The sequence below is a fragment of the Aspergillus neoniger genome, assembly GCF_003184625.1.
Source record: "Aspergillus neoniger CBS 115656 unplaced genomic scaffold BO87scaffold_44, whole genome shotgun sequence".
NCBI classification, from domain to species: domain Eukaryota; kingdom Fungi; phylum Ascomycota; class Eurotiomycetes; order Eurotiales; family Aspergillaceae; genus Aspergillus; species Aspergillus neoniger.
The window spans coordinates 1-135,061 of NW_020291172.1; the positions used below are offsets into that span (position 1 = coordinate 1).

Sequence of the window (135,061 nt, forward strand, 5' to 3'; positions counted from 1 at the left end):
CTAACTTCATATATAGATAATACACATTATAAAGAATAGTATATGGTTTTTTTAAAAATTTTTAAATTTTTCTTATATAAATTATATCAATGTATCCAAAATTACAGATAAAATACATATACTGTATTATAGTCAGATACTATTCATAATTATATAGTTTTTTGAGTAGTATCAGATGGTTATTTAAATTATTTATAATCTATTCATGCAATATTGAATCTTTAAGTCTTATAATGGTTGAGTTATCTTATGTTCAAAAAGAGTCTTTTGTATAGTATTACCAGATGGGCCGCCCAACCGTGTGGGCCGTCCAACCGTTGAATACGTTAGCTATCATCGTATTTGTAATGCGACCCCCTCCGTGGCGTTAACAATCAAATAAGTATAGTATAGTAATAAAATATACGATGAGAACTTTATTAGATTCTTTTACTTACTGCGAATTAGGCGTCCAACTGATAACGAATTTGTATGGAGCAGTAAGTAGTCTAGTTAGACCATCACAATTAGTTACTTGCCTTAAAGGATTCGTTAATTATTGTGTGCGTGAGTCATGAGGCCCCCATCCAGCTTTCAACAGACAAGGCATCCAGCCAGCCTAACCACCAATCAACAAGGCTTTCCCATCTTCCTCTTCCTCTTAAATATTGATCATAATAAATTACTGTACGAAAATAAAATACATTCTGGGGAGAAAAGGAAATCGGATTTCACCGATGTTCATTCAGCTTGTCCGACTCCGTATCTGCATACTACACTACTGCCAGAGCCAATGCATTAATCTATTTCCTCTTGAGCCTCCTGGTGTCACTCATGCATGACGAATTCCCACACCCCTTAACCAATGTAAGTAGTTCTCTGGCCGGTGAGGTGAGGGGGGAAAAGATGGGCTTTCAGCCTATACGAGATGGTTGCATCTTTTTCCCTTTTCCCCTCACCCCTCACCCCTCACTCACTCCACCTACCCAGTCACTGCGTCTCGTCTCGACATGTCTTGACTAGACGAGACGAGACTAAACTAGATTGATTTCTCCCTTCGGAAATCCCTGGCGTCCGAGCCGTTCGGGCTTCTGATGGAATTCTGTTGCCCATCGCGCGCATCCCTCGTGCAACTTTAGCCTGGTTGCTGCAACGCTAAGAGATGGGGGTGGACTGGATTAGGTTTAACCTTGGTCCCTACCTAGCCCTGGTCATTCTGAGCCTCCTCTTCATCCCATCTATCTAACTCCTTGACTTAAAGATGATGAATACGATACGTAGATGCTTGCGATAGATGATGCACTTGGATGGTTGGTGCCAGCGAAACATTCCCTCCGTTTCTGAATGTTGTACAAGACTTAAGAATTAAACTTGGGAGAATGGGAAAGAAAATAAAAAAGTACGGGAAGGATAGTATACATCACATCACCTTCAAATAATTTAGATTTAGATTTATAATCGAAAGAGAAGTAACAGTGACGTTTCTTTAACTCCGAGACAGAAGCCAGCCTTGTGTGTATGTGTATGTGTGGCTGCAGTAGACTCGTAAATTTGAGCCTTGTTCAACTATACTACTATCCTATCTATCTATGCATCTAACGTCTGCCACGCTGTCTGCCTCTCTGCCTGCCTGCCTGTCTGTCTGTCTGTCTGTCTGTCTATCGGGCATGGTCTGGTTCTAGTTCTAATCCTACCTAAGGCGTGCAGCGGAGCAAACGTACATTTACATTTACATTTAGATTTGGATTTTGGATTTTCTGCGGCTGTAACTGTTGCATAACTCAGCGTTGCATTCGTTTTATTTCTTTTTCTTAACTTTCTTTTCTGGTTTTCTGCTATCGCCACCCGTATGTATGTCTGTAGTATACAAACAAAGAAATGGAGGGTATGAGGAAATTGTGTCTTGACCATACAGCTTTACTTCCGGGCAATTACCGGCCAGCCAGCCAGCCGCATCTTAACCCTTAAGGTGAGCACATCATGTGGACAGTAAGTAAGTACTGACTTGCATGGCAAATAAGAACTGAATCTGGTAGGTACGATGCTTAACGCTAGGGGTTTGAATTTGACAGACAGCTATAAAAGTGATTGATTTGCATCGGGGTTGTCCGATGCAAGAAGTATGTATGTGTGTGTGTGTACTGAGTGCTTGCTGGTAGTAGCAGCCTTGCGGCTTTCATTATTATTCTCAGAGAGAGAGAGAGAGAGGGATTCGTTATTCGGAGCAAAATGGTGTATAATCTACCAAGTAACCCTGCAGAAGCCAAGGAAATCAGATATCTTGGTACAAAGTATAACCTGTCCCCCGTGTAGGGTTGTAGGTAGATGGGCGGGCCGCTACGGAGTACATTGAAGGCTTAAAATGATCAAAGTACTTACATACTGTCAGATGTATAACTAGCTAATGGTTGATTAGTAAATCACTTAGAATTGATTGATAATCTGAGCTAGGATCTATCTCTAAGTAGAAATCGAGATGCCAGTACGTATTAGTGTCACCTCATTGTTCTCCAAAGGTACTCACCCACTCGATCCAAGCTCCATATGCAGTAAATAGTAACTAACTAAAATCAAGACAAAGACAAAGACAGACACTAGCAAGCGGGTCAAGTCCAAATTCTCTAGACTGGAGAGACATCTCAGAACCAGTCATCGAAGCACACTACTTACAACCCTGTAGGACAAGTACCACGTCATGCCGGGAGCTGTGGAGGCGCAGCAGCAGCAGCAGCAGCACACATGTTCGTAACTTTCTCTCTCCCTCCCCTTCTTGATCTTCTTCCTGCTGCCGTTTTTTGGCGAGCGAGACAGCAGCATAAAGCAGAGCTCCACCAAGTACGAAGTACATTCTTAGAACGAAAAGGGAACAATTTTATCTTATTCTATTTCTCATTCATGTACTAACCAACTAAGGAAGGGAGAGCGACGCGCCGGTCGGGCCAGCATCGATCTCCCGCCCATATTTCCACATTCCAGCCTTTTTTTCCAAAAATTCCCTTCCCTTCCCTTCCCTTCCCCTTCCCGCCCGTCGTTCGTCCATCACTTTAGTAGTTGGTTAGTTAGTTAGTTAAGGTATGGAGTACGGAGTACTCCATAGTTGGCGACTAATTGACGGGGCACAGCGGCACCTCACCTACCAAAAGGGAAAAAAGTAAAACAAGACAGCGGGTTGGCCGGAAGCGGGTTCGACGGGCACGCCGCGTTGTCGTAGGGATAGGGTTCTGGCCCTGGCGTTTTTGGGGGGAGGGGGATGCAGTGCACACTCACACTCATTCCCTAGCGGACCCAATCATCGTATTTAGGCAGTTAGTTACTACTCTCTCCCTTCCTTTAGGTTAGTAAGTACTTACTTACTTACCGACTCGTTCTCGCGTACTTCGTGAGCTAATAAATTAGTTAACTTAACTTTCTACCAGCCGAATCAACACTGACCTCAAAACAGACAGACGGACAAACAAGGGAGAGGAGGGGAGGGGGCAGAGAGTAAACGCCTGGAACCTACCCAGCACATAGCAAGCAACGTCTCGTAACACAAGAAAACAAGATCCTACGTAGGACGTATACTATCTCCTAATTCCTAAGTCCGAGATCCGAGCGGATAACTCCGGTTTGGTTCTGGGTTGGGGTTGGGGTTGGGGTTTGGGTTTCACTCGTTTAATGCTTGTTTGTTCAACCAAACTTACCTCATACCCTTCTTCTCTTCCTCTCTCTTGCGGTTTCCTCCAAAGTTACCATCTAGAATGCTTACTTTTCCTTCATGGAAGAAAAAGAGTAAGCAGTGTTAGTAGTGCGTTTCTGGAAAGCCAAAAAGAAGTGTCCATAAGTAAGACAGAGACCCAGTCAACTTATCTAGCTGGGGGCCAGTCTAGGTAGCCAGACCATGGTCCCTGATTTAGTTAGTGTTGGTCTAGTAGTAGATAAGTGGTTTGAGACAGGCGGCGTATCGCCGGGAATTTTTAATCCTTCGTTAGTTCAACTACTAAGTATGGATGGATGGGGCCCGCGGGCCCGAACAATGAACAGAGTGCAAACAGAGCAAGATACTACTTCGTAGAGCCAAAAGAGAGAGCCTTGCGATTTAACTCGATACGCAGGTTCATAGTAGACTGGCTAGTTAGCTAAGGTATAGGTTAACTACTCATCTAGGTAACTAATTTGCGAAATAGCCCCAAGGCTGTGTATGCCCTCCAAGTTAACTAACTGTTTGTATGTAGTAAGTAGTATGTATGGTATGCACGATGAACAAATCTCGCAAACCCGTGACTAAAAATCAAGTAGTCACTTAGGTACTTCGGCCCCCAAAACGGTGTGATTTGAATTGATTGAGTTTCTGTGCCGAGGCATACATCCCAATTCGATTTACTTATTTAAACTTACTGTGCATATTTGAGTTGTTCAATTGCCGAGGGATGTAACTAACTTTGACTGAAGAAGAAGCCCGTGTATGTTTTCTTTTCTTTTTCATCATCAAGTAAGTTAACAGGTAGATAGAGCAGCACCGTGTATGCACAAACGGACACGGGAATCAAAAAACACCGTCGGGATCGTCTCATACCCCGACTCGACTTGACTGCCTAACTACGTACGTACTTACTAATTTACCTGATTGAGCCAAGGTACGCTAACATAGCTAGTAGCTAACAACAGTGGATGTGAAATCACGCTTGTTTGGATCCGGTGGAAACCGAATTAATTGACCCATTTCAAGTAAACAGTAAGTTTAGGCCACTAAAACTGGGCCTACTGGTTTTAGTGTCAAGGGGCCAAGCGCAACCCCCCTTAGGTTCAAATCCACTGCTGCCCCAGGGTTGCCATACGAGCCGACCAATCAGCAGAGACAGCCATCGGCGGGAGGCGAAAGCCTCCCCGTCCACGGTCTGGGTTGGCAGTTACCCACTTTGGGACCGGAGACATGCGCGGGGATTTCGGGATGGGTGGAGTTGCCGACAAAGTAACTTTTTGGGTCGCTGGCGGGCCTGAGACCTGACCTGACCTGACCTTGACCTGGCCTCGGCTCGATTCGAACTCGACGAACTTCTAGATGGAGGATAGTGGCATTGCATAGCAACACGGCTTGATTGAAGCCAGACTCGATTCAGAAAAGTATGGTAATCTATCTTTTGAAACACACGGACGGACGGATTGATCGGTCGGTAAAGAAAAAAAAAAAGGAAATGAGAAGAAAAAAAGAAAAAGGAACAATTGCTTTCCCAATAATAGCCAATTTCCCACACACGCATACACCTGTAGCCTTGTTCCACCCCACCCCCCCTCCATTTCATCATAAACGCCGCAAAACATGCATCTATCGGCTTGCACAAATCAAATGAATCTCAAAGCAATGCGCGGGACCCGGGGTGGGGTCCTTTCTGGAGCGCAGTCCACAAAAATATTCCTCTGGAGAGGAATAATAAAGAGAAGAAGAGAAAGGTGCTCACAAAGGAAACAAAATCATCAATCGCAAACAAAAGAAACATAGGAAACAAAAAGGTGAATCATGCGGTCACATCCAACCTTGACTCGATAATACATCATAACTGTCATTAAAGCGGGCAAGAGTGGGGTGAATCAAGGGAAACATAAGAAGGGGAAAAGAAATAAGAAGAAAGAAAAACAAAGTGGCACCGCTAGCTTTCAGTAAGAAACAACATCAAATCAGAACAGCGAGTATGAGTGGGGGGAACACGGGTCCGACTTCGGTGTAAGAGGACAACCTAGTAGAGGCTCTGCTGGGGTGGAAGGGGAGGAATGATCATCGCTGTAGACTGAAGACAAAGGTGGCATCTGAAAGACCGCATTAGCTCCGCTAACCCTGGTACTTCTTGCACAGACCGGCATCAGGTAGAGAGAGGGGCATGTACAGGAATGTTGTGCTCTGGAAGGTGTTGCGGTGTCGGACCCAGATCAATGCCAGCCATAGACGCATAGCTCATACTGAAGGGGCTGACAATCTCATCATCGGCGTACGAGTGGTGCTTCTTTGCGCCCGATCCGAGTATCGGACCAGGCAGGATCGAGGGCAGCGTTGTTCCGTACTCTCCGTATGGCAGGTCATTGTAGTGGTTGTTCAGAGAGTGGTAGGAAGGCGGCTGTCCGTACGAATGGTGACCATAGGATTCCAAGTGAGAGTATGAGGGGTAAGAGAACACGGGAGGCGGCGAGGCTGAGAGCTGTCGAGTGCATTGCTGGGAGAACATCGATCCGCGATCTTCCTGGGTGGAGTGGCTGTCATAGGAAGAGCCTCGTTGGGCGGAGGTGTGACGGGTTGCATCTGAGCTAGACTTGGTTGTGCGAGCCTGTTTGGTGCGGGACTTGACAGTGTGCACCACCGCCTTCGGCGACTCCGAACCCTCGTGTGACCGTTCTGGAGATGTAGAAGCAGTTGCGGCTCTCTTCTCCAAATCTTCGAGGCGGCGCTTTAGCTTCTTGCCTATTATCGCATTAAGTCAGATTTGTGTCGCAACATAGACAACCAACCGGCGAGTAGGATAACTTACGGTAATTTCTCTGAGCAATGCGATTCTGTATCCGGCGACGCTCTGCAAGGTCTGAGATCTTGGTCCAGTCCTCATTGGGGTTGGCGTTAGGACTGAAAGCGCTGCTGGTGCCGTGGTTGGAGCTCCTCGAGCTCGAGGTTTGTTGATATGAGTAATTGGAAGACCGATGCATCTTGGATTGAAGTATAGTAGAGGGAGATGATAGTATATATAGACCAAAGCTCTTGTTCACAAGAAGCAGAGATATACAAGCAGTAGTAGAATGTGGAAAGCAGTTGGACTGATGGTATCAGAGGATGATGAAGTTGAAAGAAGATGAGGAGCCAGAGGGAGGATCTGGGATTGACTATATAGATATTGAATCCAAGTGAGAGTCACGAGTCAAGGATGATCAACATCTGAAACTCAAAAGAAAAGACACAGGATGCGTTCAGTATTTAAAACTAAGCCATGGGTCGATCAGCTGGAGAACAGGTCTGTAGCTTATGCCTGCTAAGCCCCGGGTCCGAATGAAAGCAGCCCGTCCGTGATGGTCGATTGAACCGTTGCGATAGCAGCGTTAGTCCGTGCTCCGAAGAATTTATTATAATTGACATTTTCCTTTTTCGAATTAAATTATTATGGGTAATAATTATTTTTATTTTTGCCAAACCCAAAAGGATAATATTGAATTAAGAAAGGAAAAAAGAATAATAAAAAAGAAAAAAGGTAATAATCAAATTGGGAATGGCTGGAGACTTGCAGGGTATGCATGGCTTGACCATGTGTTGGTAGGGAACATTTCCCGAATGGATTGGCGGATGTGCAGGGCTGCGTCACTAATGCCCGGTGTGGACTAGAGGGAATCCTAGGGAAGGGGGAGGGGGAGGGAAGGAATAGGCGTGAGGCTGTTTTGGCGGACCCCGATGACCGATATGGCCGAGAGAGCGAAAGCGAGAGTGGGAGGGGGGCGCGGCCACGGAGGGTTAAACAGGATCCATGATATCAGGCAGTGCTAGCTAGACCAAGCCAGCCAGCCCCCCCCTCTCTTGCTCTTCTCCCCCGGTTGGTCCACCAATCTCGACGACCATGTGGTCCCATATCGATCTGCCAGAGATAGTAAGTAGCTACCGGACAGGCCCGAATGCCTGAGGATAGGCACATTTTCCCTCTATCCAAGTATATACAGCAATGCGCTTTTGAATATTCATCAAATACACAGATCAAATTGCATTAGTACGATACGACTTCAACTGTCTACTAACTAGGCTATGCGTTATGTCTTCCCCCTCCCCCATCATGCAGCATTCTCCCGAGATTCTACGGTCGTATATTCCCTGTCAAATCATGCAGTGCCGAGAGGAGCTGAGTTCTGTCGGTCCAGGATTCGAAACGAATGCAACAACGGGCCCTTTCCGGACTAGTTGGATAGCGTGTCTTAAAGAGAGAAGCCGTTCAATTGAGCCAACCGAGACGGTCAAAAGCCCCAAGAAGCTACTGCTGCTGCTGCTGCTGCATGGCCATCCTTCCATTCCCACACCCACTCACCCCCCTTGATGATAAGTCAACCTCGCATGTTGAGTGTGATTGAGTATGTGTGTGGGTGTGGGTGTGGGGGAGAATGGGCCCAGCATGGCGGGCTCCTAATCTAGCTAACTAGCTTTTCCAACTTCAGTAAATAGAAATTAGGCTTGGAGATTTGTCCTACCGATGGACGGCCTAAGAACGTAGTCTCGAACCGAGTGACCCAATTACATTCGTTCCCTGGGCTTTGAAACGAGCGGAAAGGTCTGTGTGAGGGTTGAATGTGCGTGGCTTAAGCAGGATGTTTGTTGGACTGGTCTGCCAGGAGGGGGCTGAAAATGAAAAGCGCGGCTTTTACAAATCTAGTGGTATGTTGGGTGGCCTTGTATCAATACTGTATTGGTATGGATTTATTGGGTAATTAATTAATTGATTTGTTGGGTATGGTTACACAACCTGTTTCCTTCTGCCTCTTTCCCCTCCTTCTTCTTCTCATCACACCATGTGAGGCAGGGCGATTGTTCAATAGATGAGGAATTTATTTAATTGTCTCATGAACTCTATAGACGTCTTGTGCTTGATGAATGCGTTTCAATAATTATGTTGTTCTGTTTCAAGTGTTCCATTGCCGATGATCCGCGGAGATCCATTACATACATACATACATACATACGATTTGTGTATGAAGGAGAGTTACTGTAGTCCTCAGGCAATCAAATATCTCCCAGAACCAACTAACCACTAACCCATTAGCTAATGGTTCATCCTAGACCCGTAGCCCCCAAAGACCCATTAACCAGGATATAGTAGTGACTACTACTAGCTAGGTACCTACTCCAATACTACCTACCATCGTGGTAGCACTACCATCATCACCACTATTCCGGCCTTTGTCTTTTGTCTTTGTCGCTTAAATCCAACAGGTTCGGGTGAACCATGGAAATAGTGGAATTTCCGCAGCGTGTGTCTTAGTAGGCACGTTTTAATCTCCATCGTCTAGGATGATTGGCGGGCGATGTCACCATCCTCAATTAGCTAGACTAGTAAGATAGTTACCCATCCTTCAAGTCAGATCATAATTGCTGTCGTATTAACGACGTTTTTTGTGCAGATTACCGCTGGATTTCTCTCCCCCCCTCCCTTCCCTTCCTTCCCTCAAGCGGCATTCCTTCGAACCATGTCTTGGGCGAACCATATGCAGAAACGGGTCAATTTGGATGGAGCACGTGGTTGTTGCCGTATACTTTATTTAATGTAGTACGCTGTGCTCCGTGGTACTCACCTCTAGTCTACTAGTTATCTATCAGTGTCCGGTTACCTCTTTCGTATCGCCCGGCACGGCACTGTTCGGCCCTAATTGCTGCCGGGTCGTATTCGCGTATCTATGAGTTACGCTGATTACGAGTGCTAGATGCGGTTACCTAACCACTGTATCTACTGGGTTACTAGTATAATAGTAATGTACGCAGTAGTTACTACATTGAGGAATCCTTTCGACGTCCACACACAGCCCCGGTAATGCACACATAGACGCACAGTTTCTTCAGCTCCTGAGTTTCGAGCATCACGTCTTGTTGTCTGCCTTCTTTTGCTCATCGGTCTCTGTTGACCTTACATGCTATGCAATGCATGATTCTCAAAATAGCCCCATCCAATCATGCCCGCGTGCGCCCGCTCGCGCTTATTTCCGAATTTAGATAACTGCTAGGAAATCATTGGAAAAGTGCCATTTGGGTGCCGACCATGAGGCACCGGCATCAGGCTACTAGTCTCGTTACTAGGTGACCACCTGCGTCAAGTCTATCTGCAGGTCGAGGACAAACTGGGATGGAGGGAAAAGGGTGGTGCGTGTGTGTGAAGGTGGTGAGTGTGCCTCGATTGACACGAGCAGCGCCCCTTCTAGTGCACGGTCTCGACTTCTGCCACGTTGCACCCCTCGATCTTGGCAGCACACTAAGGATAAAGATCTCACCTATTCCGAACGGGTGGTGGGAATGAGGGGAAAAGGGAGGGGAGAGGGGGACAGAGACGGAAGGGGGGGCGGCGCTGCTCATCCACTCTCTTAGCTATACTTTTTCTGAAAAGTCACATTCCTTTTCCCTTATAGGTAAGCCAATGCCAGTTGCTGATTTGTTGGATGACTTGCTTCTGGAGGGTGTGGTGTTTGTTTCATCTATCTTTGTCAACCATCATGTCCATGTCCATACCTTGCCGATGCTTGGAAGTTGCAGTTGGATTGGGCGCAATGAGACATGAAGAAGGGAGAGAAACTTGCAGATCAGTTGATCACTTGATTTCCTAACTTCGATCAAGCACAGCCCGGGTTGCGGACAGTCCGGAGATGGGGAAGATAGTAGCCTTGTTTCGGAGGCTACCAATCTCCGGCCTCGAAGTTGACTGACTGATTGACTGACTCTCTGTTCCCGCAATACAGCCTTTCGGTTGCTGAATTAGTTTCGTTGGTGATTTTTCCTTTCCGTTTTATTTTTAACATTAAGGTTTTTATTTTATCTTTCATTATCGTCAATTGCCATAAGAAGTCGTAATATTGTTATCCGTTAGCGCTTCTGGATAATAGATAGCCTTATCGCGAAGTGGTCAGTACTCCTCACCTCCCATGATGGGATAGATGGATGCATGCACATTGCCCCGAGATTATTGCATTATCAAGGGCCCCTGCTTGTACCTGGTGCTGGTGCATACAACATTCCGGACTCTACCCCCAAGGAGGTATTTAGCTAGGTGGCTATGTAGCTGCGGAAGAGAATCACAATTCGAAGAGCCCCCAATGTCAAGGCTCTTGCCAGATTCGGTTTGTAATCTAAGGACCAGGACCCCTGCGTACTGTTAGTGGATGCCATTACAAATCAGATCGGCAACCCCCAAGAAATCCTGTGGATACTAACCGGGAGGGGGAACGACGGAGCGGGGACCACCTGGGTCCACTGGTACACGAGCGGGCCAGTGACATTGCACAAAAGGCGAGAGGCTTTTCAGCCCCAAGGTGTCATTCCTCCGCTGCAATTGGCTATACGAATTACTTACCGTATTTGGATATTGGGCCTGGGGAGGATGCCTTACTAGCACGCTCCCGTGTTTTACCTCCTATGAGGCTCAATCACTTGCATATTTCAGTCTGATTGACATACACTGCCTCAGAGCCAGGTGTCAACGAGTATTCCTGTCTGCACACTGTCCATGTGTAGGGCTGATGGCAGTTACGGTTCATGGTCCATGGCTTATTGGTCCAACACTGAAATTCCCCAGCCTGATTCAAGAGCGGAGTAGTAAGTAGGCCTACTAGTACGTCAAGCCTTCGATGAATCACATATCACATGTATTGCCCGGTCGGAATGTCTGGCTTCTGAAAGCGGCGAAGCAATTTTCCTTTACCCTGGCTCATGTCTTTTCTGTGGGAGTCTGCGTCTGCATGTGTGTCTCCATCTGATACAAGAAATCGCAACCCATGACTCGACCCTTCTCATACACATGTAACCATATCTCGTATGGGTGTGCCTGGCTATTTTGTCCTCTTTCTTCATCAGGCCTCGCGTGCCGACCTTGTGCACTAGAGCTGGGCAAATAGCGTCATCATTGGTCCAGGGTAGTGCTCGTATATTTCTGCATGCCGACGGCCTATTACTAGTGCATGAAGATGCACTTTTTGACAGGGATTGGGGGAGCGCCTGCGGCGGCCAAGGGTTGCCAGATACTGAATCGAACCTTCTGGTACATATCTAGAAGCACTGGTCCTTGGCGGACGGCACAACTGGTTGGTATGTTTGCTTGCTCGGTCGTCTCACTGGCCGGCTTCTGCGGCATCAGAGATATTAATAATATTCAGGAATGCAGTATGCGCCAGGCCTGCAGTAGTCTTGACCGTTAGTTCCAAAAAAACGCAATATCCTTTTGGGTGCAGAACATTATCCTGAGAAAGGTTTAGTAGCTTGGAAAGGATATCGTATCGTCGTTTTCATGTATATTGAACTTATAATGTTTGTCGGACTGGAAGTTTAGTTCGGAATAGGTAGTTGGACGCTAAGTGTGGAAATAGCAAGTTAGCTTCAGGTCTATGATTCACATCGAGAGGACCTTCGAGTAACTACTCTGTGGGTAGCATCTGGACTGTCCGTCTGGCCATGTCGGATGGAGCGGCCATTAATTTCCGCGCGCGCAACTTTCATTCCCGGTGGACGTGAGTCACGGTTGACAGGATGGCATGGGTTAATCTTGGCCGCCCCGCACGCCGCCAGGAATGGGAGGATGACGAAAACCCACTTGGACAAAGTACGGGGACTCCACGTGCAAAGGTCATGGCGTTTGACGGGAAGGGAGGGATGGTGCAATCCTTATCGGCCGTGCTAAATTAATGCCAGCATGCCTCGTGGGAAAAGGTCGGAGGCATTCATGCGACGGCTCAATGCCTGGCCTGAGGAATCCTCAAGCTTTCAGGAACCTTGTCTGACTTTCCTATAGATCTGACGATCATTATAGTCACATCATTGTTCCCCCTTCATCAGATTCAAGGCGCTGCCACTCAGAATCATAATATTGATGATGTTTCGTGAAGACATAAAAAAAAGAAAGTTATCTTTTGACTAATAATGGCTGTGGGCAAGGTTCGCAACAATGCGTCTGTTTTTTTTTTCTTCCTTCTTGGTGTTCCTCCACAAACACAACATTATAGTGTTGGCCCCATTTTCGCAATAATCGATGCATTGCTATCCTAACGTGGCAGCGACATGAGGCCAACATCGCCTAGTCTTCCGCCCCCTCAACCTAGCAGGGGACTAGTTTCAGAACGGAGCAACGGCAGAAATGGCCCCCAATTTCATACTCGCTGCTCCATATCGCAATCTTTTCTCATAGGTGCCCATGCCCACAGACCCTTTGCGCCAGTGTACGGTGTAATAAGCCGGGCACGTCTGTTACAGCCCGCTCGCTTACTATTTGCGACCCATGCCACACCCTTCATGCTCGAAATGAGCACACCGATGTGACTCGATGATTAAATGATCGACACGCTGAAGCTGATTATGTACTGAAAATAATATTGACTGAATAGTTGCAACAGTGGCTTGTCGTCTCGTAGACTTTGTCTGCTGGGAGAGTATATCCCTAGTGCTACCATGTGTTGATGAGAGTGACACCAATAAACGAGGGTACCAATCACCATCTGTAGATCCCACTAGGTAGTACTAGCCTTGGCCCATTAGTAGTCCACCAGATGCATGGGGCACTGCTGCGGTTATTTAAAATCCAGAGGGCTAGTTATTATCGCAATAACGTTCACCAGTGGAGCTGGTACAGGTCTGTTCAACGACTTTGACCAGGCCTGGTTTAATGAACCTAATGCTGCAGATTGCCGACACAATGACAAAACCAGGTGCCGCCTTGGGCGCTTGCTACTTTGCAGTTGCCCGTTGACTCGGAAATTCTAAAACGGACAGCCAGAGCTGCGATTTGTTGATGTCTTTGTGGTAGCCAACCCACTGTGACGGGCTGGGTGCCTAAGGTGGATTCCATTCGCGTTTTGGCTGGTTGCAGGACTAGCGATGCAGAAGCCAACACAGCAGAGCCTCATCCAAGTGCGTGCGTAGCTGTTGTGTTGTGTGTGTATAGAGGGCTGTGTGCACAGCCAATATGGGCGTACACATATCGCAGACGCCTTACCTTGCTTGGTGGTAATTAATTATTTGTAGTTAGTCTAGTTGTCGGCCTGCCCGACGAGGGTGGTAGTACAGGTATCGGTCTGTACCATGGACCAGGAGTGTCTGGAAGGCTCCGTAACGCCGTATCAAACCAGATTGGTAACCGGTAGCAAAGAGGTTCAATGCGAGTAGCATTGTGCATAACTAGGATGTGATTTCCAATCCTAGAATAAGGTGTTGACGAGAGCCACGGGTAACTATGGCCGCCTAAGACTAGTAGTATCTGTTAGAGAATATTGGGGAACCATTAGAAACCCATTTCGTCAGATGTCTCGGGGACGGTGAATGTGCTGTCCGAACTCCGCGGACTGTCCGGAACGGACATAGTTCTGCCGACCTCATTCCGGCAATCAATCCATTGAGCAATCAATCAAATGACTTCTTGTACGAGTGTATTGGGGACTAATTGGCCCGGTCAGTAGATTAAATGAACCCTTGTGAGTCCGAGTTACGTCAACTCCTTCGGACATCACTTGTGTGGTAGTGGGTCGGGTTATTCACTCTATCGGGCTGCTGCTAGCTGGGAGTAGGCAGGCAGCTGCCTTCCTTCGCACGGGTGATTGTGAAGGAAGAATTGATTGATTGATTGATTGATTGCTGTCACCTCGTGGCAAAAGCTCGGGGTTTACTGCGGCTCGTCCGTCTCCGTGTCGAGAACACGCTAGTATGGAGAACAGAGTACTGATGGGGCCAATACGTCCGTCCCCATTTGTGCTTTGTAGGCCTTAGGCAGTGATAGTCGACATCTCGCCAAGACCACGATCCTACTGCTTGGGCCGGTGTTGAAGAACATTGGTCGTTAAGGTGCCCCATCGGTCGTTTCAGATTCTGTAGGCTTCATGGCCCACTCTCGAGCTAGCACACTGCCACACTGCTCGGTTGGACTAGATGTGTTGCAAGGTCACGGCGATCAACATCTCCGGAATCTGTTGGCATGACGGTATGGATAGGGTTCCACCATCCATTCGCATAGACTCCCACTACTGGCTAAACTGCCATGGATGGAGCATTCTGTGAGAATTGAATCGCTCCATCTCGGGAAAGAAGGGACAGAAAGACTGACGGAACGGATCCTGCCGGCAGAGTAAGGCATAGTGGACACGAGACTCCTACTGCTGCTGCCAAATGCTCGATGATCTGCTCGCAAGTGATTGTTACCTGGATGGGGTTCAGTAGCCTGAGGTTGGTTGGTCTTCCTAGAAGTCGCCCCGTAGTTGATACTATCTTAATGCTACTCCACAGTTCATAGAGGTACACTGACTCACGGAGACCTGGAAGTATGGGCGGACCAGGAGATGTTGGATATCCCGTGTCCGGGCACTGCTCTCCGTGTAGTTCGGGGCCGAAACCGGACAGCCACGCCCTACTGGTCTTCGTGACTGGGATCCCATGGGCGTGCATCTACTCCATTGATGAGGAGATATCCAATAATCAATGAGTCTGGCGGGATACGCATCTGGCAATTGTCGATCATTCTGTGTCGATTGTTACGACTCGAGAGTATGGTAGCTAGGATATCATTGTGTAGCGATACTATTTACAGAAACGGCTGAGCGTGCCAGCAAACCAAATTCACCCGAGTCACAGCCCATGTTCAACACAGCTGCCCTTTGCACCTCACGAGGGGGTGAAACGCAACCAACTGAGACAGGGGACATGCCTCAGGCGTCCTGCAAGTAATCGCTCCAAGGCACGGCTGACTACGTCTGCCATGGCCCGTTATCTGCAGGCTCCTCGCGTGCATCGCCATCATCCTTGACCTCTGTTGCTGGACGGGCGTGTATGTCGTGCAGGAGGCCGCAGATGATGTTTCCGTCTTGTCTAGGATTACCTGGCAGACACCTTCAGTCCCGTTTCCTGAGAACGCCAGAAACTTTGCCCTCGATTACTGGGGTAATCCAATCACCGCTAGGTCGCAAGACGTAAGAAACAAAAAACCCGCCTTTCTTTTGATGTGATGCTCGTGCTCGCCAAGAACAATCACCACTAAATCGACGTATAGTAAGAAACATGCCAACAAGACCGGCCATTTGATATCCATCTATCATCAAAATATACCAGAAAAATCTAGCAATGCAAGCTTAAAAGACCATTTCCATTCTTAACACCTCTTTTCGCTGATTTAGAGGACATAGCTACTGGTCGGTTAGCAAGCTGCAACATCCATAGGGAAACAGGCAGGCTCTAAACTTACCTCCAAGGGTGACTCTCATCACCATACTGGATACCCTCGATCCAGTTCTTCATCTGAAGAGCAATTTCGCCTGCTTCCTCAGTCTCCTTAAGGCCGCAGTCGACCAGCTTACCCCGGTAGCTGATTGTCCGCACGGGACTCACAATAGCTGCAGTACCGGCGCCGAACACTTCGATCATTCTGCCCTCCTCGGCCGCTTCGGCGACTTCGGACATCTTGAGCTTACGCTCGGAGATGGTCCAGCCCTTGGGCACCAGTCTTTCCCTAGCCAGCCCCAGCACGGAGTCTCTGGTCACACCCTCAAGGATTGTTCCGTCCAGAGGCGCAGTGATCAGTTCCTTCTGGCCAGTTTCCTTGTTCTTCAGAGCAACGAAAAGGTTCATGGTGCCGACCTCGGTAATGTATTCCTCCTCTCCAAAAAGCCACAGATTCTGCTGGAAGCCACGGGACGCCGCCTCCAGCTGAGGGAGGACGCAGGGGGCGTAATTGGCGCCCAGCTTCTTGTCTCCAACACCACCAGGCCAGGCTCTAACAGCATAGTCGGTAGCCTCCAACGAAATGGCCTTGAAGCCAGTAGGGTAATACGGGCCAACCGGGCTTGCAATCACGAACAGAAGAGCAGAGCCCGGGGGTCCCACACCGAGAGTCTTTTGGGTTCCAATCATCGTGGGCCGCAGGTACAGAGAGTAACCCCGCTCGCTATTTATTTAAAGGTAAGTTATTATCCTCAATCATCAATTGGTGGGCTTTTCACCAACCTTGGAATGAACCTGCTGTCCAACTTCACAAACTCTCCAATCAGCTTGGTGAGGGCCTCGCCATCGAAGGAAGGCAAAGCAATGCGCTTCGAGGATTTGTTCAAGCGCGCCATGTTCTTGTCCGGACGGAACAAGCGAATCTGACCAGACTGGTCCTTGTAGGCCTTCATACCCTCAAAACATTCGAACGCATAGTGGAAAACACAAGCCGACGGGTCGAGACTGAGGTTCTGATACGGAACAATCTGGGGAGAGTGCCATCCCTCCGTCGCGGTCCATTCAATCGAGAGCATATGATCTAAGATGGAATGCGCATTAGAAATTGAACAGCGCTGAGAAACGACACGTGCTTGTCATACCGGTGAAGGTCTTGCCAAAGACCAAGTCCTTCGGGGCAGTCAATTCCTTAGGGGTATTCGTCTTCGAGACTGTAAGTTTCGAGGGGTCAAGGGGGGCTAGTTGGGAGGCAGCAGCTGAAGTAGCACTGAAGCATCTCTTCCATAACTGAGCCGTTGCGGGAGATTGAAAGGCGCGCGGTGCGACGAGGCTTTGTAATGCCCTGCGACGAGCGAATTGAAATGATTTCATGATTGCTTTCCGGCTTAAATAACAATTCAGGGGGTAATAACACCGGAAAAAAAAAAATAGGAATCCCAGCAAAGAAGCGCAGGAGAAGAACCACGACAGGAAATAAACCAGAAGAATGTACCGACAGGACCGAGGGCGGGCTGTGGAGCTTAAAAGGCGGATAAGAACGGTAGTCTATGACTCTTGCCCACGGACTACGGCACCAACTCCGAGATTAAGGTCTGACAAGGTCGATTTGGGTTCAATCATGGAGACCACACTAAGCGAACCTTTGAATCTGGGCGTCCCGCCAGTACGTAAATGGTTACCTATATGAGCAATTGTACAGGCTATATTGCAAACTCTCCAACCAATCGATGGACTGGTGATGAATCAGACACCCCAGGAAGGAGCTCTCTCTTGGTCAGTCTCCCGAGTCCGACGTCGGCGAAGCGAGTTGCCGGCAGTAAATCCGCGTTCCAGCCAGGCGGTGAGTCCGGGGAAAGACCCTCCTTCCAGTCTCCATTCCTGATTGGCCAAGGAGTGTTCCTTGCACGTGATGCTTGCCGACCGGGCAGATTAGCAGCGGCCAACTGATACCTGAAAGCTACCAGAGGGGAGAGAGATATCATATTAATTTAACACTTAAGAGAAACAGAGGCCGGGCAATGTATGATAGCGAAGAACCCATTCACCTCGTTTACGCTTGAGGAGGACTCAAACTTAGCATTGTCAGCTACGCGCCCCCCTTCCTCTTTCGGTTTCTATATAATACTATTTCTTGTAATATTTGTTCCCCTATCTTCTGTGTCCCTGTTCTTCCAACCCCCAGAACCGCATTGCATACTTCCAGTGTTTCGACGACCACACTGGAAGCACTGAGCCCATTGCGGCGGATTTCTCTTTTTATCTCAGCTTTATCGTGTCTTCTGTGGTGAGAATTGAAACAGACAAAAATGTTTTCGTCTGCTCTCAAATCCCTGAGCTCTAATATATCATCCAACTACCACATCTCTCCACACCCCACCGTGATCTCCGGTCCTTGGAAAATCCACGATGGGAAGAAGAAATCTACCGGAACCACAGCGTCAATCTTCATCTTTGACAAGAAGGTTCTCGAACCGAGATCAAGCGGACTTGGTAGTCGTTCCAGCTCTTCCACCAAAAAGCTGCAAGAAGATGTTGTCGAACGCCTGAAGCGGGAAGCAAGCAATCTTGCGCGGCTCCGGCATCCGTCTGTTCTTCAAGTGCTGGAGCCCGTCGAAGAGACTCGGAATGGCGGACTCATGTTTGCTACCGAACAGATCACGGCGTCTCTTGCCGGACTACTGCAGGCAAAAGATGCGCAGGAGACCACCTCGAGGAATGGCTCGAGGTCCAGCCGTTACATGGTGGAAGAGCCCGACGGCACGCGCAGGCGAAGAGACCTCGAGATCGACGAACTAGAGATCCAAAAAGGCTTATTGCAAGTTGCCAAAGGTCTCGAATTCCTTCATGAGTCTGCTGGGCTTGTCCACGGCAATTTGAACCCCGAGGCCATCTACATCAATGCCAAATCGGATTGGAAAATCTCCGGGCTTGGATTTGCCGGCCCCGCTAGCTCTACGGAGTCACGCTCTACTCTCCCACCTTTGGCTCTATCAGAGGTTCTCTACCAAGACCCACGTCTGCCTCAATCTGTGCAATTAAATCTGGACTATACTTCACCCGATTTTGTCCTCGATACCAACGTCACTCCTGCAGCGGATCTATTTTCGCTCGGTCTAATCATAGTGGCGCTCTATAATTCACCCCATGTCTCCCCTCTACAAACGCATTCCAATGTGAATACGTACAAAAAGCTTCTCAGCTCTCCATCCAGCACTCCCTCCCAAGGCAACAACTTCTTATCATCAGGCCCAATCCCAAAGGACGTACTTTCTCACGTTTTACCCAGGCTGATAACGAGACGGCCTGCTCAGCGTCTGAATGCGCGCGAGTTTCAACAATCCCAGTACTTCGATAATATTCTGGTCTCGACTATTCGCTTTCTAGAGTCTCTACCTGCAAAAAATGCCAATGAAAAGTCGCAGTTCATGCGTGGACTTCAACGGGTCCTGCCAGAGTTCCCAGTCTCCGTGCTAGACAGAAAGGTGTTGGGCGCCTTACTGGAAGAGCTGAAGGATCGTGAGCTTTTGCCTCTTATCTTGAGCAATGTGTTTGCTATCTTGCAGCGTATTCCCAATTCACGCCGCACGTTCCCGGACCGAGTGATACCTCAGCTCAAAGAGGCCTTCCCGACAGGGAAAGGTGCTGTCCAAGACCGCGACTCTAAAAGAGATGCGGGTCTTTTGGTCGTCCTAGAAAACATGCGCGTCGTGGCAGATAATTGTTCCGGAAAGGAGTTCAAAGAAGGTCGGTTAAACCGAAGACGCGCGAATGAGCCATGACTAACCTTAGCAGACATCCTGCCCCTAATCCGTCTGGGACTCGATTCACCCACGCACACCTTGGTCGATGGTGCAATCAAGTGCTTACCAGTTATTCTTCCGGTCCTTGACTTCAGCACTGTCAAAAACGAAGTTTTCCCGCCTATAGCTTCGACCTTTAGTCGGACAAACAGTCTTGCTATCAAAGTGCGTTGTCTGGAGGCGTTCGCTGTACTTTGTGGCGGCTCCGTGGAAAGCAAGGAGGCAATCGAAGATGATCTATCGGGTATAAGCCAAACGAGCAAGTCGCAGTCCGTGAAGTCATCCATCCTAGACAAGTACACGATACAAGAAAAGCTTGTCCCATCGTTGAAAGCCATCAAAACCAAGGAACCAGCTGTCATGATGGCTGCTTTGTCTGTCTTCCGCCAAATTAAAACAGTGGCGGACACCGACTTTCTTGCTCTGGAAGTCCTCCCGGTTCTCTGGAGCTTCAGTCTTGGGCCCCTCCTTGACCTGCGTCAATTTGGGGAATTTATGACTTTAATCAAGGATATCTCATCGAAGATCGAAAGGGAACAGACTAAGAAGCTCCAGGAGCTTTCGTCGGGAGGAGATACGGGAGGATTCCAGAACGGCACTGGGTCTTCCTCAACAGCCTCAATCTCGATGGGTCAGTCTAACATGGACAACACAAGAGACAACTTTGAGCGTCTTGTTCTAGGACGAACGGCAGCCACCTCCAATGACCAGGACATTGACCAATGGGGTAGCCTCACCTCAGGCCCTCCCGCGGTGCAGTCTACTGCTCAAACGACATCGCCTGCGGGCTTCACCTGGTCTTCTAGTACTACAAGTCCAGGTGTGAAAGGGAACATGCTCCCAGCCCAAAACAACCTCAGCATGCGTTCGATCACTCCGGATTATAGCTTGAACACTTTCCCGTCCCTAGAACCTGCCAGTCGGGCCAAGTCTCCCCCGACACCGTCGTTTCCTACACTGCAGCCTTCGCCTTCTTCATCGTGGAGTATACCGAGCCCCGCGAGCAATCAGCAATCGGCCCAGAGATCTAATGTTTCCGGTCTTTCTCTGGGAGCGCTAGCGAACATGAAGACACAGGCACCTATGCCTAGCCAACCCACTCAAGCTGCCCCCAATTACTCTGCATTTTCAATTCCTCCGCCTCCGTCGGGTCACAGCTCTGTTGGATCATTTGGCAGTCCTGGGGGACTTCCTAAGCCGGGAGGTTCGGCTTTTGGTACAACTACCTCCCCCAATGCTTTTCTAAACAACAGTGCGCCGCAGGCAACACCAAAGCAAGGCCTCGACAAGTACGAGAGCTTGCTGTGAAACCTCGGGGGTAAGGTTATACAATGGATCCAATCGCATATTTTCGAATTATAGTCACCAGACTCAGATACTCTTTGGGAATTCCCCTTTTATTTCTCCCCCTTTATTTCTTTTGTCTCTCTAGCATAGTCCCCGGTTATGTTGTGTGTACAGCATCATGCATGATTCCCCCATTGTTTCAGGCGTAGTTCAAAATGGGCTTAAAAAGTTTTCAATTTTCCTCTCTAATGTCTGAGTTGGCTCGCATATGGGGCTAAAGAAGGGATGTGACATATCTAGCATACTGCCATCATCATGCCACATGATTATGACAATGGAGCATGGGGAGGAGAGCGTGGTGGTACAAGGTGGAGAAACAGTCGTGGAAACGATAAGTGCAGGCTCCACTTTTTTTTGTTGCCAAGCAACCCGATAGTAGATTGATACTATTCCATTCGACTGCAATCTAGGTTTCCTTTCCCCGACGGTGACCCGACGTAGCAGTGACGGAGATTCTGGGTACCCACGGCCACCACCAGCTCTCCAGGCATGCAACCTCCTCTTCGAGGCGCCTTGAGACGCTTTCCGTCGGCTCAGCGTTTTGTCCTCCCCCACCGCCCCTCGTCCCTGCTGCCCCTCCGTCATCGTCTGCCTCCTCTCCACCTCACCCGCTGCTCTTCCTCGTCTGTAGCAAATCCCCTCTCTTCATCCTCCGATTCCCTAATTCACTCCCCTCATCGAGCCACAATGGATGCCCAGACCAAGCAGCACTACTTGGCCGACTCGCCGCCAACCGTGGTTCGCTTGGAAGTCAAGTCTCACTTTGACAATCTTACGGACCCGAAGCTGCGGAAATATGCCCATTATCTGAGCAGGTGCGTTATGAATGCTATAGCCCATGCATTGCTAGTATTCCAGTGTCATGTCGGGTCCCGCTAACATGCATGTGTTTGTAGAGCTGCCTTTGAGGGAACCCGTATTACCCTCCGTCAGGTCTCCCCGGAGTCTGAGCCTATTTACGACCTCATTCTCGAGCTTCATCGGGCCTGTGATGGGAACTGGTCCGAGCTCGCTCAGAAGACCAATGTCAGCGATGAGCATCTACGCTACTTCTTGGAGTATGCAACCCAATTTCTTGGGAACTGTGGTAACTACAAGGGTTTCGGAGACTCGAAATTCATTCCCCGACTCCCGGTTGAGGCACTCCAGGCTTTAGCTTCGGCCACGCCAAAGACCAAGGCTGCCTTTGACTTGGCCAATTCTACCGGTGGTGGCATCTACGAGACTGATGAGCAGTCCCGCATGCACCTCGGCTACCCGGAGGGCGGACACATGACAACATACTACCCCGACTCACCATCTATCACAAAGGATGAGATCACAGCTATCGGAGATCTGATGGAGCAAAAGGGATTGCCGTTGGAGAACACGAGACTCAAGAAGACCGAGTCTGGTGACTTCGAACTATTGATCGCATCGGGTGTCTCCTCACCACCTGTGCGGGATAGAGATCTTGGCGATGCCGATATCTTTGAACTGGATGGAAAGCTCAAGGGAAAGACTCTTCGTCTCGTCTTTGGTGACTATCGGGAGGAAATGGCGAAGGTCGCTCACAGCGTGAAGCAGGCGGGACTTAATGCGGCAAATGAGAACCAGAAGCGGATGTTGGACGCATATGCCATGTCATTCGGCTCTGGCTCGATTGAAGCATTCAAGGAGAGTCAAAGGATCTGGGTAAAGGACCAGAAGCCGGCTCTAGAGACGAATTTGGGCTTCGTCGAAACCTACAGAGATCCCCACGGTGTGAGAGGAGAATGGGAAGGATTTGTTGCTCTGGTAAGCGTCACGTCAGAAATCAAGACCCTATCGCTCGGACAGCTAACAGAGCGCTCCAAAACAGGTCAACTTGGAGCGCACACGTGCATTTGGAAAATTGGTAGACAGTGCTGAGGCTATGATTCCCAAGCTTCCTTGGGGTAAGGATTTCGAGAAGGACAAGTTCCTGAGTCCTGACTTCACCTCCCTGGAGGTGTTGAGCTTCCAGTCCTCTGGTATCCCGGCTGGTATCAATTTGCCCAACTACGATGACATCCGCCAAAATCTTGGATTTAAGAACGTTTCCCTCGGCAATGTCCTTAGTGCGAAGGCTCCCAACGAGCCTGTTCCTTTCATTGCAGAGAAGGATTTGGAGGTCTACCGTAGATGCCGTGATGCTGCGTTCGAGGTCCAGGTCGGCATTCATGAATTGCTTGGTCACGGAACCGGAAAGTTGCTCCAGGAAACAGCCCCTGGGGAGTACAATTTCGATATCTCCAATCCTCCCATTAGCCCGGTGACGAACAAGCCTATCTCATCCTGGTATAAGCCTGGGCAGACTTGGGGCTCGGTATTTGGAGCGATGTCTTCTTCATATGAAGAGTGCCGCGCAGAGTGTGTCGCCATGGCGCTCAGCTGCGACTTCAGCATCCTGCAGCTGTTTGGCTTCGGTGACGGTAAGGAAGATCTGGCGAACGAGGCCGGTGACGTTCTTTTTGCGGGATACTTGCAGATGGCTCGTGCTGGTCTCGTGGCTCTGGAGTTCTGGGATCCCAAGACGCAGAAGTGGGGACAGGCCCATATGCAGGCCCGGTACAGTATCCTACGTACCTTCCTCGATGCTGGAAGCGACTTTGTCAAGCTCTCATACACTAAGGATGACCTGTCCGATCTGGAGATCCACCTGGACCGGTCCAAGATTCTGAGTCATGGTCGTCCTGCTGTGGAGAAATACTTGCAGAAGCTGCATGTCTACAAGAGCACTGCAGACTTCGAAGCGGGCAAGAAGCTTTATGACGATATCACGTCGGTCGATGAGTGGTGGGGTACCAAGGTCCGCGAGATTGTTCTCAAGAACAAAATCCCTCGCAAGGTCTTCGTGCAAGGCAACACCATCTTGAATGGGGATGAAGTAACTCTCAAGGAGTACGAGCCTACGCTTGAAGGTATGATTCAGAGTTTTGTGGAGCGTAATGTTTGAACGTAAGGCGTTGAGGACGAGGCCGGAGGAGTATTAAAGGGTTGATCAATAACGCTGGATACTCGAGGCTCTCCTCTCTGCATGGTGGTACATATTGGGTGGAAATGTGGCACACTGCCTGCTTTAGTAGTATGGATTGGATCTATCAGGCATGCATCATCATTATGACTTGCATATAATCAGAAATCTTTATCCTACCATCTACATCATAGTATCTACTTACTTGGTAACCTGTGCTCTGTCGGAAATGAGGGGGATCGCCCCTTTTGACAGGCAGCATCCCCTACCAGATATTCAGAGAGCTTTAGTTTCAGGTTTTTCGACCGGAAATAAATTGAGGCAAGCTTTTTGTAGACAGTGCATCACGTAGATACTAATGACTGCCAGGTAATGATTGCTGGGCATCAAGCTGGGAGGGAGCGGCGGCGGGAGCGATCAGCCAATACGCGCAGTCGAGAGCAGTCGGTGGATCAAGTGCCGCCTCCTCCTCTTTCCTCCTCCCTTTAGCAACGGCGGATTCCAGGCTCTCTCGTGCCCTGTAAGCGCTTCGTCTCATCCTCGTTCTCTCTCCTCTTCCCTTTAACCTCCTCCACCCCCACAGTCTCAACATCTTATCATCTTGGCTGCGGTCGCATTCTCATTGTTACTTCTTCTTTTTCTCTTTGTTGTTCTGTCGTACTCTTCAGGATAGAATCCGATTTGGACCAACTAAACTTGCCCCCTAAGTTCCATGTTTGAGCGTCTCTAGAAACGCAACGGAGGGCTCCTGAGCGACTCGAGCAACCCGGGGTCTGGATTTACTCCGGCCAAGGCCCCTTCTCAGTGGGGTTCACCTAGCTTCCGGCAAACCAAAGGACAAGACGGCCTTCTCTCAGCATCAGTCGACAACTCCCGACACCTTGTCGTGGTCACCGAATTCTTCTGGCTCGCCTCCCACGGCGCGGCCGTACCAGTACACAGACTCCGTAGCGGAGGAGGACGACGACTTCTATACTGCACCACCGCCGCCGCATTCCCCATCCTCGGAGGCTTCTTCCTCTAGTTTCACTTCGTCGCGCCCTCCCCCTTTTTCGTCCCTTGTCTTCGCTCCGGCGACCGAATTCAATCGCGGGAAGGCTACCTTCTCCCCACCTGAATCTGCCTCCGCTCCAGCCTCCGTTCCACTTCCCCCCGACGAAGAGTCTCTCGACCCGAGCCCTTCTTCATCCTTAGTCGCTGAAACTAAGGCGTCTTTCTCCCGGGACCACAAGCCGGAATCGTCAGGAAAATCTGCGGAAGACGGAGAACCTCCTCCGCCGTATACTGAAGGATCCAGTCCTATCGAATCGTTCACATACGTGATGGCTGCAGCAGGAGGAGCGTCGAGCATCATCACGCAGGTGCAGCAGACCGGCGGGCCGCCGATCAATACATTAGGAGGTACGAAAGCCATTTGCCATATTGTCTGGGAAAGGCCTTTCCTTGGCTGACTGCTTTGCATGGATCTTAGATATCGGTGGAGATGAACATATTACTCTTGATCTCCGGTGAGAACCCTTTATCAGCCCTCAGTCAAACTAGAGTCTTAGACCTAACCAAAATCGCAGGGGAACCCGCTTTACCCTCTCCCGAGATGAGCTGCTGACTCTCCCCGAGTTTGTCCTTTTGTCACTTTTTCCGAACGGTCTACTCCCTGACGGGCACATGGGTACCTTTCATGAAGGTGACATCTATCCGGTCGACGTGAGTTAACAGTCGTTCCTCTACTATTCACCTTCCACCGCCGCTGTTCTCCCTATGCCTTGCCCAGGACACGTCTCATTATTTCCCACTTTTTAGTACGATCCGGCGTCCCTGCAATATATGCTAGACTTCTTCCGATCGGTTGCTCAATCCATCCCATCATCATCACCATCTGCATCGACCTCTCCGGACCTGGACGTTGCTCCCGACTCCATGCAAGGGACTGCTAGGGATATGCTTCAGGACCGTGCTGGTATTATAGTGCTGCGCGAGGATCTCGATTTCTATGCGATCCCACCTCGCCCAGATATAGACCAGGCGGAGATGATCGAGGTCAAGCGCGCGGCTGCAAAAGCATTGTTAAAACAAGACGGGATATTTTCTGGGCTGAGAAAGAGCGACGAAGCCGGCTCGACAGAGCAGCATCTCATAGAGATGCTTACTGCAGGGTGAGTTGACTATTCCCACTCATTGCCCCAATAGGTGATACAAACAGATTTTTTTTCGAGACTAACTGATCGCAGTGGGTTTGATCGTGACGACCGATGGGGCCACCGGGCCCCAGAGCCCAACAAGGCGGTAATATGCAGCCTGGCTCTGGCCAAGCTGCGTACCGACATCCGGGGAGACCTGTCGAACAACAACGCAGTTGGCATGGCTCAGAAGCTCCTTCTATTCTGGAGGAAACCAGCCAGGAGATGCTGGTGGGAAGGAGTTGAGCTGGATGATGTGGAGGGAGTTGAAGGCAAAGTGAAAATTTGGATTCGTAGAGTATGGACTCTAGAGATGGTGAGTTTTCCCTTACTGTTATCATATATCTCAAGATCTAACCAATATTTGCAGAGCGTAATCGGGCTTCGATAGCCTTCTCGCGGCGGTCATATCGTACCAATGGAACTTTTTGGTCTCCGCCGTTATCCTGCGATTTCTTTCGTCCTCGTCGATGCATATTAGAATCGCTTTGTTAGCAGCCCATTCTTTGTTTTTTTCCCTGCGTTGCCCAGTGCACATTTGCGGAGTTGATGATATCCCCTATATCCCGAGTCTGCATCCGCAGCCTAACAGACAAGAGGGATGGCGTATTCAATTATCATTGGGTACTGTGTAATCCTGTTTATAGTTTTCATTAGCTGGCCGGACCCCATGCATTGATCTGTATTTTCATCTAATTTCATTCCTATCCTGCTTTGTCTTAAACCTTTTTGGCCGCTTAGCGCTCCCTGTTGCTGGGCTTTGACAATGTGAAAGACTCTGTTGCCGAGTTGGAAATCCATATAATGTGTCTCTACAATATACGCAAAATAACACGAGGATTACATGGCAGTCGCTCAATATTTCAATATAAAATGAACTCTGTAGCTCCCAAGTGTGTGTTCTTGTTCTCCAGACAGGCTTGCCCTGGATGTTATATCACGTGATCACATGGCTGGAAGGGGCCTAGCGTGGAAAGGCCGGCAGTTCTGGCAAAACGCGACGAGCAGAAAAGGCGGAGCTCGACCGCGATCACCGTCAAAGAGCAGCTTTGGCTTCAGTTCACCATCCCCATTTCGCAGCCTCAATTCCGGAACCGCGATTTCCTTCAGCAATTGTTCGCTTCAGGCGCTTCCTACCCGCGCAGCGATACCTCGGCCACAACACTTTGAAATCACCGTTTTCAATCATCTGCTGTCAGCCCTTTCGTCCAGCGGATTGTACGCGGCCCTGTTCGCCGACCGACTTGCGCAGTGTCTGAAAGGGACATGTCCCTGACCAGCTAAATGGCCAACATGTCCCCTCTCAGAGGCTACATCACATCATACCCGCCTCGTGTGCGCCAATATGGCAATGCGCTTCTCACCCCGATCATCCCACCTAGCCAAGTTGGCCCGACTTCACGGACGACCAAGCGAGGAACCGCCGCCATCAATTATGCGGAAGATGGTTACGATGATGAAGACTTTGAGGACAGCGAGGGACCTCGGCGGCCAACTGGGCTAAGGAGCCTTCGACGGGAGGAGTCAACGTTTGACAAGGTGCCGCTGGCGGAGAAGCTGGGGAAAGAGATCCACGCCCCTGTTGAGGTCCAAGGGGTTTTTCGCGATTGGATGATCAAGAGGATGTTGCGACCAGCGTATGTGCCGCCCAGACTGATTCTTTAAGCGTTTCCAGTTTGCCTCTGTGTTTTCCCGTCATTTGTTATGGTACTGACTTGGAGTCTTCTCCCTTCGCACAGTTGCGCCGATCAGCTGCAAATTCAAGCGCAGCTCCCTCTTACCCTTATACCTATTCGAATTGATCTGGAGGTCCCAGCGCATCAACCTTTAGAACCATTCCCTTTGCCGCGAACAGTCCTCGATCCCAGTATCAACCCTACCTTGCCCGCCTACAGACGGCCAGAGGCGCTGCCTGCCTATCGCATCAAAGACACGTTCCTTTGGAATCTTCACGAGGCTCTTGCGACTCCCGAAGAATTCGCCGTAGGGTTCGTTCGCGATATGGATTTACCGAATCCGCAGGCCATGACGATGGCTATTAGCAACCAGATCCGTCAACAATTGGAAGAATATGCCGGCGTCGCTCTGCATCCTTTATTCCAGAGCGTACAGCCAAAGCCCCCGGCTCCGCAGATTGGCCTGTCACGAGATGTATCTGCTACACCAGTTTCCACCCACGCCGCGACACCTGACAGCAGACCTAACCAGGTAACGGTGACCAAGGAACCTCTCGTGAACGACAGCATACTAAACCCGGACGACGCGTATCGGTGCATGATCAACTTGAATATCAACTTGCAAAATAAACTTTACACGGACAAATTTGAATGGTCTCTATTACATCCTCCAGGCATGGCGGAGGAGTTTGCCAGAATTACGTGCGCGGACCTTGGTCTGGGTGGGGAATGGGTCGGAGCCATTGCGCATGGTATCTACGAAGCCGCTCTGAGACTAAAGAAAGAAGTATGCGAAAGTGGTGGGCTTATCAGCGGCATGGGTGGTTATGGTAACGAGATCGACAATCAAGCTGCCAACGGCGCGGAGGCGGGCTGGCGTTATGATCCCGAGGGACTGGGCGACGAATGGGAACCTAAAGTGGAGACACTGTCAAAGGAGGAAATTGAGAAGCGTGAGGGTGATCGCGAACGTCAGATTCGTCGTCTACGTCGAGAGACGGCCAGATTCTCCTCCACTGCGGGCATAACGCCCGACGCCTCCCGACAGGGCAGTGGGTACTTTGACGTCGACAGTGAAACGCCGCTAGGAAGAGGCGAACGGAGCAAACGAAAGAGACGATTCCGCAGTCTGAGTCCCTCGGGGAGAGGAGGAACCCCTGGAGGACGAGGGACTCCGGACACTGGTTCAGGAGCTGGCTATGGTGGAGGTGGCGGTACACTTGCCGACTGGTTTGTCATACCTTTAATATCTCTTCATAGTGCGCATACTGACCACCTTCTTTGTTCGATAGGGAGCGTCAAACTTGGAGATGCACCAACTGTATGGTCTGGGGTACGGCCGTTTGGGCCGTACGAGATGGCCCGGCAGGCCCAAGAGTAAGATCTATATGCCACATCTCTAACTGAATACATGCTGACTCAACTGCGACAGACTCTCTGCCACAACTGTGGTCTATTGTACGAACGAGACAAGGTGGCCCCCGAGTGGTCCAGAGATCTACACCGTCACGATATGCCCATCGGCCGGTAGTAGACTTGGTGGATTGCATAAGCGTAGATGTTTCTCTTTGATCCCCGGCTCTACGCTCTGTACCTATACGGCAGAGGTGAGATCGATCCCTCTCCCTGCTACGATACCTCAAGCAGGGGTCAGAGCCAGAGTCTGATTCCATGTTGTTTCTTTCTCTCCACAGGCCGGCTATTTCGTGACATATTCCTATGAAGTATCCCTGACGTGATGAATCCTCGTCGAAGAAAGGCCCCCAACCCCCCACCAGCCTGCCTTGTGTTTTCCCCGTGCCGAAACAAGCACATCACACACCCCCAGTCAATGTACTATCTGATTGATGATATCTCTAATGAACCTCTATTCTATAGTTGGGGCAGGCGTTTCTCATTATTTCCATACTTTCCATTACCGTTTGCTTTTTTTTTACTTTCTTACTCTCTCTAATATGTTCTTCTTGATGGATTGGTATTCATTTCCACACCTACCTACCGTTGCTTCTATGGCAATAAGTAGGTTTGGGCCACTTTTATTTCATTCTCCATCATCTTTGGTTGGGTTTGTAAGGACTCTAAAATATTCGGTGATCAATTTTATTTCACTTTTGCTTCAGTGGGGTGTTGGTCTGTTTGGGCTGGTATACTACGTTACGAGGATCTGGTGGGCACTTTTCTGTTTCCTTTTCTTTCTCATTTTGAAGTACGGTATTCCTGCCTATTCTGGTTTTATTGTCCTTTTTGTGTGGGCGATCAAACAGGATGGTTATGTGGTAGCTACCTCAGTAGACTTGTTATCGATTGATGTGTTATGATAGTTTCGGCGTCATAGCAGAAGGTGCGAAGAGAGTTTATATGCTTGGAAATTTACTCGTTCTGAACAGCCTTATGACTGTATTGTACTATAACTTCATCCTAGGGAGTATCATATCGCGGTCGGCCCTAGTTGGCGATGGATATATATATATACACGAGGGGTGCTCGGTTCAACCATCATCATCATAAAAAACAAGACCACACACAATGCAAACCAACTCAAAAACACATGAACACGATGACATTCTATTCGATGAATCACAGGCAATCTAAACTAAACTAGAACTAACCAACACTAATCCGGAACGAAATTGCTCTCTATCTTAGCTACTATATATCATCAATCCATCCCATTACTTTCCCCACAGGCCAGTCGTATATTATGTCCTATCCCCACCTAGCATTATTAAACCCATCAAGAAGAGATAAGAGAAAGGAAGTAAGCAAAATCAGATGAACACACAAACAAGACACACAAATGGAAAAGCGTCAAAGAGAAGACGAAAGAGTACACACACGCACAGAGCGAAAAGGTCACTCCGCCTTCCATCTACCACTCAACGTCAATCGCCCTACTTAAATCAATTACATACCACGAGCCAGAGAAGAGAACCAGGTAAGCACACTACCGCGCCCTCTTAGCAGTAGGAGCAGCAGATGTAGTAGCTACCTCCGGGGGTTCCTATATCCCAGAGAATAAATTAATTAGCCATAAGCCCATAACCCCATACACCAAAGTCCCAAGAATAAACCAAGCGAAAACAATTCAAGGGAAAGGAGGAATACAAAACTCACGGAAGAAGCCCTCCTCTTCCTCTTTAGCACATTCATCCCCATTCCTCTTTGTCCACCCATCCCCACGCAAATTACATTCCCACTTCCCAGGATTTTGATCCCGGTGTTGATATTCAGCGTAACAGATGGTGATGGTGATGCAATTAAATTTTCTGCTGCTGCACCGGAGTTGTCGGTAGAATTGAGATGACCCGTGCGATGCAAAGCCGTAATGATAGATGTGGCCATGTCTGTCAATTTGGAATGGCGCTGGTATGGGGATGATTGCGGGACGGTGGAGGCTGATGTTGAGGATGGAATGGAAGCGGGTGATGCCTGGGGATTGAGGGTTGATACTGGGGCTGGAGCTGGAGCTGATGGGAGGATGATGCTGTTTGCGTTGCCCTGAATGCTCATTGATGCGTCGATGTGGATGGTTATGAGGCTGGTTTGGTCTGTTTCCCCATGAGAGGAGGCATTTTCGGCTTCAAGTTCTTTTTGGAGATTGTGAGCGGAAGGAGAGTATGGAGGTGGCGGTGTAATGGTGTTTGTCTGATCGGAATCTTCTTGTGATTCGGCTAATTTGTGGAATTGATGAAGGATGGATTCAGATGGTGGAAGCATTGTGAGCAGAATTCGGTCTGATAAGCGCTAGAAGTCATAGAGTAAGGATGAAAAGATTGGTATAGATGTGATGCACTAGGCAACGAAAGACTGTCCTACGGAAAGGAGACCGGACTTTAAAGAACAGGATGAAAGGATGGGTGAAATGAGTAATTGGTGAGGATTGGTCACTGCCGCTAAGAACAATAGCATGCAATTGACATAAATAAACGCTATCAAAAACATCTATCGAGGTAACTAGGATGCATCATTAAACGAACTGTCTCTCGACACCATCCACTAGCAGGCAAAAGCGATACCCCTATCGCGCCAGAATGGCTTATGAGTGCATCACACAGTCCGTAATGGTCAACATTGTCTCATAACAATGGCACCTGCGTCTCGAATTGACGTGCTCTGGCTGTGATATTGTTCTCCTCCATCAATAGGCGGAATAGGGTCACGTGTCGATTCAGAGAAAACAAGGGTCCCTATGCGGTGCCACCCCGGAGTTTCAAAGGATGAATAGAGCATCTGAAAGACACAGCCAATTCTGACGGATTAGAGTCTGACACTTCCAACCAACAAGGACTGCTCGGCACTTGCGTGATCCCGAGAGACCATAAATCAACCGGCTAGTCCGATACATTCCCTTTCCTAGCCCCAAGAACTGAACTGGAAAGTCAAATGATTACTTTAAGCCCAGCGGTCCCCATGACGCCAATCCCCGTATGCAGAGTAATCACCGCTAGGGCCGAAGCCACCAGGTGAGCTTTCCGGATTATTTCCACTTATGATTGAGGCGGAGTTTCCTTTAGACGAAATCCCATGCATGGCGCCTACTCGGTGAGACCCGGTTAGCTTTTCCAGCCTATCATCCTGACCCATCATGCGAAGTAGTAATAGGCCGCCTGGCATGTCACAAACTTACTCGTAGTGTTGGGTGTAGCGTCTCCGCGGGCATGATGGTCCGTATCTCCTATTGTCTGCCCTTGCCGTTCTTTCCGACGTTCCGGATAATATTTGCCGCCTGGGTGCAGTGGATGCGGAATCTAGATACTGATTAGCAGAAACAAAGGCCGGCGCGCAAAGACTTGATTATACCAGCGTTCGTTCCACGCCAGCCGAATTTGATTTCATCTCACGGACTGCTGGTACTGACTTCGCGAAATTCATCCCCCTCGATCTGAACCTCACGGTCGCGAATGCGGCGCATCAAGGCAAGGAAGTTGCTTTCTCTGAACTTCTGGCTTTGATCATGTTTGACACTGTCTAAAAGCTGCCCCGCAGTTCGGGCGAGCTCGTCCGCATCATTCACCCGTGCCTGTTGATCATTCTTCTCTGTCTGGGGAATGGTATCCGATCCAATCTTGATCTTCTCTTCCGTGCTTTCAGCCGTAACATGATTCGTTCCTTCCACGACCTCTTCGGCGTGTACAGGTGTAGTTTCGGTTTCCTGCGACATCATGTCTGCCCGCGCCTGCTCAAATGCAGCTTCAAACGCCGATTCATCAAATGTGTCGGCCATCGGTTGCTGCTTTGCTGCGGTGGCTTGCGCAGGGGGGAAAGCAGCACCAGTCATAGGGAAGCGAGGTGCAAAGGTTGGCTGAAGCCCTTGGACATGTGGCTGATGCTGCTGGAAAGAGGGTCGTTGCTGCTGAGCGAACTCATTCTGCCAACCCTGTTGTGACATGGCTGCCATCGGCGCTACAGATGGTCCTGATGTTTGATGGAGAGAATGCGAAGGTCCCGATATATGCATATTCTGGAAGTCTGCCGCCCAGTTTGACGATTCTGCCGGGCCTGATACGGGAAACTGATGAGAGGGAGGAACGAAAGGGCCGGCATGCTGTACATCGGGAAGGGGCGCTCCTGCTAGACCGGACTCGAATGCGGCAAATTCGGGATCGAGAACCCCATGGCTTGGATTTTGAGATCGAAACCCCTGGTAATTCCATAAGTACAATTCGGTTAAACACGCTCACGGCGAGAGACTCACTTGAGAAGGCGATTGTCGAGAAATAATTCTATCTTGCTGGAGGGTACGATCAACAGACGCATGCTTTTGGAAGTTCTGCAGCGCATTCGAGGGACCACACAGAGCATCACTCATGGTGCCGACTAGGTTGAACGCGAGCTGAGAGGATGGGGCGTGTCGGATTGCTTGCTGGCTGTGTTGAGGAGAACAGGGTATACAATAAGCGTAGTGAACAGGCAACTGATAGTAGTATTTAGGAATGCAGGATGTATATACAAGAACAAGCAAAGAAGTGAGTCCAACAGAAGACAAGAAGAGAATGAGAGGAGGCAAAGGCAAGTAAGAGAGAGTAGTAACAGCCAAGGAGACCAGAGAACAAGCCGCGGGGCAGAGCGACCGAGGACTGCCGAGGCCCCCGGATCACGTGTATATGAGCATGACTGGAGATGGCTGACTGAGCCGATAAGATAAGATCGGGCTGCGGCTGACTTGCGAAACGGACAAGCTGGCGGTGTTTTGCTGCTGCTTCTCCTGTTGCGTGTTGATTCGGCCCTCCACCACCGCCTTCTTACCCCCCAAGAACCCCCCTAATACTCCCCGGCAGGGCCACCCACGAGCTTACGTCCCTGTTCACCCTATAGAGTCGATCTTAATTCCGAGCAAAAAGTTGATCAATATGGTATGTCCCCCAACTCCCCCCAAACGGTCCCAGGCGAATTGCCCATGAACATCGCTGACGTCCAAGCAACTAGGCTGCTCAAGTAATCTCCAATTCCGGACACGATGAGATGATTGTACGTGAACCGAGACAGACCCTCCTACGGCATCGTGACAATGGCTTCGTCCCTTTCTGTGTGGTCCCTGAAACTGACCGCAGCGCATAGCACGATGCCGGCCTGGACTACTACGGCCGCAGATTGGCAACATGTTCATCGGACAAAACGATAAAGATCTTTGAAATTGAAGGAGAGACACATCGGTTGATTGAGACATTGAAGGGGTGAGGATCCAGAACTTCCTGGTCATCTTACGCGCCATCGATTCTAACCTCCGGCCGTGTGTGAACAGACATGAAGGAGCTGTGTGGTGTGTGGCTTGGGTACGTCATAATGGCATTCTTTGTCAAAGCTGTCCTATTGAACTATCTATCTGACTCTGGACTTCTCTAGGCGCACCCTAAGTTCGGAACTATCCTCGCTTCCTCTTCGTACGATGGAAAGGTGCTCATCTGGCGCGAACAACACCAGAACGCCACGTCACCCGTCGCTGGCGGCGCTTGGACGAAGGTGTTCGACTTCTCTCTACACACTGCTTCAGTGAACATGGTATCCTGGGCTCCGCATGAGAGTGGCTGTCTCCTGGCTTGCGCCTCCTCAGACGGACATGTTAGCGTTCTCGAATTCCGTGACAACAGCTGGACTCACCAGATTTTCCACGCCCACGGTATGGGTGTGAACTCTATCAGCTGGGCACCTGCCGCCGCCCCTGGCAGCTTGATCAGCTCCAACCCTGGACCGGGCCAGCAGCGGAGATTCGTCACTGGTGGAAGCGACAACCTGCTGAAGATCTGGGACTACAAGTATGCACCATGAGCCGCTACACACAGATACTGTGCTTTAAAATGAACTGAGCTGACCCTTACGCCTCTGCAGCCCGGAAACCAAGACCTACAACAACACGCAGACTCTGGAAGGCCACTCCGACTGGGTCCGGGATGTCGCCTGGTCGCCTAGCGTTCTTTCCAAGTCCTACATCGCCTCTGCCTCTCAAGATAAGACAGTCCGGATCTGGACTTCCGATGCGTCAAACCCTGGCCAGTGGACCAGCCAGCAACTCGAGTTCGACACTGTCCTCTGGCGCGTCAGCTGGAGCCCTAGTGGAAACATCCTTGCTGTGAGCGGTGGCGATAACAAGGTCAGCTTGTGGAAGGAAAACCTCAAGGGACAATGGGAGAAGGTAAAGGATATCGAGGAGTAGGCTTCAGATTTTCATTTTCCCTAAGTTTCATTCTTCATATCTCATGTGTGATAACGGATAAATTGGGTTCCTGCCATGTATTTCATCCGACCCCGACGTTGTCAAAAATCAAAAACGAGCTCAAAAACAGGCAAAAACATCATCGTTTCCAGAAGATAAACGGACCCTTGTCCAGCGTGTCCAGCAGATCTATCCAAGTTCCGATCATTATTCTACCTTCCGGTAGGATGACGCCCTCGTAAACCTGTACCAAGTAAAAATCAGACTCAAAGTCCGGTGGCGGCCATTTTGCCTCGCAAAGCCATGCGTTCTCATCCAAAGCGGGCTCTATGCCATCATGAGCAGGAGGAACGGGCGGCTGCTCTTGATCCCATTGATATATCACGAAGCAAATGCGACGCCAGCCAGAAAAGCCCCCTTGAAAATCGGCAATCGGTTCACAGAATCCTCGCACCAGATCTGGGGGCTGAACGACGTAATCAGGTGTCCTCCGTGTTCCACGGAAATATGATCGTTCGAAGTTCAGAGGATCAAGAGGAACTACTGATTGAAGTATAGGTGGCCAATTCAAGGGGTTGGGATCGGGTTTCACTAAAAGAGACTACACAGCAGGCATTGAATCAGCTGGGTTCCTTTTCCTGGAGTATTTCGTGCAATACCTGAAACCGAACTTGTGCACAATTAGTATCCAGATCAGCGCATGTCTGGCGATCCTCGAGGATTTTCAGAGATCTCGGGTATGGGTGGACGCATGCTACACACAAGTTAACACTCGCTTATCTTCATGGTATGGTTGGATAACAGATGATCGACTGACATGCATAACCCATCCATGGCAATTCATCATCAGAAGGCGCAAGCTCACCCCATGATTTGGGCTTGTAGCGTGGAGCCAGGTTGATATAGGAAGCGTGAAAGGTCGCTTCAGTCGGGCAGAGAAGATGACGAAGCCAGAAGTTGCGTATGTGAAGTAACTTCTCCAGGTCGAGCTTGTTTTCAAGCACAATTGGTCTGCTGTTCTCAGCCCTGTAACCATAGACGACGCCAACCTCATAGTCTGTCCTCAGACACTGAACAGACATTAGAGGATCCAGAGCTAAACCGGTCAGGCACTGTCAGAGTCAGTTTCTACGCTCTCTCATATATGACATCTGAGGTGCTTACCAACTGGGTTGCACAGAAGAGATCGGAAGGCGGGCCTGCATCCTTCTGACTGTAGCCGCTAACGGGCCTGTTCAGAAATTCAGAGCTAGAGAGTATGTCTCGAATCTTTTGGTGGTTTTTTGAAGTGAATAGCCCGTTCGATTCTAGAAGACAGTATGATTCACGTAGCAAATCTCGTAGGACTTCCAGCCAGAGAGTCTGGGCCTCCTTTTGGCCGAATTTAAAACTGATGGATTGTGAGAGGACAATGGCTCGAATTTGATATTCAACTTTGACTTCATCAGAAGCATAATGTCGAATAACGTCGTAAAGATCAATGAAGCGGCTTCGCCAGATGGAAGAATGACCAGGGAGTGTTTTTGCTGCTAGCCAAGGGCAGCATTGGGCGAAATTTACCATATCGACGTCGCGAGGTAGCAAGTAAGCAATATACTGAATGATCTATGGACAATCTTAGCAGTGCAATCATATTTAATGGTTATAGCAGGAACTGTCACCTCTGTGGGCAAGCGAATAAAGGGATTACGAGAGCAATTTTCCGCCATGGTCGGTATTTGGGAGCTCATCTTCGTTAGGCTTCCTTGTAACTAAGAATGTCTATCAGAGGCTATACAGTAGTGACAAGCCACTTGCCTTATGTTCTCAAGCCACGCAGGAAGATATTTAGAATGATGGATTTTACACTTTTATCCACGGATGTATACGAAGAGTCAGAGAAGGCCGCTGTGCTTAAGGTATATAGCTCCCATAAGGACCGAGAGTGAAGAGGGATTGAATGAAGAGCAAGTCGGTGTTCAGCTATATGGAAGGCAATTCTTATGTCACGATATTATGTTTCAAACCTGAGTACGATAGTCAGCATTTGCTCCCTTGGATGATGGTACTGCTACATGCCAACCCAGAGTGATATAGCTCTCTTCAAAATGAAGTATACGCAGCGTATTCGAGATAGGGGACAATGCTCTGTCAGTTTGATCTCACTACGCTAGGCCTTGCAAGGCGGAAAGGAGTGCATACAGAAAATCAGTTACCGGAGGTAAGATGTGCGCTTCTATAGGCCAAGTAATGCATAAATAATACTTCATTCAATCTAGATCCAGAAAATAAGATTTGAAACGCTGGCTTGTGGTTGATAACAATGTCTATAAATTCCGCACGCGGGTCATGTATGAGCTGAAGCCAGCCCCTTAGTTCACGTCAGGGCGACCACGACGTCTTCTAAGGCTTTCCTGAACACCCCAGCCATCTGATAAAAGTTCCTTGACTTCCTCCAAGCGAAGCCCGCTCATCTCGGGATAGATAGCGTAGATACCAAACCAACCGAACACGCATACGGCCGCATAGGCCGCGAATGTCCATCCAGGAGAAAGCCATTCCATCATAGGCAGGAAAGTAAGACCGACAACAAAATTTGACCCCCAATTCGTTGCGGTAGCCAAGGCTGATCCTAGGGAGCGTACATTCAAGGGGAAGAGCTCTGATTGCTGCCAAGGTACGTTTCCAAGTCCGAAAGCATAAGCTCCCACATAAACGGTGAGGCATATCAGGATAACAACAGGGAGGAAAGCGCTATCACTTGTGGCATCTTCCGCCCGTACCCTCGACTCGGGGTTTGGCATCTCGACTGAGCCGAACGTAAAAGCGCAAGCAATAAGGGAGAGAGCCATCACTGGCACTGAGTACAGGAGAATGCGGCGCCGACCAATCCTATCGATAAAGGCAAATGCGAGTAAGGTGAATAAGAAGTTGGTCAACGCCACTGACAATGACACTAGTGTTGGTGACGAGAATGACAGCATGGAGAAAATTGTTGCCGAGAAATACATGAGGCTATTGAATCCACAGAGTTGTTGTGTGGCTTGCAGCATAACCGCTATGATCAACGCCCTCCGATTACCACCGACGAGGACTAAGTGGCGAGCACACTGTGTAACGTTCGTCAGCCACTGCCAGTTTCCTGTGGAGGGCTTGTTTGTTTGAGCCAACTCTTCCTCCTCCTCGGCCACTTCTTGCTGGATATCACGCATAACCTGCTTGGCCATGAGGCCACTGTCGGGATGGCTCCCATAAACCCGGGAGAGGACTTTCGTAGCTTTCTCTTCGAACCCTGCCTGGACCAGCCAACGAGGGGTTTCTGGAAGAGTCAAGACTATGAAAAATTGAAAAATTGCTGGGAGCATTCCAATGCCAACAATATAACGCCAGCCTCCAGATACAGAGGAAAATAACCAACCGATGATATAAGCAACGACTTGTCCGCCTGTAATGAAGAGACTCAGTATCGTCACAAGCCTTCCTCTAGCATGGGAAGGCGCCAATTCGGAGATGTATCTGTTGATACGTTAGACAAAAGGTCAACTTTATTCCCTCTTACTGTACTCCTTAGGGGGACCCCTTTAGCAAGGACTAGCAAGGACTGAACATACAATGGAGTCACCAGACTTGCTCCACCAACAGCCAGGCCAACAATGCTTCTTCCAACTATCATGCCCCATACTGCACTTGTGACAGCCTGTATGAAAGCGCCGAACGTGAAAAGCACGTCTGCAACGAGAATGACTTTTCTGCGACCGAACTTATCTGCCAGGATTCCCGCTAGCGGACTCGCAATCAAAGCGAACAGGCTGGTGCAGGACGTTACGAGACTCTTGTCCAATGTCGTTAGGGGATGGTTAGAGAGGTCGGACCCGATCGATACTAAGGTTGCGGAAATGACACCTGTGCTTCAGATAGCAGAGTGTCAGTATAACGGAGGGCAGCGATCAACTCTCTACTGGGAGTTGTCGTCGATGGCAAGGCTATCCAGATTGGACCTACTCGTAACCAAATAACAACCCACTTATGCCAGCGGAGAAGGTCAGAGCGTAAATGAACCACCCGTTTGTTTCTTCCAAGTCGGTAGTAGGCTTCGGCCCATTGCGACCTTCATATTGGGGTTCCTGGTCTATCCGGGGCTCGGAAGGGAGCAAGGGAGCATTGGGGTCAGACGGCTCATTGTCGTCCCTGCGATTCATGGCTTAAGGTTGTATAGGTTCTATATGGGTATCTATATCAGCCATTCCAGGCACGGGTATGACTCGAGCTTCCAGGTATACCCTATATCTGGGGTATACTAGATTGTTCGGGAAAGGGGGTTCTGGAATCCGGAGGAGTGGTTGCGGGTTTAGCTCAGGCACGGGGTAGACACTTCTTACATAATAAGGCTGACAGCTCACGCGACCCACCGCCCCCATACTCAACAGTGGCGCAGCCATGGATCTGGATACAACATTATGTTAAGAAGGGGCAAAGGGACACTTTCTTGGATCTTATAGATTCAGGTCAATGGTTCAAGCGTTCCTATGCTATGTCTAGTGATATACTGTTGGGCGACCTGGTAAAGTTTGTCATCATTCCTCACGAGCACTCCCATATCATCGCTGTAACGATAAGGAGTACATATGAATGATTAACCAGAGCGCAGCTGAAGGCCTACCTACAAATGTTCCTCGAATATAAAAAAGGTAAACGGTACCCATCCCATAGGCAGAGACTCGTATGGTCCAGGATTCAACAATGTAACAGTTTTATGGGCCATTATCAGGACATAGTCAATGTCCATACAAGCTTAAATGATGCAGCTTGAGTATATCAACGCCGCAATGTTCTCGCTAAAAGTACAGTATTCAGGATAATTCCTTGGCTCCGAAGAACGGTATGCCCCTGTGGCTGGTCTTCTGTAGAACGGGATACAATAGATTTGGCAGGACACAATTAAACCAAGACAAACACCCATCTTACAAAAACCAAATGTTCTGCTTCGTGCCAGGCCACCTACCTCACTCTCTGTGTCCTTAGTATCTCCTGCTGCCCAGTACATATGCATCTGGGCAAGATTGTCTTGCTATATCACTGATATTGAAGGTTTTATGCCTGAGCGAGAGACTTTTCTCATGATGGCAAAAGCTGAAAGTGGATAAGGCCCGAATAATAATCAGATATCGCACACTCTCATTAAGGCTCCGAAGAGCTTTTTACTATCTATAGATATTCTGCTTGTCGAAGCTATCGGCCTCACAAACTCCAAACAATGATAGGATGCATCTATCGGGTATTATCACAATGCATGTAGTACGAAGAGATGCTATAGTTACCCTCGACAGGCAGGCTCACGGATGGACAGCTCCGAAATACCCACGGTCTATGTCTCCATATCATTAGTGTCCGACTTGGAAACGGGGCTCAGATAGTATGCGTTTGGTATATTGTTTAGTGCCTCGAAAAACCCAATTAGGCTTCAGCGGTGATAGTTGAGCCAGAGAGTTTGGGGCGATATAATAACTTGGAAATCAGGCGGTATGAATTTCTGTTCTTTAAAAAATAGTGCAAGTTGGGCTCAAGCTGCCATATTATGTTGGCTTTGGTCGAGTAGCTTCGATACATGCTCACCGGGCAATTGATTCGAAGTATTCATATAGTCTCCTGTGATTGAGCATCTACCAACAACGCATAGCCGGTTCATCATTGTACTCGTGAGCTTAGTTCCCCTGCAATGCATCACTTTGATGTTACCATCCTCCAGTGTTCCAAGAATTTAGGTACTATGGTCCCCTCAGGGTCACGAAATCTCTTGCTGCAATGCTCAGATGCTGCTAGTAGCGCCTGGTTCTTATTCATAGCGAACGAGTGAAGGTAATCCTATGAAGCCTATGGTCTTCTGTTCCAACTATCAATGCTATTTTGCATGACTACTTGGACCCTATTACCTCGCAAAGCCTAGATATGGTGGTCTAGAGTATAGTGGCATGATCTTTTAACTCGTCTTTTTTCCCACTAGGTATCTAGGTGGCGGGTACCAGCTCCTCGTTGCGAACCAACAGGTCGAATGTATGATTTCATTGGTTCCAGTATCTGGCGCCCCATCTTTGTTGGTACAAAGTTGTTTTCCCAGCATGATTATATCATCGTGTTTAGCTTACCGCCCCGGTTTTTCGGGCGTAGGCCCCGCGTAGTCGGTGAAGGAGCATCAACTTTGCCAGCTCACGTTGCTCCCTCTCCGTAAGCGCAGGCCTTGCGAGGTTAGCCCGAATGCAGCAGGAAAATAGCCCGGAGTAATGTGCATATAGACAGTAGCTAGCACTCGAATAAGTGCGTGGTAGATTGCCATACCGGTGTACCTACAGGCCAGGATGCTATGTTAATCTATCAAAATTAGAATTCTCTGGCTGATCACCTGCAGTAAGCAACATCGCACAACCAAATTGAGCAAGCTTCAGGAGCCAGTTGATTTGGTCACTCATGGTTGCCCCGGCGAGGAGGGGAGAGGGGCTTCAATTGGCACAACTGCGAGTGCGAGACACTTGCGGAGTACCCGGTTCCTGTACGAAGATGGTTGGTTTGTGACGAGTGTGAACAACGTCCATCGACAGGACCTTGCAAGGATTATCGGGTTTAGCTCCTCAAGATCGCGCGTCAGGAGGCAGGACAGCTGTTCATGGGGCCGTGCAACCCTGGCTAGTTTCGCCAATCAAGGGAGCGAGCGGCACATCTCGTCCACCAAGTGTGCTAAATCTGGATAGGTCAGTCGCACCGCAGCGCACTTTGCACTCCAATCCTAGGGGCCCAATGATGAGGATATCATTGGGACAGGGTTATGCCTGCATAGATGCATGAACTTGCCCCTCAGTGTCACCTAGGAGACTATCCCATCAGTAAAGTGCCGTGTTTTTTGGAGGCAAGGGCTGGCGGGTGTTCCTGCTTCTGATGGTTTCACACCCACAGAAGGAAGGGGTGCCGTCAGCAAGGATAGTCTTTCTCTTTCTTATCCAATGGGGCCAGGATCAGATTCTGAAACATGGAGACCAGCTTTTGGCAGATTATAATAAGGCCGTCCGGGTGACGGTTGAGAATGAATCAGTAGCAGCGAACGCCAAGAAAGTCGATCAGCACAGCTGGAGGTACTGGAAAGCACACTCTTTCTGAACGAAGCCTGCAACAGGAGCAGATAGGCAAGGCTAATCAATAGATGGTGGATGCACAGGGGCACGGAATGCTCGCAGCTACGGATCGGACTCCTGTGGTTCGATCGGATTCATAGCAATCAATCGCACTGAACGGAACTACTATCTGTCTTGCGTAAACAGGCCCAGAGCCTAGGTAACAATAGCGATACAACAAACAAATAATTAAAAATGGAGACCTCAAGGCTCTAGCCCGGCCGGCAATCGGCCGGAAGAAATTGTGCCCTTGGTAGCTCGACGCTCGCAGTCCACGTTCCGCTCCGAGAAATTGGATCTATCATCGCGATCGGCCTTTGTGCTCGATGAGATAAGCTTACTATACACCGTTGGCCTGCCAGTTTTGACACATGCGACCAAGAGAAAGTCCGATACAGCTGGTTGGACTCAGAAATTGGCTGCCTTCCCTTACTACATGGCATCTTGCTTACGGATCGCAAACGCTCGAAGAACATTTCTGCACACGGGTACACTGGGAAATGAAAAGCCGTGAGCTCTCGGCCTTTCTCGGAAAATAAATGCGACCGTAGTGGGCTGGATAAATTTTCCTTGGAGAGTTGGAGTCTTCAGACTTCAGTGTCGTCATCCTGGGGACAGGCGGAAGGGAAAAGAGGGTCAGCAAGGAGGAATGAAGGGGATTTTATTTTATTTTATTTTTCTTATTTTTTTTTTTTTTCCTAATCACATCGGGGAACTTGGATGGATAAAGATGGGTTAAAAAAAATGGATTGGAAGCGCTAAAAGAGGCAAGGACTGAGAAAGTCTACCCTGGGTAGCTTGTTCCTCTCGGCCCCGTGCCTTGGAACCGGCCGGTTTATGAAAGCTCAGGAACCAGATGTTCTGCCGATGGTTGTTCCAGAGATCGCCAGCCTAGATCGCCTCCTCCTTCGCTCCCTTGAATAGCTCGCTCGGTAAGCTAAGCAGAGAACGTAAGTAAGAGACTAGATAGCAGTAGCTAGGGATACGAGCCCGGGGCCCCGTGCTATCTGAGAAAATTAATAGTATTAATATTTCTTATTATTATTGTCATGAGGGTGACTTTTGCCAGTCAGTCAGTCAGTCAGCCAGCCAGCCGAAAGCTACTTCCAGTGAAAAAGTGGGGATGGGCATGATGGCTTAGCCGCGTTATAAAAGGGACCCATTGTTTTCATGACTTGGACGGAATCAGCGGTCCTGATCGGTACTAGGCTCGGACGCCAGTTGCGGTCTGATTGCATCATGAGAAAACCAGACTCGGTCACCTCGATCCCATCTCGTGCGGTTTTGGAGCTCTCTGCAGAAGCATCTCCACTATCTAGGTCCTGAAAAATTTGGAAAAAGCAAACAGGGTGAGATGCTAAATCTAGTCAAAGCATAAGATGGATAAAACCAAGTATAATCTAGGCGCCTTGCTAGTAAGTAACATCCCTTCGCACAGGGATAGGATACAACGACACAGGGAGAGAGAGGGTTGAACGTCGTCGATGTTTCTCTTCCAATTATATGGCGTTCTGGGCCAGTAGGTTCTCATAAAATCTCGGGAAGGGAGGGAGGGGGGAAGAACTGAAGATCCCTGGTTTGTTTCATTAGGCCAGCACAGGTTCGGGAATCAGATCCCATCCTCGCCATCAAGTCTCTCTTGGTAGGATCGTGCACGCTAGTGGCCCAGCTGCAGCCGCCGAGGTGCAAGGATCGCGGCTCGCCATGATTACCCAAATACACCGCCCGATGGGTAGATAGTAGTAGTGGACGGTCGGACTACTCCGAACACCATTAGTAGTGTAGTGTGTTTCTGTGTGTGGACTGTGGACAGTAAGCAGCTGAAGACGAAAGATACTAACTACTACGGTAATTAGTTAGTTAGGGAGTAGAATCATAGACTTATTTGTCTGATCACTCTACCTAGAACAAGGTAAGTGTTTCATTCCCCAGGTTATGTGCATGATTGGATTTCAGCTTAAACAACACACCAGTCTATTCCTTTGGCTCAGTAGTCCACCACGTCAGTAAATTCCCTCCTACATAATACCTGCATACTACATGGATGGAGTACATGAGCAATGACTTACATAAATACCCTCGTGTTCCTCCTTATTCTGCATTAGAAGGCGTTTCAGGTTTCCTTGGTAGCTATCGCTGTCCACCTGTGAGTTGGTGCCTTTAAACTCCAGGCTGTCAGAAAAGCTCTACGTACTAGATATTTGGTCTCATACTGATCACTAGCCTTATAATACTGAGTAGCAAACCCTTGAACAACAGCAGCTCCAAAATCCCATCATGGTGGCTGCACTTGCCTTGTCTATGCTGTGTGGTCCAAACAGGTGTGTGGAAGTTCTTGCGTAGCATACCAGATAAATGAGGTGTGAAAATTTAACGGCTTTTGTGGTGGAGGGATTTTAATCTTCGTACCGGTTTTCTATTCTAATACTGAAGGAAAGAAAAGAAAGCACAATTTTAAATGATATTTTACTTTTCCTGCTTTTCTATGCTCCTTCGTTTACCCTTCCAATTTGTGCTCTTCCCGCTTCCCTGACTCTAGCCACAATTTATTGGGACTTACCTTGCGGTCGTGGGTGTGCTGGGGGTGGAACTCCTAGCGTGATCCATTCCTTTCCCAGTGGTTGAGTTTAGACTAGAACCAGAAGAACATCGCCCGTGGGTAGCAAAGCCAGTGACCGCGTCCCACTGGGGCTTTTGTTGATCGATGACCTTGGTCTGTTATTATTACCTCTCTCTTTCGCATGTTGCTATTGCTGCTGCTGCTACTATTGCTGCTGCTGCCGCTGCCGCCGCTGCTACTCTACTACTGCTACTGCTTCTTCGTTTTTTCCTTCTGCTGTCTGATTTCTTTATTTTTTATTTTTCCTTCTTCTCTCCGTTGACTTTAGGACAGTTAAACTGCTGAGACTTTGCGCGGGCCAAAGCTCTAGTCGCTCAGTCTTTCTCTTTAGTCCCTCATTCCTTGATTACATTCCTTTTCGACGATTCCCCCATTCCTTTAGCTTCCTCCTAGCTGGCTCCGACACCCTTTCCCCTCACCCACCCTAAGGTCGCACTGATCGCACGCTGGGATTGTCTTTACAAATAATTAATACTGCTGCTATACTGCCACTGTGGCTTTGTCTTTCACCACCGCAAGGCTAGATCGCGCTCTGATTCCACCTGTCTTCTTTTGAGATGGTGTTTATCTAGATGTGTCGGGCTAGCTGATCCTCCTCGTGCAAGATAATGCAGATGGGTCGTCAACTACATGTGATATCGATGTGGCTAATCTGAGGTTTATGGTGCTTGACACTGTTCTCGGCGCCCTCTGAGAATGGAGCATGTATCAACTGTGAGTTCTGCTCTGTGTCCGGTCAGATCTCCTTTGGATCGCATTCGTTTGGCTGTCCACTTTGCTGCGGCTACAGGCTCTCTGCCTCGCGCAAATGGGGAGAAGCAAAGCGCTTGACTCAGATTTCGCGTCCTTTATGTTTACAAGTAGTCGCGGCTAACTGGCTTTTTCTTTCTTCCTTTTCGATCAGCTCTGTGCAATTAGCACCGTCGGTATTGCACCAACTGGCTTCGCCTTCGGTCGCGTAGATCGAAGCTCCTCCAGACCAGGCCGATTCCGGAAAAAGACCCTCCCGCTGCATGATCAATGCGCGACAGCGACAGACGATACCGTATCCTTGTCAAATGCAAACCATGTCCCCACAAGTCCCTTTCCATCAGTGACAGCACAATCTCCTCTGACCGCAGAATTCTTTCGGGGGTCAGAAGATGGTGCGTTTGATACGAGTAAGCCGGGAGAGGAGAAGTCGCGCAGGAAATCATCGTTTGCAGGTGTACGACTGCGACGTCGCGGACAGACCTTCACTGGCCCGCCAAAGCCAGTCTTCGAGAATATTTCACTCGCTGCGCACATACGACGACCCTCGTCTTCCTGGGTGCGACGCCTGTCATTTCAGCCGGAGAAACGCGCTTCATGCCAGACCCCCGTTTCCCCTTCATCAAACACACCCGGTAGCCCGGCCAGCCCTCCCGCTTCTTTTCAACGCAGGCCCAACAAACTAGTCAAGCGGCCACCTTCACATCATGCCAACTCTCATTCATTATCCGGGATCGCGCCATCCTCCCCTTTGACCCCCACCGGTTTTCGCAGGCCTGCTACGAGTCATCAGCGGTCTGAGACCTTGGGACATAAAGCTACTCATAGTCTTAATTTCGAACCGAGTCTGATCTTGAACCCTCCGGTAAGCAAACCTGATATTGCTGCTATAGGGGATGATCATGTCTGGCGTCCATACATAGACGTCAGCCCGGAGGGTTTATCGGAAAGGCTGGCGCGCAGATTCTCAACCGCAACGAGACCGAAAGACCAAGGGCTGCGGCGGATCGTACCGAATGCGGAGACTGCACCGGCTCTCCTTTTGGCAACATCTATCAAAGGGAAGCAACCGACGGCGGAAGCTGGCCTGGATGCATTTACTCCTTCCCCTTCAGTCCAGTTTCGAAACCCATTCGAGCCCAGTGGGAATTCATCTCAACAAAAAGAATTGTCATTGCCGCCGGAGGAAAGCGATTCCCAAACCTCGCCTTCTTTGCAAGATGCGGATCCTAAGTCTCCTCCAACCGACACTGGAGCCGCCGAAGGCGAAAACTTCAAAAACGTTCCCCTAGTTTATTCTAAAAGAAGGGCAGTATCAACGCCTCTTCCAGCGTCGACAAAGACGGAAGGAACACAGGTGATTCCACCTCACACATATGGAAGACGAAACATCACCGACCCTAACATCTTCCGTCGTCCGACCTTTGCACAAAACGGCGCTACTTCGTCATTGATGTCGGAACTAATGGGTCCGCGACGCAGAGCCTATCCTCTTTATCTTCAGGACTACAAACAAGAGATGGCTCATCTACGGGACATCGGATCACGTCCATTCACCCTGGACTCAGTAACACTGACTAGGTCTCAAGGCACTTTTCGTCAGCGCCCAAAACGCCATTCTATCGCTGCATCAGACCCTGCATCAACCGTCATAGGTTCCGATGATACTCATATATTCACATCTGGCGATGAGGATGAGACAGATTTCTTGAGCGATACTGCCTTTGACTCCATCCGCACCCATCTCACCACCAGCAGTGGCTTGGGCTCCTATGCTCCTCGAATCGAGACAATCTTTGATAAGGACTTCCCCGTGAATACCTTGGAGGGAGAGTCTTCTAATGGCCATGCACTTGAAAAACGCGAATCTCTTACTTCACAGTCGCTTGGGAATTGCCATTGTGAATCTGATGCAGATGCGACGCCAACGCCCATTACTATGCCAGGCCATATCGCAGACAGCGCATCGGATATGCACGAAGGTGACAGCCATATATCTTTCCCGTCTGACTTGACCGACGACGAAGATTCTCGCAGTCTGGTGGCGGCATTGCCCGGTGAAACTACCAACCCATTCACACAAGTGCAATCTTCAATGTTGTCGTTGAAGGGTAATGGCGGCGATTGTTTCAGAAGCGAGACAAGGCAATCACACAGGTACGATTCTCGCAGTCTCAACCACGAGGCGCTTGACTCGTGTCCGAAAATGAACATCTTCGACTGGTCAGAACAGCCGAGAAGCGACCGTGAAGCAGCAGGCTCTGATGGGCGGCCACGGACCATGCATGGGAAGCATACGCCTGACGTGCGTGGCAGCCGCGCGCCAGGACGAAAAGCTCCGAGTACATTGCATCTCCGTAGTCAAAGTGTTCCAGTAACGAGAGACCCTCCGGCAATTAATGAACAACGTCAGACCTCAGGCAAATTCGGTACATGGGGCCTTGGGAGCAAAGGCGTTAGCGAAGACTGGGACAGTGACTTCGATTTCGAGGATGCAGATGAGACTACAACCAATGAGTCTATGAAGCCAAGCAAAACGACCCCCCGGCGGGGTATGATTGTTCCTCAAGCCATCATGGAACGCCAAGCAAGCCTTCATGGGCAGTTCGGACAGGTCCAAGAACTAACCTTGCTGGTTGAAGAGCTAAAGCGTCTGCGACACCAGGGCAGCTTTCTAAACATCGTCCGCGGGCCATCAAGCGAGCTTTGGAAAGAGGCAGAAGGAATAGTGAACCTAGCCACGCTTGATGATGATGATCATAATAACTCGAACAATAACTCTCCTCCTGGATCCCCTTCGTCGCTGACGTTCAGTTTTGACGACTCGGAAGGCGATTCATCCAATACCAATGATCCTTGGAAAAGGGTCAGCGATGGATCATGGGGATTATCGCTCTCAGAGCACTCCAATTCCCGCCCTACTACCTCTCCTAGTCCCGATGTCACTACCAAACCGAACTCTGTGTTGGATCTGATCTATCGACAACGCAGCTCGGTTGACTCCGCTTTTGCGGAATCACATCCTCCTCGTCCCAGAAAACTTCCTTTTGATACACAATCTCTCCGAGACTTGGTCGTTCGAGCTGGCGTTGTCACGCGCGCTTTAAAAGAAGTAATCCGCAAAGCCGAAGGTGTTACGGCGGAGCCTAGAGACACCATACATCTTTCAGACCCGCCATTCCGTCGCATTTTCGACCAGTCTTCCCATCATAATGCATGTCTCGAAACTCACGGCAAATGAGCCACGCCACTTCCTTACATTACATGATGTTATCACTTGACGCCTTTTCTATTCTCCGACTGTATCTTCCTTTTTTTGAAAAGTCTGATGATTTCTTGAGCATATGAATTAACGCGAAAGAAAACAATTGACTTGGACATGCTTCACCTCTACGCTACCGCTAATTTCCTCTTCTCCCCTCCCTCTGTCAGGGAAGGAATTTTCGATAAAACTTTCTGTTTTCGGATGGATATCACATTGTACAATTCAGATGTTTGGTATTTCCCATTCAGGGTTTGTGTTGTGTACTTGGGCGGTTCTTGTGCGAATATTTCTTTCTATTGGGGCTTTTCTTTTTCTCTCTCAACCTTTTCCATAAAGTCTCCTTTTTAGTCTCCTTTTTTCTTTCTTTTCTCATCTTCTGTTCTCTGTACGTGATATTTTCGGAAGTGGATTACGAAGGTCCCGTACAGTCTTCCATTGCCTGTTTTGCCTCTGCCAGCTTCCTTTTCTTCGTTTGATCTTACTTTTCACGGGTGTATGGATATAAGAATCTGGGTCATAATGTACCTGTCTGGAGAAACAAAAGAAAGATATGGCGATTTCTCAATAGCCAATATTGCAAAATAACGAAGAACGGGCTATTACAATCCTAATGAAATGAGCCCAGTGAGCCAAAATCTTCCTACAACCATGTAAATGTCCATTTCTACTCCGAATTCACCCTTTAACACATGCTTGACCCTGGCCATCAGGAAGTGTATGGATTTTAGTGGTTACGCGGGGGAAAATAAAAAGAGGAGATCAAAGTAAGAAATTTGTGGTCATTCCATCAAGAACATGATGGGCTATCCACCGATCTGAGAACGAAAGTGGCGACCAAATGGACCTGGTGTGAAAGTGAGTTTAAACAGTATCGGTGACATACATCCAATCAATGTACTGCTCGTGATACAATGTCTTCTTGTATTGTGACATGATTTTACTAGTATATGGCATTGCCAGCTATAGCAACCATAGGTTTCAACAACATATATATTTATATTGATTCGAACTTAGTCTTCGCTAACCTGGAGGAAAAGAGCGTAAGCTGGGTAACATTGCATGCACCGTTTCTCTTCCGAAAAGAGTTACTAGCTCTCAGTAGTAGCTAGAGTACCCTAGGAAGAACAAAAATAGAAATTAATTCATAACGGGTAGCAATACGTCCTACGTAGATCACACTTCATACTACCCGCGTTGTATACGACAAATCCGGGATACCGGATACCTACCTCCAAGTACATGCTTAAGGTAATCTTCTTGGACTTCTTCTTCCTCCCCCTCCTTTTTCGTGAAAAGCACGCAACTGCTACTTAGGCTTACGGCTATGGAACTTTGCATGAATAGATCAATCACAAGGGAAACTGCCTTTACAAAGTGCCGATTCAAAGGTAAAACGGCCTAGAGATCTTTCGGACTTCGGGCCTGACAGGTTCTACACATGTTCTTCTATAGCTGTATGATGCCCATTACCTGTTAAGTCAAGTGGTATACCTGGAGTGATACAGTCAGTAGGGCAAGGTCACAAGCAACGGAGCTGCGAACTTAAAGGTAGATTTAGTCCTCCCACCTCATCATCATGGCCGATGTACATCATGAGAGCAAGTGCCAACTGAAAGTTGGTTGCTTGAGATGTGGATGTGCTGATATAATGCAAGTTACTCTAGTATTGAGCTATTGCTGGTAGTATACTCGCAACATATATATATATATATATATATAAAGAACCTTTTAATTATAACTATTAACCAAGTACCACATATTAATTAGCAGAATACTATTGCTACACGGCATGGTGATATAGCCAGCCAACGATCCAATGGATTACATGAGCCTACTTGGTGGAAAGTATGCAAGCCTTGATCTTCATCCTAGGGGGCGACATAATGCATATTATTGTGGTGTTCCTTGCGATTGATGTATCCTTTCTAAGTTCGTTCAGGTTTCCATAACGAACCATAATCCCAGAATCAAGGGACCTTTGCTGTATTCATGTCTCAGCCCCAGCTACATAGGAGATGTGAATGACGAGACGCTCGCAGGTGAGTGGGCATTTTCTATCAGACCAGGGATTTTGTTATTTTCATAAATCTACCATGAGGAATGTGCTTTCTGGACTCTGCAGTTTTAGGATATCTATAACCAAGGTCGCCTCAAAATACTTTTGGGCCTCAGGCCACGGTAGATCAGCTCGAGGCTGTGGTTCGGCTAGATGGCTTAGCCAAATAACCGGCCAATTGATTAATCTGGTTTTCTTTTCTATACTCTGCGTAGTCTCCGTAGTAAGATCGGAAGGGCGGGGAAATATCATAGTTCCCAGAGGCTACCCCATACTTTATCACATTGCAAACAGATTTGTCACTGATTGCTGGATTGTTTGTTGGAGGTTCACTAGTTGTGGATAGAAGAGATAGATAGTATCAGTGCAGGACAGTAATGCTTCGTAGGTATTTGGTACTACATGCCAGGAAGGACACCCGGGCCAAGCCAACTGAACAATCGAGTAACTGAGCCAGCCAACTGATGCTAATAATAAACCAACTGTTATCGTGGATGTACGTCAACTACTTCTTCACTAGTTGTGCTCCGTAGGCAACCAACAAACTTTCACAGTGCCAATCTACTCCGGTAGGATCATTCGAGAAGGTTTAGCACCTGTCCAGACTTCCCAAGGGGTAAATGTCAGATAATAATCGAGCAAGTCGACAGGCTCAGCTTTGTATGGCAGGTGGAGAATGTCCGAGAGGTAATCTCCCAAGGGGCGGAGTCCCCTTTCAATTATTGGTCAGGACTGAGCGGGTTCCTGGCGCTAGTCTGAAAAGGAGAGACTAGGCGCCCCACTTGTGCCTTGGTTTTTTGCTTTCTCGACTCAGGGGATTGCGGCCACCTTACTTGCTCGGTCTTAAAGTAGAGAAAAGTAAACAGAGCCGGACCTGGAGGGGATGAAAAGACAGTGGATTGAGAGGGTCGCCAGGGTACTTAGAACATCTGCCAGAAAAAGCCCACGAGGAAGCTGAAACACTTGCAAAGTAAGGAAAGTCACAAAAGAGGAATCAGCTTGCCCAGACTGTTGGATGGAGTCCGTTCACCATTACTGCTAGTGAACTAGTGTTCCATACGGATGTGATACCGGTATCTACTTCACACTCGGTAATATGTATTCCGATCTTCAGCCAACTCAGGGGGCGGCAAAACCATGGCGTGACAGAAGAGGAAGTGTACCTTACTACCTAAACTCCGACTTTTTGGTCCATACTTGAGCCAGCTCCTTTGTAGTTCTATTCCTGTTCTTGACCTCAGTATTAATTGCAATGTACTCACGGTGTAGAAGTTATGTGGGTTGGCCAAAGTTATTGGCCCAAGCTCTATTAAATAGGAATTATGTTGTTTATCAAGCATTCTTCTGGGGAAGATACTGTGTGCAACAACAATCATACTACTACTTAAAGTAGCTAATAAGTAGTTTACTTTGCTAGCGAGTAGCAGCAGCCTGTCTTATCAGAATACGTAGATAGATAAATCCTCAGATAGATAGTAGTACCTCCTCCTCGAATAGATGACCATACAATACTTTGCGAATACGGGGCATGTGTTCGGTGTTTCCCCTCCCGCAGTATGGTACGACGGATGGATACTCATTCCAACTAACTAAACCAGCTAGTTTAGTCTAGTTCAAACCACTGCTCAACTTCCACCCCCCCAATCTGCCACCAAGCTTTGCCTCTCCTCCCCACAACCGGTTAGACAAACAAATGAATGGAAATGAAACGGGCCATCTAGACCGCTTAGGCAGACTAGCCCAAGGTAGTAGCCCTGGGTGCTGCTGCTTGCTTACGCCCTCCTCTGGGCTTTCGCCCTGCCGGCTCACTTCATTTTCCCTCTTTTCTCCCTCTCCCTATTGAGTTCGGTCGGCCTCCTCTTCTTGCTACTCCTTTCCTTTCCTTTTTTAACCTGTTACACGTCGTTCTTTCCCTCCCTCCTCGGGCCTCGACATCTCGGGGTTCGTACAGTCGTTCATTTCAGGGAGCCTTTCTCGCTCCCGTCCATTCCTTGCTGGACCCAAATCCGTCCTTGTACCTTCGCTTCTTGTCCGCCATTACCACCGTTGTTGAGCGTGCCCACTTGCCCTCCCCCCAGTGAGATAGATCTTCGCATCATAGGCACCTCCTCAATTGCAGCTCGTCATAAATACCGCCACTCGACTTCATGCTTTACGGATATCGACACCTGGGAAATATTCACATCAGAACAAAGAACTACTGTGGCCCTGCAACTACCCCATTGTCGAAGTAATCTGGAAGAATCTGGAAGTCCTCCGGGCTCACGGAGAGTTCGGATTACCTCCCTGAAGAACTCGGTCGATCATGCACAATCACCACCACCATCATCAGGCTCTCCATGGCACACAATTGCAAGGTCGCTCGATGGCACGTCGCCCAAGCCTTGTGCCTCGTGACCGGCTGCCATTGTTAGCAATGCGCGAAACTCCGACGTTGGCAAGAAGAGAGCCTCTGCCGTCTACTGATTCTTCTTCGGCTACCTCATCCTCTGCGTCCAGTGGTACTAAACCGACAAGCACGCTTACCACTACGACCTTGCCTGTTGTTTTAGGAGCAGTGTACGTTCAATTGCGTTCCCTCCTCCCTTCAAAATACCTACCTTTGCCCTCCACTTTACGGCACCCGTAGTTATAGTTCTGTTCCAATGGTTTAGGGCCATGACTGATGAGCACCTAGGGTTCCTATTGTGATTGCTATTGGCATTCTACTCTACTTGCACCGCAGAAACGTGAAGAAGCTCCGTAACGAAGATGCAAACGACAAACACAAATCCCTCGACTTCGGCCTGGATTTGGCGCCCACTAACGGAGCCGTGCCTATGCAACAAGCAGAGAAAGCTGATCGCAATGCGGCCCACAACAAGGGCATATCGTTGGATATTGGACCTAGCCCCTATCTGCTTCCTCCCGGGCTGCACAACTCGAGGGAATCCCTGGCGTCTATGTCCAGATCCATCGGTGATGGTGACGATGATAAGTATCGACACGTCGGGTCCTTCCTTGGTGACAATTCATCGCTCAGGTCGCACTCGAGAGGCCCCCACGACGACGCGGCAAGCTTCACAGGTTCAACCAGACGGGCCGCCCTGGGAGACGATATGAACCAGGGCCTTCTGCGGAACGCCCAACGAATGTCGCGCTCGTCGCCGCCACTTTACAATACTCAGTTTGGTGACCGTAATGCTGAGAGCCCAGCGAGCTCTGATCATGAACGCGATCATGGGTTCCAACTGGATCTGCCCAGAAGCCCGAGTCCTGTACATGTTCCCGGAATGGCCATTAGCGAGCCGCACACGACAAGCAACGAAGCCGGATTCGCTGAAGATCACGCAGTTACTGAGACCAGTGCCAAGCAGAAGCGCCTATCGCATATGCCACAGTATGCAGATATGACACTTCCCAGTGACCACGGTCTGGGCCACGACGTGGATTCGGTGCCGGCTCCTGTGCAAACTGCATCGATGTCAACACCCAGGATCTCGCTCCCTGTGAGTGATGCAGCTAGCGATTACGGTGATGCGCGGAGGTCTACCATCCCGGCCGTCAATGTGCAAGATGTGACGAGCGCCACAAGCTACGAAGATGGTCCTCAGCACCCCGACGTCCCTGCTTTTCTTGCTGAAGAGCCACCTCGGGGTCAAAACACAGGCCTTGATGCGAGCCGTCGTGACACGCGACGGATGACTTTCGGCCTTCGCCCTCTGCCGCCAGAGGACCCGTCTGAGGACCCCGAGCAACGTGCCAACCGTATCAGGTCCTTCTACAAGGAGTACTTCGATGAGAACAAAAACGGCCGGGAAACAATGTACCACGACTATGTGCCTGATTACTATGGTGAAGAGGCCTATGCGTACGACCCTACGATGGGTGATCAGTTCGGTGCGGTGCCGGCGCCATTCGCTGAACCAGTGACTCGTCGTGCCATGACTCCTCCACCTCGCGCACCTCCACGCTTCCAAGGGGCAGCTCGGCATATGGCCAGGGGCTCGGACGGAGGCAGCGGCTTTCAATCTCCCGGTCCCCGTGCATTCTCCTCGGCCTCTAACCGTATGCCGGGACCTCCCAAGCCGCGCAAGCCGATACCCCCGCCATCGCCGCTTCAGATCCTCCCCACACCCCATATGCTGAATGATGACTCTATCATGTCTGCCATCGAGTATGCCCCCTCCAACCACTTCAAGGATCAAAAGGAGGGCCGACCAGGAACGCCCTTGGGCGGCCTGCAACCATTTAGCCCGGCGGTGCCGGTCCATTCGCCGCTTGTTTCAGCTTTCGATGACCTTTCAGCCTTGCCTAGCGCGTAAGTCATATGCTCTCCATTTGCATTGAGTACAATATTAACCAAGTTTCAGACACGCCTTGCGCAAGTCGGGCGCTTACGACACATTGGATTTTGCACCTCCGCCTCGCTTCAAGAATGATACTGCGAGCGATGCTGGTAGTATTCGCAGCAACGGCACTGGGATTTCCTCGACCCATTTGCACAACATCCGCACTGGTGCGTATCGTGTCAGCCGTCTGCCCGCGGACACTGTAGGTACCAAGGATGACTTGATGTCGAACCTCCGTCCTAAATGGGATATGCGGCAGTAAATACCGGCATTTCTGTTTCGTTCTTTCTTCACAGCCGTAACGATTTCCCCCTCTGCCACAGCCATCTGGTGTTTACATACCTTATCACGATCTATTCTTGTCCATTATATATTCTGTCCTAGCGGTACTTCTTTTGAGGAACCGGGTTCGATTTCGGAAATCTTCCCGATGTTCAGTGGCGTGAATACATACAAGGGGCCTTTTGTTCGTCTCTGCTTCCTCTAGGCGCTCGGTCTGATCAGCCATGTTTCTCTATAACCTTCAACCTGCAAATATGATTCCTTTTTTTGGAGGCGGATCGTCGATGTCTATATCCGACGATGCTTGTGCCCCCAAAATGCCTTCTTTTTATTAGAAAGAAAAAGAATGTGCTACTTTTTTGTTTTCGCCGATTCCGGTGAAAGTGTGCGTCGTAGGCCCAAGTACGTGGCTTCGAAAGTAAAGGTGCCATGCATATCCGCAACAGTGCAAGGATGACACGCGGTCTTGCGTCATCGAACGATAAGAGGCCTGACCGACCGGGTGTTGTTACAGATTCTTGCACAAATAGTAGGTAGTATTCTCGGATACAAGGTGCATTGGAAAAATTCCGAGACAGATATTCGCCCAACGAAGTTTGCAGCTTCATGATGTGTTTTACTGTTCATGGCGTAGTATTCAACGCCTTGTTGGGAGGCCTAAAAGTAAGTGGTAGAGACCCAATTGTTTGACCTATCCAGCTTGTGTCTGTCTCGCCTTATTGTCAGATGCAACCTCGGGAGACAATACTCCTGAGTAGTGGACAGTAGGCAGGTAGGGAAGAATGACAGCCGGAAGCGGCCGACCGAGGCTTCATCTAAGTAGTCAACATGGCTATGACACAGGTGAGTAGATAATGGCGTTGCAGTGTAGCTAGCCTTGATAATGAGATTCTTCGATTTTACTCTTTCCTTATTTGGAGTTTGAAGTGTCAAATATGGATCCTCATGCCTTGAATGAGGAGGTGCACAGTCGATGGTAGACGCGACCGTCCGAGTCGCTCTTACCCGCTCGGGCGATTTTTAGAGTGGAGAGAGATGCGGCATTCGCGGAAGCCACTGATGACATACTTTTGAGTTGGTAAACATATTTGATTGATTATCTTGCCAGAAATATCTCAAGGCATGTACAGATACTTGGTTTATCTTGGAGATAATATGTTGATATCAAGGAAATTACTGCCTGTATATCAGGTAGATTGATCAATGCTGCACCACCGTTCAGGGGGTTAATAGATATATACTAGTAGTAAACATGTGGCATAGCATTGGTTTTTTTTTTTTTTTTTTTTTTTTTTTTTCCAAGACACTTGGTACCTGAGAGTTACCGATAGTGGCTCCTGCTTGGTTAGCGGTAAGAATGAAGTCCGGCACCACCAATCCGGGCTTGAGGCTGCTCGACTGTGGGAGATTGAGACCCACGGAAGGCGGCACTCAATCTGCAATCAGCGATTCTTCCTCTTCTCCCGGTGGGCCGCTTTGGGGGTCATCAAGTTTTGTTGCCCCCCATGGAACCGGGTCTAACTGTTGCTAAGAATAAGTAGTTCAATCTCAGGGCGTGTCATGGTGGTCATGGACATTGGACATTGGAGAACGGGGTATGGAGTATGATTTTAGCTCCATAAGGATAGTAGATGAACCCTTGACACTCCAGATACTACTTCATTGTTCTGGTGTCAATCGATTTCGAGGGAGAGAGAGAGAGAATGTGATGAAGGACACTTCGCTTGCTGACTCCGGCGGATGCCGATCGCAGCAATTTGGGTTGGCCAAGTGTAACTGGTACCATTACATACCACTCACTGGTTGTACGTACGTAGGACTTTTGTACCTAGTCGCTGCTCCGTACTCGTACCTGGTACTAAGAATAATTACCAGGAAGAATCAAAAACCAAGACAAGACTAAGTCAAAGTCATCCTCAGGAGCAACTGAGCCGGTTGCAGAGGCTTGCTTCTGGCCGCAATTCGCCCATACTTCTCCGCTCTCCCGCTCGTTGAATCCATTCGTTCCGTCACTCTCTCACTCGCTCACTCGCTCTTTTCCCTTCCGTTCGTTCGTTCATTCTCTCAGAGTTGGAGTCTTTTCCCTCAACTCCTCCCACACCCACCCCCCTCAGATGGATCTGTCCCCAATGAGTGTGTTATTTCTGCGCTCTATCTAATATGAGATCCGGGTCTGCTGTCTCATGGCATCCAGTTTAATTCCGGTGAGTTGCCACTGTGCAGTCCCTCCTCCTAAAAATTTCCTTTCCCGAGAACCCTTTTTTTAAATTCCATAATTTGTTGTTTTCTTCTTTTCTGCCCGCGTTGGTCTGAGGCGACCGTGCTTATCCCCTGACCATCCGCTAGGCAGTCCATTATCAGCTTCACCACTTTTACGGGCGCTACACTCTTATTCTACAGTGAAGCAATTCTTTTTTAATTCCTATTGGGTATACGGTCGTACCCTATATTCTTACATATATTCGTTCTTTCGCTATCGCAATATCTTTTCGCTCTTTCGATCGCCTTCCGATCCTTCCAACGCAATCTTAACACAGACTCGTGCTTTTGCGAAACTTCGCTCAAACGTGTACGACCGGTAACTTCTCGGCTGAATACGTCCTGTCCCTTTTCGTGGATCAGTCATTGACAGCTGGACTTGTGGAATCCTCAAATCCCAGTTGATCCTACTTGACTGATACCACTTGGACCCTTATCCATCTGGATTTAATTCCCGTCTTAAAGATGTCTTCTGGTATGGTGCTACCCCACTACGACCCCCTGCCTTGGAGAGCCCATTTCTGTTCTCTGCTATCCATCATGAACTATGCGCCTGCGATATACTGAACTTGCTCACAGGAGCGGCTGCGGCGGCTGCAGGAGCAGCGGCAGCAACATCGGCAAACGCCGCTGGTGCAGCTACTACTACACCCACCGAGACACAAGCGGAAACCACATCCCAATCGACAACGGAAGCAACTCCTACGTCCGAGGCGACAACATCGCAAGAAACTTCCGCGGAACCAACGACATCCGTATCCACACCCTCTACAACATCAACGTCGTCGACCTCTGAATCAACGTCTTCTGCGACAACAATATCCATACCATCGACAAGTAGCACTTCCACTTCGTCGACTAGTACCACTGAGGCTCCCTCAACCACTACTTCTGCTACTTCCCACACTACCGCGACTCCAGTTGTCACCGAAGTGGTTACTACGACACCAAGCAATGGATCGAACGGCGTGGAAACCCTGACGATAACATCCACCGACACAACTCTCCCAACGGGAACTGCTGGTACTGTAGGAAATGGCGTGACTGCCACGGGCAGCGGGTCGGCAGCAGCAGCATCGTCGACGGGTGGAAGTGGAGGTGGCAGCTCAGGCCTTTCGGCAGGCGGCACCATTGCGGTTGCGGTTGTTGTGCCAGTGGCTTCAGTGGCCATAATCATCCTTGCAGCCTTGTACTTCTGGAGAAAGTGGAAAGCGAAGAAGGCGGCCGAAGAAGAACGGAGGAAAGAAGTGGAGGAATACGGGTTCAATCCGAATAACGATCCATCCCTGCCTCCTATCATGGGTGGTGGAGCCTTTGAACCCAAGGACGATAACACTTCTTCAGGCTACCGTGGCTGGGGAACGACATCTGCTGGTCGCAAGGCATCCACGAACCTATCAAGCAGCGCCGGAGTCGGCCTGGCGATGTCCGAGGCTGGAAGCGCGCCTGGTTATCACCATGCAGCGACCCCAAGCGATGGGACAATTCAGTACTCCGAAGGGCAAGGTACACTGGGAGAGACTGAACCCATTGGAGTCTTGGGTGCTGCTCCAGCAGCCGCGGCGAACAGTCGAAATGTCGATATCCACCGTGGTCCATCGAACGCCTCGTCGGCCTACTCTGCAGCCAATCATTCCGAAGCGTCCGAAGAGAGTCACATGTCTGCCACTCACCCCTCGGGAGGTTTCTACGACGATAACCCGTACTATAATGATATGCAACCGCAATATGGTGCATATGGTGACGGCCCGTATGGCGGAGCTCCGCCTGTCATTCGCGATGTTCAGGCACGACGCAATACACGCATTGAGAATCCTGCCGTGTTTCCTAGACAAGGGAATGCTGGTATCGCGCAGAATTTCTGAGATGCCTCTGCTTTCTCTATCCTCGCCGCATTAATACGTGGACATTGCAAGCTGGACGCCCGGATGCAACAGACATTGTGGCGGTCGATGGGTGCTTTCTAACGAGCCCCTAGCGCCTTCAATTGGCTGTCTTTATATTTCTTATTGGGGTCACGAGACCTATGGCATAGAACGAAACATGCCTACAACGCCAACCCCCCGCCTGGAAAATTGGGATAGCTTTGCCGCCGAACTGTTCGGATAACGTTCAAGGTGCAGCATCATGAATCTCTTGTTCTTCAAATCTCTCGCTCACTGTTTCTTTTGTGGCCTTCCCAGACCTCAAAATACCTCCTTCGTTTCAATTGTCTTGTTTTCTTGTTTCAACCGGTGCCCTCGTTATTCTGGTATATGGATATATCCCTCCTGTTTTTCTCATTTTCTCATTTTTGTTTAACTCGGCCTTGTGATTGTACATTTATGATTCTATAGAAGCCTGACCTTCACACAAGGCAACCAGGGCTTCCTATCTTGTTATTTTTTTCTACCCGCCTCCTTATCCCCTTTTCTATTTTCTGTTTGCCTCGATTTTGTCTAAACGTGTCTTGCTCGGGTCTGGATATATTGTGGGTCAAGGCCACCGCAGTGCGTGCATCTCACCTGTACATTTGGATGCAATGGCATTGTGGACTGTTCATGGGGAGGGTAGTGTGGTTAAGGAATACATATTGTGAACTTTTTTGTTCCTGAATCCGTAGAGTCCGTAAAACTCGGAAAGGCACCAAGCATAAGTGACCCGAAGAAGTAGACCGTAGTGAAACCTGGTCCATTGACACTCAGAATGTCACGTCTGCCCCGGCACAGGGGATGAAAGAGCCCGCACGGACATGCTAACTTTTCAGTGATACAATTGGTATTGCGAACCTGCTAGTGCTTTACGTAGGGCTGAGGACGTAGTACAGTTCAGATCAACCGAGTCCCCTGTAGATCATGACCAGCAGACATGATGGGGAGGAGGGATTGATGGGTCAACGTAAGAGCCTGAGAAGGAAGTACGATAATGCAATTAGCCATTGATTCCTTCCTGCCTTCTGTTTCCATGAACAGGAGATATAATGACCTGGGTAGATCAAGCCTTGTGGCTTGAAGGTGCCGCACATTGCAAACATGTATCTAAAGAGTAAAAGGTGAAGAGTAGAATAGGATCGGACAATTGCCCTTTGATGCACAAGAGTACTAAGCAAAGTATATCCTGCATGTCTCGGCAGCAGAAGTGATTGGCTGCATGTGGGACAACGCAGGGGTGGCACCGCCAAGACTGGAATGGGATGAAGAAAGACGCCTGCGGTAAGTACTAAGTAGATAAGTCCGGAGTTGTACTATCTAAGTAGGAGTACCATTGGGATACCTTACTTCGAGCCCGGCTGTCCGTCCTTCAAAACAATGATCCCCGAAGAAGTCCAGGTGTACTTTTGTCTAACTCAGAACCAAGCAAGCAGTAACGAGTCAGTTCATTGTTAGTGTACTTTTTGTAGAACACGTTGGCCATGAAGCCCGCGAATTGAAGCGTTGTCGTTCGGCGATAGAGGGAACGTGGGCACATTCCGGGCGGTGATTGGACCGGAGGCAGCTCTCCAGAGCTCCCCACTCCTTTTTTTCGACGTAACTTGACGTTGACCCTACCTATTCTGGCATCTAATGAGTGAAGCGCGTTCCCCCATTACCGCGTCTCTTTGGATTTACTGAACCTTGAGCTTCTCTATTGCTCTCTTTTGCCTTCTCTCCCTCCCCCTCTCCCTCTATCCCTCCCTCTTCTTTTTCCCACCCCTCCCAATTGTGCCCCGCCGGGGTCAGGTGCCCCGCATTGGTCTGCCCTTCCGGGTGAACACGGCATACCTTTTTAATTGTGAGAGAACGAAGAGGTCTCTCTCTCTCTACCTAAAGAGTAGATAGTGATACTAGACCCTACCACCGGACCAGTCATCCATAGTTCCATCTCCCATCCCTTCTCTTTGTCTGCTGTCCACCTGCCCTGTCACCGCCGACGCCGACGCCGCCGCTACTGCTTCAGTGAAGGAACGACGAGTGCGACGGAGGTACCAATATCCCGAGATATCACTACCTACGTCTGAAGGTACCTGAATCAGGCCGATCGTCACTTTGACGGGTGTCCTTGCCTTTCGTTCCCCGTCCCTTGGGTTTCTTGTTGACGCCCCACCCTCAAGACTAGTCCAGTCTTCCCTCGTTGTCTTCTCTGGCCCTCCCTCCATCCCGCCGGCCGAGCTCAAGAGAGGGGCGGACGTCCTCACCCCATATTCGCACTCGCTGCCATTCTTCTTCCACTTTCCACTCTATCATTGCTGCTGTACACTGTCTCTCTTTCTTCAGTCTTGTATTCCAGGCCCCTCAGCCTTTGCCTCAACTGGGCACCAGCGCATTAAGGGTCCGGTTACATCGCTCTCTCGCCTTCGCGCAGAGCTAGTCTCCGAAGATGTGAGTCCATGTCTGCTCACAACTCATGAATTTTGAGCTCGTCATGTCTTCCATTGGGACACTGACAACCGGGGTTACAGGAAGTTCGGCAAGCAGATCCAGCGTAGACAGCTTGATCTTCCCGAATATGCCGCCAGCTTCGTGAATTATAAGGCTCTGAAGAAGGTCGGTCTCACACTCACTTATCTGGCCGTTCACTACCTCGCCTTTCTGTCTCCCTGTACCACCAGATATACACCATGTCTCACCACAGCTGACCCCTATGACAGCTTATCAAACAACTTAGTGCGACACCGACAATACCCGCTCAGAGCGCCGCAGGTGTCCCCCAAAATGTCCCCGAAGCGCAAGCTGCTCTTCGCGCGAACAAGGAGGTGTTCTTTTTCCGTCTGGTAAGAAAGTCTGCCCAGCGCATGATGAATTGGGACTCATTGGTGATTTGTGTAGGAGCGAGAGATCGAGAAAGTCAATGCATTCTATCTGCAAAAAGAAGCCGAGGTTTGCATTCCTTTGCAGCTCCCTTCAAGAGCTGTGATGGGCTGACGGCAAGGAACAGTTCTCATTACGGCTGAAGACGCTAGTCGACAAGAAACGAGTTATCCAGTCGCGGGCAGTGACCAGTTCAAAAGCACCAGCCAATTTCGTGGCCCTGTTTGAAGGGTTTCAGCAGTTCGATGGAGACCTGAACAAGTTACAAGTGAGTTCGCTTGGTGTTCGGCAAGCTTTGTCGAGGGAGGCATACTGATAGTCACTGTACGAAAAGCAATTCGTCGAGATCAACGAAACTGCGATGTCGAAAATTCTAAAGAAGGTTCGTCACAGAAAGCAACGCAGCTGTTAGCTTCCTTAATCTTGACATAGCTAACAGTTCAGTTAGTGGGATAAAACATCAAAGGTCCGAGTCACCCACACCCCGCGCGTCGTGGATCCATCCATCCCATCTTGATAACGTGCGACCATTTACTTATCTATGTGTCTCCTATAGTCTCGCATGAAGGAACTCTACCTGCACCGCGCTGTTGAAGTACAACCGTGTTTCAATCGTGATGTCTTGCGTGATTTGTCCGACCGAGCAACGACAGCCAGGTTAGAGCTGGAAGCATGGGCAGAAGGCGAAAACATCCACTTTGATACGGCTCGCCCGGTGGATCGGGCTATGGCTGTTCAGGCCTTTGGCACGGATGAGGAAGATCTCGACCTGCAGATTCTACAGTCTGCAATGGCAGGGAACCTGCAGACTCTACGCGAATGGACCGCCAAGTTGCAGTCGTCTCCCGACGCACAAGCTCGCGCAACCCGCACTTTCTTAGCCGCCATCAACGAGTTCTCCGACGATGTATTAGCGGTGCTCTTGGAAAGCGGCTTGGTTAACCTCTTAGCTGAAGATGACATCAATGAGCGCAACTGTCTGCACGAAGCAGCGATCTCTGGTCGTGAATTCGTTTTCAAAGCTGGCCTGGAAGCCGGGGTCGATGTTTCCAGAACAGATGTTTACGGCAGGATTCCTCTTCATTACGCCTGTATGCATGGACGCGTGGATATGGTGCGGGATCTTCTGGCCGCAGGGCCTCATACTGTCGATGTGATGGATCATGATAACTTCACCCCTTTGATTCACAGCATTGTTAAAGATCAACTAGCATGTGCGGAGCAACTACTTCACAACAATGCCCGTATTGACCCCGCTTCCGAGTCCGATCATATTCCGCTGAATCTTGCCTGCCAGCATGGATCGCTCTCGATAGTTCAAATCCTTTTACAGCGGCGTGCACGATTGCTCCCAGATGCGGAAGGCCTCTATCCTCAGCACATGGTAGCACGAGCTTCGCAGTCGCCACAGCTACTTCTACTTCTCAAGCAATACGGGGCTGACATGGACCAGCGCGACAAGTTGTATCAATGGACGCCGCTCTTCCACGCCGCCAGCGAAGGCTGCGTGGGCTGTTTGCGCACCCTACTGGAGCTAGGTGTCGACGCCAGTGCTGTTGATGAGAAGGGCCTCTCGGCGATGTATTATGCAGCCTGGGAAGGTCATTTGGAATGCATGCTTTTGCTTTGGTCTATCCGCACCGACTCACGACCCGCACGGACACCATTCGACATTATGAACGGTATGAGACAGCCAGAAGCAAGCCACAACATTGACCTGCAAATTAGCGATGCGACAGAAACCGGTGATATGGAGACCGCTGACGGTATCCCTGATCTGTCTCTTCCGCCGCCTATCATACCCTTGAGGCGTTACGGCCATAACTTTTTGGATAAGAAAGTGTTTGTTCAGATATTATTTGACACTGGCGCGTCTGGTTCAATCTGCTTCGATCAGGCCGGGCGGCATCCTGCTGCTCGGTTAACCATCTCATCGAAGCTCTCTGACTTGATTCCCCGGACGATCATGCTTCCGATCCAAGAGGATTCACGCATGATCTCATTCCATGTGGACAACCTAGAATCATTCGCCGTTGATTTCGAGATTTTCCCCACTTTTGGCTCCAAGGTTATCGCCAAAACAGTCGCCCTACCAACAGTGTTCAGAGCTGAGAATTCCAGTACCGGGACATGTACATTGCCGTTGTTTGATCCTCGGTTACGTTCGATCGGCCAGCTTCAGTTTGGTTTCCAGGTTATCAAGCCGTACCACGGAGATCCTCTGGAGATCACACACTTTGCCACTTATTGGAAGGCAACAAGTGCTATCGATCCTGAGCATAACGGCCTAGTCACCGGCTCAAGCCTTTCAGGCGACCATGTTCAGCTTTTCGTGCAACTCACTAAGGATCGGGTTCCGGTTCTGTACCCTCACTTTACCATTGGCCATCACAACATCGAAATACCCATTTGCCATCTTACCTATGCCCAGTTCCAAGCAATGGGCGCCGAAAGGGGCATCAATCATTCGGAGATGTTGCAGTTCCTGCAAACACGTGCGGTGGAGGATTTGACACAGGCTCATCGCTTGCTGGCCTCATCATTCCTTTCATTGCGAGACGTGTTCCACCATCTACCACTCAGTGTCAGCATCAATCTGTCGATCCTCTACCCCTCTGCTGCCGAGGAGCGAGCGTTGAACATGACGTCTTTGGCGGATGTCAACACCTTTGCCGATGCGATTCTTACCGAAGTGTTTGACCACGCTCGTATTTCGCGTGATCAGAACCCCGATTACATGCGGTCTGTGGTCTTTACCTCCTACAACCCCAATATATGCATTGCTTTGAACTGGAAGCAACCGAACTGTGAGTTACACATGCCCTCCCAGGTATCGCTTGGAAGCAATACACTAACTGTTCACTTTCTATTTCAGATCCCGTCCTGCTTTGCAATGATCTTGGCCAAATTCGTGACTTAGCCCGCGACGTTAAGTCTTTGCCAGACGTCGATAGTAGTGGTCGAGCTTCTATGTCCATTAAGGAATCGGCACGGATAGCGCAAAGTAACAATCTCATGGGCTTGATATGCCGTTCTAGTCTATTGGTAAGTTGTGCTTCATCTTCTTCCTACACTGACATTATACAACAGTCTGCCCTAAAGATCGGAAACTAACAAATTGATACCATAGAATGTCGTACCGGCGCTTGTAGAGACGATCAAGGAGCTTGGCCTCGTGCTAGTTGCGGATACATCCGATGAATCTGAGCAACCCGACCAACTAGACGCCATGCAAGTCGCAAGCCCATTGGGCGTTGCTGAATGGGCATACAGAATGCCAGACGGTGTGAATGGTGTCATGAAAGCCAATGGCATCCTGAAATTCAACGATATGATTGACATGTGATACGCCATCTCGAGTCTTCTCTTTCGCATACATCCCACTTTTTCTCACGACCTTTTCGTCGATATGTATCTCGGGCGTCAACGGATCCCGAACCAATGTATTCATGTCAGTCATACATGCTTGTTTCACTGTGAGGTCTTTTCTTTATGTGGGGCTCGGTTCATTTGTTACTTCTTGCACTGCATGCCTGGATAAACTTGTGCCATTACTTTTTCCTAACGCTTGGCTCAATATTGCTACATGCTGTGGTTTTTGGGTACTCTAGACTGATGTCCTGTATCCTTTAATGTCCCGTCTCATCTTTCCTCGAACGTTTGTACCCTGTCGTCCTTAGACGATCATGATTGACGGAAATACCCGGTTCAATATCTCTGAGTGGAGAAGGACACTGCGTGCGTGTCCTGCAAAATTATATGTAACAGCTAGTGTACATCTCTCTATAAATATAATATCTTGTTTTGAAGACTCTTCACAGAGCCATTTCCGGCATTAATCGTCCCAACCATCATACTCAAACACATCTCCAATGGCACTTACATGCCCTTCGGCCTACCCTTGACAATATCCCAGCCCCAGCCCCTCAGAACCTTGACAACGTTGGGAGTGATCGCAGCCGTCAGGGGAACCCGAATAAAGATAAGACTCTTGTGAACCGCATAAGCGAGGGCAAGCTGCGTCCAAAGACCTGTCAAACGATAAAGAAAAGCAATTAGCCAACGGATCTCTTATACTCACGGATGCATCCAAAGCAAAGGGGTACAAAAACATAAGCCACTTACTAGCTTCACCACCATTAGCCTTCTCCTCGCCCGCCTCCTTCTCCTCCTGCTCTGCCTGCCTCTGCAACGCAGCAGCAGCCTTCTCCTCCTCCTCCGAAGGGGGCCACACCTTCCGAACAGCCCCCTTCACCGACTCCGAAATAACATGCTCATAGTGGCCAATCCGCTCCACTCCAGCCAACCGAACAGCCATAAAGCACAGCGGGAAATCCACCGCCGACAGAATCAGATACACCCACAGCGCGGACCATCCGTACTCCTTCGACAGCGTGCGAAGACGCTGCGAAAGAGAGGGCGCTTGCTGTTCCGATTGCGCCGAGCTGTTCGACCGAGCGGACCGGAAGAACGACCGCCGGAAGATGTTCCCTGGTTGTTGCATCTGGCCGCTCCTGAATTTTATTTGGGAAGGCCCACGGGTCTGGAAGCTCAATGCGCGTCTGCTGGGCATTCCGAAGGCCCGGCTTAGGAGTGGGGAGGAGGATAGGGAAGATGTCCTTGTTGTTGTGGACGCGGGTGGCGCATTTTGGAGAATTCTCGACGCTTGAGAGAACAGGCGCGATAGGTGAGACCGTCGTAAACTCATCTTGTTCGGGTTTTATGGATGGGATGGATGGTTGTCCGAATGCAAGCGAATTGGGGGGGAGGCGTAGTTTTGTTGTAACAGGTTGTGATGTGAGTCTTTTTCCGGTAGGGTCTTCGGAAAAGAACGGACAAATCGTGGGGTGGAAGATGACCGGGAAAAATCACCAAGAAGTCCTCTTCTTATATACTCGCGGATAGCGACGGTCTGGAAAGCAAAAGAAGCCGAGACGGCAATGCAGGCCTGAATGCAAGTGAGATTGGGATGACGTTGCGGCAGCAGATCGTAGGATCAGCTTCCCTCCCGTCTTTTTTTTATACACTTCGGCGCCGCCATCGGCGTGCCGGCGAGTCCGGTTCCCGATTGGCAATTGGCATCGGAGCATGGAATCGACTGCACGAAAATCGCATGCTCGAAGTTTGTGGTGCTAGTGTCGCCATATCTTCGGCATTGGCTCGGGCCAGGAATATGAAGGCTCCATATAAGCACTATTAGCGATCTAGTGTAGAATTCTGCGTGCCTACGTGCGCGCTGGTAAATAAGCATTCATACAGTAACTAAGTAAACTAACCCATGTTTACCCGCATGTATTAATGCCTGAGGATCATACCCAGGCATCAAACCAGAATCCGCGCTCGCGCGCACCTACACACCACACCGCCTTCGAGGCTCTCCGGTCCATCCTCGACGGGGTCTCCGCACGTCTTGCCAAAAATCTCAGCGGCAGAAAAGTAAGTGAGAGTGAGAGAGTTGTACCTCCCCCCCATCACCTCCATTCGCCATGCCTCCCCGTATGCCCGGGAAGCTTTCCCAGCTTCCCCTGACGAACATCTGGGCATCTCAAATCCCAATCTCTCCTTCCGTCCGCAGCAGCCAATTCTCCATCACCTCAGTCCGCACCTTCGGTATCCGGTCCTTGAACCCACCCGAGGCTTCGCGCTTCAACGTCGGCCATGACCTGCCCGTGCTGAAATCGACACCCACCGCCGCCCTCGAGCGCAAGGCAAACACCCTCCCCCTGCGGACCGGTGCCATCACCTTCAAGAAGGGCATGACCGCCCTGTATGACCCGGAGACCGGCAAACGTGTTCCCTGCACCGTGCTGCAGCTCGATCGAGTCGAGGTCGTATCGCACAAGACTCGCGAGAAGCATGGATACTATGCTGTTCAGCTGGGTGCTGGGTGGAGGCGTCCTAGTAACTTGACCAAGTCCCTGCTCGGCCATTTCACTGCCAATGGCATCTCGCCTAAGCGTCATGTCTATGAGTTCCGGGTTAAGGATGAGAGCGGGCTTTTGCCTGTTGGTCAGGCGGTCAGTGCGGACTGGTTCCAGGAGGGACAGTTCATTGATGCGAGGTCTAATACGAAGGGTAAGGGTTTCGCGGGTGTTATGAAGAGACATGGTTTCGGTGGTCAGGATCGCAGTCACGGTGTTTCTTTGACGCATCGTTCGCTTGGTTCCGCTGGTCCTAGTCAGGGTGGTGGTTCTCGTGTTTACCCTGGAAAGAAGATGGCGGGTAACATGGGTAATGAGCAGAACACGGTCCAGAATCTGAGGATCCTGAAGGTGGATGCTGAGAATGGAATTGTTGTGGTCAATGGTAGGATACCCCGGGTTACTCTTCTGTTATCAAGTGGGTTTTGATACATGGATACGGTTGATGCTAACTTTGGCTTTTTTAAATAGGCTCCGTCAGTGGTCCCAAGGGCTGCGTTGTCCGGATACAGGATGCCATCAAGAAGCCGTGGCCGGAAGCTTCCCCCGCGACTGCTGAGGCTTCTGAATAAATTAACCGCGCGCGCTTTCTGTTCTTCTTGTCATCTTTTGTGAAATGTACTACTACACTGTATTGTTTTTAAGAGCGGCGTCTGTATATGATACATAAATGATATCCCTTTCCCAAAGTGTTGGGTTCCTATAGGTTCTTCTCCGCCAGATTGGCGCTCTCAAATAGCTCTTCCACTCCAGTCGAGCAACCTAAATCTGCCCAATGGGATGAGTGAGGGGGAAAGGGAGAGTGTGACGCTTTCCGAAGCCCGAACGCCTTAGCCCAATGCACATGAATGATATGATATATTTACATGCACAAATCTCCAAACACCACGTAACAAGCGAGTATACAGCCCGAAACAAGAGGGCCAAGTAGTCGAGCCAATCAATTGGTCTGGTTGAATGGGTCGGTATCCTTGTCAAGCAGCTGGACAACCGTGCCGTCCTCGGTTTCCAAACTCCATACTTCCGTGCGGAACTATACAACGAACGAACATTAGCCAGGAGTTTTCAGGTCAAAAACAAAAAGCAATGGGGTAAACGAACAAAGCTAGTCCGGTCAGGTCTAATACTGCGGAACCGCATTTTACCCTGAGCCTTAGTACCCTTAACCCAGAACGAGATATCAATGCGACCATGAAGCTGGTTCATCTCTCCACTAATCCACGGGATCTTCTGAGCAAAATAAATCTCATCACCCAGAATCTCCCTCGCCTGCGGGGAAGTCCTCAGCGCATACAGCGTACTGTTAACCACACTGGAGGAAGATTTCTGATAGTTAAAGATACCCAGCATAGCGGCCCCCACGACAACAGCAAAGATAGGCAAGGTTCGTATCCATCGCCTCTCATTTTGAACATTGGGCAGAGCTCTGTCCGCCCGTCTTTCCATAAGAGGGCCCGAGTTCGCCTGTGGTGCGGGGATCAAGTTGCGCCGGGGAGGGAGCATTTTGCGATGGTTTACGCATACTCGAGAAGCGCCGATGCGCCTCTCTGCGAGTCGTAGGAGCATCTTTTGAGAAGGTATAAAAGTCCAATTGGCTTTCGATGGGTTCCGTGTGTCTTGTTGCGGTGTGGCGGAGTGACCGTGACCTCTGTGGTTTATTGTATCGTGGAAAGTGGCAGTAATAGTAGGGCGTGGTTGCTAAATGCTCGGAAGCCCGAAACCTGAGGCGGGAATGATAATCTAAAACGGGTGTACTGCCCGTACCCTTGGCAAACGAGACAAACCCACGCCCAAGCTGGAGGGACCTCGTGTGCTTTTAGGCCGACGTCATCAACAATTCTTTGATTCTCTCTGCTACCTTCATAGCAGACATATTGTTGCAGCGATGGCAACGGCAAGGCTTCGCAGAGCTTTTCGCTACCCTGATGATTCAGGTGATGACGAGCACAGTCGGGAGGAGCTAGACGAAGAAGGTATGTACATACTGGCAAATGGCCAAGCAGGAAGCCATTCTAGACGACGTTGCTGACGGTCCGACAGAGCAGGAACGTGTGATAGAGCAACTGAAAGCACTAAATGAGAAACGGAACTCTGAATATAGTGTAAATATATTTCCTATCATGAAACCAATGAAGCGAGAGTGAGAGCATTTGCTGAGGACCAATCGACACATCTACATAGATCGTTTTTGCCGCCATCCCGCTATGTTCCAGCTTCGCTTTCATTGCTTCAATACTGTCGGGCTCCTCGAGCCTATCTGAACGATTTCTGTCTTTGCTCGGCGCCCTATCTCTACTAGTCACGGCCTATATCATGAAGTATCTCCCGCTTGAACGCCCGGATCCTAAGGGCAAGAGACCAATGACCACACCGCATGCTATGGCTAGCATCCGGCCATACATTTTGCCTGTCAATGCTGCGATCTGCGTGCTTCTGGCCCTGGTCTACGCTTCGCAATCCTCAACGCAATCCTGGCTGGAGATCCAGCCGGTTACCTACTTGGTTCCAGGAGGTAGGTGACCTTCGGCATCCTTGCTTTGCTTAGATGTTTTGAGTCTTGCAAAAGATCGGACGAGTACTGACATGACATAGCAATGTTTGCAGCTGTATTAGTCGCACGCAAGGTCATGCTATCAGTTGACCTCAAAGCGCTTGAGAACCTCCGCTATGAGTACAAAGGAGCATAGGGCACGCTGCAATAAAAGTCTTTCTTGGTCAAGCACGGCTTCATGGGAAGTTGCTTGACAAGACACGGGCGACAGTTACATGCTCATGAGTTCAGTAATCCAACCAGCATGTTAGTGAGTCTACAAATCATATTGATAAGGATAATGCAAGACGTTAAGTTCGATCCTGAATTCGTCCGCTGATACAATGCCAAGATAAGCCTGCTCGCTATTTGCGGAAATGTTAAATGAAGAGAAAAAGAAGTATAACGCCCGACATGCATAGAGCTATAACGACATGGGACACTACTGCAGCGCCCTCAAACTTGTCACTGGCCGGAGAGGTCAGGTGCACTCATAAACGAGCTGTCAAGCCTTTCCAGGGCCGGATCTACCGGTATATCACCATAGTCAGGCGCATACTCTGTTACTGGAGGCACCTCCTCGAGCTGAATGCTATGCTCGACCATTGACTGGTTACGCTTGTCGTCGGCTTCTTTCTGGTGCTTTTTCAGCCGTTTGACCTCATCATCGCCGGCCTTCTTCAGCCACCTGAGGTTGGATTGTCGGAAATCCACTAAGCTCTCCACACTTCGAGGGTCGGCTATCTTTCGGGTGTCGTGGCCCAATAATGTGCATGTCGGCTCAAAGGGCGTCATCGTGGGATCGCGACGACACGCAGCACAACTACAAATCTTGCGGCACTTTGGGCACTTCCACTCGAATGCTTCCATCGTCTCCTGCGGCTTTATATTGAAAGCCCTAAACAAGCTGCCATAACAGTAGTTCGTCCGGCAGCTAGAACACGAGGCAAGCTTCCACCTTGGCTCGGCATATCTGCAGATGTGGCAATTTCCAGTCTGCTGAAATGCGTCAACTCGACGAGTTTTCCTCCGTTTGCGCGCGGAATTAAGTCGCTCCGAATCACTTTCCAGCTCTTCAAGCCGTTCTGACTGAACAGTCGGCTTACTTATGTCGACCCACGGCCGCCGCCTGAGTTCCAACTGGCAAACCTCTGCAAGTGTTCTCTTCTCCAGCCGGCTCCTCTGCGCTGGGAGACTCACGAATGTGTCTCGGGATTGAGAGTTGATGTCCAGTATCTGCAGCCTCCAGGTCTCGTATTTGGCTTGAAGCTCATCCCAAGGGAACTGCTCAACCCATTTGAGCTTAGCTATGCAAGCACAGCTCCTGCCCATCGCATAGCATTCCATGCAAATATCATAAGTGTCTTCTTCGTCTGTATTTGTTGGTCCCACACAAGACGGGCAAGTTAGGAACCTGTTGAAAATATTACCCCGGCAGTATGAACATGTAATGTTGCTGTCAAAGGCAACATATTCAACATCCTCTTCGGGTAGTTGGTCCGAGAAGCTCTCGGACAAAATGATGTCAGTGAAGAGGCCGAAAAGGTGCTCGAAGTCTTTGATTATTTGCTTAACTGTCGAATCACCACTGTCAACTGTATCTGCCTTGCGGAGGATGGCCGAGTAATGCTCCAATGAATAGAACACTATCGCCTTGTTCTTGTACTGTTCGTCTCGGCAAACCATCCTGGCGTGAGGAAGAGCCTCAGTGAGCGCTTTCTCCAGGGTTTCCGGAGTTGTACGATTCCAAGCTATTTTCATTGTCCGTGTTCCTCGATTCCACACTTGGTGTGCTGCTAAAGGGGGTACGAGGATGAAGTCGCCCGGTCGTTGCTCGACAACATAAGTCTTGAAGGGCGCTGCCTTCCACGCATTTATCTGCGCAAAATGATCCTCAATATCGATATCATGCCCTAGTGTTGACATCCAATATTCCGAGACTACACGGCGATCTTTGCTCTCGGTCATAAACCAAATAGACGACCCCGGCTTCGTTTCTTTGCCATATTCAGTGGAACCATCCGACGCCTCCACCATGATGTTCTGGCCCAAGCTAGCACACATTTCCTGATGAGCTGGTGTATAGGTACCCTCGTGGCCGATGTAGCACATCAGGTTTTCTGCACGCATGCTTGAAGGGAGGCAACTCATAAGATCCCCAGGTCTGGCTATCGGATTATTTGAGCCCGTAGACTTTTTATTTCTGTTGGAAGATGTACTTCTCTTCGCTCCCGGGCCGTCAAAGCTTTCCTGAAACTGGTTCAAGTAGAACAATCCGGGGGGGATTATCTTTTTCAATTGCTCGCGCCATTGATGAGGACAGTCAATGTCCTTGAGGTAGATCCTCTGGCGGTCAGGATCTTTGTAGTTATAGGAAGTCCACTGATTTGCTAAAAGGGGCAAGTTTTTCAGGTAATGTCCAATAGTAAGAGGTAAATCAGTTTTTGTGGTCAAATTCCGAGCACATTCCGCTGTGTCGTAGAAGCTCTGGGTTAGATAAGCAAGACAGCATAGATGAAAGATACATCACTCACTTTTGGATGAATAGTGAGTTCTTAGCCATTTCTCCGAGAAGATCGAGTTATTGAGCCGGTGGTTGAAGCCCTCGACTACCAAAGGCTTTCCACCCCGAACCACATGGAGCAACACAAGCTTCTCGAATATCTCCAGCCCATTCTCATCAATCATATCGCAGTGAATCCTGGCAACTTCCTCGAAGTTTGGTGTCGAGTTCACGAGTGCGGTGAGGTCCAAGTCTGGCGAAAGTGGCTCAAAAGCCGCTCGGGGTCGCTGGGCGGGCATCCTGAAGGGTGTTCAACAAGGTCGGTACGAATGGCTATAGCTCCAGTACTTTCGCCTTCAAATGTATCGATCACCCTATTTCGCGAATTAGATAAAGCCAACAATTCTGTTTCCCCGCTGTAGAGCATACTTTCGAGCTACCGGATGGACCACTGCGCCGAGGTTGTGTTCTTTTGGAATTCATGAAAGATGTCGGAGCGTACGTACACCAGAATGATTCATGAATATCGCCCAGAACAGGTGATCAGCTGAGTAGAACCGATATCAACGCGCTTCAGAAAAGTGGCCGGCAGGGCGAACGTGATCAAATGCCCACATGCACATATCGCGCGGTCATGACAATAGCGAGCAACAGACGAGCAACAGACGAGCAACAGACGAGCAACACCACGAGTTTGAGACGGAAACAGCAGTTGCTTTCCGTGCAAGCTATACCCCGATTCCCAAATGATGGAAGTAAAGAGGGTGTTCAACACCCATAGACCCTGCGCAGTTGTTGATTGTCTCGATTCACTCTCGCTGCAGCTGCATCGGCGATTGTGGCATGTGGGTCCCGTCCGCCGGGCCCAGGAACGCATGGAACCACTGCCGAAAAAAGGCTCAAGAACACCTCCGGCCGCCAATATCCGTACCTTAAATTTCGCTCATCATGAACCTTTTTTTCTCCCAATCAATTTCCTGGAGAGTGAATCTCAGGAAGCTCCTGCTCCTGGCATGAAAATTGCTTAGTGGTAGCTGCATCTTACGCTTCATTTTGCTTCAATTCTTCTCATCTGCTCGTCAATTGACTCGGATAGCGTCTAGTCTGGTTGGCGTGCGGATTTCATCTGCCAAATCGCTGTGCCAGATCGATTCGTTGTCTCCGTGTAGGATAATTCTGAAACTGCTAGTCATACAGGAGGCCAATTGCTACGCACTATCATCTCTACATCCTCATTCGGTTCATTATGAATTGCTTGTATGCCGGCCGGCATGCACGACTATGTCGCTATCCTAGGGAAAGGAGCACTTACATATACCGGGTCACCTCTGTACAAGGACACCGGTGTCCAGTTTCCTTATCGTCGTCTAGAAGATATGGTTATACGGCGACCAACAGCAATAAATCAATCTGCCAGAAATCGAACATTACAACCCACAACCGCCATCCCCGTCGCGCGGCCTTGATACTAAGCCAGGCACACAGTACAACAAGCCAGGCCTCAGTGACAAGCTATACGCCACCAAACAAGGGCCTTATCTCTTATTTGCCTCTGTCATGGATACCGTACGCTGAGCTGCTACGCCTCGATAAACCGACAGGTACATACTACCTTTTCTTCCCCTGCGCATTCTCAACTCTACTTGCCGCGTCCATTGCGCCGTCCGTCTCAGCCTGGGAAGTTGTTGGAACTACCGGTCTTTTCTTTGCTGGGGCCTTGATCATGCGCGGTGCCGGATGTGCAATCAATGATCTATGGGATAGAAACTTAGATCCGCATGTCGAACGCACGAAATTCCGCCCAATCGCAAGAGGAGCAATCCCTCCTGGTAAAGCGGTGCTGTTTACAGGTACCCAGTTGCTGGCAGGACTTGGTGTTCTTCTTCAATTTCCGTATCAATGCCTTTGGTACGGTATACCTAGTCTTCTTTTGGTGACCACGTATCCGCTTGCTAAACGCGTTACTTATTATCCCCAAGCTGTGCTGGGCCTTACTTTCTCATGGGGTGCGATTATGGGCTTCCCTGCGCTGGGTATCGATCTCCTCCATAATAGCGCCGCACTGGAAGCTGCTGCTGCGCTTTACGCTAGTTGTGTAACCTGGACGGTTCTGTATGACATGATATATGCGCATATGGACATTAAAGATGACGTTGCGGCTGGCATTAAGTCTATTGCCCTTCGTCATGAAAAGAACACAAAAGCTGTGCTTTCAGCTCTCGCCGCCGTCCAGGTGCCGTTACTCGCCGCTGCAGGTGTAGCAGCGGGAAGCGGGCCTATCTTCTTCATCGGCAGTTGTGGCAGTGCAGCTGTCACCCTCGGTCTCATGATCTGGAAAGTTCAATTAAAAAACGTACAGAATTGCTGGTGGTGGTTTAAGAATGGTTGCTTGCTCACCGGTGGAGGCATTACCCTGGGAATGTTCCTTGACTATGTCGCGAAAACCACTGGGTTTTATGATCCGGACGAGGAGCCGGTTTCCCTGGAGAGCTGATAAAAAACAAACAACCTACGTTCTTCATTTCAGGTCCTGAAGCTCTAGCTAACCTCTTTATTTATCGTCTCTGCCAATACCTAAATACTGCTCCACCTTATCGACTATGGTCTTCCATTCCATCATACCCCCGGTTCCTGTATCGCCGCAAGCAAGAGATTTGTCTACCGGGTTAAGTACAGATACCCAGCCCTCGTTGCGAGAGTTTACGCCCCATTCATCATTCAGTATAGCCAGTTGCTTGGCAGTGATCGGATGAAACCACATTGCTGTATTCATGGCGGGGGCGACAAACACAATGGGCTTCTTTTCCTTGAAATTGGCGTCCACCGATCCCGTCGTGTCCCATGCTCGCAAAACAGAGAGAAGAAGGTTATCTGAAATTCCCATGGTCATTTTGGCCATGGTGTTGGCGGATAAAGGCGCGATGAGTAGGATATGTGCCCATTTTCTGAGCTCTATATGTAGGATTGGCTCGCCACGAGTCCAAGAGTGCCTCCACTCATCCTCGTCTCGGTAAATAGCATCCACGCCAGGTAGTTCGAGGAGATTTTCGAGCAATGGTTGCTCGTGACTCTGTCCCTTTAGAAATTCAGCCGCTGATTTTGTAACGATTATGCGGATAGAAATATTCGAATGGCGGCCAAGGGCTTCCGCGATATTGGGAAGTTTGATGGTCGCAACCGACCCACTGGCTGCAAGGAGCACATGGATTTTATTGTCACCCATGTGGTGTTGGGCTTTGAACGGAGCTGGTGAGGATTCCATGGGGCTCTTGGGCAGATAATGGCCGGATTGGGCAAATGATATGATGAATGCAAATCTCGATATGCGGGGTGAAATAATTTGGAGTTGCGGGGTGTTTGCGAGAGCACACGCGGGGTGTTTTGGAGGAGTAACCTGTTTATCAATCACTCTGCTAACACTTTCCGGTAGATTTCAGGACATTCACAGTCTGCCACGTGAAGATAATTTACACAACACTTTCAATACCGATCATGGGACAATTCTACCTTTGACTGTTCACTTTCAATTTGAAGTCGATATCTTGCTCCAAGATTAATGGGGAGCCGTCAGCTACCTTGACTAGATGTCCTGTTTTACCGCTCCTGGTAATTCGAGTAGCAACTATTATTTAATATGATTTGATTCTGTAGACGAGGTTTACTATTCGTACACTCTTGACAAATGCATAGCTACCTGCTCACTGGGAGTTTTATCAAGCAAAAAGAAGTTTGGGTCACATGACTGGGAGTGGGAACTGTTCCTTATTAATGTCAACAACTACAGTGGTTGCTTAGTGAGCATGTGTAGCCAAGTTCTCCGCATGTGCTAACTAAATCCTCGGGCTTCGGTGCATATAGACAAGCAGAGCTTGACTCCAGCGGCAATTATTTGGCGTTTCTTCATTCTCACAAACTAATAACTCATCATGTTCTCTAGGACTTTGGCCTCATCGGTACGTATTGCGCACCCCTACTTTGCTGATATTTCAGCTATTATGCATACTGCTCCTTCGTTCTTCATGAACATAGCTAAGTTTACGATAAATTTTTATTAGGCGTTTCGGCCACTTTTCCGACAACCTCAAGTGTTGCAACCTAGATTCGCTGGCATCCAGCTGCCCTCTACCCTCTATGCCCGGTATCTGTCTTCGGAGACACGGACAGCTATCGACAAAGCTGTCGCATCTGCACCCGTCGTTCTTTTCATGAAGGGCACGCCAGAGACGCCGCAGTGCGGTTTCTCTCGAGCCAGTATACAAATTTTGGGACTGCAGGGAGTGGATCCGAAGAAGTTTGTTGCATTCAATGTGTTGGAAGATTCAGAACTTCGTCAGGGTATGCTTTATAGATGGACTCTTGTCCTCAATCTCTATTTCAAATCAACTAATACTAGGTCTCCCAGGCATCAAAGAGTATTCCGACTGGCCCACAATCCCGCAATTGTATCTGGAGAAGGAGTTCATCGGTGGCTGCGATATTCTGATGTCTATGCATCAGAACGGAGAACTTGCTAAATTGCTCGAAGAGAAGGGGGTCCTTGTGGCGGCCGACTAATTTTAGGAATGTGATATAGCGCAGCTGCCTCGATACACGTACTGTACATTTACAAACTATCATACCGTTTTTCGTCCGAAGGAAAGAATTATGTCAGCAGTAGATGCATGTGTGCTTGTGACTCAAACTCTACATTTCATTTTGGCGCGATCGAGGATGGGGAGATAGAGAAGCTTCTGTCATGACGTACGCATGGTCCAAACTTCATATTCTTGGTCTTAATGTGCTTGACTTTTTGGAATGCATAAGAGTGGCTTGGTCTTGGCTATCTCCGAGCATCCCTCCCTTATTCTCCGTCTTCTATATTATTTATCGTTTCATGTTCTATGGAAGCGCTTTTGCCCGGCTTTGTTATACACCATTGCTATCTAGGCAGATGCCGACTCTTTGGACTTGGCCAACTCCTCAACAACACCCTTTTCGAGTTTGGCGCGCTGTCTTTCTTCATAGGCTTCCCTACTTTTCAATATCCTGTCAACGATCTCACCGGCATTCACATACTGGTACGTATGGCTAGATGTCTCTTTGAAAATGCCCATCTGCTTGGGTGCCACATAAGGATCATAGGTGAGGGGTATGAACGTAGTAGGACCGTGGTAAACTGCATCTGGAACGCCTAATGGCATGGCCTCCAGGTATGACTGACTTGGGGAGAATGGCGAGGAAAAGATCACGGCATGTATATACTAAACTCTGGTTAGCAGGTTGATACTTCACTTGAAGATTCCAGACACCTCGAACTACATACGCGACACTGCAGAACGCATAGCCCGCGTTCAAAGATGTTCATGATGGGGTAGTTGAGGCCTTTCCAGTGGTTTATAACATCGTCGTCATGTATGCCAGCAACAACATAGGCAGGGCCATAGTCCTCTCCATACTCTTTGACTCTCTTGACTTTTTGCTCTTCGTCATACCAACCACGCCGGTGGCCTTCCAATTCCTCCTGCGTTAAGACCTGTCGAAGGAATTCGATGTGCCCGGATGAGAACAAGTCAAATCCCCCATCAACATAGATGATTCGCTGTCCTGGCCTTGGCGATTTTCCGTTTACAATGGTCTCGAATGCGCCAGGTTCCTCGACTGTGTTCCCAAGTTTCGCAGAACTCGATCCGTTCCAGATCCAAACCTGCGGGCCAGGCTGCAGACCAGTCTCGTCAGTGGCATAATCACGAATCCTTTGCATGAGACTATTGGCCGAATGCTTGCGCTCTTCCAGACTTCCAGATCCTTCTTCCCCGTTGAGGGTATCTTTTACGCTCTTGACGAAATGATTTTTCGTACACAGAAGCATTCGCCCAACAAGGTCTGTCGTGGATATTCCCGGCGTTCTCTTGACCACACGAAAGCGCCCTGCAGCTTTAACAAACCGGTAGCAGTCTTCCCCATTGCTGTCGGAAGTGATATCATCGCCATGGACGACATACTTGCAGCCGTAGTGCGAAACCCAAGGTAAAAATGTCACGTAAGGAGCAGAGGGAACGCAGCGAGTCACCCAGCGACATGCTTCCACTGCAGCTACTCTAGACTTGGGTTAGAAGGCCAATGGGCTGCTTGATATAGGCAAACTAACCGTTCATCCAGTGTCATAACTGTCGGCCCCTTATTCTCGAGGATTGCTTCGTCAGAGTGAACACCGACATAAAGCTCGTCTCCTAATTGGCGAGCCTGGAGCATAGCGCCCGCATGGCCTATACAAAACTCAGCCTTGTGAAGGTGTTGTGTAAGGTACGAGCAAAAGGTGGCATACCATGATGGCTAAAGTCAAAGCATCCGTCTACCCAAATGCGATTGTCCGAAATGGGTACATCTTCTTGGGGGTCCACGGGCCACTCTCCTGGCGCGGGGATCATGTCTTCTGGAGTGGCGCTCATTGTTGTAGGGCAACTTCGTATGGAGGGAACATAAACCAAGAAGCAATTGCCAGGGTTTTAATGGGTACCCTATTACCTTATGCGTGTATTGAAGCGTTCGTGTAAGCTGTCGACGGGTTGAGACCGTGAAACAACTTAGGGAGTCCACCTACCTAACCCGACTAGGCGGGCTGAGAGGGGCAATGTGGCATGCGGAGAAGGAGGCGGGATGACATCGTAGGATTCGGAACGGGGCGATACATTATCAGTCCCCGCCTAATAAACATAACCTTTAGTGGTACCTATACTGTCTATGCTTTGAATATACTTCAAATGTACCTTCTGCTACAAACTGTCAGATAATATAACATCCATTTTGTGTGACCACTACGTGTGTTAGAATGGTTTTGAGACTTGACCAGATATTCTAATAATTAGAGATTCTGTGCTGCCATAGTGAGCGTTCCGGTTCAAAGACAGTATTTGTCAAGAAAACTTGTTCCATTTACATATTGCAGCAACAAAGGGGATCAAGGAAGCCCCATCACAAAATGTCATCCTCGGGAATTATCAAGAGCAAACCACACTGGTGTGTAAATGGCAACGCCATCACTCAGATGCGTTACGAAGAAGCGGATTAGTTCAACATGCCCATTCCTCTATTCTGGTGCATATATAGTACTCATGGTATATGAACACGACGTCGGAAAAAGAGACAGGTGATAGAAGCGAAAGAAGAGTCTATAACTTTTGGTTGTACATGTCTCATAAGTGGCGCGTGATAGCAGAAACAAAAGGCGCTGAGGCAAGGCATTGAAATACAATCACAGGCAGATGCGGTCCGGACCAACTGCAGAGGGAAGATCCATCGGGAATAGAAAAACAAACGCTTCGATTAAGACACATGAATGAAGGCGAAAAGACGGGAAAGAGAGACGCCAGTTAATGCAAACGCTCAAAAACGTATGACGGAAAAGATAGACCAAGACCACAAGCCCCAATTGTGGTTAGGATTGAAGCTTAGTGCTCTCGAATTCACGTTGTTCACTGAAAACTCGGCGACTCATCTCAAGAACAGCCTCAAACCCTTCTCGGCCCTTCTTCGCGTTCTGACTGAATCTCTCCACGCTAGCTTCTTCTACCTTGTTTTTTATTTTCTGCCATCCACCGCACAAGGCAGTAATCTTCGCCTCTTGGTTGAAATCGGTAGTTGAGGAAGGGTTTGACGGCGACGGCTGATAGATAACGGTCTCCTTGACGTTCAAGACGTTAGACCATGTAAGGTTGGTCGAACACATCGTGACCTTCTTCGAGACAGGATCGACGTAGGACACTTCGTAAACATGCGACGTAGCACTGCCTCCAAAGAGTGAAAGAACCCATTGCGGCACTGATTGATTACAGGTAATCAGACGCTCTGTCCGCAGCTATACAACAAGACAATCAGCCAAATGTTGCACGGTAAGAATGAGAGTAAGATGGTCGATGATACGTACAATTCCAGTATCAGCATCAACTGCCCGAGATAGGGTGTCTACTGCCACGACATGTGTAGACTTGTCATTCCAGGGACAATATTTGCGCCAGTTTGCCGCCGAAACTTCTTCCCAAGAATAATCAAAAGTGCACGTCGAAGAAAAGACTCTCATGTCGATAGACTGCAATCTGAAACGTCCCTTGGGATCGTGAGAGACAAAGAGTGGCCGTATGCTTATAAAACACTTCGAGAACAAGAAAGATGCACGTCCAAGGAGATAAAGAGAGCGAGCCAGACCGGGAGCAAAACCCAAGTCTGTGGCGGTAGGTGCTTCGGAGATAGGTTCTTATGGATTCGATAACTACGAGGAGTTCAGGATGCGGCAAATAATCAACTACTACAAGATGAGTAATGAGAACTCCACATGAGTGGTCGTGAAGGCGGACGCAGTGAGTGAGAGTGGCGATCGCCAATCTTGTGCAATATAGCGGTAGGATTGGTAGAAAATTTGAGAATTTTAGCCCCGGATTCCGCGTTCTTCTCCTGGACAAGAACAGTGGCGCCAAGGGTCGGGATTTACCGGTACAGTAATCTGACTCCCGGTCAAGGTCAAAAGACCGCCTTCAACTCCGCAGAGAACCCACTAGTCAGTTAGGTACTTATTATGTGCATCTGACATCAGGCGCTACTATTTTAGAGGGTCGAGGTTGGTTTATGCCGACTACTACTGTGTATATCCGAACAATCCCCCAGATCAACATCTTATGCTACCGATCAATCACTCATACTATAGGATAGTTGAATTAATTGAGGTCAAGATATGACAGTGTGAATGATGCTCTGGCCCTTTGTTTCCTGCATCATCAAATGTCTTTGAATTATCCAATAAGAGCCAGCTTTGCCTCTTGATACCGAACATTCGTCAAACAGTTCCAAAAGTGGTAGTCGACATGTAGAAGGCACATACATGCTTTTGGTGTACTCGGGGGAACCCCATATTGACGGGGAGATGGGAAATTCTTGGTTGATAGATACGTTAGTCAGTTACATATGCAAAGCATGCACTTTCTAGTTCTTTACATACCCCTGTACAAGAATCCCTGCCAATTATTACACATCTCCCATGCGTACTACAGTGGCTGTCTCGGGTGTTAGTCGTTTTCACCTGTTAGTCTTGGCCTACACTCCACTATCTATAAACTTATCCACTGTTTAGCTGTTGATAAGCATCTTCAAAAGTCTTTCTTTACTTCCCCCAATCTTTGTGTTTTGTTTCCGTTGACACAAAAGATCAAACGCCTGGATTCTCAATCACAAGATATGGTCGAACTACGAAAGCGCAAGGCGCCAGCACAAGCCCCTGCGGCAGAGCGCAAGGCCAAAAAAGTTCAAGAATCCACGGTATCTCGAAAGCCGGATGTTCCCAAGGCCATCTCCGACGATAAGGCTCCAAAAGTTGGCGACAAACTAGACTTGGACAACTTCGGTGGTGATATTGAGACTGACGAAGGGCAAAAAACCACGCTGAAAGATCTCGTCGATGCTAGTGAAGCTGGTGTCGTGCTGTTCACGTACCCTAGAGCTTCAACCCCAGGCTGTACGTAAAAATCTCTACTCCCACCTCCCCAATTACCCCCGCACTCTGCCATGAGGATAATCTGGTGCGGGTACAAACACGCATGGTGGTCATCGAATACACCCGTTCGCGATATGGCCTTTGATATAATCATCCGCTGCAGTAATCCTAGAGAAGCTAATGTATCAAAAGGTACCAAACAAGCCTGTTTGTTCCGTGACAACTATGACTCTATCACGGAAAGTGGTTTATCGGTTTACGGCCTTTCAGCGGACTCACCAAAGGCAAATACTACGTTCAAGACGAAACAAAGGTTGCAATACCCTCTTCTCTGCAATCCCACCGCTACATTGATAGCAGCTCTTGGACTTAAAAAGTCGCCAAAAGGCACAATTCGAGGAATCTTTGCTATTGATAAAGAGGGCAAAGTTCTGATACTACAGGCCGGAGGCCCCGATGCGACGCTTGATGCTGCACGTAATCTAGCTGCAGGATTGAAGAAACCGAGCTCTGGAGACGAAACCCGCCACGCGAGTCCACCAGCTAAGGATGACTAGTCATTGATAGTGGGTAATCAGCATATCACTTCAATGGGGTTGCTCCCATTGAACGTGGTAGTTGCTGGATTCATAGGTTACAGACATATTGAGGCCTTGAGGTTTCCAATTGCTACAGGCCTTGTCTGGCATAAACACTATATGCAATTCCAAACCATCCTCGCGATTGATGCCCCAGAATGTCCCCCAACCCGAACTGTAACCGGCCATAGTAGCCCGCTTCTCACACGTGAGCAAGGCAATTTAGCCTCTTCTAATATGTGGCCTGTAGATGCATGCCCTCTGACACTTTAGTATACAGTAATTTTTTTTTCTCTCCATGAAATAACAGGGCTCTTTCATTTCCACTGCTACCTACCACAAATGTTACCTTGGGCAATCGGGGGTGTGCGACTGTCGGAAAATAAGTTGTTCCGTGTGTAGAGGCTCGATTCCGCAGGCCTGGTTCCGTTTGAGACCGTGCGGCGAAGGACGTACCCTTGAAGGTCTTCCATTTCCTTCCCGATATAGTATCCAGGTAAATTGACACCCACTATAGCAAAATCCCTTATCATATTTGCGTCTAAAACATTAATACGTTACCTGGACAGAAAAGAAATCATGGCTCGCGACATCGTGAAAGCGGCTAAGTCCGCATCCAATGTGATAGCCGTCCATAAGGTGGGAGATAGCCATTGGCTGCTCTGTGTTACATCGGGATAGAATATTTTACTTATTCTCTATTAGAAATATACTGTTCAATCCACTGGGATATGGGAACGCATTCGCCGCCTCCTTGCCGTCGACCCGACTCGCTCCACGGGTGTTCCGTTGAACGCTCAGTATCGTCTACCGACCCCTGGAGCTCTTCCTCCTCTATCCTACGATGATCCGGTTACTGTTCCGGCCGGTGATTTGGCTGACAACCCTTATTGGAAACGTGATGCTCGGAGGAACTATCCCCGGCTCAGTGCGGTCAGTCAGGCGGATGCTGTGGGCCTGCTCAGTGTAGGCAGTCAAGCTGCCCCCAAGGACGATGTCCTTCAGATCGGCGAGGCAGGAGAGAAACAGTTGGTGTCCGTGAAGCAACAGGCCGAAGAGCGCGGCCTTGCTGGTCTGTTTGAGAAGGACAAGAATGGAATCAAGGAAGTTCTGGGCGCTAATGGTCTGCCTCCGCTGCCATGCAACTTGAACCCTGCTGGTAGCAAATATCAGCTCGGCCATGACCATGGCTACCCCAGTGTGTATGTGCTACCTATCCCCGTTACCTCTAGACCAAGCTAACACCTTTGATAAGCTACCCCTGCCGCACTTTCGTTTAGCTTGTCTATGCAGCATTTGAGTACAATATTGAGATAAATGCAATTGTACTTACTTTCCCTTTATCACATGTTCTCATTACTAGACGGTCTGTCCTCGTGCTTTTGTGTGTTTAATATTTACTAGTGTTGTAGATATTACTTGGTGTACTTGTAGATGTAATTGACAGAAGTACAGTCGATTTTTTACCCCATCAAAACTTATTGGGACAAGCAAAGGAAAAGGCTTAACACTTTCCTCAGGAAATGGCGCAAGCCTACAAGGTACATTCTGCTGCCAATGGGCCATGAATCGAATGAATTCTGTATACTCCGTAGAGCACATTTGGCTCCTTTAGTTGCATATCTATGACAAGGCCAAGTTCCACACCCAAGATCACTGGCAATGCGTCTAGCAAATCCACTCTAAATCTAAACACAGGAAGAACTTGAAAGGAGCCAGTATAAGCTTTTTTGAGGTTGTGTGTTTTAGTTGCATGGCGCATGCTATATACTCAAGTCTTCAACTTCAGTGGATTATAGAAAGTACTATTTGCCCGAATATATGATCAATTGATGTTTAAATAACGACATTATCAAAAATTACATTGAAACAATAGAACCTTTAATAGCTGCTAGAAAATGGATTCGTGCGGGTACCCCACCAAGTAAGGAAGAGGCTGAGTCCCACTGTTTCAAACAACCTACTGACTGCACCTACGGCAACAGTGTCAAGGGGTCTCTTTTCGGCAAAGACCTGGCTCACAACCTATACAAAGGCAGCACATAGTTAGCATGTATCAAATGCGAGTTGGATGTGGAAAAAGGAAAGGATGGGGAGAACATACACCGGGGGCTGCGCTGGCCATGAAGATCAAGCTCCCAAGATAAGCCGCTCCCTTGTAGCTCAAAGTACCCGTGGCGTTGATCAGAGCTGCTACTCCATACGTTTGGACAGAGCTTCCAACCAAGGAGGTACCCCAGGCTGCTACTGCACCAGCAGCCTCTTTAGATTTGAGGAACTCTTCCTTGGAATTGGCTGCTTGGGCACGATGATAGGTATCGCCGAATACGGGCGCGAGAATGCCGAGGGAAGCAGTGTGGGTGAAAAGAGCACCTGCCGCAATTGCGGAGGGCTTGACTGAAGGGAGATCTAGGCCAATTATGTTAATTCATGAGAGTTGAAGTTAAGAGGGGGAGGGTCGTCGCTTGCACTGCGAGGACAGACGAGCACTCACAGTTCAAGGTTGTCATTTTGGAGATAGGTAGTTGGTGGCTTCAGTGTAGTAGAGACAAGATGTAACTTCAAGTAGGATGCTTCGATGCTTCGAAGTTGAGAGAATCGATGTGTAGAAAGTAGATTCTTTTCGAGCAAGTAAGCCTCGTTTTATGGCATGGAGCTGGGCTAGGCTGGCCTTTTCAACCCCTAAGTACCGTCACCGGACAAGTCCATAGTCAATCCGTGGTGAGGTACGAAGTGACGTCGTTATGATGGAAAGACACGAGAAGCACAGTAAGATGGAGGACGACCTTGAGCATACTTTTTACGGTAGTGCTCTATCATGACATCATACAATACTCTCAGTGGGTGCAGGATTATTACGTACTTGGCGGAGGGTTGCCGCAATCATACTAGTGCCTGGATCGTTCAATACCCAGCAGTAGATCTTTACTACTTGCACCTTAAAAGAGTTACGTCGTGGCAGTATCCACAATCACAGACATCCTGGCGATATCTACAACGTACAGCCATTCTGTGATGTAGTCTAATCTTAATGCTTGCACTTTTTTTGTACTTTCTTGGGAAAAAATTACGCTCATATTGGATAGCTTGTTCGCTTGGCTCATGGTCCCTTCGTTTGACTCGTAATATAGATGGTACTCGCTGCTTAACACTTCGAACTAATTCCAGAATGAACAACTAGGACCTAATGAAGGCGTCAATTCTGGTGCTCTAGTATATACTTTGAATTTGAGATACAACTTCTCTCTGGGAATAGAATTGTTATGGCACATTTTACATCCATATCTGCGTGTTGTTGGCCATGAGTTCTAGGATGCGCCTTCAGTCTATTATACATTGTATAATTATTTCTCAAGTACGCTTACTATCAGACAAGAACAATACTGTGACTAAGTTAGTTATCATGTTTCGGGCGTTGCTAAACACGCCTGCTGCCCACTGCTCTGTCAATTATTTCCCACGTCTTCCTCTTTTTCTCCCTTCCCCCCTTACGGTTCTACTCAGAATTTATTGTTGCCCCTTTTTCCCCTATTGATACCAGCTATATAGGTTCCTTGGTAACTTTTCTTCACCAAAGGCGGACTTGTTATTCAACCTCACCAATGGTGGTCAATTCCCCTGGTACATTGTAAAAGTGTGACAACTCGTACTTATATGGGTGATTCCAGACATTAGGTAGAAAACCGATGGGGCAAAGTAGGGCGGGGAAAAAAATTGAGGGAGACTAGAACTAACGATTCCGTACCTCCCAGTTCGACCCAAAGAAAATAACAAGTTCATTATAACTAAGTGTGCTTCCATCTGAGTTACTCTTCAAACGTCCAAAGTTGCTTCATTTTATACTTCGGCATCAAGTGTTGGTTAACGCTGTGTGCTGTAACAGACCATCATCATATTAAATGGAAGTTCCCGGTTCAATGCCAGCTGCAATCGACATGAACGATTCATTAGACATCGATGAATCGTTGATCCCGGTTAGGGATTTTAAGCCCGCCAGTCAGAGCACCATCTCCTTTGATGGGATGTTATCGAACCCTCTACTTCTCCAGGAAGATCTAAAGGAAGGGTGTGGAGGCCAGCTATGGCCAGCGGGGATGGTCCTGTCAAAGTACTTGCTACGCCAACATCAATCTAGCTTTCTCGGTAAAACAATGTCCGTTGCCCTATGACCCAGTTTTGTCCTCACCTGCAACCTGTCCGACTTGTGCCTGGTATGCGGGTAATTGACCCCTGCTAATTGTTAATTAGAGTTGAACTTGGAGCCGGCGGCGGTCTCGTTGGCCTTGCGCTTGCACGCAAATGTCACCCTGAGGTGCCACGAATTTACATTACGGATCAAGCTCCCATGTTGCCCCTGATGAAAACGAATATCAAGCTCAACAATCTTTCTTCTACAGTCGAAGCTACAGTACTAAACTGGGGAGACTCCCTCCCAGACTGCATCCCAAAGCATCCCGCAATTATCCTTGCCGCTGACTGTGTTTACTTTGAGCCCGCCTTCCCGCTACTAATCTCGACCTTGAATGATCTTCTTGGTCCAGACTCTGTCTGTTACTTCTGCTTTAAGAGGCGTAGAAGAGCAGACCTCCGTTTCATGAAACATGCAAGGAAGATGTTTGATGTGGACGAAATCCGGGATGACCCTGATGCGGAGACATACCGGCGCGAGAACATTTTCCTCTACCAGATACGGTTGAAGTCGGACAAGAGGGATGTCTAGGAAGGTCTAGCTACAAATTAAAACTAAAACTACTAGGGAAAGTCATGTGCGAATATATCGAAATACGCTTGTCTTTGGTACATAGATACAATTTGTAACCGCCCTGAAATCTAAAGCTTGAGCACATGGCCACCTTCCTTCACGGCTTCTTTATTTTTACCGCCATTGATATTTGTCACTTCGCCCTGCTTCCCAATCAATTTGACTCCACCCTTCTTCAAGTCCGAAATGAGCTGCTGATTTTCAGCCGCTTTCCCTGTCTTCTGAGATTTTGCGGTGCTGGCGTTTTGCTTTTTGTGCTCTCGACGCAACCTAGCCTTTTGTTCCCTGGTCATCTCCTCTTTGGCGATTGCCGTTCCATTCTTCAAGATCATTTCACCAGCGACCTTGTTATCGTCACCAGGTGCGTAGATCTCCTGCGGCGCGAGGGTTGCTGTCGCAGTTACAGCGTTGCTAGCTGTCGGCTGAGCATCCTCCATAGTAATTGTTGCCACATCGGTGACAACATTGATGCTTGCCTGCGGAGCCTTGGGCTTGTAATGCCAGTTCGAGAGCGTGTCTAGTTGAGAGCTGATCTCTTTCCATAAACTTGTTACAGTAGCATGCTCACGGATCAACTTCTGATTTTTAGGGTCAACGAAGTTTGGATCGGTAGCACGAAGATGGTCAGCCTCATATAATTCAGCAAGGCTTTGCTGGGGTTTGGTGTCTTCCAGTTCAGGACGAACTCCCCGCGCGCGCTGAGCGTCGGAAACACCAGGGCGCCGACGTATTACTTCGTCAAATTGTTTGGCAAGGATGCGACGCTTGACAAGCTCTTCAATATCCTCTGACAACTCTGCCGTAACGACTGGCACGGGCTTTCCGATCCTTTCGAAATCCAGGTCTTCCTCAATAAGTGAGTTTACAGGCCTTTCGACAGCCCTGGCTTCACCAGCTAGCATCCAATCCTTCTTGGCAACGTTGGCAGCCTCCAAGCGGCGAATCTCATCAGCAATGCGAGCACGCTGTTTTTCATGACTAGAGGAATTGTTCTGAGATCCCCGCGTTACTTCGTGTTCATCACTATCTTCACCGGAAAGCTCATCTTCAAAAAGATCACGGCGAACATCAGCCATGGCACGATCAACGTCGTCGTTGGTAATGGAAAGGTCGGGCTGAGTTTTAGGAAGGGAGCGAGTCTTTTTGCGTGTAACTTTACGTGGAGGTGGAGCGAAGAAGTCAGAATACTTTATGTCGCTGGTGTTCATCCAACCTTCGCCTCCAGAATTTGCCGCATAGACATCATCTGCGTCCATATCGGAATCGTCCTCAAAGCCTGCATCACCAAATGTTGGTCCTTCCTCTTCGCTGTCGGAAATATCATCGCCATCATTCCCGTCAGAGTGCTCCTGTGGCATGTCTCTCTTCGGTAGAGACATTGACCCTGCTGTAGTCAAAGGATTTGCGTGCCAATCGATTTCATCATCCTCGCTCTCAGAATCGTTGCCTGGGCCGCCACTAACGTCCTGTCTTTCGAGTAGTTCCGATTGCTTGTTGAAATCATCTATCGAAAAGAACCCATCATTCAGGCCAAAAGGATCCTCCACATACGTTTCTTGTTCACCGTCGTCGATATCGCTTCCGAGATTGTTGTCGGATAATTTCTCAATGTCTTCTTCGACGTCCGAATCATTGTGGGAGGTTTGAGAGTGAGCGTGTACTGAACTAAGGTCGTCCTCGTCATTATCGATACTCGATTGGGTGAGATCGGCCTCTGACTGAGAGTCCACGTTGCTGCCCTCGAAGTCGGTGTCGTCAAGTGCCACATTATAAGTTGAGGTCAGGGACCGCTCGTGTGGCTTGGCCACTGCAGACCACCAAGTAAAATCCCGCTCGATTTCACCACCGGAAGAATCAAGAATTCTCAAGGCTTGTTGCCATATCTGGTCAGAAGTGAAGCCGTCGACATAGAGTTGCTTGAGCTGTAGGACCTGGTTTGTAGAATCTTCCTCAGCTTCGGATCTTTTGCGCTTTCTATTCCTGCGTTGGCGCGCACATTGGGAATCGCCGACCGACGAGGCTAACGAATCTAAATAGTACTTCACAGAGCCGGTGATAGTAGTTTTCAACTCCGTCGTGGGTTGGAGGAAAATCCAAGGAGTCGTCAATCCTGAATTGAATGAAGAAATTGGTTCATGAGTTTCGACTTCAGGAAGAGCCACAGATGGATCGGGAGCGAGGTTCTTCATGGCGTGGTACACGCCTGAGATGAGACAGCTGTATCAAATAAAAAGAGATGGAAAGTGAGGTAAGGAAAACATGCGAAAGCTTTAGATGGTAGGTGCAGAGAGATCAGTCTGATATTTTGAGCTACTGGTGGACACTTCAAATAATGGCTTGCGGAAGCCGAAAGTCGGGAAAAAAAAAAAGTTAATGAAAGTGAAAGGGGAACTAAGATAATCAATTACTTTGGGTCATAAAAGTGGGGACGCTGGAAAGAAGGCAAGCTCGGGCCATGGCCATTTCCTTTGGCCGTCTCACTACAAAATGCTTTTTGTGATGGATGGCGTGTCGCATGGCAGATCTCCTCATATAGCAGACAAACGTGGGCATACAAGGTGTGTATATCAATATAGATGATGGGTATTCTGTCTCACACTGATAAAGTCGAGGATTTCTACTCATTGTTGGTTTGGTGCATTAAGAGAATGCTTACCGACCTCTAGCAGGTGCCAATCATGGCCTGAAACATGCGCGAAGTTACTGTTTGCGAAACATGACCCGAACAAGAAAAGCCCTGCCGAGCGTATGTAAGTCTGCAGAAAGGCCCGTAATAATTTATTCCCTCTAGTCGGAGAGATACTACCGCTATTGATGACTTGCGATACAAGGATCGTGGGCATACTTTACTTTATATGAGCCCCGCGGAAAGTTAACACGACTAGAAACGCCAATTCCATTGTCACTGGTGAATCGAACTCCTTTCAAGTATCAGCATGGCAGAAATCCGTGTCCCTAATATTGATGATAAGAAACTTGTCGTAGTAGTCCTTCACCTTGCAGCCTCTAGGTATATTTGAACAGGCGAAGAAGCAGTCTAGCAATTAGTTGCATACTAAGCATGCAAACAGTGGTAATGTCTCGATCTGTTGAAATATTCTAACACTACGACACGATGAAGTCTAGATATGAGACATTTGAGTGTGAGCCGTACAAGTGCGCGGAATATCAGTGTGAATTTGCAGCCAAGTCCCTAATCCCGTTCTAACCTAGGAAAGTGGCTTGCAGTTATTGCATACAATACATGTTGGCCGGGTTTCCTTGCTCAACCATGAACATGACACACCTGGTATGCCTGTTGAAAGTCAAGCCTCCACTTCCCTTTTATCCCTCCCCCTATCAATTGCGCGCCGGTAGTGTTCGGTAATGCACGAGAGCACATACTTGATTTCCAGGATAGGACTTCTTATAAAGTCTACGTCCGAACCTGTCCGTTCCAACCCTTAAGTAACATAGGGAGGAAGTAATTCCAAGTTGAGCTTAACGGCGGTACCACATGCGGGTGATCCTTGTGTGCCGCATCTTCTTTTGAAGTTGAAAGATTCCGTACATCAATGCTTCGGAGGTGGGCGGACCTTAAGTTGTTCCCATTAGCCGACGTCATTGTAGGATTGGTAAAGGGTATACAAACATCCGGGAACATAGACATCCACGGGTACGATTCTATCGCATCCGCGAACAACAGAATAACTGTAATGATAATAACCACCACCATTTGCACAACTTCCCATACTGACGACCCAACGAGGGTCAGGCATTTGGTCGTACACCTGTCTGAGAGCGGGAGCCATCTTATTTGTCAATGTGCCTGCCACGATCATCACATCCGATTGCCGAGGTGATGCTCTGAAGATGATTCCAAGACGATCCTGATCATATCTGGGGGTCGAAAGATGCATCATCTCAACTGCACAGCAGGCGAGACCAAAGGTCATGGGCCACAAAGAACTTTGGCGGGCCCAATTAGCGACTTGGTCAAGCGTGGTACTACACATGAATCAGTATAAAGTACCCATCTCATGCGTCTCAGGCAACAAACAGGACATATTGCATAGCACCCTCCTTTTTCTCCTGGCTCGGTAAGGGCACCTCTTTCCGCACCTTTCCAGAAGCAGTGAGCGCTTGGCCAGACTGTCCCCGCTGTTCGATTGCTGTTGCCGACTTAATTGAAGAGGTCGAAAGGAACGAAACTGGCTGAATTCGGAAATGGCAAGATGTGATACGCGGTCGCACTACATGAGTTTAGCAATTTAGTAGTAACAATTGGAGAACACATACCATGAAGAGCGCTTGGGATGGCGCCTGGAATGGCGCGACCGGTGAGAGGCAACATGGCTGTATCGCTCCCAGTAACAATGTGCACAGAGATAAAAAGAAGCGACTTTGCGTACAAAACCCGTATGAACTGTCAGAAGAGTGGAGGCTTGTAGTCCAGTCTGTCAATGGTGGCAAGATATTATCAGGATGGTCGAGGCTCAAATTAAGAGTATCATTCTGCACTATTGGTACCAATGGAACGCAATTTCTGTAAGTTACTGTAACGAAACCTAATTCAGTTCGTTGAATCCAAGTGTCTCGCATTTACTCTGTGTATAATACCGTATTGACACGTGAGCCACGGACAAGCGGCTAACATTGTGCTAGTGTAAGTTAGATTCTAAAGAGCTTCATTGGCTGGAGTCATCAAAGCTCGGTATTCGAATCCCTCCTTATCTGGACAGCGACATGGATCTCATCGCTGCGTGGAGCAAAGTACTGTAGATAGATGGATGCAGGTGAAGAGCATCCCGTAACAGAAACACCAATAGTTCCACACTATTGATAGGCGTCCTAGCAGCCTGGGCTGTATGAAAGATGATGCCTTACTAAAACGGGCGTATCTGAATAGGATGTTCACAATGTGGCTCTCTTTGAAGTCGATATCATATAGAACAAGGTCGGACAACGCAGCGAGCACTCATAAAATCAAGATGTTGGCAATGGCTTTGAACGGTAACCATGAAATTCCGAAGATGTATGAAGTCAACAGATAAGGGAATCCACAAGTGGAACAGCTACAATTAATAACCATCCTACGTTCGAACTTCGAAGACTTAACCAGACCGAATTCCAAATTATACGTACTGTGTAGTCAATACGAAGATATGCTGGGTCAAACTTTTCCTGTCCTTAAGAGTGTAATAATTGGGGGGGGGGGGGGGTCCCGCAATTGATCAAAGTTTTAATTACTATATTATTATACTCTTTTCTTTGAAGTGAAAAAGAAAAACGAAAAAGAAAAGAAAAATGTTGTTAAGCTTTGAATTTGAATGATGGTTCAAGCGTATGAATCAATCAATGCATCTCTTCTGCCAGTGAAGAATATCTAAAGAGGTGGCTCGAACATGTGGCTGATCCGCATGTGGATTACGTTAGTGAAGTAGTATGGGGTTGTTCATGGGTGGGTTAGGTATCATTTACATAACTGGCTCAGCGCCTACCTTCTCCGAAACACAGAAGCCAGGAGATCTCGCGTCCCAAGAACGATGAAATTGATGGTTTTTATCTGAATTCAGTGGGATTGATTTCTTCAGCAGGCCATAACTGACCTGGAGCTATGGCTTTGCCTAAGATTGCCTGTATCGGCGTCATTGGGAAAGCTGTGAGTCTTCATATCCTTCATCTGCTGCGCCAGTCTTAATGTAGGAATCAGGATAATCCACTCCACGTGTCGCTGTTCCCTCCCTATGTGGAGTCCACTATTGAGTTCTCTCTTATATTGAATTCCTGCCTTGATATCTTTGAAATACGCCGCAAACAGACGTCAATTGACCAAGATCTTGGTCTTTTGCAGGCTGTGGACGAGAGACTTGCAGCATATGGCTGGCTTTCTACTACGGGGGTAAAATTCCTAGTTATAGTTGACTTGATTGGACAGCCCATCAGTGATGAAGGACCTAAAGGTTCCACCAAGTCGGGGTTAAGGGAATTTGACCTAAAAGCAGTACGTTTGTGTTTTTCTCCTGCATTCGAAGTTCTACATGTTGAACAATACACAAGATCCTGGGCTTCAGTCACTAATGGTGCCCACCTACAGGTTTTCCGAACTCTCCAAACAGCATATGTGCAATTGCTACAGAATCCGTTTTATCGACCGGACGAGCACATGGCCACAGCGAAAGCCGTGTCATCTTGCAGTTCGCAGATCACAGATCAGAGGTTCATTAACGAGGTCAACCGAATTGGAAACTCATGGGTTCCGACTGTAGCCTCCCTTTAAAAAACCATGAACCCATGCTATGTGGCAAACAACCTACCGCTCTACACGCTATCTTCGAAGAATCTCGATTTTGAAGATCACTTGTACTTTTGATGACTCCCACCCTTGGTATCCTCCAATAATCATGGGTGTAACACGCACAGGATTCGGTATAGCATTCTCTGATGTACGGCATTCGTAGGAGACATCTGTCGATCGCAAAGTATCAGTTGATAATATCCAATGTTTACCCAGTGCTTTGTATAACTCTACGTTGTGTACTATTATAAGTGTATAATACGTGATAAGAGGATTGAGGAGTCAAGTCGATTTGACCAATCTGGTCATCATGGGATGGGTATATAGTGAAGACACAGCTTGTGGGGCAAAGCATCTCGCCCGAGTCATCCGTTTCGATCATGTGGAGGGTCACTCTCAGTCTTGTCCAACGCAGAAAGGACATTTGCAATCTCCGAGGGGTCAGATATAGACCAAACACCGCCGCCTTTCACCATAACCTTACCGACCTCTTTCCCAACCAGATTTCTACCGACTTTCCCAGGTCCAATGCCAATCCAGCGTGTTACTGCATGCGTCTGATCTAGGTATCGAATACTGTCCCACCATTTTACCGTATCGACACACTGCTGTGATAATAGAAACCTGAGTTCTTCCTTGGAATTGAACGGTAAGCCCGAGACGTTGGAGATACATGGCATTCGTGCTGGGAAATTGATATTCATATGTTCAAGGGCACACTTCATGTAGTTGGCTGCTGGTATCATAATGGGACTGTGAAAGGGACTTTCGCATCTCAGTCTCACCGCACGGGGATCGTGTCCTCCAAATTGACGAAGCTGGATAAGCAGAGCTCTTATTTTTGCAATGTTGCCGCTCAGTACAATCTGATTTCTTGAATTGATATTTGCCACCATGACTTGTTGGAATGCCTTGTACCATTGGCTCGAATCATCTTTTAGACTCGATGGGCCAAGTCCAATGAATTCGTAAATGGTAGAAAGCAATTCACTCATGTGGTCGGGCTCACAGACAAGTGCTATCATGCCATATTCATCGCCTGATCTCTTGATAGCAGCTCGCGTGCATTCGGACATTATCTCTGCACGCCGTCTCACCAACTTCAGTGCATCGCTAAAATCGAGATAACCTCCAGCAACGAGTGCTGAGAACTCCCCCAAGCTATGTCCAAGTGTGGCATCCACTCGTGAGGTCGTCATGAAGCCGAACTCCTCTTCAAGTATTCGAAGGATTAGTATCGATGTTGCCATTATAGCCGGCTGACAATTTTCGGTTTTATCGAGCTCCGAATTTGGTCCTTCGGAGACGATGTGAGACAGTTTGAAACCCAGGATCGAATCCATTTCGTCTAGGAATATGTTGGATATTTTTGGGAACCTCTCAACCCAAGAACTTGCCATTCCCACACGCTGTACACCATGACCTGAACGGTAAAAGCGTCAGAACAAAGGCGAGTTCAAAATACAGGGTATGCAAACCAGGAAAGAAGAGAGCAGTGCGCAAGGCTGTCTCTGCGGTAATGGGGCTGGCATAATCTCGCTGGAAACTAGGTTTTAGCTGAGTACGACAATGAGCATGGTATCGGGGTGCTTTTATGCGAAAAGATAGTCTTGATTTCGGTGATAATGCAAGCATGTTTTGTAGGCCTCAGGAAGAAAAATGCCCTTGCTGTTATTGCAGGACATAGCCTTCAGATGCCATCGGCAAATGTCAATATTTCTTACAGATGAATTCGCGCTGCCTTCAAATGTAAGTGCAGCAACAGTAGCCGTAGCACGAACAAATGTGTTCTTGTGTAGTCACGTGATATTGAGTACTGACAGCCGCAGAACGTGTCAGTGATAGGGGGATTCTGTACTAACCTTGAAGATTTCGGAGCTGTTGAACGCTGGGTATGTAGATTAATGGGTATGTATTACCTGGCTATGTATTACCTGGCTATGTATTACCTGGCTATGTATTACTGGACTGATAAACCGATAGCACTAGTGTCAGGATGTAAGAACGGGATGGAAAATACAATGTCTACATAATATCACAATCCTTTCTGATATTTCATGTGTTTAATAGATATAGTACTATCCAACAAGTAGTTATAAACAGGGACTGAAGGTTGTTTACATCACTAATTAGGTAAGTGCGATTCTGTTTAACTAGGAGAACTTGGCTCTGCAGGTATCTATGGGTGTCTGGAATCCTATCAGAACTGCTGACCGCCTTCGGAGTGAATTAACCTCCATACCTAGTACCTATCAATATCGCTATTTGAAATAATATATTGTTTACATACAAATTTTCAAATCATTCTCCATCACAACTGTGGCGTGTTACGGTTACTTTTCAGATGCGCGCTTCTGGGCCACGAAATCTACACAGGGTCTTCTTTGTACGCAATTAGCTTGTGTCTGGTCCTAAAAAATGTTTGTACCTAAGACGCTTTCATCCGCAGCTTCTCAGCGCAACCCCCGGAGGCGTCAGCGTACGAACTCAGACGAATCACCAAAGCCTCCAAGTGCGAAAAGACAAAGATCCAATCTCCGTCAAAAAGACTTAGAACTAACGTCTCACATTTTGAACAACAATCATACCAAGCTCGACTTTCAGGAACGCCAGCCGTCAACTTTAACTAAGGAAGGCGTCGCAAATTCAGAAACTGCTCATTTCCACAGAAATATTCCTATACGAGCGGTCAAAAGGCCTGAGAAGCGCGAGGATGAAGGTGAAGGAGCAGTGGTGCTTGTAAGTGGTTCTCGATTACTATTCAGTCTACAAGATCCTTGGATTGCCCATCTGACATAGGCTTATGCATAGTCAAAAACGGAGTTCTACACCGTCACCCAGCTACCCACTTTGCCAGACCAGGTGCTTGGTTTACAAACAGGCGAGTACTGCTGACCCCTTCGCCGCCACAACTATAATAACACAGACATGCAGGGCCTTTCAGAGCTTCATTTGGAACTAGTCATGGATATGCTTTAGCCTTAACCAAATCGCATGCCATTGTCTGGGCATATTCGACCACAGTCCCATCGCCTTCTCCTGCAGATGTTTTCACCCTTGCAATACCCGAGTCCTGCAAAGAGCCTGGTAACACTGCCCCCCTTGGGTTGCTCTTATCTACCGTTGCAGGTGGTGTTCCGGGGTTGATGGTGGTCATGCCATATACCGGAAAAATCATATACTGGGAAACCATATCAAGTGCTGCAACCTTAGCTTTCTCCAGGCAGAAGCACTCTGGCATCCAAGGCTGTATCCCTGGCTTGCTCTCGGGCGAGCACGCTACAGACGTCATAAACAGCGAGCCATCTGGTGTCGTTGTTATATTTTCTACTGGAAGGGTTGCCCATATAACCATCAGAGATTGTCAAGGGAAGCCAGCAATAACTGTCTCGTTCCTGAGAAGCCCCGCAGGTGGCGGTAGACCAGGCTTACTTGGAAGCTTGAGAAATGCTCTTGGGGGTGGCTTTTACAGAAAAGACATTGCCGCAGTTCGAGCGGGCGAATCCCACCAGCGTGGACAACGCGATGTCGTAATCGCTACGTCTCAAGGTCTCTTCGAAATTTGGGATACCCACTGGAACAACGGTAGCATGCTCAAACATCAGCATGATGTATATGATCTCTTGAGTGAAACACTTGGGCCTCTTATCGTTGGTCAAGCCGATGATCATAGGTTAAAGGTTTTAGATTTTGTCTTGGCCGACTGCAAAAGCACTAATGCTCGTGACGGGCCCAATTCCTCGCTGATAACAGCGGTTGTGGCATCCGTCTCACATTCTGCCCCCGGCACCGTTCGGGACATGTTTGTCGTCCAAATGCGATTTTCGGACGATGTTCAAGTCTTATCTACTAATACGATTGATTTTCATGGACTACGCACCCATCTCGACTTTCCGCGTGTCAGGTTGTTTGTACCAAGTCCCGGGCATACCGCTTTCATTGTTGTTGGGCAGTCAATTGTGTTGCTATCATTGACCATTTCCGAACACCCTACTATTACTCAGGATGCGGTTTCCGTAACTCAGCAAGGGCGGGCATTCAAGGATATTATTCCTTTACGTTCTGGAGAGAGCTACGAGATCTTAGGAAGCGGATGTGAAAACCAGAGTGGTGAGGGCTCATTAGCCGCATGCCTGCTCATGGTTCGAGATTTCGGTATCATTCGTATTGCAGCTTTGCCGAGTGAAAGAACAAAGAGCAACGTTGATGATGGCCGCATCACTGCGAAGCATAAAATCGAACAGGCTATATTCTATGGCACAATGACCAAAAACCCACTGAACCTTACAGGTGATGACGGAATAGGATTCCCAATCAGCGAGACGGAAAATGCTGCATTGGAAATATGCCAGGAATTGATGCGGTCTGCATCGGAATTCATTCCATCGAATGGGATTTCCGTGGATCAAAATTTGAAACTGCGAGCGAAAGCACTCGACGACCTCGCCCTCTTGTTGACACAGCAGAATGAGACCATCCGCCGAGAAGTCTGGTGGCAGTTACTTTGGAGTGCGGAGAAACTGGCTGCTCAAAGAGCTATGTGGAAGTTGGAAGACGAAGCCAGGAAATGTGCGAGCAAAAACTCAACACTGCTGGCGCACATAATCGGGTTAATGAGCGAGAAGTTCAAAACGAAGATCGAAGAGCAGACCGGTGATTTCGACCCAGTGCGCCATTGGTTTCTATATGATACTTTCCAAATGGAACATATCGTGCCGTGGATCTTCAAAGCCATCAAGCCTCAAAAGGGAAGCTCTGCAAAACAGGGACGACGGATGTCGGAGCAGCTACTCGAGGCTAGTGACTTGTCCCTAGCAGTTCTGGAGACTGCGTTTCGTTATCGAGACGAGAATTCTAGCCGGTATGGCATTGGCGACGGCTATCTGGAGGACGGCATATTGACGAGTGACTACACTGGTCTTTCGGAGTTCTGGACTTCTCAGCGCTATTGCTATATCGAATTTGGACATCTGCTGGATCTGGAGCTTGATAGCTGCAGAGCTTGGATCCAGAAAACAACGATTGGAGTTGAGCTACCCGAAACTCAAATTGTGAGAAGGATTGCCAAAAATAGTTCTAGGCAGCTTCAGATTTTAGGGCTCATGCACTGTGAACGAGTCCGTTGGCTCTCGTCCCAAGAGAGTCAGAAACTTATCGACGAAAGTATTGCGACTGAACAGGCTCACATCAAGCAACGGAAATGGCAGCTATTCAAGTTGGCCGGAATAGGGCATCTAGATGATGCCATTATGCTTGCCGAACAGTTCCGAGATATGGGAGCGCTCGTGGAGCTCATAATCGAGCTTCAGGACCAAACCAAGAGCCTTGTGACACATCAAGATTCGCCAAACAAAAATGCAGGTGCTGACGAGAACGCGTCTGAGCGACTCAGTCAAAAGATATCCTTTTACTTTGAGAAATTCGGGGAGTCTTGGGCCGATTCTTTTTTCTCCCGGCAGATTTCCATGGGCCAATCCGGAATACTTTTTGCGATGAAAAAGTTCCAGCCCTTCGTCACTCAGTTCTTACGGAAACACCCAGCTTATCTGCGGCTGGGCTGGATTAATGATGTGATCGGTGAGAATGACTATGAGGGCGCTGCCCGATCCTTGGAGAAGCTTGCCACGAAGCATGAATCAGATATATGGAGTCATCGTGTTGAGTTGTCCCTAGCAAAGCTTGCAAATCTCGCGGTCTGGGAGGAATCTCGAATGCCAGATAGTCTAGTCGTTCGCAAGAACGTCAGACGCTTGGAAGATTTTGCGGAGGTTGATGCCGTCCAAGAAGTGATATTCGCCTATGTCGCGCCCGCGTTACACAATGCAATCGATCAGAAGGCGGAAATTGATATCGCGATTGAACAATTTCGCAACCCAACAGCCGCGGACAGGCCTTCATTGCATGAAATATTTAGCGAGGCTCTGGCCAAGATTGTCACTCGACAAGTTCTCAGCTCGGATGAGTTAGTAGACCTGCTAACGCACATATACCTATCCCAGGTATCTGAACAAGGTCAGGATGAAATCGTGGGGAAACAATTCTACCTAGCTTTGCGAATCATCCGACTCTCTTACGACCAGCGAGATCCACAATATCATGCAGCACTACAGAAATTGGTGTGGAGAAGATGCATGATAGATAACAATTGGGAAAGATTGGAAGAGGCAGCTGAGGGATTGGGAATGGACACCGAAAGTTTCCTTCATGCCACAACACTCTCACGTACCCTTTGTTGGTGCTTCAGGGACGGTATGAACTTGACTAGTGGAGAATGTCCCCAAGCATATTACTAACTCTGTTCACAGGCCTTGATGAAGATTCTAACTACCCTTCTATATACGTCCCTAACGGCCCGCACGACGTGTTGCTAAGCGATTCTGACGCTGATCTTATTACAACACGTTTTCCACCTGAGCGGCGTGCCCGCATCTCTCGTGATCTCGCCAGGGAAAACGAAATCCTACTTCAACAAATCGAAAAAGGAAAGCTTAATTTCTGGTTCAAGAACCTTTTTGACTCAGCCAAGACCACGCGTCAAGAGCCTTCTGGGGTTTCCACCGAAGATGACAAGAATGGCAATGCGCATTGTGAACCGCAATACGATTCATCAACTGAGAAGGCACAGCTGAGTTGGCTCTAAGATTTTAGGAACAACACTCAGCAATATCTGAGTTCTTGACTAGTGCCTGCACGCTATAAATGAGCTCAATTGGTTGCAGACATGCTTCTCTTCCGTTCCGCCCTTTTATACATTCTTAGTAATCCTTTCCTGGCGCTGACATGTTTTCAGTATCTTCTAGCAATGCAATTGTCTGATAGTTGCCTTCCGTAGTTTAGGGCGAGGTTGCGGCGTCTTCTTATCCACATTTAATGATTTCTTGAATTAGAGCAAGGCACCTGAATTGCACACGCAGTCAAACTATCTCATCATATTTCCTAGCAGGGGTCTTTGATAAACAGAAGATCGTCACCTTTGTGATACAAAGCTCTTGCTGGTTTACCGTGTCTGTGCAGGATCACTCTTGAAGAATCCTCATTTTGATCCCTGGCTACCTCGCCTGATATAGCTATGGCTTGTTCGAAGGGACTTCACTACCTTCAGTGGTATCACTGTTGATGCTATCAACTTTCCTTACCATGTCGTCATCCGCGGGAAAGGCATCGGGCCCATGCACGGTCTCTTCAAAGACTGGCTCTGGTTCAACGGCTTCAAACTTTGTCTTGAAGTCCGCAATTCCCTGGGCGCTACTGTTTGAGTGACGTCGTGTGTTTGTAAACTTGTAGCCATAGTCGTGCACTTCATCGCCAGAGCGGCCCCTGGAGGAGGGTCACTGGATATTCCTAGGGGCCATGATGGAGAGAGACGCCAGACTACTCAACTAACCAGTTTCGTTTTCCGCCTCCATCTTTCTTTGTCTTCCGGGGATCAGCATCCACTGGTCCTGACTTGGCAAAATAGCGGGGAAGACTCTCTTGACCTAGAGCTCCCCCTTCGTGCAATGCTGAATGATCTGGATCGTTGGTTTTGTGAGACCGCGTCACTAGGGAGTTAACTATTGAGTGCGAAATACAACCAAGCCTAGCTTTTGGGTGTGCATCCAATGATGCGCACACCAAATATAGCTCTTAAGAGAGATGCTTACTTTTCATAGAGGTGGACTTTCTGCGTTCTTTTGATCGAGGAAACTAGGCACATAATCAGTGATTTTCATCGAGCGAATGCAAGTCATTAATATACATACCTTGCTCGATATAAGAGATTGGCTCTATTCAATATGTCTGTAGACTTTAATGAATAGTTAACATAAAGTGCCCGGGGCTTGCCTATTACAAGCCCGATACCTACTTTAGCGGCCCACGGTTTCCAGTGGATATAAAGCGATTGGTTTGTTAGACAGTAATGTGTGATGTGGAAATAGGTATTATGTTACTGTTTGAGACTAAAGATATTGTAATTAGGCATTGGACAAAAAGGCACTTTGTACTACTTGTACAACACTCGCAGGGGTGGGGTCAGTCTTTATATGCAAATGTGTACGGAGTACCAGCCGTATCATTGTACTATATAGGTGTCAATCACTAGAAGCATGTGACCAGGAATACATTGTTTGTATGGTGAACTTATGACCTCATTGACTTGTAATGCGTTGATGAGCCAAAGGTACTAGTGCTGTAATCACCCATGAGCATCAACTTAATTGGACAATGTATGCATCAAGGGCCCACATAAGTGGGACTCAACTGAAGCTGAGTGTCACGATCCGCTAGCGCCTGGTGCGCTTCAGGAGTGAACCGTCCGGAACTACTAACCACTCGGCTATCCGGTTAAAGACTAGAATTCTGAGTTTGTTGACTCAGAACGCGCATCACTTGTAAGCTTGCAGTGAATACTAAATATGAGGAGTTTCCGGATTCTTGCTTTGAGCACATGGACCTGTGTGAATATATTATCCAAGCAGGAAAAGGAATGAGTATAAATCTTGAAAAGATATAAAGTTCAAAAAATAAAAACGTCTAACGAGTATAAAATGATTTGGAAATTTAGTAAATTTGTTTATTACTATCATTAAGTTATATTCAATGTCTGCGAACTATGTAAACCATTCTAAATTCCTGTAATTAGAGCAGGGCAGCTGTAAGGGACTCTTCTAGGGGCAAAAGTTCAAAACAAGACCATAAGGCCATCATTACCCGCAGATACCTCTGCGGACCCCTAGAATCCCCTATATACTCAGGTACACCCTGGGAGGAGGTGGATAACTATCCTTATAAGGATTACTTCCTTACATATATTACAGGTATAAATAAAAGAAAGTTAATATTTGGTTGTTATTTTCTCGAAAATAATAATTGCTTATAAAATATTTCAGGGCTTTATTGTTAGGGGTTGCCCCTTGGTTCCAAGAGTACATCGCCTGTTGGATAAGAAGGAATAGCTAGTATTTAAATAAAGATCTTAAAATATCTGAGATTTTATATATAATAATTAATCAGCAAGCAGCTATAAGACTAGATAATTAAGTTTTTTAATAAAAACTTATTCTATAATTGTGATAGGATCTACTTGTCAGGGTAGAAAGCCTGTTGACTAGGTAAGGAATCAACCACCAATCGCAATGGAATTGGATATTAATGATAAAGATAGCCTATATCTACAGAATAGACTGATCCTTGAGAGATCAGTAGCCTCTTACAGAAGAATCAATATTTTTTAGATATTGATAAAATATAGAACCACTATTAATAATCTCATAACTCTTATGATTACTTTAATATATTATTCTAATATCTTTAGCTGTGGTCACCGGTTTACTAATCTGTTTTATTATAAATAATATCTTTTTTACTGAGCCGAACCGCCTGGATTAGTATATATAGAAATAATCTTATAATTATCTGATAAGATAATAGTAGCAGAAAGTTATTAAATAGCAGGATAACTAGAATAAAAGACTAGTAGAACTAGTATAATATTAATATGAGATATATCAGAGTCTGTATATATATTAATAATATTAATCTGGTTTATACTGGAATCTATACCATTTACTTACCTTGTAATATAAATAAGAACTTTTCTTATATATTATCTCTTCTTTCTCTTTATCTTATTTTTTTTCTGTATCCCGTTGTTTTCTTTTATTTATTATATTATTTATTTTACTATTACGTTTCCTTTTGTTTCTGTTGATATTTTATAATTATAATCTTATTTTTATTAATATCTTTTTATTATTATTAGTTTCAATTATCTTTTAACTAAGATGCCTAGAGAAATCTGCTGCTTGATATAATATATATTTATTAAGACTTATTATAATTTCTGCATGTATTATCTCTGATATATTAATAATAATTTTAATCTGATTAAAGATGCGGTTTATAATATTAGCTGTTTTATAAATATATAAGTTTTTATCTTGTATTACTTCTATTCTGATATTAAGAAATTATATGAATCTATATATTTTATATAATTAATTAAAAGACTGTTAACTAATATACTTAGATAATAATAAAAATTCTGGATAATACTTATAATTTAATAATAATTATTAAATAAGTAGTTAATATATTAAAGTAGAAATATTAGAATAAAAGTATAAAATTAATAATAAAAAAAAAGTTCTTATCTTATTTATTATATTCAATAATATAGAAAAAGCTTATGCCTGTAAATTTAATATAAAAAACTTTTAAGATTACTAAATATATAAATTATAAAATTTTAATAAGAATATATAGAATATAATAACTGATTATTCAGAATATTATAAGAATATACTGCTGAGTACAGTAAGTTTCTTATATTATATTATTCTTTTTTAATTTAATTAATTCTTTATTCCAGCTTGAATATTCCTGTTGAGATACAGTAATAATATAAAATAAAATTATTTTTATATTTTTTTTAATGATATTAATTATATTAATTAAATTTTAGCTTTTTATAATTTTATTAATATTATTAAGACTGCAGTATACATCTAGTATCTTAATATATAAGCTATAAAGAACTCAGATAATAAGAATAATAATAAAGAATTAAATATAGATTTTTAAGTTTTTTATCTTAAGATTTTCTTTTTTATTTATATTCTGGATTTATAATAAGTACTTAGATTCTAATAGTAATTTAAGAATATATTAAAAAAAATACTGGCTGGATATATATAGATACTGTCTATTGTTTTATAATAAAAGAATTTTTTAATATATTTTTTAATATATTCAGTTATAGTTAATAAGAATATATGAAGTTTAATATAATTAAATAGATTTAAGAATAATAAATAACATAATTATAATTATTCTTTAATATTTTAATATTATATCCTGGCTGTGTACAGTTTTTTATATTTTTTTTAATAATTCTTGATAAATTCAGATATATTAAATATATCTGTACTAGAGATTTATTAATTATATTTATTTAGCCAGCTTTTCTACTTAATTAAGTAGTAATCTTAGTTATTATAATATTAATAATCTTTAATTTTCTTAATCTTTTATTTATCTTTATTATTTAGCTTTAGTATTAGGAGCAGTTCTTTATAGCTTTAATTAATATTTTACAGTTCTAGTAAAGAAATATAAAATATATTATAAATTTATCTATATTTCTCAGATAAATATAAGCGATATGCCTGGAATCTAATATATTTAAAAATTTAAAAAGATTCTATGAATTTCAGAGCTAACTTTCTTAATTTTTTAAATTATAGATTTTAGATTAATAACTTTACTAGATTTTTTTTCTTAAAGAAGAATAGTCTTCTGTGTTTATTATAATATTTTTTTTTATTTTTTTATAGTTATTTACTATATTTTTTATAATTATTTTCTTATTTTATTAAGCTTCTTGATTTTATTCTGTATAGCCAGAATCTTTTATTATTAAGAATTATTCTTGATTTTTAGATAAAAATCTGGTAAATAATTATATATAATATTATAAGAAGATAAGCCTATAGTTATATTATTTATATTATTATAAATAAATTAAGTTATTAGTAATATAACAGGCTAATTAATATTAAATTAATTAAAATAATATTAAAGATAATATTCAAGGGTCTGATTCATCTATTCTGTTTAATTATTAGTTTATAAGTAGAATACTGTTAAAAACTTTAAGATTATATAAATATTATAAATTAAATTTAACTAAAATTTACTTATGAAGATTGATTTTTAATTAAATATAATATTTATAAAAGATCTGAAGATTAATTTAATTTATTTATAAAAGAATTCAGTAAGGTCTGGAGTACTTATTATTAATAAAATAATAAAAAAAAGATAATATTTCAAAAATTAATTATTAATAATAAGAATAGCGTTAATAGTTCTTTTATATTAAATAATTAAAAGTAATTCCGTGATGAAATCTATTACTAATTTAATAAAGAAATAAGATAGAATTAGTAATATTTTAAAATTACTATATAACTAATACTTTAAAGTAATATTATCTTAATATATTAAATAAGTTCAGATATATTCAGTTATATTATAATATAATCTATTTTAATAGAACTTTCTTTATAGCAGTACTTTTATTTATGTTTTTTTAAAATATTCTATTAATAAATTATTATAATATAAATAAATAAATATTTAATATAATATTTCAGATAAAAGAATATAATAATAATCTTTAAAATATAAATAATCTGTAATTTTAATTATCTAATACTTTCAGTCTAGTTATCTTTGTAAAATAACAGCTTTTTATTATTATATTTCTAGATCTTTATTCTATAAATATAAGATTATTTCTTGAAATTTAGAATTATATATATCTGAGTACAGAATTTCTGTAGTATATATTTATAATACTATAGATTAAAAAATAAATCTTTTTTAAAATAAATTTTTTTAAATAATTTAGTTAGCTGTCTCTATACCAGCTTGATTATTAGAATTCTTTAAATTTAATATAATACAGATATTAAACCCAGGATAATCCTGTATATCTTAAGATTTAAACTAGAATTTCTTTTTAATTAAATTTTTTATTATCAGAAATATAATATCTATAAATTATTTTTAAATTAAAGTTAATAATTTTTTTTATAAAGCAGGTTTTATTTAGAATTCTGAAAATATTCTAGAGAATTTATTTATTAAATTTAACTTTTCTGTTTTATATATAATAATAAAATTATAAGAGATTAAATTTATAAACTATCAGACTTATCTTCTATTAATCCTAGTTTAATATATAAAAAACTATAAATTAAAATAATTAAATAAGACTTCAATAGTTTAGGGAGTACTTTTGAAATATTATTATTATTATTTAAAGAAATAAATAATAATAAATAGCTTTTAATCTAAAGTATTATAATTTAACTTAGTACCAGAGAATTTATGAGACTAGAAAGTAATTAAATAGAATATATTCTTATTATTAAATTAAAATAGAATACTGCTTATTTCTTCTTTTAATATATTAATTTCTAAATATCAGGATTTTGTAGGATTAAAGTATATTAATAAAAATATTTATTAAAAAATAATAATTAAACAGTAAAAGATAAGCTGCTTATATAGATTTAAGTAGATTTTTCTAGATTTTTAATTATTAACTACTTCACAAAGTAAAAAAATAAGAGATAAAATAATTTATAAATAATTTTAAATAAATTAACAGTAAAATTTACAGAATCTTAAAAAAACCTAGATATCATGGTAACTTTTAAGAATTAGTTATAAAATAATATTATTTATTTATTAAGAATTTATAGATACTCTATCAGTATTAATAATATATTCTAGAAATTTGACTTAGGACTGGTAAAATAAATATTTAAATAATTTTATATAAAGTTAGATTTCTTAAAGTTTTTCTAGTACTTGATAAATATATCTTATATAAAATTCTTTATTAGATAAGAAAATAAGAATATTATCTAAATATATTATATAAAAGTTATTAAAAAGTCCACGAAGTGCCGTGTGTATATAATTTTAGAATATTATAAAAATATTAATTAATCTGAATAATATAATAGTATATTTAAAATAACTATATTAAATATAAAATATTATTTTCTATTTATTACCTTTCTTAATACAGATTCAGTAGTAAGTATCTTTGATATTAATTTTTAAAAAATATTTATTATCTGAGACTCTATCAAGAATCTCTGAAATAAAAGATAAAAAATAATAATTCTTAATAGAAATTTTATTAAGACCTCTGTAATCTATATAAAGATATAAACTATTATTTTTTTTAAATATAAAAAGAATAAGAGCCCCTGCAGGACTTTTTAAAGATTAAATTTAATTTAATTTTAAGTTCTTTTTAATATATTCTTATAGAATCTTAAGTTTAGCTTCTAATAAAGAGTATATAAAATTATAAAAAGATATTTTATTAAATTTAATATTAATAGCATGGTCCGCAGGACTGTAAGAAGAAAGTTATTAAAAGAAATTTATAAAAAATATATCTTAGAATCTTTAAAGTTTAATTAGAATTATTTCTAGATTTAGAAATAAATTAAAAGACTTTTCTTCCAGTAGCTAAATATCTTCAGGGAGCTTGATAATAATATATATTTTTATTAAATTAGATAATAGAAAAAAAAATAAATAATATATTAAATTACTACTGTTAATTCCATACCAATAAATTAATATAGAAATTTTAAAATATAATTATTAATAACAGGATCAGGCTGCTTTCTAAATAAAAATCTTAATTAATTTTTATATAATATTATTTAAAAGTACAGGTATTTCCCCGCGAATCAATAGTAATAATAAAAACTTTTTATATATTATAAATAGAAATAATAATTTAATTAATAGCTTTAATTTTAGATATAGTAATCAGGGCATGTTAAAAATAATAAGTTTTAATAAATTAATAACTAATAATATCTATTTTAATATAATTATCTAAGTCCGCAAAGATTTCGAGACTATCTTAAATATAAATAAAGATATGAAAATAATAAATAATTTTTACTATAAATAAAAAAATTAAAATTATAAAATCTATTTTAACTTCTTTACTTTTTCCTCAGAATCTAATAAATATTAATAGGTTTTGGCGGATTAAATCTTCTTACTTTTAGTAAAATATTAGTTTATAAGATACTGAGTATTATTATATATAAAATATTATAATTAATTATTATTCTTTTTAATAGGATTTTTCTTGTAGTTTAATATATTTTCTTTAATTAATTTGTTAAGATAATCTTAGAGATATTTATATAATTTATAAATATTAAATTAATTATTATTTTACTTATATTTTTATTTATTACTTTATAATTTATAATAATAAATAATAATAGCTATTATTTTATCCTGTTCTTTTAGTAAATAAAAAATATATTTTTAAATATAATAATTAAAATTAGATAATAGCTTAGTAAAATATAATAAGATTTTTTCTTTCTTTACCTGACAAGGAAAATGTTACTTTAAAATATTAAAATAAATATAAAATTTTTTTAGATCTTAATTATATTATTAGTAAGCTTGTTTAAGTTAAACTATAATATTAAATTAAAAAATAATAATATTCCAGATTAGAATAAGAATCTAATTCTTAAACTAAAATCATGATTTCTTAAGAAATTATCTTATTTCCGGGCTTTTATTATTAATGAAATAATACTATCTCTGTCTATATGTAGAATCTATATAATTAATAATAATAAAAATCTTATATTTTTCTGAAAAATATTTTTTAGAAGTCTCTTGAAATATATATTCCAGATTAATAATTTATTCTTAATACTTTTAAAGGTTGAAGTTTAAAGTAAAGTAGAAGATATCTTTAAATTTAATCTTTTTTATATTTTTTTCTGATTTAGAGAAGGATTAATAGTATCTAAAAAAGATTTTACCTAGAAAATTATTTTTTTAAAGATGGGCTATTCTTCTCTGTAAATTAATAATTTATTTTAATTAATAAATATAATTTTCTAACTGTTAAATTTCCTCAGCAGTAGGAACAGTATTTAATAATAATTCTGGATTAATATAATTATTAGATATCTCTCTTTCTTTACTATCTTTAAAAAGTAGTATTTTTCTTAGATAATCAAAATAGAAAGGATCAGAATATGATAAGATCTACTTATCAAGATAAAAAGCCTGTTAATTAAGTAAGGAATTAATTATTAATTATAATAGAATTAGATATTAATAACAAAGGTAATCTATATTCATGGAATAGACTGATTCTTGAGGAATCAGTAGCCCCTTATAAGGGAATCAATATCTTTTAGATATTGATAGAATATAGAACTACTATTAATGACCTTATGACTCTCATGATCACTTTAATATGTTATTCCGATGCCTTTGGCTGTGGTCACTGGTTTACCGACCCGTTCTATCACAATAATATTATTCTTTTTTTAATATAATATTAAGTTAGAATACCAGTATACTTACAGACTAGAAAACTCAGGACTTAGACTTCTAATTAATTTATTTTATTATAATATTAAGTTAGAATACCAGTATACTTACAGACTAGAAAACTCAGGTCTTAGACTTCTAATTAATTTATTTTATTATAATATTATATTCTATTTCTATTTCTGTAATTTTTTTATTTATATTTTTATTATTATTACAGTCCCAGTCTCTTTATTCTTTATTTATAATTTTTTAAATTTTATATTTTACTTATTTTCCCCACTCTGTATAAGTACTTGATTTTTATAAATAATTTTTTATAACTTTTTTTTATTTATGTAATATAACTTTTAGTATTATCTTAGCAAGATCTTATTTTTTAATATAAATTTATATTATATTAATCTCCTGGTTATATAACCAGTCTGTTATGGGACAAGTCCCTACTAGAGGACTCGGCTACCCAGCCTCGTAGCTGCCTGCTGACTAACTGATATATATAAAATCTTAAATATTCTAAAATCCTTATTTAAATACCAGCTATTTCTTCTTATCTAATAAATAATATACTTTCAAAACTAAAAAATAATTTTAATATTAAAAATAACTTTTCTAGATAATCTACAGAATAAAATCTGACTATATAATTAATAAAATAAAATAGAATAAAATAAAATAATGAAATAATAAATAATAAATAATATTATTATAGTTTCTTGCTGATCTTATAAGTAAATTTTAAAAAAATAAAATAATAAATAATAAAATAATAAAATTACTACCAGTAAGCTCAGCAAAATAAATATAAATAATTTAATTAATATATTAATAAATTATAAGGTATTATTAATACATAAACTATAAGTAATATATTTTATAATATTATAATTTTTCTTATATATATTTTTATAATTAAGATTTCTATATCCTAAAATTAAATTATTGAATAAATAAGATAAGTAAAATTATCCAGAATTTAAAATATACCTGTAATTTAAGTTTTTTATAAAATTAATTATATACTTTAATAATATATCTTAAATATTTTATATATTTAAATAATTAAAAAATAATATAAAAAATTTTTTTATTGTAATATTAAAGTATGGGTAGTACAGCTATCTTTAAAAAAATAATAAAAAAATTTAATAAAATTGATAAAGATAAATTTAAAAAAAAAATTTTAAGAAAATTATATTTTTTTAATAAGATAGCAGAAACTTTAAGAACTTTTCAAAAAAATTTAATATAATTTTAATTTAAGCTGGTAATATAATATAAAAAATACTTTTAAAATTAGAATATTAAAATTATAATATTAAAGAATTTAATTAATTATATATTATTATAAATTATTATTAGCCTAGAGAAGAGCTTCTATTAAAAAATATTATAATTAACTCTAATAATATAATTATAATAAAAAATAAATAATAAATAAAAAATTATTAAAATTATTAATAATATATATAAATTTAAAATTTTTATATAATCTTTATAGAAAATACAGAAGGTGTTATAGACTAGAAATAAATTGTTTAAATAATAAATAATAAAAAATAAAAATATATAATTTAATTTTTAAAAATTTAAATTAATATAGTTCTTGTCCTGCGAAGTAGATCTTAATTAAAAATTTATAATAAAAAAATATTTTTATTTTTATTATAGAGAAAGTAAATGTTTAATTAAAAATTATTATTAAAAGTTAATATTTTTGTTTTTAGTTTAAGTAGCTTGTGTAGATTATAAAAAAAATTATAAATAATAAAAAAAATAAAATTTAAAAAAAAATAGTCTTTATATATAATTATAAATAAAAATTTTTAAATAAGGAGATTTATCTTAAAAATTTTTTTTAAAAAATATATAACTTTTAAATCTTTATTTTTAAAAATTATTATTAATCAGATAGCCAATGCCTGTATTATAATTAATATAAGATATTTTATATATAATATTATTAATCTAAAATATATAAAAGAATATAAATTAAATTTAATTTTTATTATTCTAATCCTAGTAACTGGAATTAAAGAAAAGAAGATTATTAATTATATTATTTAAATATATTTAGATATTAATACTTATATTAAGATTAAATTTTATATATATATATTTGGTTATAATTTAAAATATAATATTATCCTGAGCCTTCTCTGGCTAGAATATTGTAATAAAAAAATTAATTTAAATTAAATTTAAATTTATCTATAAATTATCTAAATCTAGATTAAAATTATTTCAATATTATATTTTAAATATATTCTGGCTCAGGTATTAGCTATATTTTTTTAAATATAAATTAAAAAAAATAAAAAGATTCTATAATCAGAAGTAAAAGTATTTATTATATTTTTAAAAAATGTAAAAAAAGCTTTATATTTTAAGTTTAAATTAAATTTAATAATTTAACTGCAAGAATAATATTAATAATTTCTATAATTAATTAGAATTAAAAAATATAAAAATCTTGCTTCTGTACGATAAACTAAATCTTAATTATTTAATTAAATTAAAAAAAATAAAAAGATTTTTTAATTTTTTATAAAAATTTCTGTATAATATATCCAGGAAAAAACTTATAATATTATGAAAAAAATCTATTAAATTATTAAATGAAAAATCTATTTAAATAAATAATATATTAATTACAGTCCTAGTTTTTTTATCCAGAAACTAGAAGAAGATGTTAGGGGTCGTCTTTTGGTTCCAAGAGTACGTTGCCTATTAGACAAGAAGGAATAGCTGGTATTTAAATAAGAATCTTAAGATATTTAAGATTTTATATATATTAATTAATTAACAGACAGTTATAAAACTAAATAATTAATTTTTTTAATAAAAATTTATTTTATAATATTATCTTTTTTCTCGGTGTAATATTAGATCAGGAAGTTAATATATTTATAAATTAAAGAATTCAGAACTTAGACTTTTAATTAATTTTTTTTATTATAATATTATATTCTAATTCTACTTTTATATTTTTTTTATCTATATTTTTATTATTATTATAGTCCCAGTCTTTCTATCTTCTGTCTATAGTTTTTTAAATATTATATTTTATTTATTTTTCTACTTTGTATAAATACTTAATTTTTATAAAAAAATTTTTTTCTATAACTCCTTCTCATATTATTTATTTAATATAACTTTTATTATTGTTCTAGTAAGGCCTCATTTTCTAATATAAATCTATATTATATTAATTCTCTTATTATATAATTAATCTAGATCTTTATAAAAAATTTCTTTTTATTTTTATTTTTTTTTCTGTCTGCGAGCAGAGATTTTTCTTATTTAAACTAAATATTAAATCAGCTTAGATTAAAAATAAATATATATAAGAATATAGACCGGCTGAGATTAAAGACAGATATATATATAAATATAAATTTACTAATATTTAAGTTTAGTAAAAATAAAAAAATAAATTATTATTCTTTTTTATTTTCTAGTAGTTAGCTCTGGTATTATATAATATATAAATTATATTAATTCTACTGCTCTAGTTTGTTTTATTATTTTTTATTTTCTTTATTTTATTTTATTTTTTATTATGATTATGTTACTGGCAGGTTTTCTTTTCCTGTTCAATAAAATAAAAAATATTTTTTTTTAGGATCTGTAGATTCATCTTACTTAATTCTTATAAATAAAAAATATATTTTCTCTATTTTTTTTTACTTTTCTTACCCCTCTCATTTTTTTTATTTCTTCTACTTTTCTTCTTAAATTATATTTATTTATTTTAGTGGTTTTCTGTCCTGCAGGATATATATTAAAAAAATTTTTATAACTTTTTTTTCTTTTCTTATAATATTATTTATATTTAACCCGTTATCTATCTGTCTTTTTCTATATTTTTTAATTTATTATTATTCTGCTTATTGATTACTATTTTACTTATTTTATATTATCTTTTATTTTAATTTATTATATAATTTTTTATACTTTATTATTATATCTTTTAATTAATTTATTAATTAGTTTACTACTCAGCCTGTTATCTAATTTATTATATTCTTTTTTATTCTAAAAAAAAACTTAGAATATTCCAATTATTATTTTATTTATTAATATTTATAAAAACTTTTAAAATTGTAAGTTTTTTTTTATTAATTTGACTGAAAGTAACCCGTGTAAAATAATATTAATAAACTTTTATAATATTTATAATTTTTCTTAAATAAAATATAATATTATTAAAGCTTATATCGCGTCCGCTTCTATTAATTAAAAATATATTAATTATATTAGTTATTAACTTAACTAAATTAAATTAAAATTTATAAATAATAATAAATATCTTACTAGAATTTTTCTAAGTCTGGTATTACCGTTAGTCATTTCTAAATTATCTTTAATACTAGAGATACTATCAAAAATCTTTATATTATTTCTTAGATAACAAGTACTCTAGTTTTTGAATATATTAAATTATATTAATTTTTAGTTAAATAAATATATATATCAGCTTAATATAGTTTTTTAAAATAATAATAACTGATTGTTTAATTTTTCTTCTTTTTTTATTTTACTATAGTTTTCTTATTATTAAAGGGAGTAGAAGTAATACTAAAATAGTTTATTATATTTTTTTATTTTATATTTAATTTAATAAAGATTTTTTTTAATTTTATTAAAAATATATTAGTTCTGACTACAGTTCTTGTTAAAAAAATTTTCAAATATAAATAACTGTAATATTTCAAAAAGTCTTAATTAATTTCTAAATATTTTATATATAGTTCATTTATTCATTTAATAATAGTATCTTTATTTCTGTTCTCGTAATTATTAAATTTTTTTTAAATAATTTTTATTAAATATTCTTTTTTTCATTGATACAGATGGCTGGGAATTATTAATTACTTTTTTATTAAAAAAAATTAATTTATAACTACTAGTTATAATAGATTTATATAAAATATATTATAGATTCCAGTAAATATATTAAAATAAATAAAATAAATTTTTAATATTTTAATAATTTAATATTTAGTGTTCTTCCAATCTAATTTCTTATTTAATTAATTAATATTAATATTTTTTTTATTTAATTAGATTATATCTCTGATCTAATATATTAGAATAAAAATCTATAATTTATTTATTTATTTTTTTATTTTTATATAATATATATATATCAAATCCTAGGATCACTTCCCTGTCCCAATTAGCTTAGCCCCGTTAATATATATACTGCTGAACTATATTAAGAAAGTATTAACTAATAATTATCTGAGAGATAACTCAGTTAAAAAAAATAAGACTAAATAATACTATATAATTATTTATAAGTAAGTGTAGATGAGCATTCTGTAGTTAAATCTTTAAATATATAATTACTTAAAAATAATTATATTAAGTATAAAAAACAGAACTAATTAAATACATGAGAGAATATTCTTATATATTCTATTCTTTATATATTATTATTATAATATATTATACTACTGATATTATTAATATATCTCAGTTATAGTATTAATATATTATAACTTATCAGTAACATACTTCTATAATTATATAATATATAATTATTCCAGATATTATATTAGCAATCTATAATTATATTAAATAATAGTTTAATTTTATCTGAGTATTATTCTTATTAATACTTTCTGCCTGGCAAGTTAATTTCATTAAGTAATTAATTAATAAGAATCTATAACATTACTCTTCCTTCTTCAAGATTTCTTATTTCTAAGAAATATAAATCTACAGTATTACTTCTCAAGATAAGTTATTCAATAATATTCTTGATTTCTTTTTTATCCAGGATTAATCATATTATCTAGTTCTTTTATTTATAAGAAGAATCTTTACTGGCAGATTAAAAATAAAGATTTTCTTATAATCTTTCCCTGCGAGTATTATATCTATTTATATAAAATATATATTAAGTCTGAAAGTTCTGATTATTATAGCAAGTATATTAAAATAAATAGTATCTGTTATCAAATACTTAATTTTTTATTTTCTAATACTGAGTAGAAATGTCTGATCAAGACTTAGAATTTTATTAAAAAGAAAAAAGAGATTATCCTAGCAAAACTTCTTTAATTATAGAAATAGAAATAATTATTACAGAAGCAAGCTGGTGATTTTATAGCTTATAATATAAAGAAAATTAAGAAACTAGAAGAGCTTGAAAAATAAGAGTAGAAAAAGTATAAGATATAAGAAAGACTGTATAATTAAAGAACTGCGGTATCTAAGGCTGAGGCTAGTATTACTATAAATAATAGTATTAAATTAGCTGTTATATCCGAGCTTAATTTTAGTTTAATTCAGTTAATTAACTTTTCTTTTTTCTGGATGAACTTTAACCTGTTTATTAATAATATTATTCTATAAATTAATAATAGTCTGTTAAATTCTTAATAGATTTCTATATATTTTCTAAGATATTATAATCTTTTTATTTTACTAAGTAGTATAACTTACTACTGATTTTCTTATAATCCAGAATCTTTTCAATTTTATATTCTTATTTAGTATTATTATTAATTTCTATATTTTCTGCAATTCTAGTGTTCTTTAGTGCGGGTTCTAATAATAAAAAATAAAATATTAAATAAATTTTATTCATTAATTTTAATAGCCTTAGTTTCTAATTGATTAGTCTTTTCTTTTCTTTAATAATAAATAATTCTAATTTATAATGGTTGAATTTCTGGTTTAATTATTATATCTTAATATTTTTATAGAGTAGAAATACTTTCTTCTCTTTTCTTAAATTAGATTTCTTTCTATATTAATAATTATAATAGATTTTACTTCGTAGATTCATTAATTTAATATCTTAAAATAACTAAATATATATATATTCTATAAATATAATAATATTCTCAATTATATCAGCAACTGACTACTTTTCTAATAATATTTTTAAGAATCTTAAATAGTAACTATAATTTACATAAAATAATAAGACTCTAATTATTAACTAATTAATATCATTATATAAGAACTGTATTATAGATAATAAATCTATTTAATTATTTTATTAATAATTAATATAGGATCTCAAATATTACTTAATTATCTAATTAATTTTTTCTATTTATCTGTTTATCTGAGAATAATAAGCTATTATTATTTATTCTTTAATTTTCATGAAATCTATAAGTAATCTTTAAAAATTTAAGATAAATAATTTATCTTTATCTAATATAATATACTTTAGCATCTTAAAATTCATAATAATATTTTCTAAAAATAGTTCTACTATTTATATTACTATTATTATTGTTTTGCTTGATATAAAATAAATATATTTAATAAAATAATTAGTAATAACTGTAATAATATTATATTTTTTTAATTCAAATAATTATCTAATAAAATTAATTATCATTTATTTTTATAATTATTATAGTGTCTTCTGTACTTATATTTATTTATAAAATTAATATTTTATAGACTTATCTCTAATACATTATTCATATTATTCAATGTAATTATATATCTTTTATCTAAGATCTAGAATATAATAATCTCTAGTAATTAATTCTGTGGTCTTTTCAACTTCTAGATAATCTTTAAATAATTTATTATAATATATAATCATAATTTCTGTTTTCATGCTGGTTGGTATAAAAATTAATTTATAAAAATAAACTAGTTCTTTCTTATTAATAGTAATCTTATTTAATAAATTCTTATTTATTTTCTAGAATATTTTATTATTCCTGGTAATATTGGCTAGTTATTTAGTTAGATTACTGCTGATTTCTAATATTATTATAAGATCAATTTTATTATAATTAAATAATTATTCTTATTTATTTTAGAATAGCTGACTTAATAGCCTTTTCTTTTATCTTATAATCTAATTTATAACTTAATATATTTATATATCTATTTTCTATTTCTTTATAATATATAATATAGAAGTTATACTGTAATAAAGCTTCTATTTATCTTATTTATTTTCTGGTTAATTCTTTAATTATTATAAAATAAATTAAGTTTTTATAATTCATTTTTATAGTAATAATATATTTTACTTCTTTAAAATAGACTCTCTATTATTTAAATATTATTATTATAACTGGTAGTTTCTTATTATGAATATTATAGTTAAGTTTTATCTAAACTAATTTTTTTAAATAAAATATAATTAATCTAGATTTTCTATTATCTTCTAGCAATACTATATGTATGCTCATAATATAATCTGATATATTAGTTTTAATAATAATTTCTTTTTCTGAGTTATGCTGTACTAGTACTAATAATATAATGAATTAATATTTAATATCTTTAAATATATACTGCTGTAGTTCTTTCTATTTAAACTTCTATATCTTTTTTATAAATTTAAATAATAATATTATATAGATAGTATATCCATCTATGAATTATTAATAGTAATTAACTAATCTAATAAATTATTATAATTTCTTTAGATTCTTAAGCTAAGGCCAGTCTTTAATAACTTATACTTTAGCTTACTTAGTATAGATTTTTTATAGATATTTAATATCCCAGAAACTCTGTTTTTTATATATAGAATTTATATTTCTTTAACTTGTATTATAAGTAGTATAAATATAATTTATATAATATAAATCTTATATATCTAATATATTTTTCTTACTCTTCAAGAAGATCAGGATATTATCTAAATAAATAGTTATAAAATTATTAAAATATTCTCTGAAAATCTTGTTAATGTATTATTAAAAGAATATAAATATATTAATTAATCTAGAAAATATAATTAAATATTTAAAATATCTATATTTTATTCTGAACACGGTTTTCCATTCTTTATTTTCTGTAACATGTATATAGTAATATATATTTATAATATTAAATTTAATAAATTATTTCGCTTCTTGTATTTTATCTTGGATTTTTAAGATTAAAAGTAATAAATATAAATTTTTAATTATAATTATATTAAGTGGTTGGTAATCTATAAATAATTATAAATTATTTTTTTTAATATAAATAGAATCTTATATCCTGCAGGTGATTCTGACAGTTTAATATTATTTTTTATTAATTAATTATTAATATATTCTTATAGTATCTGTAATTTCTTTTTAAATATCAGATAGATCTTTTTATATACCAGTGATTTTTCTTTCTTGATAAGAATAATATAATTATATTTTTTATATTAAGATAATTCAGATTATTCTAGCTGTTTAAACAGATTTTTAAATTTTTTATATTATAGTAAAATATACAGGTTGTTTCTGGTCATAGCTAAAAATTTTTATAAATTTTTTAATTTTATATTAATATATTTAAGTCTTTATCTGCTTTAAGTCTCTGGCTTTATATCATTAAATTTAAATTTTTATATTTAAATTTCTTACTGTTCTGTATTATTAATTATAGATCTTTAATCTTAATTCTCTAGTTTTATAATCTAATATATATGTCTAGTCTCCATTAATATTGCTGAGATATAATTTATAATATTCTTTTAATATATCTGATATCTATCCCGGCAGATATATTAGTTTATTAATCTAAAATAATTTTATTACTGTTAATATTTATTTTATAATATTTAAAATATTATTTTTTCCTGAACTTTTTCCAGTGCCTGGTATATTAGACTTTTATGATATTTTTAATCTTTTTATAAATTATTTAATTTTTATTCTAATCTTATACTGGCTAGCAGGCTATACAGATCTAGATCTTATATTTAATTTTTATTAGTATTTCTATAGGTAATTATAATTAATAAATTAAAAAATTTTAGTTTTTTAATTAATCTGTGGATTATAATTCCTCAGTTATAGAATCTCTAATATAATATTATATTATTTTAATAATATTATATTAAAATCTATATATTTATAATAATTTATTATAACTATAGATACAGTCCCTGACTTAATTATTAATATAAAAGTGTCTAGATTTTTTTTATTTAATTCTGTAATTGGTTCTGGTTTTTTTTTATTTTTTAAGTATTTCTAATTATTACAAGAATTATAGGTTCATAAAGTTCCTGGTTATATTAAAGTCTACTAATATTTAAGCTGATTAATCTAGTATAATTATTTAGATTTTTAAATATTTTTCTAATTTAATAGCCACTAACTGCTGATCTGGCTAATTAAATTCTGGTTATTTTAAATATTTTCTTAGAAATTTTGAATTTTCTATCTTTATTATATAGTATATTATATACTGGTTATTAAAATATATTATCTAATATATTATATTATAGTAGGAATATTATCTATATTTTATATATAAATAATTAAAATTAAAATATAGATAGTAACTTTTTCTGGTATTTATTATTTCCAGTATTTATAATCAGTAATTTATAATATATTTCTGGTTATAATATATAAAGTATATATTTATATAACATATAATCCAAGAAAGTTCATCATGTCTTCAGTATTTCTTGTACTTTTTAAAATATTAATATAAATATTTTTTATAATTATATTAAAAATTTATTCTAGTTATCTCTATTTTTCAGCTGACTTTGAATCGATAATAATAATAATCTATATTATCTTATTTATATATTAAATAAAATTCTGGATAACAGGGATATTTCTGTAGATATATTCTTTAATTTTTATTTTATAATTTTTAATATCTTAGATTCTAGTATAGGCAGTACTGTATAATCTTCTTAAGTTTTAAATAAAATTATACTAGATTTTTCTTGAATTTTTTTATAATACAGTCTAATTAACAAGAGATATTATTTTTGTTATCTTTTTACTTTTCTTTATTTTTACCCTGTTATATCAGATATAATTTATTAATTTTTAATAAAGTTTTTTTCAGGATATCTAATATTTTACTGAGTCTTTTTTTACTAGATTTAAGATCTTCTAGCTGAGTATTATATTCTTTATATAAGAAATTAAACTTATTCTAAATTATATCAGGTTATTTATTCTTTAATACTAGTTTATTACTATTATAAATTTCCGCGGGTTAATTAAATAATTTAGATAATTAATAGATATTTTATAATTCTGATAATATTATTAACTTATTTATAGTAATTTTACATCTTAATTAATTTTAATATATCCTGTTTACTAGTACTGGTAGTTATTTTTATTATATAATATATAACTTTTTACTATCTGGTATCTGTATTATAATTTTTATCTATATTTTTAATAAACAGGTGGTAATATTATGAACTTTTCTAATTTAATTTTCTTTAATAACTCTCAGCTGCTTCTAAGACTATTATTATCTTTATTTATAATTCTTTAACTGGTAATCTATCTTACTGTAAATAAAATATAAATAATTTATTTTATATTTTTTAATTTTTTTTAAATATTTTATTTTATTAAATTTAATATTATATTACATCTAGCTCCATTAACTTTGATCTATAAAAATCTTTATATTCTAAATTTCTAGACTATACCGGTTGCTTATTATCAACTTAATAATTTTATTAATTATTTTATTAATTATTTTATTAAAATATAAATTTATTAGTTTATTAATCTTTCTTCTGTTTTGTATTGTACTTGTATAATTCATTATTAATTTTAATTATTATTATAATTACTTATTATAATATATCTAATTACTCTTAATATTTCTTAGAAATAAGAAATCTTAAAAAAAGAGAAAGTAATATTACAGATTCCTGTTAATAAAGTTATTAGTAAAATAGATTTATCAGATAAAAAATATTAATAAAAATAATACTCAGATAATTAGTAATTCTTATTAAGTAAAATCTTAGTTTAAGCAGATAATATCTGAAACAGCCTTATATTATATAATTATTTATTATTAAATTTATTATTAAATTTATTATTAGAAATATATTTAGAGTATACAGAAATCTTAGAATTGACTACTAATCTATCCTGAATAATATATAATATAATATATGTCACGGTGCTAGCTGTGGAGTACAGCCCGGACTGACCGCCCGGGCACGTGACCTGAAGAGACACAAAACTCACTAGTCTCCCAGACCCTGTTTATAACTTCAAGCTATATTTTATCTATTTTTCTGTATATAATCTGACTGTAGTTAGTCAGCTAGTCTTCTGTCTATTTCTGTTTTTTATTTAAATTATCTTTTTATTATTCTGTCAGCCTGTATCTTGATATTATATAATTTTTTTTTAAAATAAATAATTAACTAGATATCTGTTATCCTGTAATTCCTGATTAATTTTAATAAATTTAAGAAATTTGTATAATATATTACAGAGAACCTTGAAAAATAGTATAATTATTATAATTAAATCTTAGTTTTTATAATGGAGATAAATAATGGCTGTTTCTAATTCCAGTAAAATCTTACTGTAAAGAATACTATAATAATTTATTAAATTTAATAAATTATAGATATTAACTACTAGCTTATTAAGATACTTGCTATTAAAAAAATTATTATTAAAAAAAGAAATCAGATATTAAAAAAATATACTAAAGTTATTTAAACTATTATATCTATAGTTAATATCTCTGATTAGATATCTGAATCTATTATTAAGAATATAATAACTACTCTAGTAAAAGTAACTTTATTAATTAATCCTGATTTTTTTATTTTTATTCTTCTTTCTGAGTATATCTCTGATCTTGATAAGTTTAAAAATAATTATACTGATTTTATTTAATTTATCTTCCAGATCTAAGAAAAAATATTTATTAATTATAACTATTATCTGACTCTGTAAGCTTATATATTTTATATTATAAATTATTTAAAAAAAATACTATATAATTAAATTTAATTTTATATTAAGAATAAAATCTGTATTCTAGCAGATTATATAAAGATTCTAGAACTTTTATAATATACTTTTAAAAATCCTGATTATATCTGTAATATCTGATTAAAGTTATATTATTTAAAATAGAATAATTAGAAATTTAATATTTATTTTACTGAATTTCAGTATCTGACTCAAGAAGCCAGAATATATCTGAATATATTATTTTTAATATTAAAAGAAGATATTAATTATAAGCTGAAAGCTATATTTCTGAATAATATTTTATCTGAAAAAGACTACTATATTTTAATCTATTTTTTCTAATTTTTAAACAGTAGAAGATTATAATATATTTTAATAAGTTCTGGAAGCTGTCTATTAAATTAATTAATCTTATCTTTTCTAGAAAAGTCCTGTAAAAGTCTTTTATAAATTTTATTAATAAAAAATTCTTTATTTTAGATTATAATTTTATAGATTTCTAGAGTGGTTATACCTGACCGTTATACCTTAACCTAACCTTAACTGTAATCTGACAGTTAGATTAAGATATAAGAATCCTTTTAACTGTACAGTTAAGGATAGGTTACAGTTAAGAGATTACTTTAACTAATCTTAACTGCTGGTTAGAAAGATTAAATATATTTAGAAAATTAATAACTACAGATTAATTAATAATTTATACAGAGTCTTTATAAGAATAATATACCAGTAGTAATATATTTTTAATTACTGTATTATTAGAATAGATATTAGATTAATTATTAATTAATAATAATCTGATTTTCTAACTAGCAGCCAGCAGCCTAGTCACTCCCGCATTAAGTTTTTACAGATAATACTAGAAATCTGAATATAATTAGATTAGATTATTAAAGAGAAATATATTAATTATTATCTAAATTATTCTTTATATTATCCTGGTCAGTGATTATGATAGTAAAGAAATTATATAATTTAAATATTTATCTATATCTGGGTATATATAATATTATTAAACTGAGAAAAAACTAGATCTTCTCTTTCTAATAATATTTTATTTTCAGAATTATTATTAAGATTATCTATATTCTTATTTTTATTAATAGAAATTATTATTATTAACTCACTATCTTCTTAATTCTCAGCTGTGAATATAATAAAATCTGAAGAAAATTTATTAAGAATATCCTGATATTTTTTAGTAATAATAAAGTAATCAGTATATATCTGAAGTATAAAGACTTTAATAGTCTTAGAATACAGACAGCTCTGGTAATAATAACAGATATTTTAAGAATTATTAAAGAGATATTTAATATTAATATTATTAATTATAATGGTTAGGAAGTCCCTAGCTATATAATAAAGAATAAAAAACTAATTATAATAAGATTTTTAATAAATAAAAATATCAGAGTATCCAGTAGTGTTGGTGCTGGCCACCAATGACTTGGGCGAACCTGCTAGGTTCCGCCGCGTGGTTCTGCCACCAGCGGCTGCCTTGCGAGGAAGGCCAATCTCCCTGCTGATAGTTTAGAGTAATGAGATAACTAAGGAAATATAATATTATAATTTATTTATTATTCACACAGGTAGTACTAATATAGTAGTATGTCCTAGTTTTTGATCCAGAGACTATCTATCTGCACGGAAAAACTGAACAGAGCGGAACAACCGCGATTAATCTCTTATTTAGTAGTTTATCTGATATAATCTAATAGATTTAAACACCATCCTCCTAGCCCATCAACTATAAACTTTTATTAATACTAAACATGGTTTTACAAAACAGTGGCTGTCTAATCTTATTTCCTGCTTGAATAAAATATTATAGTAATATTCTCTCTTCCTGAACTTTACATTGTATCTGAATAATTAAATATATTTAAAAAGAATATTTAATACCGTAGTCAGGAAGTATATCTAAGTAACATTAATTACTACACTTATAAGATATACAGACATGTTACTATTATAAAATATACCATAAAAACCATTAGCTGAACTGCTACGGGATACAGCTCCTAGAAAATATTTATTTAAGTAATTAATAATGCTAGTAGACATACCTACTATAGTACTAAGATTATAACCAGTATCTATATAATAAAGGGAATAACTATTTAACAAATCCTATATCTAAGAAATAAATTCATCTCTTTAAAAAAAATTATAAGAGAATTAGTAATATTAAAGCCTGAACACCATCTAACCCTAAAATCTTATTTAACCAGATAATTATATTAAACCAGAAAATATTATTAAACAAGATAACCTGATTAAACTATCAGACTTTATTTAATAACAGATCAGAATACTCTTCTAATCTTACTATTTTTTTAAAGAGTTATTAATAAAGTCTACCTTATCAACATTAATTTTAAATCTCTTATTTAACTTTGATTATTTAATCATAGATAACAACTACTTAAATACTTGTATTACAGTTCTTGCAGATATAGTAGAAATCTAAGTATTAATTATTCCATAACTTCTATAATAAAACCAGAATAATCTTTTACTAAACCTGTCTTTTATACAAAGACAGGCCTCTGATTATAAACACGGAGATTTTATACTAGTTCAGATCTAGTATCTAGAGCAGATAATAGCTAGAGTAATTACTGATATCCTGGCTTATATACAGAGATAACTATATTTATTATATAAACTGATAGCCAGACCTGATATTATATCTAATCCCCGTGTATAACCAGAGAATATCTATGGTATATCTTATTATATACTACTTTACTAATTCTACTAATCTTATTAATATCCGGTATCCTGCTTTTATAATTAATATCAAGCCTGTCTTTATAAATTATATCAGATTAATAATTATCAGAATAATAGATATCCTAATTAGTATGGTTATAATTATAATAACAGGAATAGTAATAATAATAGTAACAGATATAATAATAATTAAAGATTTAACTATTAGTATATAACTAATATTAGCTATTTCTATTCTAATATATCTGTAAATTAGGAATATGGAGATATCATTGACAAGAATAATAAGATCTGGTATAGATCAGTCTATATATTTATTAAATATCTGTAATAATTAGCAATCATAAAGGACTCCCGGAAGATTATTTAGAATATTAATATATATTTCCATAGCGAAGCTCTCAGCTGGTAGTTAAATAAACTAAGCCTAGATATTTAACAGGTCTTACTTTAATTAAATAATATTAACTTACTTTACAGATAATTAAAAGACAGATTCTGTCTGCTATCCAGTCATGCTTAATAATAATTAGAAAATTATTATTATATAATTAATAATATTTGTATGAATCACTCTCCTTCTACTTATATTTTTTAACTAGTAGGATTTATTTATTAATATAATAATAATAATTCTTATTCCCTGGTTCTATATGCCTAGTGATATATAGATATCTAATTTCAAGAATTAATCAATAAATCCTCTACTCTGATAACTATCCCGGAGTTTATCCAGTTCTTTATTAATAAATTAATAAACTGGAAGAATAAATAGAATCCTGTATCTTATTATTCCTAGAATAATTATTATCTCTGAAATAATAATAATATTAATTTTACTAGCTATAATAACCGCCGTCTGTATATCATAAACTGAAGCTACGGTAATTAAAGAAACTGGTAAAATAATAATAACTAGCAGAATAATAGTAACCAGCGTCCTTGGCAATAGAATAATATATAATAAGATTATAATTAATAAAACAGAAATCAGTAAAATTATAGAAATTAATAAGATAACCAGAGAAATATACAGAATCAGCAAAATAATACATTATTTTAAGATAATAATTATAACTAGTAAAACTGTAATACTGTAAACTACTTCTGCTCTTAAGAAAATAATTATAATAAGAATAACTTTAATAATAATAATAATAATAATTATTATTATTAATAATACTAGAGAATATACCATAATACAGACATGAATAGCTATAAAGAAGATGACTACTGTAGTAAGACTGAGAAAGAAATAGACACAGAATAATAATATTATAATAATAATAATTACTGGCTAGATGAATACAATGAGGATTACTATAATAATAATAAATCAGGCTAAGAACCTGAACTAGTTAATAATAAAAATAACTAAGATAATATCTAATATTACTACTGTGTAGAAAGTTTCCTATTAAATAATACTATACATATCTATCTCAAAGATTATCTAGAAAAGATATAAATATATTATACTGACCCCCTCATGTGTATTATTAAGTTTAATATTAATTATTTATTAAATCTAACTAACAGCTGTTTTTTTAAGAACTGGTAATATACTATTATAAAAGTAGTCTTCGCCTCTATATTAGACAATGTCTAACTGGTTTACTTGGACACTAATTATATAATAAATATTATAGATTAATAATTTGCAAGAAAATAAGTCCTAAACTTAAATATTCTTAAATATATACTAGTACTAATCTGTAGTATTACAGACAGCTTTATAAGTATTAAATATATACTACTTAACATCTACTTTATTACCTGACAACAAAATGAACCAGTTCTTGTGAAGATTATATTAAAAGTCTATTTAATAGATAATTTAAGAGTAAATTTATTAATCAGGTCTAATGCACTGGGACCAGAAGATTTTATTATTAATTATAATTAACAGGAAGTAACTATCATCAGCTATAATTATATAATAATTTCTATTATTATTATCTCTAAACCAAATTATCATTCCTAACCGCGACCGGTGTTTACCAGTAAATGTTTTATAGTTAAATTATATTTAAAAACCATAATCCCTATCTAACAGTACCAGGACTTGCCTACTAATAGAGACTACCTGTTTAAACCAAAGAAATAATTCTATAATATTATATTATTTGTATACATAGTTAACACTCATTTTTCTTATATAATAATATGCAATAATACAGCTAATCCTATTATAATCAACTATTATATATAATTAGATAATATTACTGAATTTAAAGCCGCCAGTATCTATCATATATCTGATGTAGATCTTAAAAAAGACCTAATAATTCTTACAGTAGTCTAGCCTGCGGAAAATAGATTATTACAGCTACTGAAAGCTGATTCTAAGATATGTAAATAACTTCTAAATAGTATTATTATTTATAATACTTTTATTAAACAGGACTGTCTTAAATAAATATATAATCTGTACCCTGATATCTGGATAAATAGAGATATTATTAAAGTGTCCATGGATAGATAGCTTGAGATCTATATAAAATCTGACTAAGAAGACTATTTAAAAAGATAATCTAAGATTTATAGCCTTAGTAAACCACACTGTGACACAGTTGATAAAATATTTAATAAATTAATTTATCTTGATTATATAGATTACTTAAAAAACTTCTGCTACACAGGTGTCCTAATATTTATAATAACTAAGACTATATATTATAAAGATTAATCTAAAGTCAAATTCTAATCTGTAATTAATATCTATAATCTTAATAATAATACTATACCTGATATATACCCCGTGCTATCCCAATAAGAGATTATTATTAAAGTAACTGGAGATATATATCTCTCTATTATAAATATAGTATCTATATTTTACTAATAGCCAGTATATTTATTATCCTGAAAATATACTGGTATTGTTACCCATCATGGCCAAGAATTTCTTAAAGTTATATTAATAGGCTTTCTTAATAATATATTATATATTTAATACCAAGTTAATAATATATTTCAACGCATGCATGTCTTCTTGTATATTTATATTAATAATTTCCTCTGCCATAGCAAGTTATTTAATAATTATATTATATATCTTAAACAGTTATTTTACAAGTATAATGAAATATAGATTATCTTAATACTAAAAAAATCTTACATTACTTTCCTAATAATCCGGCTACTTAACTAAAATATTGATAATCTAGAAATAACTACTGCAAAAGAGAAACTGGAAACTATCTCCAGCATAATATTTTCTATTAACTTGTCTAATCTTAACTATTATATCAGACTTACTTAATAGTTGAATATATACATTCCAATATATGCTGCTATTATTGAACTATTATAAGTTTATAAGATGTTACTTACCGCGATAATACCTGCTGGTATTACTAAAGAAACTCATAAATAATAGATAAGAGTTATACTAGTGATACAACTGTCCCCAACAGAAGAGAAGACTTTTTAAATAATTCAGAAATTACTTATTAATTCTTTTTTATTAATTTATTTTAACAAGTCACGCACCCTGTATATTAATATTGATTTTTTAAAGAAAAGAGACTATGGCAGCATGCTTTTCTATATAACTTTTAATACTTCTGATAACAAGTTATATAACAAAGATTAGGATTTAAAAGGCCCGCTGGATCAAGATACTATCTAACTGATATTTTTTCTATTTTAATAGCTGATACTAGCTGAACAGAACTACTGGCTAACTAAATTAAAGATCTCCGGTTTTATATAGATTATCTACAAAGCCTGATATTATATTAAAGCTACTTATTAAGTAGTAGTCTATACAGATTATACCAGAATAATTAGTATAACTAAATAAATCTGGTTGATAATAATAATCTTCCTGGAGAAGCTAAATCTATGCTTAGTATATATATCACAGTATCTACAGTTATTCCAGTTAGAAATCTACTATAAGCCTGGTAAAATCCATCTGATCCTGGATACACTTTCCCGTCTTCTATTATATTATAAGGATGAACCAGAACCTTATTCTCTAGAAGTACTTTTTAGAACTAAGATTAATTCAGGAAACAGACCAGTTACTGTCTATTATAGTAACTACATGATTTATACAGTCTAGCTATACCCGGACTTTAAATAAAAAGTTAAAAAAAAATATAAGACTAATAAACAGTAGTCAGCTGTTCTGCAGGTCCTATATAAAAATAAGAATATTATTAATTTACTTATCTTACTGTTCCATGAAATAAATAATTTATTATATAACTCTGATAACAGTCTTTGCATATTACATGTATTATTTTATAAGATTCTTGAACTGGTACATAACTAATAAAAATATCTAGATCTAGAATATATTCTAGATCAGCTCTGAGGTCTTATCTTTAATTATATTAGATACTAGATAAAGATATATATCTGCTACTATCCAGAATATATTAAGAAATATACTTATTACTATCTTATTCACAGTTTTTTTTAATTAATTATACCCCCATCAGTACTATTTTATATAATAATAATTGACATCATCCTTGCTCTGCCGGATGGATAATATAATATAATATATTCAGTTATAGATAAGTTTATTAAATAAATAATATTTATTTCCAGTAATAAAGACTAGATAGTAATCCAATGGGCTCAAGTATTCTTAGATTATTTAATAATAAATGACTGGAATATATCCCGTGTTATTATTAATAACCGAGATTCTAAATGGCTGAAGAAACTCTGGTATACTATCTAGATAAATCTAGAAATAAAACTTTAATATTTTATAATCTACTATAACTAAACAGATAGCTAGAGCAAGATAACTAACTAACTTATAAAGATCTATCTATATTACTAGATTATTAGTTTACAAGATCTCTCTGAGTAGTATTTACTGCTATTATATATCTAGTTAATCCTTAATAATAGTTAAAATATATCTACTAATGCTTCATCTTATAAACTGATATATAATATCCAGTTATCTATAACTTCCAATCTTATACTGCTAGATAATTCTGGTAAAGATATACTATCCTGTATTACTACTCATGATATTTTACAAATCACAGCCATGTTTATGAAAAGGACCTATAATATAAAATATAAATCTATTATCTTTACTAAAGATAATCTGGTCATGCTTAAGCTATATAAAGAATATATTACAGGAGCCACTTTTACTTATAAATTAAGTAACCAGTGTGCCGGACTATTCAAGATTATTAAGCAGATCAGATAACTGGTATATAAATTTAATTTTCTATCAGACTGGAAACTATATCCTGTTATCTTAGTAGCTTATCTTAAATCTTATCCTGAAATTAATCTATTTAACAGAAAAGTAGAGAAACCAGGACTAGTTTATATTAAAAGTAATACAGACAAGTTTAAGTTATATAAGATTAAGATGCTGCTTGATAAGAAAACTACTATAATAAAAATAAATTAAGAAAAATATCTTTACTTTATTAAATGGAAAGGCTATAATAACCAGTATAATTAGTAATATCTGTTAGACTAACTTCATGATACAATAGACCTAGTTCACGACTTTAATTAAAAATATTCTTTTTAATTAAAGTGTTATCTATGAGACTGTAAGCAGTAGATTATTTATTAATAATCTTTTTAATACTTTCTATTATCTAATCTATATTTCTTATCTTAATTATCTACCTACCTCTACCATGCCTACTGATATATTTTTATATTCTTTTTTCTTTTACTTTATCATTAATACTGCTATACTTGATAATCTTATTATTTATGTAAATCTTTCCTTTCTAATAAGTAATAACTACATCTACTTTGATTTCTTATTTAATAATTTTATTAATTTATAATACAATCTTTTTAATACTTAATATCTTACTGCTTTATAATTACTACACTGTTTCTTTAATATTATACTTATAAGTATTAACGCCGACATCCCTGAATAGGAAGCCGAAAAGATTATATTAAATAAAATATTAAGTAATACTTTGAACCTTGCTATGTATATTCAAGCTCTTAAATAATATATTAGTAGTCTTTGTTATATATTATATAAATACTACTATAATATTTTACAAGAGCTTTAGATGGCAGTCCGGCAATTTGAGAGAAAATATAGAATAGATATCTCAGTATTCTGTAAAGTCTATAAGATATTAAAAATAAAGTCTACAGATACTTTAACAAAGACAAGATATTATAGTCAGTAATATACAGATATATCTTTTCTTTTAGAATCTAAATATTGTCACAAGGCCACACCCGAACTGATATTAGATAAATCAGATATAACAGATTATAATATTAAGAAAGATAAAATCTTCTGTTTTCTATACATGCCGGCTTATATATAACTAGATTAGTGTGTATATATATAAAACCAGTTCTGGAATATTAAATTAATTACTCCAAAAATACCTAAAAAAGCAGAGATAAAAGATAAATCTATCTAGATTAGATAAATAATAAATCTGTTTCTAAAAATATTAATAAATATAAATATTATTATTATACAAGTCTTTGAGCCTGTTTATCTGAAGCCTGAGATAAATAATAATCTGTAGAAATTTACTACAGCTAATAGATAAATAATTACTGAATTAATAATTTAATTAATAGTAAAATATATAAGTAGAGAAGCAAAGCTCCAGCTTATTAAAAATAGTTTTATTATTTATCTTATCTGGTTACTTAATATTCAAGCTCATGCAAAGGACTTGATATATAACTTCTAATATAAATAGATTATATAGGAGTTCAACCTGATCTGTAAACTAGAGATTATTAATAAAAATATATTTATAACTGTTATGATAGATACTAAATATAATATACAGAATTATTTATATTAGTATTTAGGAATTATATATAATAAACATCCTCTTTAATTCTCAAACTATATATGGCGTGAGGGACTAATGGTAACTGTATTACTTTTTAAAATTAATAAAATAAAATCTATTATTATAAAGATTAATACAGAGTTATAACTCATGATTCAGAATGGCATTTCCATCTCTGAAAATAACACGGACGCAGATAATAAAAACAAAATTAATGATAATACTAATAAGACTGATAAGAATAAACTATATTAGTCTTTTACTAAGCCTACGGTTTATCAGTTAATTAAAACTGATAATACTTATAAAAATAAATTATATGTCATGTCTACTTATCCTGTAATCTATTAGTTAGTTAATACTGATTATTTATTATTCTATAATCTCAGTCTAATTCTTATATCAACTTATAGTTCTCTTTTTAATCTTAGTCTGATACTCCTATCTGCTATACTATCTTATTTATTAAGTAATAATTCTCTGTCCGTGAAAAATAGTTCTTTATACCTTATCAGATATTCTACTGTAAGTTTTATAGTAATTAATACTGCCACTGGACAAGCTGTTCTACTAGATTAGTTCTTATCTGATTCTACTGTTTTAATCCAGGATTTCGCTCCCACGCGTGACGCGTCTAATACCACATTTTCAGATTTAATTAATTACTCTAAAAATAAGAAACCAACTATCAAGCCACTTGCTATTGAACCACTTACCACTTAATCTATTATAAAACTAGTTATCAAACCTGCTACTGGACTAATTATTAAGCCACTCATTACTTAATCTAATACGCCATATGTTGAGGTCAAACCTGCTGTTAAAGATAATATCAAGGTTAAACCTGCTATTAAAGATACTGATTCTCTTATAGAATATACTACTAATCCAAGTAAATAATATAAGGTGCCTACTACAGGCTGTATTACATGTCATTCATAATAGATCGCCCACCAGACAGATACTACGGGAGACTTGATTACTGCTCACAGTACTACTATCAAGCTATACTCTACTACTAATATCACCACGGCCCAAACACCCGCTAATAATATTAAACTACAACAGCCTGTCCAGGATAACACGACCACGCGACTCCTAGGCCTGCTCGAAACCATTAATACACGCTTTGCTGAACTGAGTGAACGGCTGGACCATGTCGAACAAAGCCGCCCTACCTATGACGGACTAACTGCATGAACCTGTCCTTTCCTTTTGTTTCCGACGAGGGGGAAGTTGTTGGTGCTGGCCACCAATGACTTGGGCGAACCTGCTAGGTTCCGCCGCGTGGTTCTGCCACCAGCGGCCGCCTTGCGAGGAAGGCCAACCTCCCTGCTGATAGTTTAGAGTAACAAGACAACTAAGGAAATACAATACTACAATTCGTTCATCATTCGCACAGGTAGCACCAAGTAGTTTCTAGATAATTATTAGTATAAATATAATTTTTAATATAATTAATTTACTATTCTAGTCTTTGATAACTTATATATCTTTAATATTAAGATAAATCTTAAGCTTCTTAAAAGTCACTGCAGAAGATAAGAACTTCTAATACTTTAAAATATTATAAAAAACTTTATCCAGAGTTAAAAGTGTGCTAGAGACTATAAATAATATATTAATAATAAGATTCTACTAGCGGTAAAAATAAAAGATTTTTTTAAAAATAGTTTAATATTTAAAATATTAATTAATATTATTATTTAACCAGGTATCCTTCTTGAATTTTTTAAGTTTTAATATAAGATCTAGAATTATTATAATTATATAGATATAGTCTTCGGCCTGGTAAATCTAATAATAATACTTATAAAATTTCTGATATATATTTTCTAGATTCTGGAGAATCTTTTTTCCAGGATATCTACTTCTGTGCCAGCTAATTAATAAACTAATTAAAATAATTAAAAAGATTATTATAAATTTTATAAATTATAAATCCACTATTCT

At 41.9% G+C, this 135,061-nt stretch overlaps 36 protein-coding genes across 36 annotated transcripts; 19 read left to right on the forward strand and 17 right to left on the reverse strand.

Moving 5' to 3' along the window:
- Positions 1-5,540: 5,540 nt before the first annotated feature.
- Positions 5,541-6,783, reverse strand: BO87DRAFT_174014 (bZIP transcription factor). Its single transcript, XM_025618361.1, has 2 exons — positions 6,477-6,783; positions 5,541-6,409 (listed from the first exon to the last, which is right to left on the reverse strand). The coding sequence occupies exons 1-2, from the start codon at positions 6,646-6,648 to the stop codon at positions 5,817-5,819; spliced, it is 765 nt and encodes a 254-aa protein (XP_025475219.1). The 5' UTR covers positions 6,649-6,783; the 3' UTR covers positions 5,541-5,816.
- A 5,342-nt stretch (positions 6,784-12,125) lies between these two features.
- BO87DRAFT_401018 (uncharacterized protein) lies at positions 12,126-12,412 on the forward strand (the record flags this gene model as incomplete). Its single annotated transcript, XM_025625576.1, has 2 exons — positions 12,126-12,266; positions 12,356-12,412. 2 exons carry the CDS (start codon positions 12,126-12,128, stop codon positions 12,410-12,412), a joined length of 198 nt encoding a protein of 65 aa, XP_025475220.1.
- A 3,468-nt stretch (positions 12,413-15,880) lies between these two features.
- Positions 15,881-17,230, reverse strand: BO87DRAFT_318975 (branched-chain amino acid aminotransferase, cytosolic; the record flags this gene model as incomplete). The annotated part of the gene is made up of 3 exons (XM_025619821.1): positions 15,881-16,583; positions 16,643-16,940; positions 17,002-17,230. The coding sequence occupies 3 exons, from the start codon at positions 17,228-17,230 to the stop codon at positions 15,881-15,883; spliced, it is 1,230 nt and encodes a 409-aa protein (XP_025475221.1).
- Positions 17,231-17,871: 641 nt separating this feature from the next.
- Positions 17,872-21,347, forward strand: BO87DRAFT_419415 (putative protein kinase Scy1). The gene is made up of 2 exons (XM_025626945.1): positions 17,872-19,603; positions 19,652-21,347. Exons 1-2 carry the CDS (start codon positions 18,166-18,168, stop codon positions 20,965-20,967), a joined length of 2,754 nt encoding a protein of 917 aa, XP_025475222.1. The 5' UTR covers positions 17,872-18,165; the 3' UTR covers positions 20,968-21,347.
- Positions 21,348-21,693: 346 nt separating this feature from the next.
- BO87DRAFT_430255 (dipeptidyl peptidase 3) lies at positions 21,694-26,548 on the forward strand (the record flags this gene model as incomplete). The annotated part of the gene is made up of 10 exons (XM_025627537.1): positions 21,694-21,821; positions 21,903-22,782; positions 22,847-23,927; positions 24,350-24,500; positions 24,774-25,381; positions 25,452-25,488; positions 25,549-25,684; positions 25,781-26,133; positions 26,209-26,473; positions 26,528-26,548. 10 exons carry the CDS (start codon positions 21,694-21,696, stop codon positions 26,546-26,548), a joined length of 3,660 nt encoding a protein of 1,219 aa, XP_025475223.1.
- Positions 26,549-27,441: 893 nt separating this feature from the next.
- On the forward strand, positions 27,442-29,364 carry BO87DRAFT_401023 (putative RSC complex subunit Sfh1; the record flags this gene model as incomplete). The annotated part of the gene is made up of 4 exons (XM_025625577.1): positions 27,442-27,794; positions 27,897-29,063; positions 29,126-29,210; positions 29,266-29,364. 4 exons carry the CDS (start codon positions 27,442-27,444, stop codon positions 29,362-29,364), a joined length of 1,704 nt encoding a protein of 567 aa, XP_025475224.1.
- A 1,413-nt stretch (positions 29,365-30,777) lies between these two features.
- BO87DRAFT_390734 (uncharacterized protein) lies at positions 30,778-31,550 on the reverse strand (the record flags this gene model as incomplete). The annotated part of the gene is made up of 2 exons (XM_025624945.1): positions 30,778-30,834; positions 30,948-31,550. The coding sequence occupies 2 exons, from the start codon at positions 31,548-31,550 to the stop codon at positions 30,778-30,780; spliced, it is 660 nt and encodes a 219-aa protein (XP_025475225.1).
- Positions 31,551-32,225: 675 nt separating this feature from the next.
- On the reverse strand, positions 32,226-33,642 carry pex20 (the record flags this gene model as incomplete). Its single annotated transcript, XM_025619825.1, has 4 exons — positions 32,226-32,368; positions 32,461-32,581; positions 32,692-33,474; positions 33,529-33,642. The coding sequence occupies 4 exons, from the start codon at positions 33,640-33,642 to the stop codon at positions 32,226-32,228; spliced, it is 1,161 nt and encodes a 386-aa protein (XP_025475226.1).
- Positions 33,643-34,047: 405 nt separating this feature from the next.
- On the forward strand, positions 34,048-35,614 carry sec13 (GTPase-activating protein SEC13). Its single transcript, XM_025624276.1, has 6 exons — positions 34,048-34,186; positions 34,260-34,301; positions 34,392-34,507; positions 34,576-34,606; positions 34,677-35,086; positions 35,160-35,614. Exons 1-6 carry the CDS (start codon positions 34,184-34,186, stop codon positions 35,482-35,484), a joined length of 927 nt encoding a protein of 308 aa, XP_025475227.1. The 5' UTR covers positions 34,048-34,183; the 3' UTR covers positions 35,485-35,614.
- A 9-nt stretch (positions 35,615-35,623) lies between these two features.
- On the reverse strand, positions 35,624-39,662 carry BO87DRAFT_319064 (MFS myo-inositol transporter; the record flags this gene model as incomplete). The annotated part of the gene is made up of 8 exons (XM_025619824.1): positions 35,624-36,085; positions 36,144-36,238; positions 36,302-36,596; positions 36,649-37,089; positions 37,845-38,782; positions 38,882-38,979; positions 39,075-39,371; positions 39,466-39,662. 8 exons carry the CDS (start codon positions 39,660-39,662, stop codon positions 35,624-35,626), a joined length of 2,823 nt encoding a protein of 940 aa, XP_025475228.1.
- Positions 39,663-45,734: 6,072 nt separating this feature from the next.
- Positions 45,735-49,527, forward strand: BO87DRAFT_174264 (uncharacterized protein). The gene is made up of 2 exons (XM_025618362.1): positions 45,735-45,957; positions 46,148-49,527. The coding sequence occupies exons 1-2, from the start codon at positions 45,940-45,942 to the stop codon at positions 49,232-49,234; spliced, it is 3,105 nt and encodes a 1,034-aa protein (XP_025475229.1). The 5' UTR covers positions 45,735-45,939; the 3' UTR covers positions 49,235-49,527.
- BO87DRAFT_174270 (uncharacterized protein) lies at positions 49,278-49,713 on the forward strand. Its single transcript, XM_025618363.1, has one exon. The coding sequence runs from the start codon at positions 49,373-49,375 to the stop codon at positions 49,604-49,606; it is 234 nt and encodes a 77-aa protein (XP_025475230.1). The 5' UTR covers positions 49,278-49,372; the 3' UTR covers positions 49,607-49,713.
- Positions 49,714-53,730: 4,017 nt separating this feature from the next.
- On the forward strand, positions 53,731-55,907 carry BO87DRAFT_319063 (uncharacterized protein; the record flags this gene model as incomplete). The annotated part of the gene is made up of 3 exons (XM_025619823.1): positions 53,731-53,873; positions 53,992-55,614; positions 55,667-55,907. The coding sequence occupies 3 exons, from the start codon at positions 53,731-53,733 to the stop codon at positions 55,905-55,907; spliced, it is 2,007 nt and encodes a 668-aa protein (XP_025475231.1).
- A 2,444-nt stretch (positions 55,908-58,351) lies between these two features.
- On the forward strand, positions 58,352-60,182 carry BO87DRAFT_174374 (uncharacterized protein). The gene is made up of 2 exons (XM_025618365.1): positions 58,352-58,661; positions 58,766-60,182. Exons 1-2 carry the CDS (start codon positions 58,652-58,654, stop codon positions 60,049-60,051), a joined length of 1,296 nt encoding a protein of 431 aa, XP_025475232.1. The 5' UTR covers positions 58,352-58,651; the 3' UTR covers positions 60,052-60,182.
- A 662-nt stretch (positions 60,183-60,844) lies between these two features.
- On the reverse strand, positions 60,845-61,924 carry BO87DRAFT_447241 (uncharacterized protein). The gene is given in 5 exon segments (XM_025628258.1): positions 60,845-61,150; positions 61,268-61,409; positions 61,428-61,463; positions 61,557-61,660; positions 61,755-61,924. The coding sequence occupies 3 exon segments, from the start codon at positions 61,428-61,430 to the stop codon at positions 61,059-61,061; spliced, it is 237 nt and encodes a 78-aa protein (XP_025475233.1). The 5' UTR covers positions 61,431-61,463; positions 61,557-61,660; positions 61,755-61,924; the 3' UTR covers positions 60,845-61,058.
- Positions 61,925-62,411: 487 nt separating this feature from the next.
- phoC (putative cyclin dependent kinase inhibitor Pho81) lies at positions 62,412-66,606 on the forward strand. Its single transcript, XM_025618366.1, has 10 exons — positions 62,412-62,523; positions 62,604-62,688; positions 62,793-62,915; positions 62,971-63,021; positions 63,080-63,220; positions 63,287-63,334; positions 63,401-63,418; positions 63,509-65,759; positions 65,828-65,997; positions 66,083-66,606. Coding segments are annotated over exons 1-10 (3,105 nt in total). The 5' UTR covers positions 62,412-62,521; the 3' UTR covers positions 66,299-66,606.
- Positions 66,538-67,818, reverse strand: BO87DRAFT_410265 (uncharacterized protein). The gene is made up of 3 exons (XM_025626315.1): positions 67,078-67,818; positions 66,836-66,983; positions 66,538-66,699 (listed from the first exon to the last, which is right to left on the reverse strand). The coding sequence occupies exons 1-3, from the start codon at positions 67,658-67,660 to the stop codon at positions 66,582-66,584; spliced, it is 849 nt and encodes a 282-aa protein (XP_025475235.1). The 5' UTR covers positions 67,661-67,818; the 3' UTR covers positions 66,538-66,581.
- Positions 67,819-68,196: 378 nt separating this feature from the next.
- On the forward strand, positions 68,197-69,656 carry BO87DRAFT_380341 (mitochondrial 54S ribosomal protein uL3m). Its single transcript, XM_025624277.1, has 2 exons — positions 68,197-69,258; positions 69,345-69,656. Exons 1-2 carry the CDS (start codon positions 68,439-68,441, stop codon positions 69,443-69,445), a joined length of 921 nt encoding a protein of 306 aa, XP_025475236.1. The 5' UTR covers positions 68,197-68,438; the 3' UTR covers positions 69,446-69,656.
- On the reverse strand, positions 69,520-70,717 carry BO87DRAFT_368342 (cytochrome c oxidase assembly factor 1 family protein). The gene is made up of 2 exons (XM_025621928.1): positions 69,975-70,717; positions 69,520-69,906 (listed from the first exon to the last, which is right to left on the reverse strand). The coding sequence occupies exons 1-2, from the start codon at positions 70,437-70,439 to the stop codon at positions 69,814-69,816; spliced, it is 558 nt and encodes a 185-aa protein (XP_025475237.1). The 5' UTR covers positions 70,440-70,717; the 3' UTR covers positions 69,520-69,813.
- BO87DRAFT_447253 (uncharacterized protein) lies at positions 70,481-71,714 on the forward strand. The gene is made up of 4 exons (XM_025628259.1): positions 70,481-70,846; positions 70,881-70,975; positions 71,055-71,385; positions 71,466-71,714. The coding sequence occupies exons 1-4, from the start codon at positions 70,759-70,761 to the stop codon at positions 71,558-71,560; spliced, it is 609 nt and encodes a 202-aa protein (XP_025475238.1). The 5' UTR covers positions 70,481-70,758; the 3' UTR covers positions 71,561-71,714.
- On the reverse strand, positions 71,540-74,684 carry BO87DRAFT_380344 (putative JmjC domain protein). The gene is made up of 3 exons (XM_025624278.1): positions 74,336-74,684; positions 73,938-74,280; positions 71,540-73,874 (listed from the first exon to the last, which is right to left on the reverse strand). The coding sequence occupies exons 2-3, from the start codon at positions 74,203-74,205 to the stop codon at positions 71,869-71,871; spliced, it is 2,274 nt and encodes a 757-aa protein (XP_025475239.1). The 5' UTR covers positions 74,206-74,280; positions 74,336-74,684; the 3' UTR covers positions 71,540-71,868.
- A 321-nt stretch (positions 74,685-75,005) lies between these two features.
- Positions 75,006-76,429, forward strand: BO87DRAFT_174546 (putative para-hydroxybenzoate-polyprenyltransferase Coq2). Its single transcript, XM_025618367.1, has one exon. The coding sequence runs from the start codon at positions 75,153-75,155 to the stop codon at positions 76,398-76,400; it is 1,248 nt and encodes a 415-aa protein (XP_025475240.1). The 5' UTR covers positions 75,006-75,152; the 3' UTR covers positions 76,401-76,429.
- On the reverse strand, positions 76,425-77,550 carry BO87DRAFT_380345 (putative flavoprotein; the record flags this gene model as incomplete). Its single annotated transcript, XM_025624279.1, has 1 exon — positions 76,425-77,550. A coding segment is annotated over exon 1 (668 nt), but the record flags the coding sequence as incomplete, so codon positions are not given.
- A 175-nt stretch (positions 77,551-77,725) lies between these two features.
- Positions 77,726-78,551, forward strand: BO87DRAFT_174568 (monothiol glutaredoxin GRX5). The gene is made up of 3 exons (XM_025618368.1): positions 77,726-77,859; positions 77,962-78,241; positions 78,309-78,551. The coding sequence occupies exons 1-3, from the start codon at positions 77,833-77,835 to the stop codon at positions 78,458-78,460; spliced, it is 459 nt and encodes a 152-aa protein (XP_025475242.1). The 5' UTR covers positions 77,726-77,832; the 3' UTR covers positions 78,461-78,551.
- Positions 78,552-78,655: 104 nt separating this feature from the next.
- BO87DRAFT_380347 (ethanolamine-phosphate cytidylyltransferase) lies at positions 78,656-80,496 on the reverse strand. Its single transcript, XM_025624280.1, has 4 exons — positions 80,211-80,496; positions 80,034-80,151; positions 79,209-79,983; positions 78,656-79,146 (listed from the first exon to the last, which is right to left on the reverse strand). Exons 1-4 carry the CDS (start codon positions 80,332-80,334, stop codon positions 78,829-78,831), a joined length of 1,335 nt encoding a protein of 444 aa, XP_025475243.1. The 5' UTR covers positions 80,335-80,496; the 3' UTR covers positions 78,656-78,828.
- Positions 80,497-80,950: 454 nt separating this feature from the next.
- Positions 80,951-82,281, reverse strand: BO87DRAFT_380348 (putative mitochondrial protein sorting (Msf1)). Its single transcript, XM_025624281.1, has 2 exons — positions 81,810-82,281; positions 80,951-81,740 (listed from the first exon to the last, which is right to left on the reverse strand). The coding sequence occupies exons 1-2, from the start codon at positions 81,960-81,962 to the stop codon at positions 81,321-81,323; spliced, it is 573 nt and encodes a 190-aa protein (XP_025475244.1). The 5' UTR covers positions 81,963-82,281; the 3' UTR covers positions 80,951-81,320.
- Positions 82,282-82,892: 611 nt separating this feature from the next.
- BO87DRAFT_380349 (thioredoxin peroxidase DOT5) lies at positions 82,893-84,252 on the forward strand (the record flags this gene model as incomplete). Its single annotated transcript, XM_025624282.1, has 2 exons — positions 82,893-83,387; positions 83,559-84,252. Coding segments are annotated over exons 1-2 (638 nt in total), but the record flags the coding sequence as incomplete, so codon positions are not given.
- Positions 84,253-84,515: 263 nt separating this feature from the next.
- BO87DRAFT_462800 (putative NADH-ubiquinone oxidoreductase 21 kDa subunit) lies at positions 84,516-85,409 on the forward strand. The gene is made up of 3 exons (XM_025629190.1): positions 84,516-84,583; positions 84,650-85,146; positions 85,200-85,409. The coding sequence occupies exons 1-3, from the start codon at positions 84,524-84,526 to the stop codon at positions 85,222-85,224; spliced, it is 582 nt and encodes a 193-aa protein (XP_025475246.1). The 5' UTR covers positions 84,516-84,523; the 3' UTR covers positions 85,225-85,409.
- A 416-nt stretch (positions 85,410-85,825) lies between these two features.
- On the reverse strand, positions 85,826-86,768 carry BO87DRAFT_368369 (DUF1761 domain-containing protein; the record flags this gene model as incomplete). The annotated part of the gene is made up of 3 exons (XM_025621929.1): positions 86,439-86,768; positions 86,049-86,353; positions 85,826-85,969 (listed from the first exon to the last, which is right to left on the reverse strand). Exons 1-3 carry the CDS (start codon positions 86,452-86,454, stop codon positions 85,826-85,828), a joined length of 465 nt encoding a protein of 154 aa, XP_025475247.1. The 5' UTR covers positions 86,455-86,768.
- Positions 86,769-87,516: 748 nt separating this feature from the next.
- BO87DRAFT_447273 (uncharacterized protein) lies at positions 87,517-88,664 on the forward strand (the record flags this gene model as incomplete). The annotated part of the gene is made up of 2 exons (XM_025628260.1): positions 87,517-88,087; positions 88,195-88,664. Exons 1-2 carry the CDS (start codon positions 87,844-87,846, stop codon positions 88,662-88,664), a joined length of 714 nt encoding a protein of 237 aa, XP_025475248.1. The 5' UTR covers positions 87,517-87,843.
- Positions 88,665-88,716: 52 nt separating this feature from the next.
- On the reverse strand, positions 88,717-91,089 carry BO87DRAFT_380351 (rRNA-processing protein MPP10). Its single transcript, XM_025624283.1, has one exon. The coding sequence runs from the start codon at positions 90,893-90,895 to the stop codon at positions 88,775-88,777; it is 2,121 nt and encodes a 706-aa protein (XP_025475249.1). The 5' UTR covers positions 90,896-91,089; the 3' UTR covers positions 88,717-88,774.
- Positions 91,090-91,731: 642 nt separating this feature from the next.
- On the reverse strand, positions 91,732-93,166 carry BO87DRAFT_380353 (NuoB/complex I 20 kDa subunit family protein). Its single transcript, XM_025624284.1, has 4 exons — positions 92,985-93,166; positions 92,746-92,938; positions 92,338-92,693; positions 91,732-92,281 (listed from the first exon to the last, which is right to left on the reverse strand). The coding sequence occupies exons 1-4, from the start codon at positions 93,037-93,039 to the stop codon at positions 92,187-92,189; spliced, it is 699 nt and encodes a 232-aa protein (XP_025475250.1). The 5' UTR covers positions 93,040-93,166; the 3' UTR covers positions 91,732-92,186.
- A 1,136-nt stretch (positions 93,167-94,302) lies between these two features.
- BO87DRAFT_319014 (uncharacterized protein) lies at positions 94,303-94,965 on the forward strand (the record flags this gene model as incomplete). The annotated part of the gene is made up of 3 exons (XM_025619822.1): positions 94,303-94,347; positions 94,399-94,689; positions 94,783-94,965. 3 exons carry the CDS (start codon positions 94,303-94,305, stop codon positions 94,963-94,965), a joined length of 519 nt encoding a protein of 172 aa, XP_025475251.1.
- A 291-nt stretch (positions 94,966-95,256) lies between these two features.
- BO87DRAFT_380354 (ACP S-malonyltransferase) lies at positions 95,257-96,721 on the reverse strand. Its single transcript, XM_025624285.1, has 2 exons — positions 96,462-96,721; positions 95,257-96,406 (listed from the first exon to the last, which is right to left on the reverse strand). The coding sequence occupies exons 1-2, from the start codon at positions 96,616-96,618 to the stop codon at positions 95,349-95,351; spliced, it is 1,215 nt and encodes a 404-aa protein (XP_025475252.1). The 5' UTR covers positions 96,619-96,721; the 3' UTR covers positions 95,257-95,348.
- Positions 96,722-97,401: 680 nt separating this feature from the next.
- Positions 97,402-101,623, forward strand: BO87DRAFT_401053 (putative nuclear pore complex subunit Nup133; the record flags this gene model as incomplete). The annotated part of the gene is made up of 4 exons (XM_025625578.1): positions 97,402-97,722; positions 97,795-97,864; positions 97,918-101,232; positions 101,289-101,623. The coding sequence occupies 4 exons, from the start codon at positions 97,402-97,404 to the stop codon at positions 101,621-101,623; spliced, it is 4,041 nt and encodes a 1,346-aa protein (XP_025475253.1).
- A 208-nt stretch (positions 101,624-101,831) lies between these two features.
- On the reverse strand, positions 101,832-102,786 carry BO87DRAFT_174784 (uncharacterized protein). Its single transcript, XM_025618369.1, has 4 exons — positions 102,726-102,786; positions 102,627-102,669; positions 102,368-102,494; positions 101,832-102,300 (listed from the first exon to the last, which is right to left on the reverse strand). The coding sequence occupies exons 2-4, from the start codon at positions 102,631-102,633 to the stop codon at positions 102,051-102,053; spliced, it is 384 nt and encodes a 127-aa protein (XP_025475254.1). The 5' UTR covers positions 102,634-102,669; positions 102,726-102,786; the 3' UTR covers positions 101,832-102,050.
- Positions 102,787-135,061: the final 32,275 nt, after the last annotated feature.

Excerpts from the sequence above, each read along its gene's own strand:
- BO87DRAFT_174014 (XM_025618361.1), bottom strand. The coding sequence starts at position 6,648 with ATGCATCGGTCTTCCAATTACTCATATCAACAAACCTCGAGCTCGAGG. Across the intron at positions 6,410-6,476 it reads CATTGCTCAGAGAAATTACC|GCAAGAAGCTAAAGCGCCGC; the intron begins GTAAGTTATCCT and ends ATGCGATAATAG.
- BO87DRAFT_419415 (XM_025626945.1), top strand. The coding sequence starts at position 18,166 with ATGTTTTCGTCTGCTCTCAAATCCCTGAGCTCTAATATATCATCCAAC. Across the intron at positions 19,604-19,651 it reads CGGAAAGGAGTTCAAAGAAG|ACATCCTGCCCCTAATCCGT; the intron begins GTCGGTTAAACC and ends TAACCTTAGCAG.
- sec13 (XM_025624276.1), top strand. Across the intron at positions 34,302-34,391 it reads CCGGACACGATGAGATGATT|CACGATGCCGGCCTGGACTA; the intron begins GTACGTGAACCG and ends CGCAGCGCATAG. Across the intron at positions 35,087-35,159 it reads CTGAAGATCTGGGACTACAA|CCCGGAAACCAAGACCTACA; the intron begins GTATGCACCATG and ends ACGCCTCTGCAG.
- BO87DRAFT_174270 (XM_025618363.1), top strand. The coding sequence starts at position 49,373 with ATGCTTCACCTCTACGCTACCGCTAATTTCCTCTTCTCCCCTCCCTCT.
- BO87DRAFT_447241 (XM_025628258.1), bottom strand. Across the intron at positions 61,151-61,267 it reads TGCAGGATATACTTTGCTTA|GTCATTATATCTCCTGTTCA; the intron begins GTACTCTTGTGC and ends TGATCTACCCAG.
- phoC (XM_025618366.1), top strand. Across the intron at positions 62,916-62,970 it reads AGGTGTTCTTTTTCCGTCTG|GAGCGAGAGATCGAGAAAGT; the intron begins GTAAGAAAGTCT and ends TGATTTGTGTAG. Across the intron at positions 63,022-63,079 it reads ATCTGCAAAAAGAAGCCGAG|TTCTCATTACGGCTGAAGAC; the intron begins GTTTGCATTCCT and ends GGCAAGGAACAG.
- BO87DRAFT_410265 (XM_025626315.1), bottom strand. The coding sequence starts at position 67,660 with ATGAGTTTACGACGGTCTCACCTATCGCGCCTGTTCTCTCAAGCGTCG. Across the intron at positions 66,984-67,077 it reads GGCTAATGGTGGTGAAGCTA|GTCTTTGGACGCAGCTTGCC; the intron begins GTAAGTGGCTTA and ends ATCGTTTGACAG. Across the intron at positions 66,700-66,835 it reads AAGGGTAGGCCGAAGGGCAT|GACACGCACGCAGTGTCCTT; the intron begins GTAAGTGCCATT and ends ATAATTTTGCAG.
- BO87DRAFT_380341 (XM_025624277.1), top strand. The coding sequence starts at position 68,439 with ATGCCTCCCCGTATGCCCGGGAAGCTTTCCCAGCTTCCCCTGACGAAC. Across the intron at positions 69,259-69,344 it reads TGGAATTGTTGTGGTCAATG|GCTCCGTCAGTGGTCCCAAG; the intron begins GTAGGATACCCC and ends TTTTTTAAATAG.
- BO87DRAFT_368342 (XM_025621928.1), bottom strand. The coding sequence starts at position 70,439 with ATGCTCCTACGACTCGCAGAGAGGCGCATCGGCGCTTCTCGAGTATGC. Across the intron at positions 69,907-69,974 it reads GACCTGACCGGACTAGCTTT|TTCCGCACGGAAGTATGGAG; the intron begins GTTCGTTTACCC and ends TTCGTTGTATAG.
- BO87DRAFT_447253 (XM_025628259.1), top strand. The coding sequence starts at position 70,759 with ATGGCAACGGCAAGGCTTCGCAGAGCTTTTCGCTACCCTGATGATTCA. Across the intron at positions 70,976-71,054 it reads AACGGAACTCTGAATATAGT|ATCGTTTTTGCCGCCATCCC; the intron begins GTAAATATATTT and ends ACATCTACATAG. Across the intron at positions 71,386-71,465 it reads TACCTACTTGGTTCCAGGAG|CAATGTTTGCAGCTGTATTA; the intron begins GTAGGTGACCTT and ends GACATGACATAG.
- BO87DRAFT_380344 (XM_025624278.1), bottom strand. The coding sequence starts at position 74,205 with ATGCCCGCCCAGCGACCCCGAGCGGCTTTTGAGCCACTTTCGCCAGAC. Across the intron at positions 73,875-73,937 it reads AACTCACTATTCATCCAAAA|CGGAATGTGCTCGGAATTTG; the intron begins GTGAGTGATGTA and ends TCTACGACACAG.
- BO87DRAFT_174546 (XM_025618367.1), top strand. The coding sequence starts at position 75,153 with ATGAATTGCTTGTATGCCGGCCGGCATGCACGACTATGTCGCTATCCT.
- BO87DRAFT_174568 (XM_025618368.1), top strand. The coding sequence starts at position 77,833 with ATGTTCTCTAGGACTTTGGCCTCATCG. Across the intron at positions 77,860-77,961 it reads CTAGGACTTTGGCCTCATCG|GCGTTTCGGCCACTTTTCCG; the intron begins GTACGTATTGCG and ends AATTTTTATTAG. Across the intron at positions 78,242-78,308 it reads AGATTCAGAACTTCGTCAGG|GCATCAAAGAGTATTCCGAC; the intron begins GTATGCTTTATA and ends TAGGTCTCCCAG.
- BO87DRAFT_380347 (XM_025624280.1), bottom strand. The coding sequence starts at position 80,334 with ATGAGCGCCACTCCAGAAGACATGATCCCCGCGCCAGGAGAGTGGCCC. Across the intron at positions 79,984-80,033 it reads GTTATGACACTGGATGAACG|AGTAGCTGCAGTGGAAGCAT; the intron begins GTTAGTTTGCCT and ends ACCCAAGTCTAG. Across the intron at positions 79,147-79,208 it reads TATGCGTTCTGCAGTGTCGC|TATATACATGCCGTGATCTT; the intron begins GTATGTAGTTCG and ends ACCAGAGTTTAG.
- BO87DRAFT_380348 (XM_025624281.1), bottom strand. The coding sequence starts at position 81,962 with ATGAGAGTCTTTTCTTCGACGTGCACTTTTGATTATTCTTGGGAAGAA. Across the intron at positions 81,741-81,809 it reads TTGATGCTGATACTGGAATT|CTGCGGACAGAGCGTCTGAT; the intron begins GTACGTATCATC and ends CTTGTTGTATAG.
- BO87DRAFT_462800 (XM_025629190.1), top strand. The coding sequence starts at position 84,524 with ATGGCTCGCGACATCGTGAAAGCGGCTAAGTCCGCATCCAATGTGATA. Across the intron at positions 84,584-84,649 it reads ATGTGATAGCCGTCCATAAG|AAATATACTGTTCAATCCAC; the intron begins GTGGGAGATAGC and ends ATTCTCTATTAG. Across the intron at positions 85,147-85,199 it reads GACCATGGCTACCCCAGTGT|CTACCCCTGCCGCACTTTCG; the intron begins GTATGTGCTACC and ends ACCTTTGATAAG.
- BO87DRAFT_380351 (XM_025624283.1), bottom strand. The coding sequence starts at position 90,895 with ATGAAGAACCTCGCTCCCGATCCATCTGTGGCTCTTCCTGAAGTCGAA.
- BO87DRAFT_380353 (XM_025624284.1), bottom strand. The coding sequence starts at position 93,039 with ATGTTGCCTCTCACCGGTCGCGCCATTCCAGGCGCCATCCCAAGCGCT. Across the intron at positions 92,694-92,745 it reads GGTGCTATGCAATATGTCCT|TACCACGCTTGACCAAGTCG; the intron begins GTTTGTTGCCTG and ends ATTCATGTGTAG. Across the intron at positions 92,282-92,337 it reads GGATGTCTATGTTCCCGGAT|GTCCGCCCACCTCCGAAGCA; the intron begins GTTTGTATACCC and ends GAACAACTTAAG.
- BO87DRAFT_380354 (XM_025624285.1), bottom strand. The coding sequence starts at position 96,618 with ATGCTTGCATTATCACCGAAATCAAGACTATCTTTTCGCATAAAAGCA. Across the intron at positions 96,407-96,461 it reads CACTGCTCTCTTCTTTCCTG|GTCATGGTGTACAGCGTGTG; the intron begins GTTTGCATACCC and ends TTTACCGTTCAG.
- BO87DRAFT_174784 (XM_025618369.1), bottom strand. Across the intron at positions 102,301-102,367 it reads GGAGGCGGAAAACGAAACTG|GGGCCGCTCTGGCGATGAAG; the intron begins GTTAGTTGAGTA and ends ACCCTCCTCCAG.